At 34.5% G+C, this 144,179-nt stretch overlaps 1 protein-coding gene across 1 annotated transcript; it reads right to left on the minus strand.

Annotated features, from left to right (window-relative positions):
- Positions 1–989: 989 nt before the first annotated feature.
- LOC143230630 (pleckstrin homology domain-containing family G member 5-like) lies at positions 990–108,398 on the minus strand. Its single transcript, XM_076464494.1, has 24 exons — positions 108,380–108,398; positions 103,620–103,679; positions 98,604–98,662; positions 76,221–76,338; positions 71,928–72,045; positions 70,348–70,420; positions 32,483–32,575; positions 30,031–30,122; positions 23,575–23,717; positions 19,243–19,379; positions 15,962–16,117; positions 10,489–10,641; positions 10,086–10,181; positions 9,624–9,674; positions 8,969–9,118; positions 8,770–8,880; positions 8,385–8,534; positions 7,135–7,272; positions 6,853–6,981; positions 5,251–5,493; positions 4,813–5,046; positions 4,251–4,514; positions 1,894–2,609; positions 990–1,779 (listed from the first exon to the last, which is right to left on the minus strand). The coding sequence occupies exons 5-24, from the start codon at positions 71,957–71,959 to the stop codon at positions 1,770–1,772; spliced, it is 3,171 nt and encodes a 1,056-aa protein (XP_076320609.1). The 5' UTR covers positions 71,960–72,045; positions 76,221–76,338; positions 98,604–98,662; positions 103,620–103,679; positions 108,380–108,398; the 3' UTR covers positions 990–1,769.
- Between the last annotated feature and the right edge of the window lie 35,781 nt (positions 108,399–144,179).

A 144,179-nucleotide genomic window follows, 5' to 3' on the forward strand; every position in this document is an offset into this window, starting at 1 on the left:
TCCGTACTTGGTTCTTACCCTACACTTTTCTAGTGTTTACTATTGTACAGTTTTGATTTAATGTTCTATTTAAACATTCCAAAAATCTCTTCCCATCCATTGAATGACTCCCATAAATCCAATCAACCACTGTACTCATCCTTATGTATTACCTAAGCCTAACATTCAGCCCTAATGACCTATTTATAATTTTATCCCAGACAGAGTTGTTATGGTCTTTTTGTTTAAATGCTTTTTATCTACCTTTGTGCACAACAAAAACTGCTAGCATAAGCCATTATCTTTTCCACACATATGTATGATTAACCCTCTCCATTTCTTCATCTGCAAAAGCTAAAGTTAAACATTAGTAAGCTACTGTACCCTTTATGTGCAAGTTCCACTTTAAATTCTGTTGCTATTTTTACACTGCTTGCACTAGACTCCAAGATGTAAACTGTACATCTTCATTAGTAGTTTCCTTAAAAGTACATGCCAGTCCTGAGTAAAAAAAAACCATTATTCTTAATCATTGTTGTCTGTAAGTAAAATATCAGCATTAAATCTGATTCATGCCTGTTGACAACTTGAGGTTCTAGATATGTGAGATATGAGGAGATAATGTTATTACTAATTTTGTTAGGTTATGTAAATCTTTGGTAAAAGACACGTTTATTGTTTCAAATTCTTTGCAATATTCAGTTTTTTTCCACCGTGAACAGACAGGGTACCAACTAACTGACTTAACATTACTGTGGATTGGTAAAGTTATAGTAAACATGGGAATGTAACTTTGTTTCTGTCAATCACTTAGGGCTGTTATAGTAAACCAATCCTTTAACACTTGTATACAAGCTTAAGAAATACTTTTAACATTGTGCTGAGCTGTAGAGTGTATATTTAGTTGCACAAACAAATACACTTCATCTTATTTAATGCTTTAAACATATTTTCACTGTAGTCTGAGATTTAAGGGAAAATTATGTCTCAGGTATGCATGAGGTCAGGCATTGTAGCAGTTGTAACTTTATTAAATCCATTGATGTATTTTGTACAAAGTAAGAAACACATTTGATTGTCCCTAAACAGCTTACATTTTAGGTTTTCTTAGGATATATATATATATCTACATTTACATTTATACAAAATTTATTATTAATTTATGCCTGTATACACACAATGTTGGGCTATTATGACTAGTGCCATTCCTGTGATAAGATATTTATCTACTGAATTTAATTAGCTCCTGTTTACTATTGGTTTAGAAGTTTGTTCTTCACAAAATACAGATTAATAAGACTAGAAAAGGAAATATGTCACAACATTAAAACTATTACATACTTGAGAATTAGGTTTACAGGTGTGAAAAGGAGGCTTAAAGTTTGTAGAACAAACATTAATGTTTACCACTAGAAATACGTGTATACATCCCAGAATTGTACCATGTTGACCACATTACAAGCTAGATGATGGCCCCAACTTAATTAAAACTGAGATTTGTGGTGGGTTTTCACCCAGTATAAAAATCACAGCTGCCTGTAGGCTGTTATGGCAACAACTGCCATGTGATGCAGTGCATATATTATTTTGTAACTTAATCATGGATAGGTAAGGGAGCTAGTACATTATTTTAGATTGGTGAAAGTAAGATACTTCCTCTATTTATAATGTGCTGCTTCATTGGTTAACTGTCTGGTAAGATCCCACTTTACTCATTTCTGTTGAACCACCACAAACTTCCCATCTTCTTCAGTAAAGTACAATTTCCACTTCATGACTCAACACTGTAGTCACACTTCCCTAGAAAAAGAATAATTCATAACTGGTTAATTATTTTATGTATTTGATACACAATTATGTCGTAGTTTACTCTGACTATAATAGTAATAGTAGAAGAATATAAGTAGCACTTACGAAGCTTCAACAGAGTAACTATTCAGAATCAACTCCTTCATTCTACGAAGATCTACCTTATTGCGTTGGTTGTGTCCACTAGTCAGTTTAATCTGAACGGATGAAATGCCATCTCTGACCTCACTCACATCAAGCTCAAAGTTTGGTGTCACAGGTTCAGGGTCTGTTGATGAAGTTCCAACATCCCCATTGATCATGATCAGATGCTGACCAGGTTTTGATTCTGTCATTGGTTCTTGTTCTCCTGTACTGAGGAAAGAAGATGTACTGCTTTCCACACCACTGGAACAAATAGATTCAGAACTAAGGCATGTGGAAGCACCGGTGGCTTTCATTAACTTTCCTGAACCCAAACTGTTGAAGTTTTCTTTAGACTCATAGTTATTCCAAGAGAGTCGTTTATGGATCGTGTTGTCTTGTTTACTTTCTTTTTTCAGGGTTTCCACAGTATCTGCTGTATGGTAACGCCTTTCATCACGGGCTGATCTCTTAATGTTCAGTCTGCGACCACTTTCTTTGCTCGAGTCGCATTCAGTAGGTGGCACTTCACTTGGGGGTGCCATGATGCTTACTTGTCCAGATAAATGTCTTGTTTTTAAAAGAGGTGGTTTGATAATCAAACTTTGTGGCTGTATTTCTCCATCAGAGGGTGGTGACTTTTTTCTGAGTTGAGTTTCTGGTGCTAGAGAGCTGTAGGGTGGTGGAATAATAGGAACCTGTTGTAGAGAAATGGGCTGTTTAGTGTTGGTACGAGATAACCTATGAACATGTAAATATTGAAGTATTTGTAGAATTGTTGTTCACCACAGTAAGTACTCCTTTAGACATGAACTTGGCCCTAAAGTAATGTTTCATATATTTGTTTCTCCTATTCAGCTTTGTAAGATTCTGAGACTATCACAACATGACAAATTCATAAACTCACTAAAATTAGCAGCCCTTAAGAAAAACTGAATAGAACTTCATGGTTATTTTTCTTGCACTACAATAAACAATGCTCTTGTCATCACCTCAACAGTAGTAGTTTAGTGATTTAAAACTTTACAACAAAATGTTTTAAACAGGTGAAAACTTGGATTGATCTGTTATCAGTAGTATTGAAAATCAGATAATTAAAGATACAGCTCAACTAGTTGTACATAATCCTTAAACAGGGAGATCCTATGTTTAAATTTCTTTACCTCGCATCCTTACTCTGTTTCTTGAACAGATGGAAATGACATACATATGAAAGAGAGTTGTTTTCTACTACTCCCAACTACCTAAAACAACACAATCTCTAAAACTTTTGTGGCACCACTGAAGGTAAACTATTTTATAGGCTGACTACCCTGGTAGAAGACTACCTACCTTCAGTCTACTTGTGTGTTTTATTATCTACAAGTCCTGGTCATTGTCTTCTTTCTTGTGATGATGTGTAACACATAAATTCATAATGATTGTAGTTGAAGTGTCTGCACAAACGTGGTGTTTGGTACCATATATCAGTGGTCATCATCAACAGTGGATGTTGGTAGTACCTTGAAATAACTTCACTAACACATACAGTTTCAAACATGAAGTTCTGTTTACTTCTGGTTTCATGTGTCTCATGAATGAAGATTCCTTTATTTGAAGAAATATTTCATTGTGTGCTGAGGTCTGTTTTATTAGCTGTCCATCATCCATGTTGTTTCATGTAGGTAAAGCACCTTACATCATTTGGTTATTTAATTTGTGCAACTAGGTGACATACCATGAAACAAAGATGTTAGTGAAATGTTATTTGAAGGAACTACCAACCTCCATATTGTTTTGTAGTTATCACTTCATGCTATAAAATGTTATTTCTATTTTTAAAGTAACTGTTTAGACACAAAGGAAAAAAATGGACTTTCAGACTGTGCCTACAGTTGGTATCTAGACACAGTATGTGGAAAGTTTTTATCCAACTCCTAGGTAGCTGGTGTAATAAGTAAACCCAGATCTTTTCACTTGACTGCTTTATCTAAAGGTTCTCTTGTAAGGCTACAAGAATAATTAAGTTGTAATAAAGTATATATAACCTTACATAAGAATAGAAGATCAAAAGAAACCCCTGGTTTTTTTAACAATAGTTTTATGTAATGAATTAATCACCTTCAGTAATTGTCAGCCACTACTAATTACTTTCTCCTACATGCTAGTTAAATGATATTTTATTGGTGACCACGATATCTGAAACATTAGCAACTAGCCTATCTAGATTTATTCTTACACAACGATCAATATATATTTTTTAAAAGGGGATGAGATGGGGCGGCTAATACAATAAGTAATGGTTCTGTCCTTAGTTTTTCTTACTTCGTTCCTTCATTTATTTTATAAATTTTACTTACTTGAACAGGTCGTGGCATTTGGTGTTTCTCTACACTACCATGCTCTACACTCAAGGTGCTTGGGGTTGGCTCACTAGGGTCCACTCCTCGAAGAAAAAAGTTTCTTCTGTTAGTTCGTGGTGATGTCACCGTGACACTGACCGGTCCAGAGCGTGTTTCAAAACTATGTGCACGAGGTTTGTCATTGCTGTTATCATTAGCTAAGCTGGGATTCCTTAGGTCACCTAGTTCAAAACTAGTGGCTTTGTTTTGATTCTGACTTGTCTGTAAAAACCAATAACTGGTGTTGAGATCTTTTGAGAGGGTGGAGTCACCAAGAACAAGCACAGAACATTAACTTACAATTCACCAAGATGTCTTCCCACTTATAAAAAAGGAAAGAACTGTTTCAATATAATTGTATAAATATTCAAATTGATAAGACATACAGACAGTTAGTAAAAAGCTGACTGCTGTTAGATTTATAGTCATGTTTTGTGTATTATGACTAAATCTGGTGTTTTCTTATAGTGAAGCTTATTTCTTCTTAGAAACTACCTTTTCAATAATAACATTGTCTTACTGGAGATACTGTGAGTCCTCCAACTGAGGACGTGGAAGCTGGATCACTGGAAATGTCTACAGATCCACTGTGAGAATGAACCAAGCTAGACTGACTAGAACTCTGAGGAGAAAGTACATTCAAGGTTCCAAGTAGAAAAGGACTACCAAAGCCTTCATTTTCTTCATATTCATTTGACAACAACTGGAGACTGGGCTGATGTTGGGAAGTACGTTTAGCTTCCTGGTAATCTTCCTGAGGAAGGGAGAGACAATCTTGCTTACGTGGAATTTAAGTAGTGAGATTAAATTTGACAAGACTTGCATGTAACCAGTGATAATACTGTGTCTCATTATTGCCATTAAAATGTCAGAATTGAAATCTGACAGCTAAGAGTTTTGTTCTATATGAAAGTAACCAATCAGCAGAAGGATGGTAATATGGGTCAACAAACCTTACCTGGGCTTTTCTGATGTTGTCAATCCAGTTCCTGGGTTCCTGAGTGTACAGGATGAAAGCTGCTGTGACAACACAGAACTCGTTTAGATAAAGAACCAATAAACCTCCCCCATCTTTCAGTTCCCGAACTTTCAGCCGTTCAATCAGATAAGGTTGCCGAACAATCCTTACCTTGTCACCTTTCTTACCCACAGCTTTGCATATGAGAAACATGTCTGTGAAGAGAAAGCAGTGAACGTCCACCTAATGGAGAAGAACATGGATGGATTAGTGTTGAGGTTTAAGAACTTCTGTTAATAGGAAACTAAGACAAGTTTCAAGTAGTTAATTAGTGTACTTGGAAGTTATTATAGCTTGTATAAACATTTGTATGTTGAGCTCATGTGATGATGGAAAGATTAATTATTGATCTTAAAATAGTTTATGGATAGAAAACCTCTTACCTGTGTGTTTGCAGATAATACTACATCTGAAGATGATTACAGTTTTTCTGTCACAAATTAGGTAAAACGGTAACTGATGGAAGTTCTCAATTTCTGCTTGGGATCTAATGGCTACAGTCAAATAAGACTGTAAGGAAGCTGTCCTTAATTGTATTGGTATGAAACTTGGAAAATCAAACTAAAATCTGTGAAAGGTTTCGTTTATCTAGGTGTACATTTTAGTTTTATTACAAATTCTTATAAAAACCAAAGTTTGGGCTTTATTAAAGATGGTAAAACATTACAACAAAGATTAGCCATGGCAAAGAACTAATATTGACTTCACTACTCTACCATCTATCTGATCATGGAGAACATTCTTTAACAATACACGACCTTTCTGGATGGAAAACTGCAGGAGTGAAAACACCCACTTTCAAATCAATAGCTTGTGATACAGAGATGGTAGTTAGTTGTATAGTCAGTGGTAGATAAACGCACTTTATTTCTCAAGGACTAAAATAATGAATCCATTAAATAATCTAAAATGATGGATTATTCTTTATGTACCATTAAGAAACTGTCTTTTTTAACCAACAGTTTTATTTATCTATGGCAATATTTTCAAAGCCTGTAATACTTACTTCACATTTAAAGACTTCTGTCTTTAATTATAATCATTGAATAAAATCAGAGCTATTCTGCCTCCTCGTCCTAATGTTGGAACACTGAAATACAGGCTGTAGTGAGTGAACTATAGAGACAAAGACAACTTGAATAGCTTCTTCAGAATGTTTTTTGTGAGTAAAATGAAGATACCTCTTGCTTGAACATATCCACTTGAGTTGAATGTTGAAACAGCTGGTTCTTTACACACAAAAATTTTATGTTATGTACATAATGCTACATTGGTTCCACTGCCAGATGGATACTGACTCCAATATACATCCCTTCTGTGAATGTGACAGAATTGATTGCTAAAAATAGTGTATGACTTTTGAGTGTGTGTGTGTGTTTTTCTTATAGCAAAGCCACATCGGGCTATCTGCTCAGCCCATCGAGGGGAATCGAACCCCTGATTTTAGCATTGTAAATCCGGAGACATACAGCTGTACTAGCGGGGGGCGACTTTTGAGAAGTGTATCAAATAAGCTCAAACAATGACGGAAACTTATGGTACCTTGCTAGAAGATGAGTCTCGGAGCTTGAGTCCAGCACTTTCCACAATAAGTTGTCTTGTCTGTTGGTCACTACATCCAGGCATGGGCTGGGTAAGGTCAAGATTCAAATAGTTCTGCTCACGTAGGGTCTGAAAGAACAGCAGGTTTAAGAAAAGCACAGGTTAGGAGGTAATAAGTAACTGGGGTTTCCTTTCTGACTAAAAATCTTATCACATATTTATCAAATTTTTGGTGAATTAATACACAGTTTTATACTAATACTTAAAATGAAAATAACCCACCTTCTCCACTTCTTCATTGATGTTATCAATAACATCATAGCTTTCTATCCGACTAAGGATCGAGGCTAATCGTTTCTTTTCGTGATGGTGAGATATACTTGAGTTAACATTCTGAACAAAAGATTCCACACTTTCTTTCTGACAAAAACCAACAAAGAACAATGCTGAGTTTGTTCCCACCTTCTATGTGTTTTTAGTGAATTACTAAACATTGTTACACTAAGAATGAAGAGATTAAAAATACAATAATGGATTACAGTACAAACAGCTTAACAGTTTTCAGGCATACAGAGATTAAAATAATACTATTTTATGTGCTATAGATGCACGTTGTAGGGTTTCTTAAATATCTAAAAGTTAAACATAAAAAACTTGAAAATTGACATACACAGTTTAAAATATTTTTTTTTCAAGACAGTAACAGGGTGCCTAAGTTATTTCATGCATTCCATTGCTTATAACTCCCAGGTAGTATATGAAAGGGTTCAAAATTGGAAACACATACCTGTATTGTGCTGGGTGGAATTAATCCATGTGCACTGGTTGCATGACCCCTTGGTGACCTGAAGGTAGCTTTGTGGGTTAAGTTTATCATTGGAGCATCTTATTTACATGTTAACTAATGTTATTTTACCTTATGTGAAAGAGGAATGCAGAAGAACCCTATCTTCTGCAACATGGTGGTAACCCACCATCACGTTACCAGCACTGATGAAATGGCTATACAAGTGCTTTTGAGCAATTAGCATTTCTTACAATCTCAAACCAACAGGTTTCTAGTTACCAAGTAATCTGAACAGGTTGGATGTACTCTTGTTGTCTGCACATAACTGTTGAACTTAGTTTTCTATTGCACATGGTAACAAAGCTCTAAATGATTTTGGTTGCAGATAACAGTAAATAAACCATGGAATTATTTTTTAGTTCTTGTAGTTAACAGTTGTACTTCCAGATAATGTACATGTTTATAACTTACTAAGATATATTTTCTGTATAGTATAGTCTTCCTTAACTAAGAAATTCAAAGAAAGCAATTTTTACCCACAAGATGCATGCAATAGAAGGTTGTTACATGCAGACTTGTCAGTTCAATAGAATATTAAATCCAGGTTATTTCAATAGCCCTTTAGTATTAAGAAACAGAATTGACAAACTGTGTGTGCATATTAATTTCAGTGTTTTTAATACATTGTATTTAAGGTGATAGATACAATGTTTGTCTGACAACCATAATAGCCTTCATGGCCTACCATTTCTTCCAAGATTTGTTTATGCTCTTTATCATCAGTTTTCTTCTGTATGGCCTTCAGAAGGAGAGGGTACTTGGTCAGTCGCTGAACTGGCTTGACCAGGAGATCAGTAAGCTGTAGTCGATCACACTCCTTTCTGGTCTCACACCACTGGAAGATGAAAGACCAATTTCACTTACACAAAGGGTATGATTTATATGAACACTAATTGCTTAGAGAGACCATGTAAAAAATAAAAGAATACTGTTCTATTTCAAGACATTACAATAAAGGAGAGAAAGCCTGAAACATAAAGACTAAAAATGTACAGAATCACTGGTGCCATCTAATGGCTACTCTGATAGTTTAAATAAGATGTTTGTGTTGTGGAAAATTTACCACTTACTGTAACATAGGATTTAAACAGCTCATTTTCCTTGTTCTTGTCTTTCACATACTGTAGGCAACAGTCATGTTCTGTACAGTACTTGATGTATGGCTGGAACAGCTGGTCGCACTGAAAGGTCAACATACTTCATTACATTATAGGCATTCACACGACTGTATTGTACCACTTAAGTATAACTAATAGTAGTATAACATACCTTTAACAATCCATCTTTCATGAGAAGTGGGTTTAAGGGCTGCTTCGTAGACCTACTGCTGTTTAACATGGGAAGGAGTTGATCGACCCAAAACTGATGGTTTGCTGCGTAAACGTCTTGAATGTTACAGAACAGCTTATGTGTGTCAATCTGAAAAGATTTATATTAGGCTTAACAATGGCATTCAGGAACTTGTATGTTTAGTTTACCAACTTGACTTTTGTTATAGACATGTACATCATGTTTCAGACATTTACCTAACATATATGATGATGATATTGTCTTTAAACTAAAACTGATTTAAGTGGCTTGGCTACACATTTTTACATCTTTTTAAAATAAATGAAACAAACTCAATGATAATTTTGCATTAAGTCTTGAAACAAAAACAAGGTTTTCCTGAGTCTTTTTTGAACATATACAAAAAGAACTTAATGTCACTTTCTTTCAAAACTTACTCCAAAATTTACTTCGTAAATTGTTTTTGGCATTAGCTAAAGATATGAATACCTAATCCAGGTTGCACAAATTAGAACAAGACACAAATAGAGAGATTACTGGACACTGTTGTCAAATTAGAACATGGACTAACTAAGGTAGACACACAAGTAGAGAGATTACTGGACAGTATTTATTATTGTATTATCATACTTACTTCATTGAGTATCCCCTCACACTGCAGGTTACACAAACAGGTTAGGAACAGCTAGAAAAGGAAACAACTCATTCAAACAACATTCTTAACCCAATCAGATATCTGCTGATCCTTTTCCTACCCAAACAATCATTATTTCAATATTCTTTTTTCTACTGAGGTATACATAAGATATATGTATATATACTACTGAAAGCCATGTACTAACAAGTGATGTGCAATAAGACATTACAACAAATTAAGTTCTAACATTAGAACTTAAACCTACTCAACTACACAATGTATTTCTCTCAGTAACTGAGTATACAATAAAATGATTTAAACATTTCATTGATATTATTCTTCAATATCACACACACACACATCTCTATACAATGTCACCATGTTATATTTGAATATAATCTAGCATGAAATTGCACACCTCTAGATAAAAGATAATGTCTGATGTTAAATAACACTTACATCAGTGATGACTTTTAGTCTTTTTATGAAGAATATTTCTGTTTGAAGAAGTTCCCAAATAGCATCCTGTTGGTTTTTCATCTTGTCACTCAGATCCTGAAAAATAAACATGATCCAATTTCATTTAAATTTAATACACAAATACACTTTGTCAAGTGGATAGAAGTTAGGAAGTACTACACTGTAAAACAAACAATACAAGTAACTTGTGAATGTGTCATTTACAGCAAGTCTTGTGGCAAGAAGTTAGGAAGTACTACACTGTAAAACAAACAATACAAGTAACTTCTGTGTGTATGATTTACAGCATGTATAGTTAGGAAGTACTGCAGTGTAAAACAAGAAAGAATACACGTGACTTGTGTGTGTGTGTATGATTTAAATTAGACAATACTAGATTTACCTGCCAGTTCTCTACGATTTCTTTCCAGTGATTTTCTAGCTTGTAAGTATCTTCAGTTGAAAGGTTAAAGGTTAACAACCCTGGTTGTAGTGGTATACCTTGGGCACTGTAGTCATTCAACAGATCAATCAGGAGTTCCATCTTATCTTTACCCTAGTAAATAATACAAGACATCGTTTAAGGATATAACAAGTGATTTGTTGTAAGTTAAATATATAACATCATTTATTAATAACTTGTCGACTATACCACAGAATGAGGAATATTTAAATTCGACTTTAAGATTACGTTACACAAAATAACTGCGTTGGTCTGTAGTTTGTACCTGACTGATGATAAGACATGATCTGTGTTTGACGCTGTTTAAAGTTTCTACATCTCATAGTTTTAATATCTTTAGTAACTGATACAAAATGTGACATCTTGGAGATCATTAATAAAGACCAGTTTTGTTTTTTGTTACTATCTCCTCATAACGATAAAAGGGATTCCAAATTTAACGTGTAATAATATGTTCTACAATCAGAACCTGTCACGTCATTAACACATTTACCTCTTCATATTTAAGTAATAAATGAGTTCTGTTTAACTTCTGTAAATAGTTAATGTAACACCAACCATCCGACCACTCACAATATAACATTCATTTTGTGATGCCAACCATCTAATCACTCTTAAGTAATGCTGCTATTATGAAAATGGGGATTACAAGTCCATAACAATATATTTAGAGAAGAGAAAAAAATTCTATTCCTATTTCGAACGGCCGTGAAATTCTTTAAGATTAACTTGTTAAAAATTACGGTTGTTCCAGCTACGTACAGTCTCTCTGGAAGAAGAAATATTTCCCGTAAATCACAACTCCAAGGAGTTTCGTGAGATAACTGATTTCTCTAAACTCCAGAACCATCTTGATTATTTTTTTTTGCTAAATACGAAAACGGACAAAATTTCAAATTAAAAATAAGATTTACGTTCATAATACAAACTTTTTTTTGGCCTACAGAAAGAAAAATGACCTAATGTGCTATACCTGTAATCTAACCTCCTAGATTACAATCAGTTAAACAGTTGCTTGATAACCGTTGTCACGTAGGTTTTTACTCCTAATGATGGTAACCTAAAGTTACCAAATCGTATAGCCTTTAATTTTGGCCACAGCAAAAAAAAGTTAAACGTTATTGTTATTAATTTTAATGTATATTACATAAGCTGTCGTAATTAGATCTTAGTCAAATTTTCATCATAAAGGGAAGTAATTTTAGGAAAACAATTATTTCATACTTTTACGATTGTTGGATATATCATTTATTTTTTCTATATGTTATAACGTAAAGGGCACATCTGGCAAAGACAAAGAGATCATCGTATTAAGTGTTTAGTTTTAAAAAATGTTCAAACAACCCTTTAAAGTTTTTGAATGAAATTACTTTTTCAGTATATTTTATTAAATGAATATGATATTTAAAAATGGGGGATGTAAGTGTGTGAGTAGCCAAATTTTTAAATAAATTGCCAAGTTTTAGATCTTTTGTCTTTTATTGGTGTTATAAGCACAAAGCTATACAGTGAGCTATCCGTGCTGTGTCCACCACACGTTTTGAAACCCGGTTTTTAGTGTTATAAGCCTTCATACTTTCCATCGGGGAAGCTATATTTTTTAACATTAAAGAAACAGGTTTTTAATTTACAAGCATCAAAAACCTTACAAACATCTACTAAATCTCAATGAAATGTGAGATAAGTTTTCGATGCGCCCTCTATTTAAAATCTCTGTCAAAACATAATAAGGCTTAAACCTTTCAAGTTTGATGAATAATGAATTTTTCTATATCGCATTACCGTTTCACTATCGCTGAATATGTGGTAAAAAACAAAACTTACTGCGGGTAATGCTATAGAAGAACAAATATATAAATAACGCTACTATTATGAGTGTGTTTTAGCTTAACCATTCAGAATTTTGCTTAAGTTACTTATTTATCGATTTGTTAATTTTTTTTTGTAAACAATCGACACTGGTTAAATGTTACCAAGGAGAAACAAACAACTTTAATATGCATGTCAATCAACAGATATCAAAATGGTCAAACGTACATACACAGAAAGCCTTAAACTGCTTAACAAAAGAAGGTTCCTCAAAAATAAACAAGCATCTCTAGAAACCTGTGTGGTAACTGATACAACTTAAATTACGATTTATGCTTACGAAACATCATTCCCAATTCCACTACTTTTATATTGTAGTAGCGAGCAAGTATTCTACCCACATCCCATACTATACCCTAACTTTACATTTCATAGTTAACTGAAATAAATAAATTTTACGAAATCAAGCTTGACCAACAAGGAGGCAAAAAAGTCTAGCCAGTCAGACGTCGGTAAATTTCTTTGTGAGCCAATCAAAATTAAGATTATTCATGAAATCAACATTTGGTGTATTCAAATAATAATTATTGATAACAATCAGTAGGACTAACAGTAACATGACGTTGCAATAATTGGTTTTATCTTATGTCGCTTACCAACAAAAATATAACGTAACGTTGTTAGCCTACGAACTAAAAGTACAAAACGAAACGTATAGATAACTGGAGAAATATTTGTTAATTTATTAACCTGTTCAGTGCCGTAGACGAGATAACTCGTCCAAGCCGATCGGTAACACAGTGCCACCTAGAAACGTTTCATGTTTTTTACATATTTCTTCATTTTGTGTACTACTATAAGTTTGGCTTAAAGAAACAATAGTATTTGTTGCTTATTTCCTTTGTTTTAAAAATTACTAAATTTTGCTATTAAAAAAACTCCGGCATAGGTGCTGAAATACTTGGCAGTTAACAAGTTAATTTAGTCCCTGTTGATTAAAAGGATTATTTTTGATTAAAAACGTTGGTGATAACATATATTGATTCAGAAACGATTTAAGTTCAAAACTGGATCGACATTTTTGCTTTCATGATAAATTTTACTCACCTAGCTCTAGGCTAGATGATCCTACATTACGTTTTTACTTTAGGTTTATGATACCAACACTCGCTACACCTATAAGGTTTCACAGACCCGTCAATAAAATCGTAATAGGTAGATAATAACGAAGTATTCTATCTGGATAAATGCATTTTAGTTTTTATGACTACTCCATTTTAAGAAATCAATTGTGACGTGATACAGTTTTTTTTATAAAGGTTAGATGTTTAAGCCCTTCCATTTTGAGGATGTAATACTTTCCCATAATACTGAGGCCGATTTTCTACTTATAAGTGACCTTTGATCCATGACTTTCAAAAGTTATTATCTAGAACTTTGTATGTAGTGCTTTTATAAGTTTTGTGAAATTCCATCCATCCATGCAACCCTGAGAAGGGTTCGGACAGACAAACAAAAGATGGGCAAAAATCAATATGCCTCGAGTCCAATGCTTCACAGTGGGGGCATAATATTACATCTGTTATGTTTTTAGCCCAAAACATTTGTTGTTAATAGGATTTCTGTATCGAACCCTCTGCAGGAATCAAACCAAGTAATTTAGAAGCTTTCAGTATTACTGCTGAACCAGCAGGAGAGGGGAGTGTTTGCTAAAAATATCAAGGCTTAACAATTCAGGATTTTGAAAAATAACCAAGTTTCTGATACATGCCTCAACTGGTACTATCTTATATAAAAAAATAAGTTATAAAGAGTAAAGACCTTACAGAATAACAGATTTTCATCAGGTTAATATTTCCTGTAAATTAAATGCCACTAGGAAGGTGGTGAAACATTACTAGAAGAACACTTAGACTATCACTCATTTTTTTCGTCAAAAGATAGTGTTTGGACTTCTAGGAACACGAAAGAAAAATCTTCCTAAAACGTTCCACAAATTATTATGCAGCAACTGATTTTTTTTTTTAATCTGGAAAACAGATAAACTATGATACACAAAAGAATTCAGAAAGTTTTGCACCTTTCAATTCTTTCCACTAAAACTTACGACAATGTTTAAACAGTGATAAACTGTTCTTGAACAAATGTTTTGCATTATGAATGGAACGATCAACTTATTTGACTTTTTTTATCTGACACTATTTTAAATCCGAATAAACATGATTATATCATTATGTGTCTTGATGTTTTAAAGTCGGTAAAGGGTGTTTTCATTAGATATAATGTACTTGAGATTATTTTCGCGAAAATCTAAAATAACAGTACAAATCTAATGAAAGTATGTAACATCTGACCAGATCGGAAACTCTTCTTGATATCTTAACAATAATAAGTCAATAGATCTAGAAACTGAACCTTGGAATAGAGATTCTTCACTTAACTTATAATCAGAGAGATAATAAAGCACTGCAGATACTTTTAGTAAAGGTTAACATTATACACTGAAAATGTTTCAACTTTTTTACGACCAGCTAGCCTAATTATGCCCATCATCTTATTGTTTTATATAAAACGACTTAAATATCTAAAGCGTACAAAATGTTACGTTTTATTAAAAGAAACATTATAATACTGAGTAAACAATATTATATCACTAACGTTTTGGATCCGTTAATTAAAAGTGTTTAATATTACAGAAAGAGTTGCTTCGTAAACTAGACCGTCTCTTTTACTGCTGTGTGTCATTACGTTTTCCCTGCGTGACAAGCCCATACTGCTGAGTAAATATTTCTACAGGGGTAGAAACATTTATTACTCGTAGCCTCCAGTTAATACAGCATCATTCATTAGCGAACCTGTCTGTACCAGATTCATTAATCCTAGCCTCCAGCGGAGAAACGTTTTTCACACAAATGTAATAGAAACGTGGAATTTAAAATGTAAAGAACAAGAGTTCAGTCACATTTATCATAATAAATGGACTAATGTATGATAAACAACCGAGTTTTTGGTTTCTACATATGTTTGCGTATTAACAGTCAGTGGTTGTTGTCTTATATGTATACTATACTCCAGCGGTACACGTCTATATAACAAACAAAAACGTCGTTTCTTCATTATTAAATAACATTTGGGTATCGACATGTGTTGTTATAAAGTGGAAATACCATTCCTTTATCTTGAAAACAAACTTTCTTGTGATAATGTCCTGGAAATTTGAAGGGCATTTCAACTTTTTAACTCTGAGGTTCAGCCCAGATAGTGGAAAAATAAAGGGCGTTACACCTTTTTAAATTCGAGGTTTAGATTATATAACGGAAAAATGAAGGGCGTTACACCTTTTTAAATGTGAGGTTCAGCCCAGATAATGGAAAAATGAAGGGCGTTTCAACTTTTTAAATCCGAGGTTCAGACTATATAATGGAAAAAATGAACAGTATTTTATATTTCCAAAGTTTACGTTCAGTCTTGACGATAATAAAGTGATTCTTCGCGAAGTGATGATTAACCAATTAAAAGCACTCAGTAATATACCCCAGGATGTCTGCTAACTCATCACTGATTTCTAGATGGCAGCACTAACGATAATTAAACCCAAACTCACAGTTTTAGAGGTGTTGGAGAAAATCCCCGATTTCCTGCTAAGAGTTGATCGGCCTTTTGATGATTTCAATGTAGAATCCTGTGGTGTTGTCTGAGTGGAATCACTCAGTTCTTCTGTCGATATCACCAGCCCCTGCTTCCGTCCTCCACGTTGACTCTAGAAAAAGAAACTCATATTTGTCCATTCTTATCTTGTTACTCAGCTGAAAATACATACTACACTCAAGATTTCTTTGTTATTTCCGTACGACAATAACCCTTTAATAAAATAACAACTATATCTTGGTTACCAAACGAGTTCCAATTGGTTTGTCTTAAGTACAGTCATTTATTAAAGACAAGGTTACACAACAACAAGGAACCGCTAGACTTCTAACGAACATAGTAGTGGCTTGTCCCATCGATATAGATCTGAAATTTTCTAGATATTAGCGATCCAAAATTATAAAAATCGTAATATGTCCTTTAGCAAGACTCGCGGAGATAAAGATTACTGATCCAACTAGGATTTCGTCTTGTTTGTTAAGCACACGGCCACACGATTGGCTAACTATGCTCTGCCAACCATGGGTATCGAAACTCATTTTCTAATGTTTAAGTCCGCAGATATAAAACGCTATGCACTGGAGGGAAGGGAAGGGAAGGGAAGGGAGGGGAGGGGAGGGGAAGGGAGGGCGAGTTCAGTCTTTAACTCCCACAAACAACAGCTAAAAGCTTGTTTAGTGCCAGGCCTGGCATGGCCAAGCGCGTAAGGCGTGCGACTCGTAATCCGAGGGTCGCGTGTTCGCGCCCGCGTCGCGCTAAACATGCTCGCCCTCCCAGCCGTGGGGGCGTTATAATGTTAGGGTGAATTCCACTATTCGTTGGTACAAGAGTAGCCCAAGAGTTGGCGGTGAGTGATGATGACTAGCTGCCTTCCCTCTAGTCTTACACTGTTAAATTAGGGACGGCTAGCACAGATAGCTCTCGAGTAGCTTTGTGCGAAATTCCAAAAACAAACAACCTTGTTTGGTGTATAATCACAGACATTACATAACAGATAAGATCGACTGTATAAAGGTGGGGTGTACACAATGTACAGACGTCTCTTGTGAAACTTTACCCACATTAATTCCAAATCTGGATAAAGATTAAATAACAGTTAACATATAAATTAAGTCAAATGTAAACTGTATAATCTCGGACTTTTGTTATGTCGGTGTTGTATAATATGGCGAAATTTGCTATTACTGTGTCTCTACAGCCTTTAGAAGTCCCGGTGAATTACATATTCAATTAACTTCATTTTAGAAGTTCTGGTGAATTACATATTCAAATTACTTAAGTTTGGAAGTCCCGGTGAATCACATATTCAATTTACTTCACTCTGGAAGTCCCGGTAAATCACATATTCAATTTACTTCACTTTGGAAGTCCCGGTGAATTACATATTCAATTTACTTCATTTTAGAAGTTCTGGTGAATTACATATTCAAATTACTTCACTTTAGACGTCCCGATGAATTACATATTAAACTTACTTCACTTTAGAGGTCCCGGTGAATTACATATTTAACTTGCTTCACTTTAGAGGTCCCAGTGAATTAAATATTCAATTTACCTCACTTTAGAAATTCTGGTGAATTACATGTTCAATTTACTTCACTTCAGAAGTTCTGGTGAATTACAAATTCAACTTACTTTACTTTAGAGGTCCCGATGAATTATTCATTAAACTTACTAAAGTTTCAAGGTATTTACGAATCTTACAAAAGTTCATACTTTATTCACACTTAAAGTTTACGTTTATAACAAACTTATGTAATGTTGTTATTTCACATTGTTTAATACAGAATGGTTTTCTATATCCTGTTTAACGAACATTAGTCGTTTCTTCATGAAGTACGTAAAAGAGAGCTTCATTATAAAACGTGATTAAAACCCACGACATCTATCGACGTAGTTAATCCTACATGACGTCACTAGAGTATGTATTTGACGTCCACGGTACTTTTGCGCTAAGTCCACATGCTTCACGCTCTGGTAAGCTCGTGACATTGCTTTTACAGACATCTGCACGCGCTTGTAAGCTCACGTCGTTACGTGGTTATACACCCTTCGTATATGTTTTATTCCCTTTCAATACTATTACGTAAAAGCCAGGACTGGGTGACATGGCATTCTTAAATGTTTCTATAAAATCAAAACACCTACAAGCCTTGAAGGCATGTGAAGTATTGATGGAAAAACAAAACAAAAAACACCACCAAACATACTGAGCTTGGTAAAGTACATAATAAAAACACATACAAGCTGTTACATTTAGAAAATAAAATACACCTGTGACTACCAAAACAAACCCTTCTTTTCGATATGTCAGAGACTAAAACAGCAATTGTTTAGCATTCGGTGACAAAAACCTAATGTAACTAAATACAGTAACAGGACTTACAAAATATACAATTGATTACATAGGCCTGCGTTGGTTTTACTGTCTTAAAATGTTTACATGTTCTACAGTAACTCCTGTACCCTGAATCCGAAAATCATATCTATTTTTCTCCATCACGTACAGTTTCCACAAAACGTCATATGTACTTTTATGTAAGTGAATCATTTTCAGTGAAATCGGTTCAGGTTTATTTATGTTTAAAATGTTGACAACTACTGGTTATAGATTTCTCTAGACCAATCGCGACATGAGAGTCATTGATTGTTCTAGAACCCAAACATAATAATAAAAAATGTTCATTGTGGAAGACGAAAGAATATATAATTTGATATAAGTAAGTTTTTTGTTATTCTTGATATGTTAAAAACTCATTAAGTGACAGAAAACAATTAATATTGTTTTCGAAATTTCCTTAGCTAAATAATAGAATATCCGTTATTAAAACCAAAACAACGTTTATAAAGTTTCAAACCAATCCTGTAGCATTTGATGGATCTAAAATTCCATGAACTAAAATATTTAAATAGACTGGTATGATTATACAAATAAACTTTTTATTTTTTCATATTTTCTTTTTCATTAATATAATATTTCTTTTTATTATTATAAATTATAGGGCTATTTTAAAACGATTTCAACTATGGTTTCATGATATTAGATAATTCGTCTGTTGTTTTGTTACTACCACATTTTTTTCTAGGATGATATAGATTGCTAATTTGTAAAAAAAATTAAATTGTATTTGAAGATATTCAACCATAATTTTTCAGAGATGTTAATTATTAAACTAAACTAACTGTTATATTTTATTCTATACTAATTTATGATATACTTTAGATATTAAAACTTACCCCTGACGGTTTTCTTAATTTATCATCTTTGTTTCCTAAACTACTTCCGCTGTTACTTCTACTGGCTGGAGCCCGGCCGCTTGAACTTCCTGTACCGTTTTCTGGAGTGACAGTACCGCTTTCTACAGTATCCTTTACTATTAATAAATACACGTATAAAAGGCACAGCTAAATAGTGACATAGAAACCGGTATTGTAAAATATAGTAACAGTACGTTATACACTTACAAGTGTTTACCCCTTCCAATTTCAAGACAGAATATCTTTACGGTTTATTCTGTTTTTATTAGGTTTGTTTGTTGTAACAAGGTATGCCACAGTTTGCTTTACAGCTGGAAGAATCTTCAATCTCTTATTATTTCCATTAAATGTTTCTTGGCTTAACTCGACCGAATACAAATTAGCATTTGCTTAGCTTTGCTGATATCTGTTGTTGTATTCGCTTGTTCTTAAAATTATGATATATTTCTGGAAGACGGAAACAAAATATTAAATATCGGAAGTGTTTTACAAAAATAACTTCAGTTGAAGTAAAATAATTATAATATCTATCACTGTTTGTTAAAAGTTATGATATTCTACAACATTAACTAAATTCTGGTTACACGACATTCTATAACATTAACTAAATTCTGGTTATATGATATTCTATAACATTAACTAAGTTCTGGTTATATGATATTCTTCAACGTTTACTAAGTTTCGTTACTTTCTCACGATACAGCCAACATTTCAATACGTTGTATTAAACAACATTACGGAATATCATGAAACAAGTCCAGAGTTTAATGCGTGATAATAAAGAAAAGTTCACTATAAACCTGCCTTTCGGTTATTCTTAGAAACGTTTCGATAAAAAGTTTGCTTGTTAACGGAGCTCTCCTGGAATCAGGATCAATTTATGTGATCGAACTTAACGCTTCTATTGACTCCCCTAACAATTGATAAAACATTCCCTTTTGTAGATAACTTTTTCTCGTTGCCAAGGTAATCCACTTCGATTACAGAAGTACTAGATTTATGCTTTTAATAAATCCACACTATCCCAGTGTATTGAGATATAATGAACAACGTCAAAATATTTCCTGGTCAGTTCAGGTTTTAAAACTTCCAATCAAAACTCAAAAATCACCAGGTGATGGGAGTAAATTACGGTTGTTTGTAAAATTAAACAATTTTTTAATGTGATGGAAGTATAATCCGATAAACATAGCTATTGTGTTTGATTCAACATTTCAACGTTGGTCACATTAGGTTTCATATATTCATACTGGATAGAGGGTTCTTAACTTAGTCTTAGAAGCAAAATAAACACAGAATAGGCCATAAACTACACAGTTAACAATAACCTTAACTTAAATGGGTTGAAACTATTATAATAAAAGAGGCCAACATTTGTGGGCAAATACAATACTCCTATCAAGTAATCCAGACATGAACAATTTTGACACCATGAAAAACACAGAGAAACAAATCTGTCTATATCACTGCTTGGGACCTGCAGGAAGGTAGCAGCAAATCCACTCTAAATTGGCTTACATACAAGTGAAAATACTATATTGTGCTTAACTGATGAAAGACAAACATTACAAAACTGTCATTATTTCGGATCTGGAACTTGTAAAAAAAAAAAGTATATTTTGTATCAAATCCCACGTGAATACGGTGGAGTAAGAAAACTAAATAACCCTAAAATTATGTTTTTTGTGGCATCTTGACCCATCCTGTAATGGGAATGTTTATCAATGTGTGGTGCCTCAGACCCTTCTTACAAAATTCCAGGTAAATTACGCCCTAATAACTGCATAAACTCGTAAACTCATGATTATTTGTGAGCTCGGCCATTTACGGTGATAATGTTACTGATGAAGATTTAGACATGGTTTTCACAAGCAGGTGGATAGCCCTCGAGTAGCTGTGTGCACAATTCCAAAACAAACAAACAAACAAACAAACACAAGCAGGTGCATTAACTAATGTGTCCGTGGTGAAAACAAACGAATTCTATGGCTACGTGAACACCATGCCAAGAACTACCAAAGTCATCAATGCACAAGTTAAAGCATCGTGTGCTTATGCTCTACCAAAGTCTTACCAACTCCATTATGGATTGTTCACTACGTTTAAAACATTCGGGGCACCAATAAAAGAATATTCACGAGATGTACTTTACCCAACCTCCATTAGAACTTTTATGTTTTACGTAACAACAACAACAGTGCTAACAAGCAAAATTCTAATTACAGTCTCTATGAATTCCATCATTAAGACACGGAACTTTTCAATTGGTACATTCTATTCTTACAAGGACTCCGCAGGTAAGTAACCAAGGAGGTTGAGACAATAATTGCTTTGCAACCACCATTCAGATAACTGGTCACCGCCAGATCTCAGACAACTGAAACCTATATGGAAAAACATCTGGCATCACTGGAATTTCGAGAAATTACCCTGGACAAAAATTACAAAGATTGGATAGAGAGAAAAGCAGAAAATGTATTTCAGCACCAATATAGAGGTCAAGGATGGCAGTCATTTTAATATCATAGTAGCTACAAATGGTTTCTTCTTCAAAAGCAGTAAAACACTGGTTGGACACTTATCAGTTAAAGAACTCTAAACTGACTCCTGCAAGATAAACATTCATGGAATCAACACCTCTCACTGGAACCCCTGGGACTGACCATCTAGTACTCACCTATTTTAATGGAAGCATGATTCTAACAGGATGGCAATATTAAAAAAGTGAAACGTCGTCATCAAACAGTTTAATCAGTCTTAAGGAAGATAGGAAATGTCGCCATTAAACATAATCAACCAGATTAACCAGTCTTAAGGAAGACAAGATTAACACTGTGAAACGTCGCTATAAAAATAAATCAACCAGTTTAACCAGTATTAATAAAGACAGTATTGAACACAGTGAAACGTCGCCATTAAACTAAATGAACCAGTTTATCTAGTCTTAAAGAAGACAGTAAAACATATCCAGGTGAATAAAGTTATTAGACCTCATCACTATTACACCATTGATCTAATTAAAATCTCTACTGACTTTCTTACTAAGGGAGATATACTCAAGTATAACTGTAAATTTAAACAGCTTTATTTTAACGAAACTAAAAAACAGTGCGTTACAAATGTACTACGGAGAATATTCTTAACGTGAAAATTCTATGACCGAAAGAAACAATTAATGAATGAAGAAAATAAATACTTTTGTTTTAAATTTAATAAATGATGTTGATTGGTTATTCTACATTTAAAAAAATAATGCTGATTGATTCTTCTACATCTAATTGACAGTGTTGATTGGTTCTTCTACATTTGATACATAATACTGATTGGTTCTTCTAAATCTAAACAACGGTGCTGATTAGTTCTTCTACGTCTAAAGGATAGCGCTGATTGGTTCTTCTACATCTAACTCTAACAAACCACATTTATTCGTAATTTTACAAAAGTTAGAAACTAAAATTATTTTAATTTAAATTGTACTATTCAGAAACAGTATGTAGAATCAATAAAAAATCAACAGAAAGGAAAGCGAACGATAAAATTCCTGTTATAATTAAAACAATGTGGACAAAAACCTTATTTCAAAACAAAGACGTGTTCTTATAACGTGGTTTCTGTATTTTAAAACGAATTGTATGACGTGTCAGTAGTAGAAGTCTTAAAATAAAGGTTTACAAAGTATTTCCTTTTATAACAAACTAAAAATCATACATGTCTGTAACCGTCCATAATTAACTGTGTACAAACAGATATGTGTAATCAAACTTCAAGATTCAACGAATTAAAGAAATGGTGTATTTAAAACCAACTAAACACCTGCTGTTACAAATAACTAAGATACGAAAGGAAGAGAACAGTCCAGTCTTGAAATAAGGAAAGTACTAAAACGAAACGTAATCTAATATCCTGGATTGATTCTAGATAAAGTAGTGTAAATATAGCACAGTATCCTGGGTTGTCCACAAAATAAGGCTAACAACACTAATATCGTATCCAGGGTTGTTCACAAAGTAAAACTAACAAAATTAGTATCTTATTTAGAATTGTTCACAAAGTAAAGCTAACAACACTAATATCGTGACCAGGGTTGTCGACATAGTAAAACGAACAAACCTAATATTGTATCCTGAGTTGTCGACAAAGTAAAGCTAACAAAACTAATATCGTATCTAGAGTTGTCGACGAAGTAAAGCTAACAAAACTTATATAGTATCCTGGGTTGTCCAAAAAGTAAGGCTAAGAAAACTAATATCCAGTGTTGTCTGGAATAAAAATACACATAGAAGAAAGAGTTAAAAATTAAATAAATCTAACCTCGTATCCGAAGATGTTTACCACCAAATAGAAAACAGTCTCGGTCCGAAGGTAGAGGCGTGTTGGAAGAAGCCAGAAAGATGGATATGTTGTGGACGTCGAGGTCAAGACCTCGTTTGTCAAGTAGCCTTTGGATGGCTTCTCTGAAAAACATAAATAAAATGAAAAAGTTAGGAATACAAAAATGAAATATAGAACAGAGTTTCTAGAATGTGTGGGGCAGATGTTAGTAAGAAATGTTAGTTTTTGGTGATAATTTGTAAAACAGCTGTTCCAATAAAGTTGATGTATCACCATGATAGTAAACAGATAGAGCTGAAACTATTATTAAAGTCCTGACACCACAACTTTACATGTAAGTCTAGTGTGAACATGTATTGTACTCAACTGAAACTACGAAACTTAAACAACTATACACACCACAAACTTTACATGTAGACCTAGTGTGAACATGTACTCAAATAAAACTACGAAACTTAAACAACTATACACACCACAAACTTTACATGTAGATCTAGTGTGAACATGTACTCAAATAAAACTACGAAACTTAAACAACTATACACACCACAAACTTTACATGTAGATCTAGTGTGAACATGTACTGAAATAAAACTACGAAACTTAAACAACTATTCACACCACAAACTTTACATGTAGATCTAGTGTGAACATGTACTCAAATAAAACTACGAAACTTAAACAACTATTCACACCACAAACTTTACATGTAGACCTAGTGTGAACATGTACTCAAATAAAACTACGAAACATAAACAACTATTCACACCACAATCTTTACATGTAGATCTAGTGTGAACATGTACTCAAATAAAACTACGAAACTTAAACAACTATTCACACCACAAACTGTAGATCTAGTGTAAATATTCATTGTACTACATCGTTATCCAGATTAAAAAATAAACTGAAGTTTTCGAGATCTCACATTTATCGACTCACAGCACGAAACGAAGAGTTTTATTTCCCCGCGAGGTTTTCACCAAGAATATATTTAGTTACTAAAAAACCGATCCTTTAAAACTGATGAGGTAATTCTTACAACAGAAAGAACTTACACAACAGCTTCCTTACCATAACAAAATGTGGTGGAAATTACGTCACGAATTTATCAGTTGTCGTTTTCTTTTATGATCGATCAGTTACTATAGCGACGCTGTTCGTCTTGTTTCGGAGTGATAAAAGATAGTGTGTGCTTTAATCAGGATGAAGTGCCTTAAAATTTGGCTCTAACAAAACATGAAGTAATAATCTAAGCTAACAGGATAATCACTCTTCACCTAGATAAAGTCGAAAATTATTGTAAGAAAACTGTGGAAAATCTTTAGTTTTTATTTCAAAACTATTTGTACTGAAACACAACTAGTGTAATTACTGCACCGAAACACAGCTAGTGTAATTACTGTACCGAAACACAGCTAGTGTAATTACTGTACCGAAACACAGCTAGTGTAATTACTGCACCGAAACACAGCTAGTGTAATTACTGCACCGAAACACAGCTAGTGTAATTACTGCACTGAACTAATACATTTATCCAGCAATTTACAGGTTAACTAGCTGGAATACCCGTCCCTTGGATAAGTGAAATAAAAATTCATTTATAAAATAAGGTAAGAAATTGCACTTCTATTTGTTTTCTTAACACAGTAAACATTAAAAGTTAAATTAAAATACATAAAGGTACCAGTACTAAAAAGAAAGACAACTTTTTCAAGAATTCTAACAACAGTGATTACATAGTTCATTCTGGTGCTGAGAGACATACAAAGATCGTAGTTTTCCGAAATTAGAGAGAGTGGGGGTCGAAAACCCCATGACCTACATGTCATCCTGTATCACTGTGTCAAGTTTAGCGCTGATTGAACAAGAAATGTAAAACGTACAGGGAACAAATATACAGACACATACACGCCTGTTGACATTTATTTGGACAGATTAATCGTTACATTCATATCTAATTCAGAATACATGACAACGGTTATCCGAAAGATTTGACTCTTCATTTCCTCCAGGGGTGTAGTGTTCCGGCGTTAGTATCAGTCCAACAATGTACAACTGTTAATAACAGTAATTATGTATTTAAAACATTTCTCGTTATAATTTGAGTTAAACTATACGGGGTGTCCAAAATTATCTTTTCTATTTCATAATTTAACAGTTAAATAACTGAAGGAATAAAATCATACATCTTACGTTGTAATGACATGTCTGTTTAATTCTTTATGTTAACCACTAGTGGCTATCGACACATCTAAACCACGTTCGATTTCAGTCCACGTTCGCTGCAACACGCCTACGGTTACAGTGGCGACATCATCCGTGATCCAGGTCTTTAACTCTAGTAGAATGACCTATGATGAACGCGGAGGCCAGAGAATTGGCCAAACGACGCTTTGAGCCCATATTTTGCAGGATTGCAATCTTATAGGATAATACTACCCTTTGGATTGAAAGAAAAACAACTGTTTGAGTAGAACTTTATATGGCGTTACAACTTCCTGGCTTTAATTATTACATCTTAAAATGTGAAAGATAATTTTGGATTACCCTGTATAGTTTTTCTGAAAGGGGTTCACCTGGATTAACCACTCTCACCATTAAAGAAATTCTTTGAGTTCTCAAACAAAGCATTTCACAAGGAACGCCCTTTTTAATTCTATATCAACGCAATGGCAGAACTTTCAGCCAATCGGAATGCAGCACAGCGTGTTCCACTGCTTTATCTAAAAAGACAGGACTCTGTTGTTGTTTTTTTAAACTTGGTGAGTCCGCAGATATACCGCTGTCCCATGGGGGTGGGGCAGGATTCTGGTTGTGTACTACTAAAAATTCACAACAAGTAGATATTATGTCATGATGGACCTTTAACACGTACACTGTTATAAAATAATGACTACAATAAACCTGCCGTTAAACATTTAAAACTATTCTCAAGTGTCCCAAGTTTGTTGATAAATATACGTACCACAAAACCAAAACTAATTTACTAAATCCATTTTGTTAATGAGAGATATTACATTAATTATTTTAAATTAACTAACTGCCTGAACAATTCAACTAAATGCTGAAAAATCACAACTATTAAACAATTATTTCAAAAACATATATTATAAAATATAAAAACTGCCACTGACCACAGATAGGGAACTCTGGAACTTTTTTTGTTATACAACTTTCTGTATTACCCTAACAGTAGTGTTTCATAAAATATAAAGACTGCCACCGACCACAGATAGGGAACTCTGGAACTTTGTTTGTTACTACTACTTTCTGATTTATCCTAACACGATAAGGATATCCCACCGGTGACATTTTCTACACGGCACAGTGGAAGAGGTTCTGTTTCGATCTGAGGTGCTTTCTTCTTCCATGGAACAATGGAGCTTCAGGTTATACAGGGGTGTCAAACAGCAGCTAGCTACAATGATATATTGGAGAGAGCATCCTTATTGACTAAAGGCCATCTCTTGTGTGAAAATGACTGGATCTTTCAGCAGGACAATACTGCAATCCACAATGCCCGCAGGACAAAGGAATTTTTCATGGCGAATAACGTGATTCTTTTGGACCATCCAGTGTGTTGCCCGAACTGAACCCCATTGAAAATGTTTGGGGGTGGATGTCAAGGGAAGTCTATAGAAATGGACGTCAACTCCAAACAGTGCATGATCTTCGCAAAGCCATCTTCACCACTTGGAATAACATTCCAGCCAGCCTTCTGCAAACGTTTATATCGACCATGCCAAAGCGAATGTTTGCAGTTATTCGCAATGACGGCCGTGGAACTCACTAATGAGACCTCTTGTTAGGCATTTCCTACCCTGTTTTGGACTTTTTTTTGGTATGGTCTTAAACTTGTGACCAGCTAGTATTTAAGCTAATTTCATAGTGTTCACATTTTCCCTATTAAATGCTAAAAAGGTTTTTTGTTTTGATTTTCCCTTTTCTTATATTCTTCCTTTCGAAGCTCTACTCAAATAAGTGGTTAAGTCTAACAACGCAAAATACATATTTTTTCTTTAAGTTCATTAGCCTTAAGATTTTTGGCCAGCAGTGTATAAAGACTGCCACCGACCACAGACAGGATGTTCCTGGAACTACGTTACTACAACTTTCTGCTTTGCCCTAACAATGGTGTTTCATAAGTTATAAAGATTGCCACTGATCACGGTATAACACTCCAGGAAGTTTGTTTGTTACTACAAATTTCTGCTTTACCCTAAGAGTAGTGTTTCATAATATATAACAAACGGCCACTAACTACGATAGGTCACTCCTGCGACTTAGCTTATTACTATAACTCTCTGCTTTACCCTAACTGTGGTGTTTCATAACATATAAAACCTGCCACCGACCACAGACAGGACACTCCTAGAACTTTGTTTGTTACTACAACTTTCTACTATACCTTAACAGTGGTGTTTCATAAGATATAAAATCTGCCATCGACCAATGACAGGGCATTACTGTAACTTTATTACTACAACTTTCTGCTTTACTCTAACAATGGTGTATCATAACATAAAAACTGCCACTGACCACGATATGACACTCCTGGGACTTAGCTTGTTACTATAACTCTCTGCTTTACCCTAATAGTAGTGTTTCATAAGATATAAAGTCTGCCACAGACCACGATAGGGCACTCCCGGAACTTTGTTTGTTACTACAACTTTCTACTCTACCCTAACAATGGTGTTTCATAAAATATAAAAACTGCCAGTGACCGCGATAGGACACTCCTGGAACTTTGTTTGTTATTACAACTTTCTGCTTTACCTGAACAGTGGTGTTTCATTGGGTATAAAGACTGCCATCGACCACAGACAGGACACTCCAGGAACTTTGTTTGTTAGTACAACTTTCTAATCTACCCTAACAATAGTGTTTTATAAGATATAAAAACTGCCACTGACCACGACAGGACAGTCCTGGAACTTTGTTTGTTACTACAACTTACTGCTTTACCCTAACAATGGTGTTTCATAAAATATAAAAACTGCCAGTGACCGCGATAGGACACTCCAAGAACTTTGTTTGTTAGTACAACTTTTTGCTCTACCCTAACAGTGGTGTTTCCAGGAAACTGTCTTTTAGAAATGGTTAATTATTTAATAGTGACGTATTTGTTATCGTCCTGTAACTGACTGTGTAGTTTAGTAATATATAAATGACTATTCGATTATTAGTAAAAAAGTTGCAAAATATTTAAACAGAGTATATAACATAAAGCCAAATGGACAAGACTGATACGGATTATATCATATAAATTCACAAAGACAAGATTAATAGGAATTATATCATACAAATCCAACATCAATATGGATTCGATTATATAGACAGGACGACAATTGTATAAAGTCAAAAGAAAAGGAATACATAATATCCATGAGTGTTTATATATTATTACAGAAATTCCGGGTTGGCATTCTCCAAGCAGATCCTAGCTTATGTTCTGTATACACGACACTATAAATACAAGCTGTCTTACACTAGTAAGGATCTAAACCAGTCATCAGTGTACGCTGCTGAACAGGGCATGACGTCACTCGACGTGAACAAATGTAATATCAGAGGTTTGTTGGGTTTCGAGCTAAGTTACTCAGGGTCTAACTGTTCCAGCCGTACCTAATTTTGATGTGATAGACTAGGGTAAAGGGGGGAGGCAGCTAATGAACACCACCCACAGTACTGTCACGGCTCCATAGCTGAAACAGGATATAATCTTCCTGGACGTCTGGTACAAAGGTTCACCACTGACGTACTGATAAACGTCTGGTTCAGTTTCACAGCCTGCACCTTAAGCTTACTGTAAGACAGCAGCAACAGGAAGTGAACATAGATTGAAATACTAATTATTTGTATTTCATATCACAGCTTCCTAATGACCAGGCTTTCCGCTGACCCACCAGGGGATTTGGTACACTAGAAAATTAATATAAATTTTGAACAATAAATAAAACTTTGTTGATAAGCTCAAAGCTACATAGTGCTTTGTCTGCCATGAGAATCGAAACCCAATTTATAGCGTTATAAACCCTTAGGTTCATCGCTGAGCCGATGGGAACAGTGTACTTGTTAATACAATAACACTTAATATACTTGGAAATTAATTTTAGTCAGAGTAATTTCATGCAAAATGGTTAGTACACTTAGAAACTAGTTTTAGTCTTGATACATTTTTGAGTTTAACGTTACGATATGAAGAAACGTAAGACACAAGGCAAAATTTACAATTAAGATAAATAGTTCATCATCTCGCGTGGTTTCTGTTGACAATACATAAGCTATTGACAATATTAAACTATTCTCGTCTCATCCGAAACATTACGTTACAGTTTCAGGATAACATCTGTTTATCGAATATTCCGGATGAGAATGTCTTGTGTGCAGAACAATATATAACGATGGATAACAACAGTCAGAACTCACCGTAGTCTAACCCCACTGAGAGCTGGTAATCTTTCCTTCTCGTCTTCACCAACCATTTCTAAAGTGACCACAAAATGATCAGAGCTCAAAGTCTGAAAAACACAAATATCATGTAAGGTAACAAGTAAGAGAAAAACATCAGCAGTTAACCTGATATGTGTTATATTACCTGAAGTATTATGTTAACTATCCAACATCAGTAGTTAGCGTGAGGTGTCTAATATTACAAGTATTATGTTAACTCTCCAGCATCAGTAGTTAAGTTGATGTGTGTTATATGACCTCAAGTATTATGTTAACTATCCAACACCAGTAGTTACCCTGACGTGTCTAATATTACAAGTACTATGTTAACTATTGAACACCAGTAGTTAGCCTAAAGTGTCTAATATCACAAGTATTATGTTAACTATCCAACACCAGTAGTTACCCTGACGTGTCTAATATTACAAGTACTGTGTTAACTATCGAACATCAATAGTTGGCCTGACGTATCTAATATTACAAGTACTATGCTAATTACCAAATATTAGATGTTCATTTAACATTTTTAATACTTATTATTAGACTATTTGCGTTGTAAGGTCAGTAGCATTAAAAGTGGTATATGTTCGATATATTTAAACAAAGAGCAAACAAATGGGAATGAACCGAGAAAGACAAGGTCACTGACCTCGGGTATACATCACAACCTACTCGTATTCAGACGGGTGTAAATAACACGTGGTGTATGTCAGTATTACATTTGCAGAAACAGTGGTTTAGTCTGTTAAAATGTTTAACGAAACGTCTAAAAACAGTCTTCACTTCGTTATTTCTTTAATTATCGATAACTGGTTAACTCGAACTTAGTGACTGGTTGGTTAAGAAATAAATACACCTTTAAGGTAAAAAACCCTAGCAATCTATATCGACTTACACTCTAAGTTCTTACTTTATTTCACTAGCTCCCTCTATCGTTGTACACACGCTCCCTCACTGTCAGTTCTTATTTTCTTCATTTTATTATCACCCTGTGTAGCCTTACACAGTTTTAGTTCTTACTTTATTTCACTAGCTCCCTCTATCGTTGTACACACGCTCCCTCACTGTCAGTTCTTATTTTCTTCATTTTATTTTCACCCTGTGTAGCCTTACACAGTTTTAGTTCTTACTTTATTTCACTAGCTCCCTCTATCGTTGTACACACGCTCCCTCACTGTCAGTTCTTATTTTCTTCATTTTATTTTCACCCTGTGTAGCCTTACACAGTTTTAGTTCTTACTTCTCTCGGCCCGGCATGGCCAGGTGGGTTAAGACTCGTAATCTGAGGGTCGCGGGTTCGCATCCCCGTCGCACCAAATGTGCTCGCCCTTTCAGCCGTGGGGGCGTTATAATGTGACTGTCAATCCCACTATTCGTTGGTAGAAGAGTAGCCCAAGAGTTGGCGGTGGGTGGTGATGACTAGCTGCCTTCCCTCTAGTCTTACATTGCTAAATTAGGGGCGGCTAACACAGATAGTCCTCGAGTAGCTTTGTGCGAAATTAAAAAAAACAAACAGACAAACTTATTCTCTCTATTTCACTAGCTCCCTATATCGACTTACACACACTGCCCTTTAGTCTACATTTTACTAGTTTCCTCTGTTGTCTTACACACACTCTCTGTTCTTTCTTCATTTCAGGCACGGCACAGCCAGGTGGTTAAGGCACTCGACTCGTAATATGTGGGTCGCGAATTTGAATCTCCATAATACTAAACATGTTCGCTCTTTCAGCCGTGGGTGCATTATAATGTGATGATCAGCCCCACTATTCGTTGGTAAAAAATTAGCCCAAGAATTGGCTAAATTAGGAACGGCTAGCGCAGACAGTCCTCGTGTAGCTTTGCGCGAAATTCAAAACAAAACAAACCCAACTTTCTTCATTTCACTAGCTCCTCTACCGTTACAAACCCTCTATCTCTCTCCATCAATTCTTACTTTCTTCATTTACTATCTGACTACTGTTTTAAACTGTGTTATTAGCTGACTACGTATTATAAATTGTGCTATTACTTCAGTATTGTTTTAAACTGTGCTATTATACTATGGATTTTAAACTGTATTATTTACTACATATTTTAATAATTTTAAGAGATACATGTTTAATGATGAATTATAAACAGTGATACCACTTTTGATTGGAAGATTATTTAGAAAGTCGACAGTACTTACCACTTTTGATTGGAAGATTGTTTAGAAAGTCAACAGTACTTACCACTTTTGATTGGAAGATTGTTTAGAAAGTCCACAGTACTTACCACATTTGATTGGAAGATTGTTTAGAAAGTCCACAGTAGTTACCACTATTGATTGGAAGATCGTTTAGAAAGTCCACAGTAGTTACCGCTATTGATTGGAAGATCGTTTAGAAAGTCCACAGTACTTACCACTTATGATTGGAAGATTGTTTAGAAAGTCCACAGTATTTACCATTTCAGTTTTACTATTCATGTCTGATCCAATGACGTCAGTTTTCGCGGTATCTAAGCAGTCAATTTGGGTCAAACTCTTACTCCTTTGGTTCTATGAATAATAAACAATGGTTCTGTAATTAAAATGAGGTTTCGTATCACACTATTCTTAATCTAACAAACATAATATTTACACTCATCAGGTTGAATATTTTAGGATGTCATACTTGGATAACGAGTAACAATGAAAAATCATATTTCTTCATCATTCAATAACTCAAGAATTAGCAAGATCATGAACATAGGAACAGAAGGAACATGATTCTGGTGAACCATAACACAAGTGTTTATAGAAGTTTCCAAAAGAGTGTGTTTTCTTGTAGCAGAGTCATACCGCGCTATCCGCTGTGTCCGCTAAGGGGAATCGAACCCCTGATTTTAGTGTTTTACATCCAAAGACTTACCGCTGTCCCACCGGGGAACTTCTAAAAGAGTGAGGAAAAACACTGTTGTGTTTTTTGTAAAGCTACATATTCCACCAAAGTCTCTGTGACACAATTTGAAGATAGTTTTAATCTGCAAAGACTAAAACTGTTGTGACCTCAAGAAGAAAAAAACTGGTGCAGAATTCAAGAATAAATATTTTAACCAACTTGCCTACTCACTAAACTAAAGTAGAGCCCAGCTGCCCCAAAAACATACCTAAGACCCACGTGATATGAAACACAACTAGGAACCACGTGTCACAAAACAATAGTAACTATACGTTAAAGAATACAACCAACATTTTATTGACGTCGGAATTAGATGTAAGTTCACTGATTTTACGTTTTTAAAAATTAATATCTTGCACATTTTATTACTACACAGACGTTGATAAATGTTGTTACACGTGTATCTTTGTTCCTATAGCCCTAGAACTATTTTAGCACAAAGAAACAAGATTGGCTATCTGCGCGCTTTCCACAGAGGAAAATCGAACCCAGGACTGTAGCGTTTTAAATCCGTAAACGTACTGTTGACCTACTTGGGAATACTGCTAGGAATATTACAAGCTCATGCATTGTATGCTTGATTTTTACACGATCGAATTCGGGGTAGCTTGAAAATCGATACATCCTAGTAGAAAACAAAGAAACATGGTATATTGATTTTTATCGTTACATTCTCGTTTCTTAACTGATAAAATAAGATGGCTTTTATTGTCACCATGCTACTTTTCCAGCTATAATCCTGTGAACTGATAACATATAGTTAGAATATGGATACATCAGTAAGGTGTTGACAGTTGTTTGCTTGTGTCAATATACTATCAATGTTCTTATTTGTAATTAACCTCATTTCAAAACTTGATTCTCACAGATGTTCCTACTTCTACAATATGTTGCTAACTGTACTACACGGGACTTACCAACAGACACCTTAGGCTTGCTGATGAAAGTTGTATCTGATAGGCAAGCTACTCCCCATGAGCCGTGTTGGTACTACCTCAACAAATATCTCTTCCTTAAGATACAAACAAGTTGGTATCATAATTTACCTGTCCTGGTTAAGAACCAGTCTAAGCACATCACAGCAGCATAAATATAGCTCTTAGGCTTACAGACAGTAGGTTAAGGAATAGCGTTAGGCCTACATATAGTAAGTAGAGATGTAGTCTCAAGCCTACGACCTCTATTTTTGTTTGTTTATTTTTCTAAGATTTGAAGAACTGTTTTTTTATTGATCAGTTGTTGGTAATAAAGTGGAGTTAAAAACCAATGTTTCACGGAATAAAATAAAATATATTCTTTGAAAAATGTCATATTTGTTAATTATTGGCTGACACATCACACGAATCTAAACAAAGTTGTCAATGATTGGCTGACACGTAAAACAAATCTAAACAGACTTGTCAATGATTGGCTGACAAATCAAACGGATCTAAACAAACTAGTAAATGGTTGGTTGACATGTTACATGGATCTAAATAGAGCTGTAAATGATTGGCTGATACTTCACATGGATCTAAATAAACTAGTTAACACTTCATTCGAATCTAAACAGACTGGTTGATACTTCATATGAATTTAAAGAGTGTGGCTAGAGAAGGACAGAGTTCATTACATACAATCAGATGTTAACAAAATGCCCGTAACTTGAGATTTGTTGTAGTAAATCGTAAAGTATACAGGAAAATATAGTCAGTTGAACGTATGGAAGTTTGGGGGGGTTGTGAAATTTGAACCAAATATTAACCGTTTAGACACTAATGCTGTTAACTTAACATTTCGAATATAGGATTACCTAAATAATGAAGTTTCAAACAACATTGTCTTTTGTTTTGTTCCACGTTATTCTACATAGCAACCTTTCATTAAACAAAACTAGAATGGTTATTTTACGACACCACACCGAATTTTCTACTTAGTAACATTTAAAAACAACTTTTGCGTCACCATGTCGACGTCCTACACAGAAACTACTGGGAACCAAGAGATGTCTATAAACATGAGGTAATCATTGAAGTTGAGCAGTCCGACATGTAAGGGCGTGTAAAGCAGCATTTGTAAAAAATCAGCAGAAGTTGAGAAATCGAAAAGATTCCACTAGAAGCAAGAAAAGCTGGGTAACACGGTGATGTGTGATGAAAAGAAACAAACCATATTCTCAATAATTTAGTTACACCGTGAATTTCAGGAGGAGGTACGTACATCATAACTTCTAAAATCAACTCATTCTGTCATCGATAACGTTCATACGAATGTCAACCTGATATTTAAAACTAATATTTTGTCACCTGTACCAAAACGTTTATTGGTTATCTTTATCTACAAAACAATTAATATGTGATTTTGTTTTTATTTTACTACTAAAACTTCATTCTCTTAGCACAGATAGCCCTTGAGTAGCTTTGCGCGAAATTCAAAACAATAAGGAAACACGAAGTCCAGTATATTCTTGGAGTTACCAGGGTTATTAAAGAAATACTACAAAATATATTACACTCTTGAAACCGGTATTTGTGTATTGTGTCTTGTGTTAGACATCAGCTTTAGAAACGAAATATAAAGACATTTTTACTGTTCTTCCGTGTTATTTAGGCTCAGTAAAGATGTCTTGCACTATCCAATAAAAAACTAAAACAAGTTTCAATTTAAAGTATAGAAAAGGATATTCTGAAAACCAAAGGCAGACGTAAATTATTTAACAAAAACTACCGATAATAATAACTACGTAAGAATAACCTGTGATAAGCATAGAAGCATTATAAACTATAGAAATGTTGAGACTAGTCTTAATCTGTATTAGTTTATGCTCTAGTTAAAATAGACATTCACAAAAATTACCTCACGTGTTTTAAATCGTTTAAACTTATAAAGCCTATAATCAACATTGTGGATAACATAATTATAAGCGTTATTCAAATCAGTGCAACACTGGTTCGAAACCTAGTCTGGAAGAAAAAGATATTACTTATTTTAGCAAGCAATTTCTCGCGTCATGGGCGTGTCGTACTGTTTAAGTATATGACGTCAAAGATACGTGTATCAGTTTCTAGGTTAAAAATAATAAGTTAGATATAAAAAGAATTAAACAGTCCACACCGTCCTCATAAGTAATACCATTTCTTCATCGTTAAAATTCAACATCAGATAACCTGGTTTGTGCTCCAAGTGTTGTCTGGTTGATCGATACAAACAAAGATTGTTTGAGTCAACCGATCGGTTAACACTGTTCTCGCGTCGCTTCTCTCTCTTTGGTTCAATACTGCTATTTCTGTAATTCAACTAGAATATTCAGAGAAAATAACTTAAGGCACGTTTTTCATGGACAAAGACAATAATTTTCTTGCAACTTTTAAAGTTGCTTTAGACGCTAATGTACTGAGTTATTAACTGCTTCTTTTCTCGTTAATATAATCCTGCCTTTTATAACGCTTGGATACATCGTAGGAAGTAAGAATTCTATATTAATATCAGATCGAATACCATTTCCACACACTGTAGGTCAAGGGTCGGTTATTCTTTTTATCTTGGAATACCTTGAAAGGAAAGGGCATAACAAGGCCGAATAGGATAACTGACAGCAAGATATACATGTGCTAGTTATGGATGTCTGAGGAACAAGATATCCACGTGTTAACTATGGATGTCTGAGGAACAAGATATTAAAAAATAGCGTTTCAGTTTGGTCTTTTGTTTCGGATAAATTATTGACCAGGAAACTAACAGAATTGTGCATGAGTTTGGATTGTTTGTAATTTGTCCCTAATTAAGGAGTGACAGACCACAGGAAGGGAAGTCGTAAACACCACCCACCGCCAACTCATGAGCTACTGTTTTACAACGAATAGTTGGATATATCGAAACATTATACCGCCATCACGGCTGAAAGGGCGAGCATGTTCGTTGACAGCGGTTGGAACCTGTGATCGTCAATATTCTGGTTGAGTGTCCTAACCACCAGCCCATGTAAGGCGAGACAAATGGTTATCCGAAACTTTATTTATATATGCAGTATAAGTAGTTGGATTTTATTGCTTCGTTAGTTTTCGGCGTTTCACTCTGGTGTTACTTCATAAAATATATTCATGTTTCTGTTCAACTCCTCTCCAGTGACACAAGCACCGAACTAGAGAAATGCTGAGTAATTATAAGGAAAAATCTTCTCGTAAGATTGTTATGTGTACCTGAATTAAATGTAAATTCCAGGTCACTGGAGACATCAAAAGTACTATAACAAAAGTGTGGCATTTCAATAGTTACAGCAAACTCGCACGTGTGTCATGAACTCATTAACGATTATATATTTCTTTGCACGAGCAAACAGAAGTATCAGCAGTTCTAGAATAATTACAAAAACAATTACACATTACTGGTGTAAACTAATGATTACTGCAGCGTTTTATCCACCAACGCCAAAAGATGTTTAATAATTTGTAAGTGGTTATATGTACTTCGTTTCTAGGTCGATATTCGTGGAACTTGCAAGACAATCTGTGATAGTGGGAGTGTTCACGATCCACGTGATAAACAGCACCCAGTCTCGAAAGGAATGAGCGAAGTTGAGAGCTTTACAAAGTCTCGTTAATTAAAACACAATATTATGTGTAAGCATTAATAATACCGTCAAACAACACCCTAATGAGTAAAGCTGTCTTCATATCTGTTTCACGTGTCTGAACGTTTGACGTGATTCTTATCAACGGTACAAACTAATTATAGTGGTAAAGCGAAAAAGTTTCAATAGTAGTAAATTAATATTATTAAATAACAGGGTAACATGACGCAGTGTTTATAAAACTGACACAAGGAGTAAACAATGTGTAACATGAAGTAGTACTTATAGCACCGACACTAGGAGTAAACAATGTGTAATATGAAATAGTTTAAAAACTGACACTAGGAGTACACAATGTGTGACATGAAGTAGAGTATATAAAACTGACACTAGGAGTACACAATGTGTGACATGAAGTAGAGTATATAAAACTGACACTAGGAGTACACAATGTGTGACATGAAGTAGAGTATATAAAACTGACACTAGGAGTAAACAATGTGTAACATGGAGTATTGTTAATAAAATTGACAATAGGAGTAAAGAATGTGTAATATGAAATAGTTTATAAAACTGACACTAGGAATAAACAATGTGTAACACAAAATGGTGTTCATAAAACTGACATTAGGAGTAAACAATGTGTAATACAAAGCGGTGTTTATTAAAGCGACACTAGGAGCAGACAATGTGTAACCTTAAATAGTTTATAAAACTGACGCTAGGAGTAAGCAATGGGTAAGGTAAAATGGTGTTTATAAAATTGAAACGTGGAGTGAACAATGTGTAACATAGTGTTTATAAAACTGACACTAAGAGTAAACAATGTGTAACACAAAATGATGTTTATAAAACTAACATTAGGAGTAAACAATGTGTAACACAAAGTGGTGTTTATAAAACTGACGCTAGGAGTAAGCAATGTGTAACATAGTGTTTATAAAACTGACACTAAGAGTAAACAATGTGTAACACAAAATGATGTTTATAAAACTAACATTAGGAGTAAACAATGTGTAACGCAAAGTGGTGTTTATAAAACTGACGCTAGGAGTAAGCAATGTGTAACATAGTGTTTATAAAACTGACACTAAGAGTAAACAATGTGTAACACAAAGTGGTGTTTATAAAACTCACAATAGGAGTAAACAATGTGTAATATGAAATAGTTTATAAAACAGACACGTGGAATAAACAATGTGTAACACAAAAAAGTGTTTATAAAGCTGATGCTGAGACTAATATACAGTGAATATTTGTAAAACGGGTTTCGTGTGTGAACAATATGTAATACCGTGTGAAAATGGATCTGCTTGAACTGCTCTATATTCCGGGCGGGGGGAAGGGTACTTGCTTCTTTTCCTTTCTATGTTTCTTAGTAGATTATCGTAATATAAGTTGTTTACGTCATTATAAAAAGAAACTTGTAATCCGTGTATAACAGCATGTGAGAAGACATACGTATGTTGTATAAACACCCTCATCCATCAGGTTCCATTATTCTTGGAAACTGACCATCGTTCAATCAGTTACCTTGGCACGTCGAGCTCACCAGAGCAAGTAATTTATAACACAGGATAACTTGAATGGTTTCTACACCGGGAAAATGTCGCTGTGATGAATTACACATTAAACACGTGATGAATTACACATTAAACACTTCCTTTCAGTACATACGAGTAGACTGAGGTATTATAAGCAGCATGAGCTACACCCCCACATCTACCAACGAAAGCAAGGATTTTTTAAAAGATGTAACACACCTTTCTCACTACATTTGAGAAGTGATTCTGCACACAAAGTACACCAGCAGCTGGTTGGTGCTTCTAAGGCGTATCGTATATAAACCACTGAGTCAGTAAGAAAACAGCCTTTTGTTGTTACTAATTTTCCTGCAAATATTCCTTCACAGTCACGCAAGGAACGAAACCGAATTTCACCCAAAAAATAACATGTTCGGAACGCGGACGTATTGTAAAAACCTTCATTATGAACTTGTTTACTCTTTGCACATAGATCTAGCGATACGCAGTTTCTTAATATGTTACAAGTAGACACTGTTTGTTTGGGTATCTGTCGCATTTGTGGTTTTGTTTCTTTCGCTAACACTACAACAACCTACTTACTACAAAGTAAAGCGTTTTAATATATTCAGATCCCTTGAGAAATAGAACTGTGTAGGTTGTTTTTTTAAGTTAGACATCTAAGCGAACTACACGTAAAGAAAATGAAACTTCTGGAAAGTTAAATTACATGGAAACACCAACGTAAGCTTTTCGTTTTGTTTCCAGCAAAACTCTCACATCCAATACCGTACAAGCACGTTATAACGAAAGCGTGAACGACTATATATATTACTTATGTGCTGAATCTATCTTAGTGTACAAAACACCTGTCGAATTAACGACTACCCTATCACATTTTTCATCAATTAATTTCGTCAAACTCGGAAGGTACAAATGCAAAGCTTATAGAGCCCTATAGTGAATAGACTCCTGGTGTTTTTTATATGAATTAAACACTAATCTTTATAGTTTTCCAAAGTAAAAATAAATTTTTGGATTTTACCCTGAATAGCTTTCTAATGAAAGTAATTTAAGCCATCTATAAAATAATTCTTTTAGACAATAAATATGTTGTTGTTTTTTAATTTCAATCTTACCTTTTACACAACAGACTAGAAATCGTTTAATTAGTCTTCTTAGGGTTTTCGCGTCTAGGTTATCAGTTTATAGCCATCTCTCAGTCAGAACACGCCGTCAATTCTTAGGCCACTATTTTTGACAGAATAGATTAATTTTACCTTCACTCTTCTAATGCGAAGAGTTTTTGCTACAACGGGTCGCGAAACATGAACTATCAGATTTACAGTCTACACAGCTAAAGCGTAAGCCCGTGCATGGCCTAGCGCGTTAAGGCGTGTGCTTCGTAATCTGAGGGTCGCGGGTTCGCGCCCGAGTCGCGCCAAACATGCTCGCCTTCCCAGCCGTGGGGGCGTTATAAAGTTACGGTCAATCCCACTATTCGTTGGTAAAAGAGTAGCCCAAGAGTTGACGGTGGGTGGTGATGACTAGCTGCCTTCCCTCTAGTCTTACACTACTAAATTAGGGACGGTTAGCACAGATAGCTCTCGAGTAGCTTTGTGCGAAATTCCAAAACAAACAAGCTAAAGCGTATATTTTGAAGTTCGAGTTAATTTTGTGATCATTTCATCAATAAAGAACAATGTGTCATGAACATGATATCTAAACCTACATAACCCAATACAGGCTTTAGTCCACCGATGTGATTTGTTCGATACATTTTATCTTGTTCCGTGTTTCACAGTGTACAAAAAAGCTTAACACAACTAGACAGTACGTTAACTTCTAGTCTTGTTCTGCGTTTAACAGTGTACAACAAGGCTTAGCACAATAAACAAAACCAAACACAGTTGGTTAAATTCTAGCCTTGTTCTCACTGGACTCTAACAATTTCCTGAAACTCGTACTTTAAACAAGCTGTAATTACTTTTCGATAAGAACGTAACCTAATACAACGGAATGATGACTCAAGTTCTTATACTTCTGAAACTTCCATTATACAATTAGTATCGAGATACAAGCCTTCAGCCCATTTGAACATTAAGTGTTAATCGAGACTACAAAGACAAAACAGTTAATATTTATGTTTTGCATGTGTGACAAATCTGTCTGCTACTGTTCCTAAATTTAAACTACTGACCAGAGAGAAGGCAGCACCACTTTATCATCCACACTAAGGGACTGACTGTCACTAGCATAACGCACCCACAGCTTTAATTGCGGGAAATATATCGTAGTACTCGTACTGTATTCGCCAGGTCCGAAAACTCCGTCCTCTGTCAGAGGCTTCATACGTGCAACCAATTCATACGCGTTACGTAATATAAAGAATACACCACTGAAGAGCACGTGACAACAATAACAATACTCAGATATTATACATTGTGCCACACCTGTCTAAAACACGATGAACATTTTCAAATAGTCCGTAATACTATTTTACACACAACTTCAGTAAAGTCTGCAAGATAAAAAAATGACGAGGTATTTTAGCTGAAAAGAAATAAAAACATGAACTAGTCACATATCTCGCGCTCTTTCGATGCCCCACGCGCAGGTAAAAGAAATTCTCTGAAGTGGTTTCTAAACATTTAAAATATTTGACAGTAAATCTTGTACTGACTGGTTTCCCTCAGAGGCACGTGATGATTGCACGTTCACACCGCATTACGAAAAATCAATAGCAGAATACAAACAACCGAAAATAGCGTCTCTCTCTCTCACTCAGTTCTTTCTCTTGTAAACTACCAGGCGCCAAATACAAACGTGTTTAATTAGGGCCTCGAGATATAGTCTGTAATAAAACGTAAAAAAAACAACCACCGTAATAACAGCTAGCTTGTTTTATTTGCCAAATGACGAAACTTCGAGATAAAAAAAAAAACCAGACAGAACTAAGTTCAAACTCCGCTCGAGCTAAACCAGAATAAGTTTTGGTATGTTAAGAATTTTTAAATGTGATTAGCGCCTATTGCTACACATTCGACAGGTCAGAAACCTCTAGGTTCAGATTTATCCATTCGTAATTTAGAACTGTTGACCAAGGATATAGCACAGTGTTTTAGCTGAATAAATGGATTAACGTTAAAACTGTAACGGTCATATATCGCAGCTTAAATATTTAGATTTAAAGCCAGGCATGCTCAACACTGTGCCCACCCAGCCTATTCATATATTTAAATCCGCTAGTCAACAACGTTTGACAAATCGGTGTATCCTTTATACAAGGAAGTAAGGCAGAAAAAACATTTATATAGGAGAATAAACATTCTGAACGTTGTGGAAAAACAGAGAACCTCTCCCTAAATAGATAATACAGCACTGTTCCAGTTGTGTATAATACACATATCAGATTATATTTCCAATCAACAAAACTAAAAACATAAAATGTGCCGTATGATAAATGTGCATGAATGCAACACTGTATCCTCTGTTTTCTAAAGTTAAACTAAAGAACACCCTGTGAACTTTCTCATAACAAATCTTGTGGTTTTTCTAAACGTCACTTATGATTTTATTTACGCAAAACGTTATACAGAATCTTTTAAATAAAGATTCAGAGCAACAGTTATATGTGTATGTTAACATAAAGATTCAGAGCAACAGTTATATGTGTATGTTAACATAAAGATTCAGAGCAACAGTTATATGTGTATGTTAACATAAAGATTCAGAGCAACAGTTATATGTGTATGTTAACATAAAGATTCAGAGCAACAGTTATATGTGTATGTTAACATAAAGATTCAGAGCAACAGTTATATGTGTATGTTAACATAAAGATTCAGAGCAACAGTTATATGTGTTTGTTAACATAAAGATTCAGAGCAACAGTTATATGTGTATGTTAACATAAAGATTCAGAGCAACAGTTATATGTGTATGTTAACATTTCGAATCCTCAGCTACCTTCTCATCAAACACTTGATCTAATTAATAGATTCGTCGAGAGTTCACAAGAAACGATATTTATATCACTTAGTAGTATAGTACACAAAAACTACAAAAACCCCTCAGGAAATGTAGACGTAACCCAGGACTAGCTGTATACAGTATCCCAGCTGTAGATATGACACAGGATTAGCTGTATACAGTATCCCAGCTGTAGATGTAACACAGAATTAGCTGTAAACAGCATCCCAGCTGTAGATGTAACACAGGATTAGCTGTACACACCATCCCAGCTGTAACTATAACACAGGATTAGTTGTAACACAACATCGCAGCTGTAGATGTAACACAGGATTAGTTGTACACACCATCCCAGCTGTAAATGTAATACAGGACTAGCTGTACAGACCATCCCAGCTGTAACTATAACACAGGATTAGTTGTAACACAACATCGCAGCTGTAGATGTAACACAGGATTAGTTGTACACACCATCCCAGCTGTAAATGTAATACAGGACTAGCTGTACAGACCATCCCAGCTGTAACTATAACACAGGATTAGTTGTAACACAACATCCCAGCTGAAGATGTAACACAGGATTAGCCGTTCACACAATCCTAGTTGTAGATATAAAACAGGACTAGCGGTACACAGTATCTTAGATGTAGGTATAACACAAGACTAACTGTAAACAGCAATCTAGCTGTAGATGTAACACAGGACTAGATTACACAACATCCCAGCTGTAGATCTAACATAGGATTAGCTGTAACACAACACCCCAGCTGTAGATCTAACATAGGATTAGCTGTAACACAACACGCCAGCTGTAGGTGTAACACAGGATTAGCTGTAACACAACACCCCAGCTGTAGACGTAACACATTATTAGCTATAACACAATATTCCAGTTCTATATATAACACAGGAATAGCTGTAACACAACAGCCCAGCTGTAGATGTAACACAAAATTAGCTGTAACACAACATCCCAGCTGTAGATTTAACACAAGATTAGCTGTAACACAATGTCCCTGCTGTAGGTGTTACCCATGATTAGATGGCTCTTACAAATAACAGAAAAGTTGGCCGGTTACCGAAAGGTGTACTTGTTATAATTATATTATGGAAGAGTTGCTTCTGTGTTCAAACTTGATGACAATTACTAGTTCTTTCAGACTTTTTATATCAGATTGTTGTCCTCGGTTACTTGTGAAATGTGATACAGTTAACTTAGCTATCTTTCAGAAATTACAAGTCGCACAAACCTAAACTATGTATGTGTCTCAATATTGTATGTGTGTGTCCTTAACACATTCGCTGGCTTGGTGATATTTATGGAATTTCACTATAGCCCGAATTCATTTCTTGTACCAAACAGTAATTGTATGCGTGCAAAATTTATGTTTGTGTGTGTGAAAATAGCCACATCGGGCTATCTGCTGAGTTCACCGAGGGGTTTATGGTTGTCAGGTATAAATATGGTTTTTGTTAATCTCAACGAATGAGTGACTTGGACCTCTGTGAAAGTCCATTTACTTCCAGGGCCATGTCACTCACACCGGTTTTGTTCCAACAAGAGATATATTTTCATTCTTGTAATAAATAACCCAACTGAGAAATAAACAAAAAAAAAACATTATTTTCGGCAATGATTTACAATTCAAGCGTTTATATTGTAATACACAAACACATACACACAATTTGCGTGACATAGATTCTATGTGTCGCTCATATGTGAGTGGCACGGTACATTACCATGAAACCATATGTTGGTCCAGCTCAGCATAGAATCATTCATTAAAACTGGGGCTTACAACTCCACCTGACAATGGTAAGAAACAAATCGAGACGAAAATCGAGACTTTCTACTTCAATGCATTTCTATCTATCATTATTACCAGGAGAGGTTAATCATTAGTTAGGTGATGTTATGAGGTGAATGAGTTACTTAGGACAACACAGTGCAGTGTGTAGAAAAGATTAATCACAAGCTTTTACTTAAACAAGGATCATCTTTTAGTTAAAGAAGACGATTACAAGAAAGACCTTGTCTTTAGTACAAAAATATATTGTATTTATCTACCCGCCAGCGTTACAAGAAGAACCCTGTTTTAGTTAGTCAGAGAGAGGGAAGTAACAATGTTAAATTACAACAGGAACAGAGAGGGGGGACGTAACATGTTAAAACACAACAGGAAGAAAGAGAGGGAAGTAACAATGTTAAATCGCAACAAGAAGAGAGAGAGTGAAGTAGCAATGTTAAATTACAACAGAAAGAGAGAGGAGGAAGTAACAATGTTAAATTACAACAGAAAGAGAGAGAAGAAAGTAACAATGTTAAATTACAACAGAAAGAGAGAGAAGAAAGTAACAATGTTAAATTACAACAGAAACAGAGAGGGGGAAGCAACAATGTTAAATCACAACAGAAACAGAGAGGGAAGTAACAATGTTAAATTAAATAACAATGTTAAATTACAAAGAAAGAGAGAGAAGAAAGTAACAATGTTAAATTACAACAGAAACAGAGAGGGGGAAGCAACAATGTTAAATCACAACAGAAACAGAGAGGGGGAAGTAACAATGTTAAATTACAACAGAAAGAGAGAGGAGGAAGTAACAATGTTAAATTACAACAGAAAGAGAGAGAAGAAAGTAACAATGTTAAATTACAACAGAAACAGAGAGGGGAAGCAACAATGTTAAATCACAACAGAAACAGAGGGGAAGTAACAATGTTAAATTACAACAGAAAGAGAGAGGAGGAAGTAACAATGTTAAATTACAACAGAAAGAGAGAGAAGAAAGTAACAATGTTAAATTACAACAGAAACAGAGAGGGGGAAGCAACAATGTTAAATCACAACAGAAACAGAGAGGGGGAAGTAACAATGTTAAATCACAACAGCGAGAGAGAGAGAGAGGGAAGTAAGAATATTAAATCACAACAGAAGGTAAACTTACCGCTGTAAGACCAACCTCTAGAAATGCGGGTTTGCGGGCTTTGATGTGGGAATGTACGCGTTTCAACATTTCCGATCCTGATCGGAGAACGTCTTTAAGACAAGAAAGTTTCTGTAGGTGCATAAAGACCAGCAGATGTAGAATTAGTTCCTACAAGTCGGAAGTATGGAACCTCCAAACACTAAGTTTCATCTCTAGAAGACAGCTGGAAGAAATATAGTACTTGCTGGGATAGTGGACCTGACGACGTCCGGTACAATACTAAAAACACACGAAACTTATTCGGCCTCGTAGCTTGAAAGGTGACGTCAAATTACGTGCTGCTGGAAGAGAGCGAACGCCATCGGGAGCTAGTTTTGAGATGTAATCATTACCGCCACCAGTGAGTAGCTTGCTAGCCACTCCTACCGTGGAGATGGTCAAGATGGCTGCCTACTGAGTCACAAATGTTATTCTACATATATACCTTTCTTATTTCTAATCTATCACTGAAATGGAACTACACTTGCTCTTCATTTGAAATAAGATTGTAAAATATAAGCTTTCCTGAATATAAGAATAATTCGTTATAGCTAAGTTCTAAATACAATGAAGTTCCAACTCTAATATTTGTTATCTATTAATGGCTGGTCATTCCTGTTTCACGCTATATTTAAATTTATTAAAGGAACATCAAATTTCTGTAAGAAAGCTAACTTCAAGGGGTAGTAATAACGCCATTTACACTAGCATTATGAGTTTTTAAAAATTACTAGTTATGAATAACAATTATAACAGTGTCTCTTTAGCGAAGTTGGTTGACACCACTATTTAGGTTCTATAGTTTGTTGTGATAATTAGAAATATTCCCAGAATTTGTGACTCAATCATTACATGTATGGTGTAATGAAAAGAAAGTTATAATGTTATAATGTTCTAATGTTCTGACGAAATATTTAAAACATTTCGATGAAAAATCCGGGCCGTCCCTACACAGGCTGTGCTCATACTGAAGTTTTTTCATGTTAGTAGTATTTGCAACACTGACTAACATATCAACACTTGACGTTCATGTATGGACGAATCACCAGTATATAATACTGTAACATCTTCACGTTCTTATTACAACAAATGAATACATACAGGACTATAGTGAGTCCACCATACTACAACAAATGAATACATACAGGGCTATATCGAGTCCAGCATAACGTTACGTACGATTGAATGGGTGTGTAATTAATCAAAGTTTAGAAACTCTGTAAGTCTAGAATTATTTTACAAACAATTTCTTAGATTACAGAACAGTTAGTTTCCCACGTTTCAACCTTAAATACGTAGTTTCTTAAAACGAACTTTAAAAACCTTTTTCATATTCTGTGACGAACAATAAAGAAAAGAAAAATACCTTGATGTTTTTTATATCAATTACATTGTTTTTCTTGTTATTTTTTGTCTATTTTAATAAGTATCTAGGAATATTTTCATTATGGTACGAATAGTTTCCTTTGTAAAAAGTAAAAATTTATAGTTTAATTTATAACTCAAAAAAAAGAAAGAAAAATATTTCGTTTTTAGGTTTTATTTTCTATAACGCCATGTTAATGCAACTTGTACTACAATAGGCCTTACTTCCGTAACGTGTTACCGTACTTTTAAGATGCGTGAAATAGACAGTATTTAGTTGTTTTTGGTATGTAAAGATGGCACGGCTGTTTTATTGCACATGAGAATGTAAACAAGCCTGCACAATTTTACAAGAAATCGTTTCGCGTCATTGAATTCATGTCATTAGCACTCTCTAGCGGCGAGGTACTTTCTAAACACACACAAAACACGTAAGTTATGTAATATATACCGACTCAAAGATTTAATTCTCATTGAACTTTATATAGTGCTTGGATATGGTGATACAACGCCCTCTGACAGCAGATAAATAAAATAGTGATTGTGTAATCCCGTAAATATTCTCCTGAAACCAAATATAAAAGGTACTTGTCTTTCTGACTCCCCCCCACACACACACAAAAGCAAGCCAACTAAAAACAACATCAACATACAAAAATGATTTATATTACAGGTCATGAATTCAATATTCAAACAAAGCTTGTGTTACAAATCGTGTAAACTACAGAATCTAAGCCTAATGTTTCGGTAGACCATGGTAGATCACAGGATTGTTAATAAGCAAGCCTGATGCCTGATTAATTTCATTAATGACTCAGAGAAGAATGAGAACAAAATCTTGTTTGGCAAGTTTGAAAATTAGTGTATTAATTACACGGAGACAAACAAAGGATTAGAAAATAATTTCCCGAGTCAGCGACCAGAAAACCACACAAGGTCACTTAGTCAGTGGTCATAATTCCCTTTTCACTATTTAGCGGATGTACAAAATCATCACAAACCATAGAGGATAATCAACCATAGCTGTGAATAAATATCTCTTACTTAACCCTAATTAATCAACGGTTGAATATTTTCTGGGCACATCTAAACGTGAAGGGTATTTTCACATGAAGGGCTCTGTAATTATCGTCACATAACCCTAACTAATCATTAGTTGAATATTTTCTGGACACATCTAAACGTGAAGGGCTCTAATTATCGTTACATAACTCTAACTAATCAATGACTGAATATTTCAGGGCACATCTAAACGTGAAGGCTATTTTCACATGAAGAGCTCTGTAATTTCGTAAGGAAACACTAACTAATCAACGGTAAAGCATCAACACTACTGAACGTTAGGGCCCAACATTAGCTCTTTTCTGTCCTTTTACTTAGATCTAGTCAGTCAGCGGATAAATATCTGTGGTACAAATAAACGTTTTCAGCATATTAATGCTACCAACAGAACTAAAACATGGGATCTATCCTTATATAAACCAACGTGTACAGTAAGACTTAGCTTTGTTAACTATTAAATATACAGCTACACGATGGGCTACCTCTGTTGTGCCCATGATATAACGCTTAAGAGATGCACTACATATTGTTCTGGTGATACCAATAATGGCATAGCACTCATGAGATGTACTACATACTGTTCTGGTGATACCAATAATGATATAACACTTGGAAGAACTACTGAATTGAAAAGACCATATTTTACCGTAACGTATAACCATATTTTATAGTAGAACTACGTACTTGTACAAGATTCGTTTTCCTTTAGAAACAGAGATACTGTAGCAGTTTAGTTTGTTTCTTCAACTGTGAACGTTTACTCACAAAGATATATCACATACTGAAGGAAATTACTGTTAATCCTCACAAGCCAGGATACACGTTCTTAAAACGGGGCTATTACCATATTTAATCTTTTCTAAATAGGCCTCGTTAAAGCACTGCAATTTATGTTACAGATCGAATTTTTTTATTAATGATACAATGCCTGGAAGACACTGTAAGTAACATCACGAAAAATCAATTGTTTACATAAGCAAATTATACGAGTTTGAAATTGGAGTTGGTTCTATCACCAGTTAAACTGATGAGATATTTAAAATTTGTTCTATCGTTTGTTGATAAATACAAAAGATAAGTAATGGGTTGGTCGTTACCATAACCACATAAAGTAAGTCGGTCGTCCCTATAAACATATAAAGTGGGTTGGTACTTGCCATATACATATAAAGTACGTCGGTCGTTAATATAACCATATGAAGTGATATGCAACTACCAACCCTATATAAAGTCGGTCGTTAATATAATCTTATGAAGTAAGTTGATAGTTGCCATATCCAAAGTAAGTCGGTCGTTACCATAACCATATAAAAAGGGGGTTAGTAGTTGTCATAACCATATAAAATAAGTTGGACCGTTACCATAACCGTATAAAGTAGGCCAGCCGTTACTATAACAATCTAGCGTTGTCCGATCGTTACCATAACTATCCAGAATCGATTAATTACTACCATAATCTAAAAAACCAACAAGGAAGCAGCTGGATAACAAGATGACCGAGTTATCCGACAAAGAAAATATACCGTGGTTACGAACATCGTTTAGACAAACGTTACTTAAATAAATTAGGTTCATCCACCACAGAGACTAAATGCAGCAGCAATCAAGAATAAAACTTTATCTTTACCACGTGTTCTATATTAAATTCACTGACGAAAATAAGGTTTTGAATCGGTTTTAATAGCAACATAGTTCCTAATTTTCAGTTACTAGCAGACAATCAGTTCCTCGCTAGTACTCAAGACTGAGTACTACAGTAATAGACTGTTGTCACACTTTTAACGCAAGTAAAACTTAAAGTATGAGAAATAATTTGTTGGTATCCAAACTGATTCATAGCGTTATTAGGCCTAAGACTTAACGGCCGTAGTAGAGTTCTGGATTTAGGAACTAGCGGGAAGGGTTGGCATCAGGCAGACACCCTATTTGTGTATATTTGTGCTTAACAATAAACCGAGTAGCTGTGATCATCTGATTTGACGTTTTAGTAGGAAATCGGCTCAAATAATATCAGACCACAAAATTAAAATGGGCGTGTTATACAATAAGATCACGTGTCCATATGTGTCTCAACTGATCCAGAATTACAGTCATATAAAATTCGTTGCCTGGTGGGAAGGGAAATCACGGATACAAACTACCCTGAAATAAAGAAATAGATAAACGTACACAAACTTATTCCAGGTGAACTGGTAGAGAAAGATTAATTAACAATAAACAACAGGATAACAAAATATCCACTTATATCATTCACAGTGAACTATCTTTCATAGTCCTGAGCAAAGGCAGATACATTAACCAAGCTACTAACTGTGTTCACAAATATATTAACCAGGCTACTAACTGTGTTCACAAATATATTAACCAGGCTACTAACTGTGTTCACAAATATATTAACCAGGCTACTAACGGCGTTGATAAATACATTAACCAAGCTACTAACTGTGTTGAAAAATACATTAACAAGACTAATAACTGTGTTGAAAAATACACTAACCAGACTGATAACTGTGTTGAAAAATACATTAACCAGATTAATAACTGTCTTGATAAATGCATTAACATTAACCAGTCTTTTAATTCATGTTAAATACGATAGTTACTTTATAAATGTTTTAATCAATGTCTCTAAAATGAAATTATTAGCCAAAAATAGTCACTAAACCCAAACCACCAATAATACAACAGTTAATAAAAATAAAGTGACATCGATAAAACAGTCATTAAAATGAAATACGCAGAGAATCACCATTAAAACCACTCACTGACGAGTAAATAATATATTTGTATAAGTAGTTTAAAAGGATAACGTATTGACCAATCAAAAATCTACAACTATAAAACTACTAAGAAAATATATGATATTGACCAATCAACAGCGACAACAATATAACTACTATGACAATGTATCATATTGACCAATTAACAGCTACAACAATATAAATACTATGAAATATATCATATTGACAAATTAACAGCTACAACAATATAAATACTATGAAAATATATCATATTGACCAATTAACAGCTACAACAATATAAATACTATGAAATATATCATATTGACAAATTAACAGCTACAACAATATAAATACTATGAAAATATATCATATTGACCAATTAACAGCTACAACAATACTACAACAACTACTACAAAGGTATAACATACTGACCAGTCAACAGCCACAGCAATATCACTACTATAAAACTATAACATACTGACCAGTCAACAGCTATAACAGTACAACTACTACAAAGGTATAACATACTGACCAGTCAACAGCTACAAGAATATAACTACTATGAAACTGTAACATACTGATCAGTCAACACTCACAAACTATTTTAACACTGATCTTCTTCACCTAAACTTAACCTATTGTTCATATTGTTTTCTAATTTGAAATCTACATATTATTTTTATCTTGACCTCCACGTGTTCTTCATACAATGCTACACTTATCAAGTGTAAACGTTCACAGTTAACCGTGTTTCTTTGTTGAGATCGAAGTAAATGTGTCGTGTCACGTCCACCTCATGGATAAAATGCCCAGCTATGTGCATTTTTATTTCACAAGTCAATAACATAAAATAATAAATGAATATTCTGACTACCTGAGTTTTCAACTCGATAAAAAGATAAGAAAATCGCGAAACAACCATATGAGAGTTGTTTCTGGAACCTTTGGAAAATCCCGCTCCTCTGACGATTGTTTTCTATTTTCTCACACACAGTTCAATGCATAAGACGAAATTCGCTTGATTTGTTTGTTTGAAGTTACACACAAAGATACACAAAGGACTACCTGTTTTCTGCCCATTATGGGTATCAAATCCCGGTTTTTAACATTCTAATTCCGCAGACATGCCGCTGTGCCATTGAGGGCAATACGTCATAATGTGGGCGGGGCCTGTAGTATTTACTATTGGGTAGAAGTTAATGAGAAGGAAGAAAACTGGTATTACTATCCAGTCCTTCACGGTTTCACTTGAAGAAGAACAGTATATAACAACCGTACTATATCCACTCAAAACCACTGACAACTACACGTTTCGCTCAATGCAAAGTTAATAAGGCCTGCTGGGGCACCACAAATACCAATGAGCAAATTTAAACCTGTTGTGATTGGATAGAAAAATAGTACGATAAACGCTTCACCACTACTAACATAGTTATAATGCATTTTTTTTATCTAATCTCTTTAGGATTTTCAAATATTAGGTGTGTTCACAGTATTAGTATTACAATCACAATATGTTCGCCATATCCATTGCTAGACGACGCGTTTTGCTCACACCAGAGCTCACCAGGCCAGCTGGAACATAATAAACACAGTGGTAGTCGGGCATTCACTTACACAAATCATTTGTTATGGTACGAACGTCTTTTTCTAATGCCTTATGACAAGTATAACCAGGGACGTAGATTTTTTACACCCGATGTGAGGGATGATTTTTGCAACCACTTGTGTGGACTGTTCAATTTGCAAATTGGTAATATCTGATTACGTGAACCTGAAAGCTGTAAACATGCAGTCACAGAGTAATCTTGTTGCCACGATTCTTGCATGTATACTTAGGCCTACTGACTGATACTTACAAACTATCGCTTAGATCGAAAAGCTTAGAGGCACGCCTATATTAAAGATGTACATTTCGGCTACTGAAAAAGCCTACATCAAGGCCTAATTATGTAATTCGATTGGTAAGAACACGAGAATCACAAGAACAAACAAACAATTTGTAGGCCTGTGATGCAATAAAACAATTCAACAGACCAAACTGTAGGGGGGATGATTGTATGCACCATACCCCCCACCCAAAATGAAGGGGGTGTATACACCCATCCCCTCAGGATCTACGCCCCTGAGTATAATTAATTGTCATTATTTTTCGACATCTAAGAAAGGCGTTTACACCACAATAAACGACTACACTTCCTTTTATCCACCATTTCTCTCCTTTCTGATATACCACACACTATTCTGAAAGACCACAATGTAAATTTTTCAGGATTTATTAACACATTTCACACTTCAACTAGCTGTGCAACACAAACAAAAAAATTAAAGTAACAAAAACACTAATTTATGTCAAAACAATACTTCGTTACACTATTAACTTGAAGGAATTAACGGTTTGTCTTGTTTAGCAATATCAAATTTATAACAACAGGCGTGTTTCACGAACATGGATTTGTTTGTTTTGAATTTCGCGCAAAGCTATACGAAGGCTATCTGCGCTAGCCGTCCCTAATTTTGCAGTTTAAGACTAGAAGAAAGGCAGTTAGTCATCACCACCCATCGCCAATTCTTGAGCTACTCTTTTACCAACAAATAGTGGGGTGACTATAACATTATAACGCCCTCACGGCTGAAAGGGCAAGCATGTTGGGTGCGACGGGGATTCGAACCCGAGACCCTCAGATTACGAGTTGTTACTTAACCACCCTGGCAGCACCGGACCTCGTAAACATGGACAACTAAAACTTTGACAATTTATTTTACAGAATTTATAAAACTTAGAAATAATTTCAGAAAGGACGTAAGATACGTGGAATACGGACGCCACGATTAGTATAAATTATGACGTCATTTTAAACGTTATAAGCGTTATTACAGTATTTCAGCCAGCAAGGTATTTCCTACTAGACTCGTTAAGTAAACCCTCCGATGGTTCGGTTTAATTTAATTAATTCTTGGGGGTAATCCGATGATCGAAATAGGCAGAATAGTCAAAACTAATTTATCAGTAACATGTAGTGTAATAGATATGACTATAACAACTAGGTAGATACGTGAAAGGTTCTGTGTTAAAAACAAGATTAAATTTGTTTACATATAAATTACTCTACGAATTAATTAAAACTTTCTTAACAAAATTAATTATCTTTCCTTCAAGTGCTATATCGTAATTAATATACATAAAACCTTCTACGAAACATAACCTCAAAGTTAATGACAGGCAAAAAACAGATGCCTTTCCAGTCAAACATTCGTGAAGTAGCGGATTTGTAAAGTCATGATGTATGTTCATGACGCCGCTGTTAAAGTCATGATTGATAATAGTATTGCTAAATTTGTTTGTTCAACTAGTGCTGGTCATGATACACGCCGTATTTTTAATAAAATGTCAGTTTTCACCTAACAGCGTGAAGATGTTCAATCTCTCATCACTATAGATAGGTGGTGGATTCTAGCAAATGCGAATACAAAATAATTATAAGTTATCATGCATACCTGATATAGTACGTGGTGTTCTTATGCTCTCATGGCTCTATGACACTGTACGTGGTGTTCTCATGGCTATACGATACAATATGTGGTGTTCTTATGCTCTCATGGCTCTATGACACTGTACGTGGTGTTCCTATGGCTATACGATACAATACGTGGTGTTCTCATGGCTATACGATACAGTACGTGGTGTTCTCATGGCTATACGATACAGTATGTGGTGTTCTTATAGCTATACGATGCAATACGCGGTGTTCTCATGGCTGTACGATACAGTACGTGGTATTTTTATGTTCTCATGGCTATATGATACAGTACGTGGTGTTCTCATGGCTATACGATACAATACGTGGTGTTCTCATAGCTATATGATACAATACGTGGTGTTCTCATAGCTCTACGATACAATACGTGGTGTTCTCATAGCTATACGATACAATACGTGGTGTTCTCATAGCTATACGATACAATACGTGGTGTTCTCATAGATATTTAGAATCACACAAGGAATTAATTATACTTATCTCATACATATCTGGAACAGCACCTGAAGTTCTTAAATTAAAGACAACTGGGTTTTCTTGTAAAGCTTATCTGTTTTTAACCTTTCAGACAGAACTTCACCTCACGTTTAGTCAGACATCAATAGTCATAGCTGCTGTTAAAAGTCTGGTTCGGTGTAAGTGTTCATAAGTTAATATAATAAACTAATAATCTAAACAAGTGCTTTTGAAGCTATTCAATTTCTACGTCATCGAACGTGATCATAAGACATGGGAGAAAGGAAGCGTGTTATATTATGATATATATATAGACAGATCAAATTAATATTACCACTAAATGTGATGAAAGGTTCGAACACAATGGCAAGAGGAGGTAGACGGTATCTCGACATACACCCTAGTCTGTCAGAAGAAACATATAATTTATAAAAAGAAACGTGAGGGGGTATAACAACATTGTTTAATAAAATGACAACAGGAAACGTTTAATCAGGCCCCATTGAGTAACGGGGCCTGTGCCGTGTACCCTGCTGGTATCGAATCCTGACTTTTGACAGTAAGCTTCTGCTACTAGGAGGTTGGTTAAACGTTCTGAAGGTGAGGAGAGACACAGTAAGAATTAGAAAAATTAATGAGTTTGTAAGAAAGAAAGAAAATTACTAGAAGCTGGTAAAACCAAATAAAGAAACTGAATCCAAGTGATCTTTAGAAGTCGCTAGTGCTGCTGGACATCTAATAACAATTAGTGTCACAGTTTCTACCAGACGAAGTTTGGCCAGAGAGTCATTGCTGGGAAGAAGTTTTAAAACGTTAGTCACGTATTACAACAGAACACCAGGTGGTCGTTATCTCGCGTGATTGAGTACTTACGATAGTTTCCGGTCCTCTTCAGATCGGTAAGTGAAGAGCTAATACCGGAGGTTAAATACTAAATTACTGACCGCTACCTGAAAGTTAAATGGTAGAGAAGTAGCCGCTTGTCACACGTTCTCAACAAAGTGTTTGTAACATTTATAAAGAAGAAGATGTAAAGAGATCTTCATTCAGGTGCCTTCTTCATCACTGATGCAAAACCTCTTCACACAAACAAATGGGGCGAAAGGAGTTGTTGTTTTACTGAATTTCGAGCAAAACTACTCGCAGGTTATCTGCGCTTGCCGTTCGTAATTTACATGTGACAAACTAGAAGGAACGCAGCTAGTTGAAACTGCTTAACGCCAACTCTTGGGCTACTCCTTTACTAATGAAAAGTGAGATTGACCGATACAATCTAACGAGCCTCCACGACGAAAAGGGCGAGTACATTCGGTGGCGGAATTCGAAGCCACGAACAGTTGATTGCAATTTGGGCGCCCTTACCACAAAATTACTTGCTTGCTGAAAGATTCCTGAATCCCCGAGCCCCACGAGGAAATAGTTATTTATCGAATTAATATCTCCCAAATACCTTCTGAATTTGAAATTACTTATTTTAGCTCAAAGATACACAATGGGCTAGCTAGTTTCTGTTCTCTATGAAGAATCGAACTCTGCATTTTAGCGTTGTGATTCAGTAAACGAACCGTTGATTCAGCGCGCGCGTGTGTGTGAGTGTGTGAGATGAAGAAAGATCACAGTATAGGATGAGTGGTAAACTCTTCCCTGCAGGCAGAACTCAGCCAGCAGGATGTTGGAGAAGAGGGTGGGTGGAACCAAGCTAATGAAATACCTCAACCGGATACTAAGTGGACAGTGCTATCAAGTATGGTATCCTTTTCACAACAGTATAAACACCACATAACCAAAATAACGTCAAATATGTTGAAACAATTGCTACAACTATCAAAGCAAACTGAACTAGCTCGAATACAAGTCGAGTTGCTAGTTACCTGATCTAAAAATATATTTATCGCAAAATATTTATGTCAATGTTATTTGACGTCAACCTGCCAACTCCAACATTTGGTAGAACAAGTTCATCAAGTAGATTTCTAGTTGAAACTTCACGCGTCCTTAACTCTAGAAAACAATTTTGTATGTCTTATGAAAATAACATTGATTATTTTTATACACACTACGCTAATAATTTATCTTAATAGTATGGAAGTACGCAATTTGATAAGAAAGTTATATATTACATTAAATAATTCATCTGCTCAGATTTTGAAGTATTATTTATAATACTAAACATAAGATGGCGCCAGTATCGACACTACAACAGTTCTACTTTTTCTTTCACGTGCCGGACCAAATAATGATGGATTACTCGACGTTTCGAGCCATAAAACTATACGATATCGGATTACAATGTCTCCAATGAAAAGATACGTTCCATAAATCACAATAACTAGCACTCTTTACTCGATAATGTGTTCTTTCACAAGTGAAAAGTTTTGTAATTATCTCAAAGCAAATGTTTTTCTTCTCCAGCAACGTTCGTTACGGAAAAAAAACACAATAAAAACAAGTTAAACAATATTTATTTTAAATAAAACTCCTCAAGCTTACTATCCTGTGAGCGACCTAAGCTAAACAATGTACTGGAACCAAGACTCTTACTGCTACAATCAACCTTGTTGTTTAACATTAAAACCAAGATTCTTACTGCTACAATCAACCTTGTTGTTTAACATTAAAACAAAGATTCTTACTGCTACAAGATACCTTGTTGCTTAACATTAAAACCAATATTCTTACTGCTACAAGCTACCTTGTTGTTTAACATTAAAACAAAGATTCTTACTGCTACAAGCTACCTTGTTATTTAACATTAAAATCAATATTCTTACTGCTACAAGCTACCTTGTTGTTTAACATTAACACCAAGATTCTTACTGCTACAAGCTACCTTGTTGCTTAACATTAAAACCAATATTCTTACTGCTACAAGCTACCTTGATATTTAACATTAAAACCAAGACTCTTACTGGTACAAGCTACCTTGTTATTTAACATTAAAACCAATATTCTTACTGCTACAAGCTACCTTGTTATTTAACATTAAAACCAAGATTGTTACTGCTACAAGCTACCTTGTTGTTTAACATTAAAACCAATATTCTTACTGCAACAAGCTACCTTGTTATTTAACATTAAAACCAAGACTCTTACTGCTACAAGCTACCTTGTTGTTTAACATTAAAACCAATATTCTTACTGCTAGAAGCTACCTTGTTGTTTAACATTAAAACCAATATTCTTACTGCTACAAGATACCTTGTTGTTTAACATTAACACCAAGATTCTTACTGCTACAAGCTACTTTGTTGTTTAACATTAAAACCAATATTCTTACTGCAACAAGCTACCTTGTTATTTAGCATTAAAACCAAGACTCTTACTGCTACAAGCTACCTTGTTGCTTAACATTAAAACCAATATTCTTACTGCTACAAGCTACCTTGTTATTTAACATTAAAACCAAGATTGTTACTGCTACAAGCTACCTTGTTGTTTAACATTAAAACCAAGACTCTTACTGCTACAAGCTACCTTGTTGTTTAACATTAAAACCAAGATTCTTACTGCTACAAGCTACCTTGTTGTTTAACATTAAAACCAATATTCTTACTGCAACAAGCTACCTTGTTATTTAAGATTAAAACCAAGACTCTTACTGCTACAAGCTACCTTGTTGTTTAACATTAAAACCAAGATTCTTACTGCTACAAGCTACCTTGTTGTTTAACATTAAAACCAATATTCTTACTGCAACAAGCTACCTTGTTGTTTAACATTAAAACCAAGACTCTTACTGCTACAAGCTACCTTGTTGTTTAACATTAAAACCAAGATTTTCTTACTGCTACAAGCTACCTTGTTGTTTAACATTAAAACCAAGATTGTTACTGCTACAAGCTACCTTGTTGTTTAACATTAAAACCAAGATTCTTACTGCAACAAAGCTACCTTGTTGTTTAACATTAAAACCAATATTCTTACTGCTACAAGCTACCTTGTTATTTAACATTAAAACCAAGATTCTTACTGCTACAAGCTACCTTGTTGTTTAACATTAAAACCAAGACTCTTACTGCTACAAGCTACCTTGTTGTTTAACATTAACACCAAGATTTTTACTGCAACAAAGCTACCTTGTTGTTTAACATTAAAACCAAGATTCTTACTGCTACAAGCTACCTTGTTGTTTAACATTAACACCAAGATTCTTACTGCTACAAGCTACCTTGTTGTTTAACATTAAAACCAAGATTCTTACTGCTACAAACTACCTTGTTGTTTAACATTAAAACCAATATTCTTACTGCTACAAGCTACCTTGTTATTTAACATTAAAACCAAGTTTAACATTAAAACCAATATTCTTACTGCTACAAGCTACCTTGTTGTTTAACATTAAAACCAAGACTCTTACTGCTACAAGCTACCTTGTTATTTAACATTAAAACCAAGATTGTTACTGCTACAAGCTACCTTGTTGTTTAACATTAAAACCAATATTCTTACTGCTACAAGCTACCTTGTTGTTTAACATTAAAACCAAGACTCTTACTGCTACAAGCTACCTTGTTGTTTAACATTAAAACCAAGATTCTTACTGCTACAAGCTACTTTGTTGTTTAACATTAAAACCAATATTCTTACTGCAACAAGCTACCTTGTTATTTAACATTAAAACCAAGACTCTTACTGCTACAAGCTACCTTGTTGTTTAACATTAAAACCAATTTTCTTACTGCTACAAGCTACCTTGTTGTTTAACATTAAAACCAAGTTGTTACTGCTACAAGCTACCTTGTTGTTTAACATTAAAACCAAGACTCTTACTGCTACAAGCTACCTTGTTGTTTAACATTAAAACCAATATTCTTACTGCTACAAGCTACCTTGTTGTTTAACATTAAAACCAATATTCTTACTGCTACAAGCTACCTTGTTGTTTAACATTAACACCAAGATTCTTACTGCTACAAGCTACTTTGTTGTTTAACATTAAAACCAATATTCTTACTGCAACAAGCTACCTTGTTATTTAACATTAAAACCAAGACTCTTACTGCTACAAGCTACCTTGTTGTTTAACATTAAAACCAATATTCTTACTGCTACAAGCTACCTTGTTGTTTAACATTAAAACCAAGATTGTTACTGCTACAAGCTACCTTGTTGTTTAACATTAAAACCAAGACTCTTACTGCTACAAGCTACCTTGTTATTTAACATTAAAACCAAGATTGTTACTGCTACAAGCTACCTTGTTGTTTAACATTAAAACCAATATTCTTACTGCAACAAGCTACCTTGTTATTTAAGATTAAAACCAAGACTCTTACTGCTACAAGCTACCTTGTTGTTTAACATTAAAACCAAGATTCTTACTGCTACAAGCTACCTTGTTGTTTAACATTAAAACCAATATTCTTACTGCTACAAGCTACCTTGTTATTTAACATTAAAACCAAGATTCTTACTGCTACAAGCTACCTTGTTGTTTAACATTAAAACCAATATTCTTACTGCTACAAGCTACCTTGTTATTTAACATTAAAACCAAGATTGTTACTGCTACAAGCTACCTTGTTGTTTAACATTAAAACCAATATTCTTACTGCTACAAGCTACCTTGTTATTTAAGATTAAAACCAAGACTCTTACTGCTACAAGCTACCTTGTTGTTTAACATTAAAACCAAGATTCTTACTGCTACAAGCTACCTTGTTGTTTAACATTAAAACCAATATTCTTACTGCAACAAGCTACCTTGTTATTTAGCATTAAAACCAAGACTCTTACTGCTACAAGCTACCTTGTTGCTTAACATTAAAACCAATTTTCTTACTGCTACAAGCTACCTTGTTATTTAACATTAAAACCAAGATTGTTACTGCTACAAGCTACCTTGTTGTTTAACATTAAAACCAAGATTCTTACTGCTACAAGCTACCTTGTTATTTAACATTAAAACCAAGATTGTTACTGCTACAAGCTACCTTGTTGTTTAACATTAAAACCAATATTCTTACTGCAACAAGCTACCTTGTTATTTAACATTAAAACCAAGACTCTTACTGCTACAAGCTACCTTGTTGTTTAACATTAACACCAAGATTCTTACTGCAACAAAGCTACCTTGTTGTTTAACATTAAAACCAATATTCTTACTGCTACAAGCTACCTTGTTATTTAACATTAAAACCAAGATTGTTACTGCTACAAGCTACCTTGTTGTTTAACATTAAAACCAAGACTCTTACTGCTACAAGCTACCTTGTTATTTAACATTAACACCAAGATTTTTACTGCAACAAAATACCTTGTTGTTTAACATTAAAACCAAGATTGTTACTGCTACAAGCTACCTTGTTGTTTAACATTAAAACCAAGATTCTTACTGCTACAAACTACTTTGTTGTTTAACATTAAAACCAATATTCTTACTGCTACAAGCTACCTTGTTATTTAGCATTAAAACCAAGACTCTTACTGCTACAAGCTACCTTGTTGCTTAACATTAAAACCAATATTCTTATTGCTACAAGCTACCTTGTTATTTAACATTAAAACCAAGATTGTTACTGCTACAAGCTACCTTGTTGTTTAACATTAAAACCAATATTCTTACTGCAACAAGCTACCTTGTTATTTAAGATTAAAACCAAGATTCTTACTGCTACAAGCTACCTTGTTGTTTAACATTAAAACCAATATTCTTACTGCTACAAGCTACCTTGTTGTTTAACATTAAAACCAAGATTCTTACTGCTACAAGCTACCTTGTTGTTTAACATTAAAACCAAGATTCTTACTGCTACAAGCTACCTTGTTGTTTAACATTAAAACCAATATTCTTACTGCTACAAGCTTTCTTGTCGTTTAACATTAAAACTAAAATTCTTACTGCTACAAGCTACCTTGTTATTTAACATTAAAACCAATATTCTTACTGCTACAAGCTACCTTGTTATTTAACATTAACACCAAGATTCTTACTGCTACAAGCTACCTTGTTGTTTAACATTAAAACCAATATTCTTAATGCAACAAGCTACCTTGTTATTTAACATGAAAACCAAGATTCTTACTGCTACAAGCTACCTTGATATTTAACATTAAAACCAAGACTCTTACTGGTACAAGCTACCTTGTTATTTAACATTAAAACCAATATTCTTACTGCTTCTTACTGCTACAAGCTACCTTGTTGTTTAACATTAAAACCAAGATTCTTACTGCTACAAGCTACCTTGTTGTTTAACATTAAAACCAATATTCTTACTGCTACAAGCTACCCTTGTTGTTTCTTGATTAACATTAAAACCAAGACTCTTACTGCTACAAGCTACCTTGTTATTTAACTTTAAAACCAAGACTCTTACTGCTACAAGCTACCTTGTTATTTAACATTAAAACCAATATTCTTACTGCTACAAGCTACCTTGTTGTTTAACATGAAAACCAAGATTCTTACTGCTACAAGCTACCTTGCTATCTTGTTATTTAACATTAAAACCAATATTCTTACTGCTACAAGCTACCTTGTTGTTTAACATTAAAACCAAGATTCTTACTGCTACAAGCTACCTTGTTGTTTAACATTAAAACCAATATTCTTACTGCTACAAGCTACCCTCTTGATTAACATTAAAACCAAGACTCTTACTGCTACAAGCTACCTTGTTATTTAACTTTAAAACCAAGACTCGTACTGCCACAAGCTACCTTGTTATTTAACATTAAAACCAATATTCTTACTGCTACAAGCTACCTTGTTGTTTAACATGAAAACCAAGATTCTTACTGCTACAAGCTACCTTGATATTTAACATTAAAACCAAGACTCTTACTGCTACAAGCTACCTTGTTATTTAACATTAAAACCAAGATTCTTACTGCTACAAGCTTTCTTGTTGTTTAACATTAAAACCAAGATTCTTACTGAGTCATTGGGACTCAGCACATGAAACAAACCAAAACTCAACATACTAAGAAACCAAATAAACACAGCCATAAAACTATGCTCACCAGATAAAATTAACGATGAATTAGACAAAATAAAACAATACTTCATCAACATCAATAAGTTTCCTCCACAAACCGTAGAAAACATTATACGCACACACCTAGACAGAAAGCAAAATCAACCAACTAAAGTAAATACAGCTCACGAATCAAAAAACCACAAAACCATATACTGCTGTATACCATATATTCCTAACATCAGCAAACAAATAACCAACATTTGGCAAAAATTAGTAACAAAATATGACATTCCAGTTAATACCAAATTTATTCAAAATCCCGGCACAAAACTGAGGTCTATACTATGTAAAAACTACACTGACAAACACCACACCAACATTATTTATAAAATACAATGTGATAACTGCCACGACTTCTTTATTGGAGAAACAAGTAGTAAAATGGAAACCAGATTCAAAGAACATAAAAAGTCACCTTCACACGGTTTCGAACATTGCAAGTCAAATAAACACAACATAACCATAGAAAACACTCAAATACTAAATAAAGAAACAAACATAAACAAACGCAAAATTAAAGAAGCCTTACTTATACAACTTAAACCCAAAATAAACCAATATAAAGGAACGCCTTTATACCTATATTAATATAATAAAATAAATAAAATTATATATTCAAACATCTAATACCGCCCTCTACATTTCGACACACAGTTACACAACCCCTTTCAAACATGTGGTCAGCTTCCGGTCAGTTACCTCTTTCTTTGTGAACCTGACGATGACCGAAGAAGGTCGAAACGTTGTTCGCTCTTCTATGTAAAATATTTTCTCAACCCAAACGAGCCGTTTTGCATATAAGCTTCCTTGTTGTTTTACATTAAAACCAAGAAGCAACAACTTCTTAACATTGCTTACTGCTACATGCTTCCTTGTTATTTAACACTATAACAAAGACTCCTACCGTTAAAAATTACGTTGTACTTACCCCTAGAACCAAGATTCTTACCGTTAAAAAACACGTTGTACTTACCACCAGAACCAAGTATCTTTCCGCTAAAAATTATGGTGTACTTATCACTAGAACTAAGACTTTAACCGTTAGAAATCACGTTGTACTTATCACCAGAATTAAGATTCTTAACGTTAAAAACCACGTTGAACTTATCACTAAAATGAAGTCTCTAACCGTTAAAAACCACGTTGTACTTATCACTAGAACCAAGGCTCTTACCGTTAAAAACCACGTTGTACTTATCACTAGAATCAAGACTCTAACCGTTAAAAACCACGTTGTACTTATCACTAGAATTAAACTTCCTACCGCTGACAGTTGTCTTCAATGAAGGAAGATTTTTCAAATATTGTATATGATTACAATTCGGCTAATTCGTCAAGTTATCTCGTTCAACTAAGATATTACAGAAGCAGGGCAACAGATAAGCCTTAACTCTCAGAACCAAGATAACTAGAAAATATCACTGTGGCTAAAGTTCTGATGCGACTAGACGATCAAGTAGACAGAATCAAAAGGAAAAAAATACTAAAACAAACGGGTGGAAAAAGTGGTTACATTAAAATGGATAGATAAGACGATAGCAAGCGATAAACATACACGAGGAAGATAAAACAGAAAATATGCAGATCATGTGTGGTTTAAATATATCCACGTTTTCAAATTAAACACTCTCTACGAGCTAATTAAACCCTATGTAATACTTAACTACACCGTACAATTTTCTATCACAACTGCAGGCTTACTGTGACATTACTCATATTCAAGATACTAAACAACGTAGTATGTATATCATTTTTATGTAACATAGATTGTAAGTCATAGACAGCTAGGAGAAACCAAAGTTTTTATCAAATAAATATTTTAATTTTAAAATATTCTTGCGTGAAAGCAACAAAATCGTGAGTGTTCCGAGATTATTTGTTTAAATACTATTTATTTCTGTGAGGTTCCGTTACGATAGTTTTCAACTGGTTTCTATACGTGTTATGCAAATATTAAATAACTCTGTGAAGAAATAACTGGGTTTTCACGAACGAAATTATATAAAAATATGGCCAGTAACAGTTACTTGTAAACTTACCATCAAATTAAATGAACCGAACTTTACCAATAAAAACGGATAACGTTACTTTCAGACTAAGAGGATTTAAATAAAAAAATAAATTTAAATAAATAATTATCAGAAGCATCCATCAACGTGTGATAAGCAGATATACTGAAACAATTAACATTGACAAACTGGAGAATAAAGAAGGGTGGTGTACAACCAAATGTTTCCAAACTTCCAGGTATTATGAAGACAGAGATGAAAATGGATGAAATATGTGGAAAAAGGGCGTGAGTTTTCTTCAAGCAAGCGACGTACTAGATCAGTAGACTGAAACACGAAGTCAGAAGTTTACAGGCCCCACAGAAGTACTAGCACTGCAGTGAAGTTTCACATTGTAAAAATATGCCTAACGCATACCAAATATAGTATATTATAAAACAATTCGTTTTTATTTTGTTTTCCAGATATTCGCACCAACCTAGTTAAGGGCTACCTGCACGAGAATTTATCAATTCTAAACTGATAGACAAGAGAGCAGATAGTCAACAGCACCCACCGCCAATTTTAGGCTACTTTTGACTGAACGAATATCGTATTTGACTTTCACCCTTATCATCCACAAACTGGCATGCGGACCACACTCAGTTCCTGTTGTCAAACGTACCCTATTACTGACGAGAAGGTGACTGTCACTTGGTCTACGTGATGCACTGACACGTGCTCTATATGATGTACCGACGAGTAATCACGTTACACACAAGACCTATATCGAAGTACAAACTTCAACATCTGCGTTCCATGGAATATTCTTATCTTTGCTAACATACCCGAAAATTATATAAATAACTGTTAGCTTACGAACCTTTATAGACTGTTCGTTTATAAAATTTACATAATAGCTGCAAGATAACCATTCAGTCATTAACACCAAGATAATCATTCAGGTACTAATTCCAAGATAACCAATCAGATACTAACACCAAGATAATCATTCAGGTACTCAATCTCAGATAACCAACCAGGTACTAATTCTCAGATAACCAATCAGGTACTAATTCCCAGGTAACCATTCAGGTACAAATTCCCAGATAACCATTCAGGTACAAATTCCAAGATAACCATTCAGGTACTAACTCCAAGATAACCATTCAGGTACTAACTCCAATACAACCATTCAGGTACTAACTCCAATACAACCATTCAGGTACTAACTTTTAGATAATGTATTTTTCATTGTATAAGATAATCCTGGACTTTTTGACCAAAGAGTATTTCTTTGGTTTTTGGTATATAGGATGGCCTCTATTGTAAAGCAGGCCTAAGATGTTACATTTGTAAATAAATTCTAAGAAGTTACACTTAAACAGTGTCTGATGTAATCAATATAACCACAGGTGTGTCTATTTTATAATCTTCACATGTCAGAGACAGTTTGATACAGCATAACCTAAATCACAAACATGTAACAAACAGCTTTACAATGTTTTCATGACATTTCAACTCCTTTTGCAGACACTACACCTTAATATACAGCGATCTATTTTAAAAACATGTTTAAACTATTAGTGTACGTTACAGAAACCAATCAATATGTTAGTATGAAAGATGAGATTCATAGACCTCACCTAAAAATGTCTTCATTAACTGTAACTAACATGTCAGATAAAGAACGTCTGGTTACGGAGAACTGATTCAATTACAAATACGTTATTGTAACACAGTAGGTGGTATGACGTCCAGTTATAAAAGCAATCATAAGTAAAAGGAACAACGTAGTTTGGGTTAAAAGTGCTATCAATCGGATATTTCTTATCGGAACTCTATCTTTGAACTTGTGTGAAAAACGAGGGTGAAACCAGACATTGTTTTAAGTTTGTTTGTTTGTTGTTTTTGAATTTTGCGCAAAGCTACACGGGGGCTAGTTGCGCTAGCCGTCCCTAATTTAGCAATGTAAGAATAGATGCCAGGCAGTTAGTCATCGCTACCAACTACCATCTCTTGGGCTACTCTTTTTACCAACGAATAGTGGGATTGACCATCACGTAATAACGCCCCCACAGCTGAAAGGGCGAGCATGTTTGGTTAATTCGACCCCGCGACCCTCAGATTACGAGTCGAACGCCTTAACCCACATGGCCATGCCGAGCCTATTGTTTTAAAAGTAAACACCGTACACCGGAAAATACGGTAATCATTTATACTACTAAGTTATTTTACGGTCATTTCAGGGTCAGTACTCTTAAACTCCATTTTTAACTCAAGTTCTATACATTTCACTTACAAAAAGGCCCTAAGCCTTTTGTTTCATCCGTAATATATATTTGGGATAACTTTTATTTAGGGTTCATTTCCTAGTAACTATCACAACTGCTAGTTAAAAACAAAGTAGTAATAGGAGTAAAACACTACTTTCCTTTTCTAGAGCTTTCCTGATGGAAAACAGTTCGTGATGTCCACAACGAAAGGTTCTCCCGTTGACAAAACAAACAAATTTGAACTTGTTTCTACAGGAGTTCTCAATTTTCTAGACTTATCAGTTCCACGTAGTTTCTCTCTTTCGTATAAACTTGAAGTAATTTTAGTTTAAATAACATATTCGCTATTTTTTCAGAAATAAACTTTCCTGGTTATCTATGGGCTTTTTAAACATCAACTGATGTGGTTAGATGGAAACTACCACCACGATGTTTTTCTAACTTTCTTGTACTTCTTCACAAAAACAATTATTTTTACCAACTACCAATTCGTAACTGATGTATATGAAACCTAACTTAACTTATTTAATAAGTTGTTAGATTCATAATCCAAAATTATCAGAAGTAATCCAAAAGAAAATAGATAACGCACGAACCACTTCCTTAATGATCTAATGGTGTTCATCCCGCTGTGAAAATAAACGTGGAACCTGAACTATTAGGTTAATTAACCGGCCATTGAATTATAATAATTTCAAAGAAATTTAACTCCTCATTAATAAAGGTCAAACTGACAGAACAAGACTGGACTTCTTGAAGTATATACGTGTGGTAAACTTATACTAAAACATAGGTAGCGCTTCTAACTAGAGTTCATTTCGACTCTTCGTTCACTGGTTAAGAAAGAAACAGTCAAAAAGTTCGAGCTATGGAGTCCTTTTATTAACTACTTGCTGATATATCACAGGTAATATGCTGCATGTAAATTAATATAGCTAGTTTGTACCTTGCTAACAACAAAACATGAATGAAAGGATACGCACGTGCCTTCAAGTCAAATATTTGCTTTAATTGGAATCTTTAAGCTACAACTCGAACTAATCGTTAGAAACTTACCTTTAGGGCTATTTTTCTTATTACACGTAAAATTCCATTAGACGTAACCCTCATTAATGTGATGTTTCTTTCACGCAATCCTCTCACCTATACACCCAGTAATTCCAAACAAAATTACTTGTGGCCTAATAAGACACGGTATCTCTTAACGGAACAACTAGTAACCTAGTAACGTAGGAAAATGTACACACCTAATTCTAATATCACGCCTACATCGTGGACTCGAAATAGGACAATTACTGGGACTTCCACTTCCGGCGTACGAAAGGAAGTAATTCTAAGAATCCACGCGCGGAAGCAATGGAGAAAATATATAATAACGTGTCAATCGTACAACTGTATCCAATGCCGACGGGGTTTTTCGTATAATACCAGGATTCATCATGTCGGCTGGGATACGACATAGTAGTGGTTCATTACATAACAACTGGTGTCATATGGACATTATCATGCACGTGAATTTTAATTATTATAAATTCTTTTAATGTCTTATGAACATAGGATTTTAAAACTAAGAATAATAATTACACATGTTTACCTCTTGTTCGTGACTTGAACAAACAAGGACAACTGAATAACAACATTCCGTCACTATGTAATAACGTTAATTATAAGAGGAACAGTGGTTCACCCGGACTCAACAAGGTTAAAGCCATTAACAATTCGATTTAATTTTATCCAATCAAGAAGCACATTGTTTTCATATTGATTAACAAACTAAATTAGCTTTTCTAATAAAATTTTTATAAAGATTTTAATTGAAACTGTTTGGTATCAGACAAATGTTTGCTGAGTATTTTCTCCTAGAAACAAATCTCATCATTTTTCGTATTTTGTGGTCAAAACATATTTGCTTTTTAGTCTACTGGTATGTTTTTGTAAGGATATTCTAGTATAACATGTTTTTTTTTTCTATAGTCTTTTATTGACAAAATATGTTAATTGTATTCTGGTATAATAGATGTTGTTTTTACATGTTATTATTAACTTACAATCAGTGTAAGCTCTGTACTTAGAGAGAACTAAACTTAATCTGGCAAACTAATTAACCTGATCACATCTACTCTTTTCCAGTTGAAAAGATTTCATTCACAAAACTCTGATAAAATACGATATTGATTAGGGAGCAAACTGTTAAAATATGATATTTATTAGAGAGTTAACTGGTAATATATGATATTCATTAGGGAATCAACTGTCAAAATATGATATTTATTAGTGAATCAACTACAAAATATGGTACTGATTAGGGAACCAATAGATAAAATATGATATTGATTAGAGAACGAACTGTTAAAATACAATAATCCTTAGAAGGCATCTGATAAAATATAATGTTAATTACAGTCAACTGGTAGAATATGGTATTGATTACAGAACGAGCTGTTAAAATACGATAATCCTTAGAAAGCCATATGATAAAATATAATGTTAATTACAGAGTCAACTGGTAGAATATGGTATTGATTAGAGAACGAACTGTTAAAATATGATGTTCCTTAGAGAGCCATCTGATAAAATATAATGTTAATTACGGAGTCAACTGGTATAATATGGTATTGATTAAGGAACCAACTGGAAATATTTGATATTGGTTAAGGAACCATCTGGTAAAATAATAGTGCTAGCTCCTTTGTGGCTGTTTCAAACGTTTAAACAAAGTTTAGAGTCCTACAGGATGACTGTAAGAAATTATCTCTGTTTCTACTGAGAATCCTCTACAAGGTAATAAGTCCGGAACAACAGTTAATTTTGAAGTCTAAAGGGTTCTGATACACACCGACTGTCTCATTCTTGTAGCTCAGAAACATTTTTCTTGATTACACACTAAAACACTCAAAGCTGATGTAATTAACAAACCGCGTTTTTCCTTTGACGTATCACTATAATAATTCAAACATGGCGACTCACCAACTCCACCTGCTTATTTTTCTTGTTCTTCACTGGTTTCGGCTTCTGTCCAATTTTTTCTACATTTCTGTATCTACAAGGAGTAAAGTAAATTGTATATATACATGTGTGTGTTTGTGTGTAAGAGAGACTTCAGGTTTTATTAAATATTAACTTCCTATAATAGAGGGCGCTGAGAAAACCAGAGTGATGCACTTAAAAGTTAAAAAAAAAGAAAACAAAGAAGGAGCAGGAATATTGAAATCTATCTATAAATAAGTAAGTATGAAATACATGAAAATAACCATGATTGTTCTAGTTGTAAGGGTAAAGCATTTCTATCTAAGCTATATAAAGAACTAGTGAAAAAAAATATTAATTATATTTTTTTTCGCTAGGATGACTGGAACTGAATTGTTTATTTCACATATATTATTAAGTACCAATTAATTACGAGGAGGGGGTTAGTGAGGGAAATACAACATTATAATCGAATTTCGGATTTCTTTGAAACTTGATAATAGTTTCTCAGCATGAAAGAGAGTGGAACATATCTGTGTTTTTAATAAAGTGCTACTATATTTTTCATCAGTTGAAGGTCTGGCCGACACAGTCGGTGTTTATCTACCAATAAGAACGCAGTCTTTATCTTTATCTACCAATAAGAACGCAGTCTTTATCTTTATCTACCAATAAGAACGCCGTCTTGTAATTAGTACCGGAAAACTCCATCTTTCCATCACACATTAGGTTTATTCTACTGTTTACTTATATCTACACAAGTCTACAAATAACCAACAGGTCTAAAATTTATGATGGGTTCACTGTCAAGCACAAAACCATATAACGGGCTATGTTCAGGTCACCGTGGGTAAAGAAACTCCATTTCTAGCATTACGAGCCCAACGACTTATCGCTGAACAATCGAAGATGGCACAAATTATTTTGATAAAATGCACTTTCCCTTAATACGTTAAGTGCGGGTTACAGTTTGTATTCGCCTTTAATCCCGCAATAGCTAAATTAAAATAAATGTGTACAATAATTTGTCAGTATTACGTAGTTCTCATGACACATTGTAGGCTTACTGATTTCGGTTTTCAAGTCGTAATTTCTTCAGATACTTTCCTACAAACTGCGCATTTTTAACACTTAACAAATTATTTAGCAAGCACTAAAATAAGCGTGTGTATTTGTGTTTTTCTTATAGCAAAGCCACATCGGGCTATCTGCTCAGCCCACGGAGGGGAATCGAACCCCTGATTTTAGCGTTGTAATCCGGAGACATACCGCTGTACTAGCGGGGGCCTAAAATAAGCAACTTCAGGTTTGTTAGTTAGAAAAACCATGACGGATTAAAATAACATGTCACAAAAATAACTCCACATAGAACTCATGTTACAATCATCAGTTTGACATACTTTGAAAGTTTCTCATATTAGAAATAATTTGAAAACTGAGACCACAGATGGATCACTATTGTTAAAAGGTTTTGCGTGTATATATTTACAACATGGTGAATATAAACAGGTTACATAAACCTACCTTTTGTGTGTATATATTTACAACATGGTGAGTATAAACAGGTTACATACACCTACCGTCTGGTAAAGATTCCATCAACCAATTCCATTCCCTTATCACATTCTTCAACTTCCCTTTCGGTATAGTTAAGGTCGCTAGGCAACGATTGGACATTCACTAACGAACGACTCTCCTCTAGAGGGCGACACAGTCATCTTAATTATGTAAAGTTTAAACAACTAAAAAACAATATCTAGCTAAAGAATCATAAAATTTAAAGTAAAAAAATCTTTCATCACTTTATGTCACAAAATCAACAAGTGTGTTCTTGTGGTGTTTGTTATAAATACCCTATTGGAAACAAAATCTTGAACTAGTATCGGACACTAGGTGTTCGAAATAAGTTCTTCCTTGTAAGTACACCTGCTTGGTTGTATTCGTTTTTGTTGTTGTGGGTTGCGTAAGTACACCTGTTTGGTTCTATTCTTTGTTGTTGTTGTGTAAGTACATCTGTTTGGTTGTACTCCTTGTTGTTGTTGTGGGTTGTTAAGTACACCTGTTTGGTTGTACTCCTTGTTGTTGTTGTGGGTTGTGTAAGTACACCTGTTTGGTTCTATTCTTTGTTGTTGTTGTGGGTTGTGTAAGTACACCCGTTTGGTTATATTCCTTGTTGTTCTTTGGGTTGTGTAAGTACACCTGTTTGGTTGTATTCCTTGTTGTTGTTGTGGGTTGTGTAAGTACACCTGTTTGGTTGTACTCCTTGTTGTTGTTGTGGGTTGTGTAAGTACACCTGTTTGGTTCTATTCTTTGTTGTTGTTGTGGATTGTGTAAGTACACCTGTTTGGTTATATTCCTTGTTGTTCTTTGGGTTGTGTAAGTACACCTGTTTGGTTGTATTCCTTGTTGTTGTTGTGGGTTGTGTAAGTACACCTGTTTGGTTGTATTCCTTGTTGTTGTGGGTTATGTAAGCACACATGTTTGGTTGTACTCCTTGTTTTTGTTGTGGGTTGCATAAGTACATATGTTTGGTTGTATTCCTTGTTGTTGTAGGTTGTGTATGTTCCAGAAACTTTCAACGGATTCAATAAAAATGGGATTATCTCTTGTATGTTTCACGAGCTCGAACGTACAGCACTTATATCTCTACGTATAGCAAAAATGAAATGAATTCATAAATAATTTGAAGTTTCACTTTATTCTTCCCACACCAATTTTATGGATTCCAAATAGAATTACCGCGTGGTTGTTGAGGTCAGAATACTCCTGTTTATTATACATGCTATTACTGACTGGTTGTACACAGTAAATATGTTTCAATTTTCATTTCTTGTTTATATACGAATAAAACAAAGTATGCAGCGATAACGATATTACAGATGTCACTATAGTTACAAAGCAGCGGACTTTTCCATCGTCAGAGAAAACAAGTATTTGGTGTTTTTAAACTGTACGATAGATACCCCTGGTTAAACATTACTCAAGCAGCCAGGCTGAGAAGCCTCTCCAACCAGCCCCCACCCCTCAAGGCTCAGGTCAGACAGAGCCATCGATAATCTATAATTAATCACTTATGAGAAGTCAACCAGTTAGCATTGCCCGCCGCTTACAAGGCTACCTTCATCCGTAAATAGAGGCTGACTGTTACATCTATAACGCGACCATGACTGAAAAAGTAGAGTATGTTCAAAAGCACGTCGACGATCGAACGTTAGCCGCTAACTAAACTCTCAAACCCGGTCCACAGACACCAAGAGTCGTTTGTCTCTCCTGCAGACATAAAAGTTGCCACCCTTACAAGGGAAACGGATTATTCGTTTTCGTGATGAGTGCTGGGATTCTTTATAACACTTGCAAGTTGTTTGTTATTATAACTAGAGGGTCACTCAGTAGACGACATATACACACACACAAAACGTGTCTAACGTGACAAGGCAATAAAGAAAATTATTTCTACACAAGTCCACCAAGTTCCAATATTGACTCATTTATACAGCACAAAGAGTATGAAAAGTTGACAGTATTAACAGATAGATTTTTTATTTGTATTTCCTGATCCTCCAAAATATATTCACTGCTAAGTTGGGTCATAGTCTAAATGTTTACCGAATATTGTCAACATCCATTCAGCCGTTCTCGAGAAATCTCGCTGACAAACACAAGCAAAAATGTTAACTCCCATTAGCGGAGGTCAACAATTCTGAACTTGTTTCTCAGGTTATAGTACCTGCATTGTTGCTCTTTGTAATAAAATGTTGAAGTTGTCCCTCGAGTTATTAAACCCTGAACATTTTCGACTTCTTAAACAAACAAACAAAAAAGAGTGAGGGCGGCATGTTTGACTAAGAAGCACAATCAAACTGAAAAGAAAGTCACGGGTTCCCCATGTAAATTGTAGTAACAGTCACCATGGGGCGAAAGTTATATACGTCACAGTGATGACAGAAATTGCAAGTATTATTAAGCCTTGGTTTTACATCTATCTGCCTAATAATAGCTTTGTATCAACATTCCCTATCTATCCAATCCAGTTTTGTTTTCAAGTATTCCCTTTACACTGGGTTTTTATAATAGCACGAGTGTGGTACAACTTTTGATACATATCTTAACAAAACACAATAAGGCAGTAATGTAGGCTAGTATATTATAAAGTCTGTTATCCTGGGTTTAAGATTTCTAAAAACACAGTTGTAGATTTTTACCAGGACATTAATTCCTCTATCTTCAACAGTTAGACCTATACTCACATAAGTTACATGTTTCAATACCTTCACACATTGATGCGTATTCTAAACATACAATTATTTTTCTCAAGCACCAAAAAAGCATTCGTTCAAATATCACGCAGAGAGACGAAACTCACGAAAACCTACGTTTAAGGTATGTGCGCAAGCACGAATTTTGACCTTGATTAATATGATAATCAAACGAGGTTTAACCTATTAGTAAACACACTATTCTAATCATTACATCAAAATATAGATAAGACAGTTGTTTCTGGAATTTGATCCAAGAAACAGATGTCATTTGAGAAATAAAATTTCTTGTACGTTCATATCTCACTTAAGGTATCACATGCACCTGTCTGGGGGTAGGGTACTCGTAATGTTTCAGGATTATTAAATTCGTTTATGAAAATGGATCAATAACATTAAATTAGATAATTTAACTGAAATGTGAATCCGTTGTATCATTTTTATTACCATCTTAATTTCCAGAATCAAACAGTTAGATCAGCTTATCCTTCTATATGGTATACACCGAGATGTCTTGTACATGAGTGACATATTTCAAAAGCAGGTAAGTATCGTTTTAATGGGACTGGGGCCTATTTTCCTTATCACAAATAGTACGTTTTGTTTTTTCTTTTATCTTCACCGCCTTAATCTACAATTATTTTAGTTTCCCAGTAGGACAGCGGCAAGTTCACAGATTAATAACGCAAAAACAGAGGTCACTTCTCTCTGGAGAACACAGAAGATAGCCAGTGTGGCTTTGCTCTAAAAGAAACAACCAGACATTTTAAGCAATACGTTAGTGACGCATGATTTCATCCTTAAACTTATTACAATATATTTCCCTACATATGTAAAGTTTTCTTTACTTCAGAACTTTCTGTGTATACCATTTTTTCAGTCTACGCACAGAACTATCCACATACATACATACAACGTTTTTAAGTCAACATATGCAAGTTATTATTCAACAATTGTCTAAGTATACCTCTTTTTTACTTTCTTTTTTACGTATGTACAATTGTTCCGAAAATTTCTAGGTATACGTTTTTCTATATACAGTTTTTGTGTTGTTGTTTTTTCAGAAATTCTCACACGTATCGGTTTTTGTTTTGTTTTTAACTCTCTGTGCACATGCAGTTTTGTTATTCCAATGCTCAGATGTATAATGTTTTCACTTTCCTCAACCTTGGGTTTGGTTTCACCCATAGCTTCCGCTTCGCTATTTTCATCACTCCCACTAATTCTGTGGAGCTTATATTGATTTTATAATTTTCTCTTTTGTTTTTCTATTTCTGAGATTGGTAAGATAGACTTTCTGGGTTGTTACAAAGTGATATACGAAGAACATAAGCGTTTATTTGATCGTCCTAGTTAGGTTTAAACCCACCGGTTCTGAGGTAGATATAACCTAGTAAAGGTACTACTTGACGTTAATTATGTGGTATTTTAACAACTGGTCCACTTGCTACGAATTGCTTTTCTAAGCTAACGGGCTGGCGTTACGTTAAATCTTTTATTTTCAAAACATTAACTAACGAGAACAAATACATCAAATCAACTTTACATACGTAGAGCCTCAAACTTCTAAAAATACGATTACAGGGGAGGAGGTCTTAAAAAGAAACAGTAACCTACCTGGTACTACGTCTCGGAGCTCTTTCTCTAAGGGTAGCTGATGATTAGAGGTCGCTACTTCGCCAGGAGGTAACGACAGAGAAATAGTGGTCGAGGTAACACTATCTGCCTCCTTTGTCTAAATAAAAATCACACAAATTATAACAAAAACTCCTTTCTCCTACACAATAACAGATACTTCCACGGTACGAATTATTTTCTGTCTCTCACACGTTGAATTTCATATTCAGAAATATCAATATTTTCAAATAGCTATCAAGACCAACATAGACATTTACCGAAGTACAGATGTAAAATTATTCACTACGATAAAAATTCATGTTTAAAGGGTAGCACATTTAATGATACATGAACATCATACTACGATAAAATTCATGTTTAAAGGGTAGCACATTTAATGATACATGGAATATTTTTATTCAATGTAAAGTGTAAATTTGTTTAAATCAACTTGTGGACACGCTAGACAGATACATTTACGGCTAGTGGAGAAAACTAATTGTCTGTTACTTTCAGTAAAATAAAAACAAAAATCAGTCAATAGACTACAATAGAAACGTTCTACAAATGCAGGATAGTTGATTAAGAGAAAACTGTATTTGTTATTACTTAATTTATACGCACTAAGCCTAAATTAGGTGAAATGAGACAAGTGTGTTTGGTTTTAAGCCTTTTGCTACTAATTATTTCAAAGTCATATCAAGGTACTAAAACAAACTATAATGATCGCAGAGTTAAAAAAAAACACAAAAATTAAAAAAATAATTGAGAACCAGTTAATTATTTTTAAAACAAATGTAAATGAAACAGTTTGTGTTTGCAGTGAACAAAAGACAGCAGAGGATAGACGATGACCTTTTGTCATAATCGTTCGTCAGATACAATTAACTCAGTATTTAACTGGTGGCAATAGATATGGAGAAAAAATCGTGGATGTATTACTGTTATCATATATTCTTCTAATTACTGAAAATCCCTATAGGGCTAGATAAAGAATTCTGTGTTTAAAAATATAATAGGCCTAATAGTAATGTCTTATGACAATGTAACAATAATTATGTTTCAACAGCTTGTAAAAGGAGTTCTCACCCTTGTTGTAACAAATGCTTATATACATACAGTGTTCCGTTCACTACTGTGTATGAGTGTTTTATATATTATATATAAGCGTTATATTGTTATGGTAATACAAATTTCAAAATTATACGTTTATACACAACAAAGAATTCCATTCCGTCTCAAAACGTGTTTTCTTACATTTCACTGGATTTTTTTTTTATCACAGCACACCTTCCACATTTCGATCTCTTATCTCTCCCAATAAGCCATACAAACCAGCCAGACTTTAACCCAAAAACAGCTGATTTAATGTCAGTACACTAAGCATTTCAGCAACGAAATTACTGATGATTTGGTGTTGTACGAGTTTAAAATGTTGTAACGTAGCTATCACGTTACAGGAAAACACCTTACTTGTAACTACTAAGTAAAACCAATTATTCACTACACGTAAATCGCTGGTTGCTACTAAAACTGATTTTTTGTTCTAAGTGTTTACTAGTTTAAAGTGCTATCTGGTGATGACGGATATATATAACTAGAAAACGAATTACTTCAGTAGGTTTTGAAAAATATCTTCATACTCTAAAAGGCCTTTTGAACGAGGCCTAAGACAGGAAAGTTAGTGTATCTTAAACTGATTCATCGAAAGAAAATATACAGAGTTACGCCAAACGTTACGTAAGTCGACCTAAAAGTTACTATAGCATTACGATAATGGCACATGGGTGTGACCTCATTCGTAATTTTTTGAAAATAAAAATATATAACATCACTTTTCGTGATATATGATATTCAAACTTAATGACAATTATTAAAAAATATTGTATGGAAAGACAATAAATAGTGACGTCGATTTTCACAAATGTTATGACATTTCAGAAAGGATATTCTACTCAAATTCAAAAACTTACAATATTTGAGAATTACTACAGAAAACCACAAAATAATCTTAAAGAAATACCGTTTTTATTTAAGCGTGTTACTTCAATCACAACGTTCCAGTTCAAGATAATATGAACACACTTTAACAGAATGCTAATTAGGGAAAAGAATGGATGTATTGCTACTTCAAATTGAAGAGGAAATTTCGCTTTTCACTCTTCTAGTGATGGTAACTATTGACTTGTGCTTCAATACAGTGCTCAAACATGTGTGTGGCAGTTTATTGGTGACTGAAATAATTTATTTTACTTGTTATTTCCCTGGTGGTCTATTTGTAATAAGCTGTTTTAATTTTTTTTCTCCTATTTTTAAGATGTGTTCCCATGGGGTCAGCGGTACGTTTACAAACTTCCATTGTTATAATTCACATTCTGATTCCCTCAGATAGCCCATTGTTTTAGATTTTGACGAATGGAGCATGTATTTATAATTTTAAGGTCACATAAAAACTTGCGAGAGGTTTTGTTAGTTCTTAGACTACACAATGGACTGTCTACGCCTTGTCAATAACGGTTATCGAATGCTGATTTTTAGCGACATAAACCCTTAGGCTTACCGCTGAACCACCATGGGCTCAACTTCTCTACGTACTTTCCTTGATTCTACAGAGTATGTCTTCCTCTCTGTTGTTGTAGTTCGTAATCTACCTGTCTTTGATTGTCTTTTACACGTTCTAGCTTTAGTTGTATTATATTTCTATGAGACTTAGCTTAAACAAAACACATTAAGTAGCTCAACAAAAACAGCCTTTAAAACTAACCTAAAATAGCGGTAATTTGTTTGGTAGGAACTGTGAGCGCGTAGTAGACATATGGACTGAAATTAAGTTATGTTTCTGAATTTTTAAAACGTCCTTTGTCAGACTTGACATTTTAGTGATGTTTATATGAAGCAGCATCATTAGTGTTTATGTAGATGATGGTGAGAGTGTAGGTTTGGTGTATCTGGAATTTTAGAAAACATTTGACATAAAAGCCACATAAAAGGCTTGTAAATAAACTTATCTCTACAGGTTGTGAGAAATAGATTAACTAACTGGATAAAAGAGTGGCTTATAGAAGAAAGTAGAGGGTTCTTATACATGGGGTTCAGTCAAAATGGATTAATGTCACAAGTGGTTCAACTTCAGGGCTCAGTCTTAGGACTGTTGCTCTTTTTGATTTACATCAATGACATGTATAAAAAATGGTCAATAAATTACTTAAGTTTACAGATGATATCAAGGTATTGGATGTTGCTGGTTGTGAAGAGGATGTTACTGGTTTACAAAAGGATTTAGATCATTTAGTGAGTTGGACAAATAAATGGTAGATGGGTTTTAATTATGATGATAAATGTAAGATATTGTATGGATGTTATCATAATTTGAATTATAAGTATAGTTTGTGTCATGAAAGAAAAGGATCTTGGTGTAATGCTTGATCAGTGATGTTGTTGTTAGTGATAGAGCAAATAGTATTTTATGTTGTATCAGCAGAAATACTGAATATAAATAAAAATAGATTATAATTTCATTGCATAGATCACTGATTAGGCCACATTTGGACTACTGTGTTCAGTCCTGGGCCCCTTACCTTGAATTATTGTAAATGGTTTAGAAGAGAGTAACTAGAATGGTACCTGAAATGGAGAGATTGTCTTGTGAGGAGAAGTTAAGATCCTTAAAACTGTTTTATCTTAAACAAAGAAGAGTTAGAAGGGATCTGATTGAAGTGTTTAAGATTGTAAATGAATTGATAATGTTGATGCATCAACGTTTTTCTTACATACTAGCAGGAATGAAAAAACTAGGGGACACACACATAAATTTAAGCAAGATAGAAGCTGTCTGCAACTAAACCAGTTTTATTTTTTAAATAAGGTGGTTGGCTTATAGAATGGGTCATTTTCAGATGATGTGGAGGCAGTAAATTTGAGTGACTTTAAAAGAAAACTTGATAAATATATGAATTATAAGGGTTATATTTAAATTTTTTATTTAATAGCTTTTAGTTTGACTTAGAGAGTGGGAAAGCCGATATGGATCGACGGGTCCTTTGTTTTCCCTAAACATTATATTATGTCATCCATCAAAAGAGGTACGTATTGTAAATTACATTAATAATAATAGATACTCTTACGTTATATGTAAGATATATCAAACTCCGACGGCAATTAGTTTCATCACTAATGAAGACAGATTAATTTTGAAAGGGTTTCTTGGTCATGTTAGTTGTTGTACAAGAAGTATAACCCTTTACACACTACTTTACTAACCTTCAAGTTCATGTTTGTTTGTTGGTCAGTTAGGTGCTGTACAAGAAGTATAACCCTTTACACACTACTTTACTAACCTTCAAGTTCATGTTTGTTTGTTGGTCAGTTAGGTGCTGTACAAGAAATATAACCCTTTACACACTAATTTACCAACCTTCAAGTTCATGTTTGTTTGTTGGTCAGTTAGGTGCTGAACAAGAAGTATAACCCTTTACACACTACTTTACTAACCTTCAAGTTCATGTTTGTTTGTTGGTCAGTTAGGTGCTGTACAAGAAGTATAACCCTTTACACACTACTTTATTAACCTTCAAGTTCATGTTTGTTTGTTGGTCAGTTAGGTGCTGTACAAGAAGTATAACCCTTTACACACTACTTTATTAACCTTCAAGTTCATGTTTGTTTCTTGGTCATGTTAGTTGTTGTACAAGAAGTATAACCCTTTACACACTACTTTACTAACCTTCAAGTTCATGTTTGTTTGTTGGTCAGTTAGGTGCTGTACAAAAAGTATTATCCTTTACACACTACTTTCCTAACCTTCAAGTTCATGTTTGTTTGTTGGTCAGTTAGGTGCTGTACAAGAAGTATAACCCTTTACACACTACTTTACTAACCTTCAAGTTCATGTTTGTTTGTTGGTCAGTTAGGTGCTGTACAAGAAATATAACCCTTTACACAATAATTTACTAACCTTCAAGTTCATGTTTGTTTGTTGGTCAGTTAGGTGCTGTACAAGAAGTATAACCCTTTACACACTACTTTACTAACCTTCAAGTTCATGTTTGTTTGTTGGTCAGTTAGGTGCTGTACAAGAAATATAACCCTTTACACACTACTTTACTAACCTTCAAGTTCATGTTTGTTTGTTGGTCAGTTAGGTGCCGTACAAGAAATATAACCCTTTACACACTACTTTACTAACCTTCAAGTTCATGTTTGTTTGTTGGTCAGTTAAGTGCTGTACAAGAAATATAACCCTTTACACACTAATTTACTAACCTTCAAGTTCATGTTTGTTTGTTGGTCAGTTAGGTGCTGTACAAGAAGTATAACCCTTTACACACTACTTTACTAACCTTCAAGTTCATGTTTGTTTGTTGGTCAGTTAGGTGCTGTACAAGAAGTATAACCCTTTACACACTACTTTCCTAACCTTCAAGTTCATGTTTGTTTGTTGGTCAGTTAGGTGCTGTACAAGAAGTATAACCCTTTACACACTACTTTATTAACCTTCAAGTTCATGTTTGTTTCTTGGTCATGTTAGTTGTTGTACAAGAAGTATAACCCTTTACACACTACTTTACTAACCTTCAAGTTCATGTTTGTTTGTTGGTCAGGTGGGTGCTGTACAAAAAGTATTATCCTTTACACACTACTTTCCTAACCTTCAAGTTCATGTTTGTTTGTTGGTCAGTTAGGTGCTGTACAAGAAGTATAACCCTTTACACACTACTTTATTAACCTTCAAGTTCATGATTGTTTGTTGGTCAGTTAGGTGCTGTACAAGAAGTATAACCCTTTACACACTACTTTACTAACCTTCAAGTTCATGTTTGTTTGTTGGTCAGTTAGGTGCTGTACAAGAAATATAACCCTTTACACACTACTTTACTAACCTTCAAGTTCATGTTTGTTTGTTGGTCAGTTAGGTGCTGTACAAGAAGTATAACCCTTTACACACTACTTTATTAACCTTCAAGTTCATGTTTGTTTGTTGGTCAGTTAGGTGCTGTACAAGAAGTATAACCCTTTACACACTACTTTACTAACCTTCAAGTTCATGTTTGTTTGTTGGTCAGTTAGGTGCTGTACAAGAAATATAACCCTTTACACACTACTTTACTAACCTTCAAGTTCATGTTTGTTTGTTGGTCAGTTAGGTGCTGTACAAGAAATATAACCCTTTACACACTACTTTACTAACCTTCAAGTTCATGTTTGTTTGTTGGTCAGTTAGGTGCTGTACAAGAAATATAACCCTTACACACTACTTTACTAACCTTCAAGTTCATGTTTGTTTGTTGGTCAGTTAGGTGCTGTACAAGAAGTATAACCCTTTACACACTACTTTACTAACCTTCAAGTTCATGTTTGTTTGTTGGTCAGTTAGGTGCTGTACAAGAAGTATAACCCTTTACACACTACTTTATTAACCTTCAAGTTCATGTTTGTTTGTTGGTCAGTTAGGTGCTGTACAAGAAGTATAACCCTTTACACACTACTTTACTAACCTTCAAGTTCATGTTTGTTTGTTGGTCAGTTAGGTGCTGTACAAGAAATATAACCCTTTACACACTACTTTACTAACCTTCAAGTTCATGTTTGTTTGTTGGTCAGTTAGGTGCTGTACAAGAAATATAACCCTTTACACACTACTTTACTAACCTTCAAGTTCATGTTTGTTTGTTGGTCAGTTAGGTGCTGTACAAGAAGTATAACCCTTACACACTACTTTACTAACCTTCAAGTTCATGTTTGTTTGTTGGTCAGTTAGGTGCTGTACAAGAAGTATAACCCTTACACACTACTTTATTAACCTTCAAGTTCATGTTTGTTTGTTGGTCAGTTAGGTGCTGTACAAGAAGTATAACCCTTACACACTACTTTACTAACCTTCAAGTTCATGTTTGTTTGTTGGTCAGTTAGGTGCTGTACAAGAAATATAACCCTTACACACTACTTTACTAACCTTCAAGTTCATGTTTGTTTGTTGGTCAGTTAGGTGCTGTACAAGAAATATAACCCTTACACACTACTTTACTAACCTTCAAGTTCATGTTTGTTTGTTGGTCAGTTAGGTGCTGTACAAGAAATATAACCCTTACACACTACTTTACTAACCTTCAAGTTCATGTTTGTTTGTTGGTCAGTTAGGTGCTGTACAAGAAGTATAACCCTTTACACACTACTTTATTAACCTTCAAGTTCATGTTTGTTTGTTGGTCAGTTAGGTGCTGTACAAGAAGTATAACCCTTTACACACTACTTTACTAACCTTCAAGTTCATGTTTGTTTGTTGGTCAGTTAGGTGCTGTACAAGAAGTATAACCCTTTACACACTACTTTATTAACCTTCAAGTTCATGTTTGTTTGTTGGTCAGTTAGGTGCTGTACAAGAAGTATAACCCTTTACACACTACTTTACTAACCTTCAAGTTCATGTTTGTTTGTTGGTCAGTTAGGTGCTGTACAAGAAATATAACCCTTTACACACTACTTTACTAACCTTCAAGTTCATGTTTGTTTGTTGGTCAGTTAAGTGCTGTACAAGAAGTATAACCCTTTACACACTACTTTACTAACCTTCAAGTTCATGTTTGTTTGTTGGTCAGTTAGGTGCTGTACAAGAAGTATAACCCTTTACACACTACTTTACTATCAATAAAATTATTTTATTTATCCTGTATCAACTACCACCGTATCATTTCCTCACCCCACAATAAAATCATGTTTCTACACTTACACGGTTTCACACCAACGTAAAAGCTTGTTTCAGCACTCACGTTGTTCACTGTATCACCCCGCTATAAAAGCGTGTTTCTACACTTACGTTGTTCGTTGTTTCATCCCACAATAAAAGCGTGTTTCTACACTTAGTTGTTTACTGTTCCACCCAACTATAAAAGCATGTTTTTAGACTTACCTTGTTCAGCGTTTAACAACTCGATGAAAGCATGTCTCTAAAGTTTGTTTTTGTTTTTAATTTCGCTCAAAGCTACACGAGGGCTTTCTGCGCTAGCCGTCCCTAATTTAGCAGTGTAAGACTAGAGGGAAGGCAGCTAGTCATCACCACCCACCGCCAACTCTTGGGCTAATCTTTTACCAACGAATAGTGGGATTGACCGTCACATAATAACGCCCCCACGGCTGGGAGGACAAGCATGTTTGGTGCGACCCTCGGATTACGAGTCGAATGCCTTAACACGCTTGGCCATGCCGAGCCGTCTCTAAAGTTACTCACCGCACAATAAAAGTATCTTTTTTACCATCGTTGTTCATTTGTTGCGCCCCACAATAAAAGCATGTTTCTACATTTAGACTGTTCACTGTTACACCCAACTATAAAAGCGTGTTTCCAAACTTACTCACCCCAGAATAAAACATTTTTTAAACTTACTTGTTTACTGTTTTATCCAACTATGAAAGCATGTTTCTAAACTTACGTTATTCACTGTTTCACCCCACTATAAAAGCATGTTTATATGTCTACGTTGTTCACTGTTTCACCCCAATAGGAAAGCATGTTTCTATGCTTACGTTGTTCACTGTTTCACCACACGATGAAAGCTGTCTCTAAAGTTACTCACCCCACAATAAAAGCATCTTTTTAAACGTACTTTTTCATTGTTATACCCCACAATAAAAGCATGTTTCTACACTTACTCACCCCACAATAAAATCATGTTTCTAAACTTACTCACTCCATAATAAAAACGTGTTTCTAAACTTACGTTGTTCACTCTTTCACTGTGTTGGTCCTTCCGTTGGCTCCACCTGAATTTTATGTACGTTCCGGACTGCTTCCGGAAGCTGTTATGTCGAGGTTTGACCTCACAGCGGCCGGAAGAGCTTGCCGTAGAATGTAGCAAGCTGCTTTGTACAAAGGCCAGAGGATCCATGACCGCGTGTTTTACCCTTGGCCCTTTCTAAGGACTTGATCTTACTTACTCTCTGTTTAGTAGTTCCTTTTATATAAGTTCGCAAAGAAAACACTTGGGAGTTAGTGATTACAAGGCTTTATATGGACAAGTTCTTTATACCCTGGCGAACAATAAGATGGGGGTTTTAAAACTGGTTCTGCGATATTTTTACAAGTTTATTGGTTTATTACAATATTGGGAAGGTACACACAAAAACAATGATAGCCACCAGTCACACAAAGTCACTTAAACAGCGAGTCTAAACCAACCTTATACTATCGCGTCCATTTTGTACAGTTGATACTGTAACATTCATATGGGCTCGTCAACCTAAATTAACTGTTTATGTTATGATAAATTGTTACTTATGTGATAAGTGAACCCTCGACCTCATTGATAGTATCATAGCAACCACATTACCTGAACATTGCAATCTGATAATTATATTATTTGCAGACAATAACTGTTAAGAAACCAGTGTGAGGGCGTTCCAGTCTTTATCAGAATATCCCATACAGAGATACAGCTGCATGTCTAATAGTATTTCAACCGGCAAATACGTCAATAGAAATATAAATCGTCATAAAAATTTGTGAATGTTTCAACATAGTCTAGAGTAGTTTAGTTTACAGGCAATTAAAACCCAACTAATCCCAGCACTTGTTACACTGTAGCTTAGTTTTTTACAGTAAAAACCCAACTAATCCCAGCACTGTTATTCTGTAGATTAGTTTATTCACAATGAAAACCCAACTAACCTCAGCACTTGTTACACTGTAGCTAAGCTTAGTTTACTGACTGTTAAAACCTAACTAATTCCAGCACTTGTTACACTGTAGCTTTGACTATGGTCAGTTAAAGCCGAACTAATTCCAGCACCTGTCACACTGTAGCCCAGTTTATGGACAGTTAAAGCTCAACTAATCCCAGCACCTGCTACATCGTAGCCCAGTTTATTAACAATTAAAACTCAACTAATCCCAGCACTTGTTACACTGTAACTTAATTTATGGGCATTTAAAACCCAACTTATCCCAGCACCTGTTACACTGTAGATTAGTTTATTGATAGTTAAAACCCAACTAATCCCAGCACTTGTTGTACTGTAGCTTAGTTTATTGACAATTAAAACCCAATTAGTCCCAGCAGCTGTTAAACAGATAGAAACCTCCTAGGCCGGGGTCACGTACTCCATCTTACTTCCACACAGAGGTGTATCTGCACCTTGTGTTTGGAGTTTGTAGATGTTGCCCAGCATGTGGGAACTGATCCACAGACAGAGAGAGAATGATATTCACGCTTATAAACAGTGGCCCAAAAGAAGATATCCAGTTGTATATGGATTTTGTCTTCTGGGTAGTACTCAAGGGCAATGTGTAAGGTAGGAAATTACGGAATGTTGAGAAAATGGAAGGATACATCACAGACGCTCTTACGTAACTTGATGGACAGACAGACTATGTCAGTAAGTTTGAATAACTGTATTGTTTGAAAAGTATCGGATTCCACTTTGATACCTGCGGGATTAACTTTCCCATAATTACATGCCACGTGTAAAATGCTGTAAAAGACATTATCAAGTAAACACCTAGTTTTGATCGTATTTATTCTTCTATTGATCTACCCATTTCTTATTTTCATTTCATATCTTACTATTTTTCTTATGTTTTATTGGTTAGGCGTGTGTTTGGTGTTGACACCTGTCTGCTACGTTTATCAGAAGCCACCTATTTCAAGGTTGTTTGATACTACGTCGACTGATTCACATTGAAGGCGGTATATTAACTTCCTCGTAACATTGTCCCAATCTCCTCCTTACAATAAAGAGTTTAACACTATTTATTAAGGTTAGCGTACATAGGTCAGTATGACAGATGTCATTTTTTTATGTCGTTGTTACATCACTGGAATATTATCAAAATCTACCAGGCAGGCTAGAAGACGTCAACCATTGGTGCTTATGGTTCCGCGTTTACTACTGTTGTTATTTAATAGAAGATAATCTGGCCAACTTTGAGTTGAATAGCAAGTATATTCCTGCTATTGTGACAGTTCGGTTGAGGACATGAAATAACTTGACTGGCAGGTAAAGTCCCTATTTTAGAAGTGACAAACTAGATGGAAAAGCAGTTAGTCAACATCGTTCACCGCCAACTCTTGGGCTACTCTAATCGAATTGTGGAATTGGACAACACATTATAACGGTGAAGGGATACGAACCCGCGACCATGTACGTCTTGAAGTCTACATGCACTTGAAAAGGTCAAAAGATTTTTCAAACAAAAAAAAAAAAGGCGGAAGTTTAGATAATATGATTCCTACATATGAATGATAGGGTTAGAGAGGTCAGAATATGAAGAATAGGTTATAAAAGGTAATGCAGTGTAAAGAAGTCAAAGTATCACAGTTATCAGATAAATTCCCACGTAATACAGTTGCACCAGTTAAAGATACGTCCAAAGTAGTACATATATGTAAGTAGAATACGTTACAACACTTCAGCCACACTACATCTGTAATACAAGGTACCGAATAGCCCTTCAGTTAATACCATTGCTCGCACTATTGGTTGTATAAAAAGAAAACAAACTGGTGTAATTTCGATGAGTACAAAATTGCACAAACACTTGTTAATGAAATCAACATTGGTTATATTGTGCTAGATGAGTGAAACAAGAAATAACAGAAGAAACCTCTTAGTAAAACTCATCTGTCATGTTAGAAATATCCCTTTAGCGTATGGAAAAGGTACAAAAATTCCGGTTAACATAACCACAACCATGAAGTTAGCAGACGTGATTTTTCTATAAGAAACTACACATCCGTTATTTCGCTAACAGCATGCATATTTGCATGGAGACAGACAGTAGTTTACTCTTACCATTGTTTCAAAACTGCACAATACAGATAACTTTATACGTAACGTTTGTGATACTAATCATAGAAGACTATATATATATATATATAACTTTTCAAACGCTTTTTTTCCTCTATCATTAGTCAGATCCACCTCGTTGGTTCATCGTATTGTTTGTACGAAAGGCCTTCTAGGAAAAAACCTGTGCAACTTACAAGATATATCTGGCGTTCTGTTCTTTACATGCCACTGATATGCGATTCGCTATAAAAACATTTTAAAACAATATAAGAAAATATCTCTAGCATGGCCTGATTTTATAACAAGTACAAAGCCTAATGGTTTCTACTACTTTGTCACCTTTCGACATTAAAACCACTTTGAAACACATTTGTTCAGAAATGTACAATATTGTTGAGCAGACTCTATAGAAACTATACAATACTATTCAACAGATATCTCTACACTGAAACTTCACAATATTGTTCAACAGGTATCTGTGTACCGAAATTACACAATACTGTTCAACAGATACCTATATATTGAAACTATACAACATTGTTCAACAGATATCTATATATGGAAACTATACAACATTGTTCAACAGATATCTATATATGGAAACTATACAATATTGTTCAACAGATGCCTATGTATCGAAACTATACAATATTATTCAACAGATACCGTTGTATCGGAACTATACAATATTGTTCAACAGATGACTCTGTATCGATACAGTACAGTATTGTTCAACAGATGACTGTATCGATACAGTACAGTATTGTTTAACAGATGACTATATACTAAAACTATAGAATATTGTTCAACAGATATCTCTGTATTGAAATTATACAGTTGTATACAACAGATACCTCTGTACTGAAACTATACAGTATTGTTCAACAGATATCTCTGTACTGAAACTATACAGTATTGTTGAACAGATACCTTTGTATTGAGACTATACAGTACTGTTCAACAAATACCTCTATACTGAAATTATACAGTACTGTGGAACAGATACCTGTGTACTGAAACTATACAGTATTGTTCAACAGATACCTCTGTACTGAAACTATACGGTATTGTTCAACAGATACTTCTGTACTGAAACTATACGGTATTGTTCAACAGATACCTCTGTACTGAAACTATACGGTATTGTTCAACAGATACCTCTGTACTGAAACTCTACAATATTGTTCAACAAATACCTATACACTGAAATTATACAGTACTGTTGAACAGATACCTCTGTACTGAAATTATACAGTTGTGCTCAACAGATACCTCTGTACTGAAACTATACGGTATTGTTCAACAGATACCTCTGTACTGAAACTCTACAATATTGTTCAACAGATACCTATATACTGACACTATACAATATTGTTCTTCTGATAATCATCATACTACAATAATGAGAAGACGAACTTTACTTTGTCACAACTGACAGGTAATAAGTAATGCCTATCAGTTATTTAACCTCAGAATGAACCAATAGCTTATAACAAAAACAAACATTTAAGAAGTGCGAGTACAGAACAACTAATGAACGAATCAACCACAAACAACTTCACTAAAGGGTGTGCTTGGAACACCATGATTTTCATTATTATATCGTCAAGAAATTATGTTCTTTTCAAAGTGTTTTCTAGCAGAAAGGTGTAAAAGTTAGCCTGAAAATGAAATATATTACTGTGGTACGAACAATCTAGAAACTTGTACGAAATGAAACTTACCTTTCCACCAATCTTATTGTTGTCTCTCGTATCACAACTAATTTATGTAACTATATTATAGCATCAAGTAGTAGGGCTTGTTTTGTTGTCTACTTTACTTTTTAAATGGCTATATATATAAGGGTAGACACTCTCAGTTTCATCTGAACCCTACTATGCTTCTGTAACTTATGATTCTCGATCAGCCGAAGTAAAGCAATGTTGTCAAAAAATATCCTTCCTTTCTTGTGAATAAACCCTGTTGTGATCATGGACTATACACTCGCCAGAATATAATACTGTAGTTTCAAGTAGTGCTAAAGAAAAGCATGACACGTGCCTCCTATTAGGAAACACTACAGTAAGTTTGAGATATTGATTCTACAGTACAGGGGGATTTGCTGTGGGATTACAGCTTTCAGGTCATCTCCACTTCCGAGTTCCTATACCGAAGACTGATTACAACTGGTTGTATGTTTTTAAAGCATCGTTACGTTAATTCAACTTTTAACAATCTGCTGCTAATAAGATTGAACTTCCCCAAGTAAACATTCTTCATCGTATCTTACGTAATCAATACTAATTATACGTCACAATTCGCTGCTATAAATTAGGCTACTATATTTTAAAAACTAACTGTTGATAGAACAGATATGATGTGTTTGTCTGCATGTGACATCACTGGAAAGAAAAGTTACAAAAAGAAATAAAAATAATTGTCAATTATCTAGAATAGTATTTCTACCAACATTCATGAGGAGACGTTTACTTGATTGGACAAAGAAACACACGTGATACGTCTACGCTTCGAAAAACCAATAAATTTAAAGGTAGAGCGCGAAAAAACAAAAACAAATTTTTTCTACCAAATATTTATTTTCTACGAAAAATGCCCCAACAGATAGCTCGTTTAACGTTACTACGATGTCACAGTTGAGCGGTAACCAAGAGCTACATCGCGCGTGAGGTTTACGTTCTTATAAAAGGTCCAACATGTATTCTCACTGTATATTTTCCAGTCACTAGAGAATGCTTATTTAAGGTAGTAAACAAATGATAAACGATAAAATCATTGTGAAACAAGCACGTAGAGCTCACGTTCTTAAAACATATTACACGTAATCTCGTTATACACTTTCGAGCCACTCGAGGGCGCCACTAAACCTACAATTTACTTCTTTCTGTTTACGTTTTACTAAACCCCTCAGTTTTGCATAAATCTTGAAGGCAACATTCTAAATTGAAATTAATCTCTTGAAACAACACAGAGAACAAAACTGAAAATCTAAAAACGTTGTGTCGTGTATACTGCATTATCAAAACCTTGTGTAATATTTAGCATACATACTAATATCGTTTATTTGTCTTTAAGCACAAAGCTACACCATGGACTACTTGTGTTGTACCCACCACAGGTATCAAAACATGGTTTCTATAGCTGTGTATATATAACAAAATATTGTTTTTCGTTTGTTTCTTTTTAGTTATCTCTCATATTAAATGTAACTGGACTTACAATGGTACAAGCGTCATAAGAGGCCTACAAACAGGCCTAGGGACGTAGACAAAAATTTTTAAAATTTTCCCAACAAGTGACACATTTTGATGATATATGAAGATCTTTACACACACATTTTATGTCAAATGTGGTTAGGGTTATGTTCAATAGCAGAATTTTCTCTGGCGGAACACATTAATCAATGTGTTATCCGGATAATTTCGCCGGACCTAATTTCGAACCTTGTTTTGTTGGTTTTATTTTAAACTTCGCACAAAGCTACACTATCTGCATGAGCCGTCCCTAGTATAGCAGTGTAATACTAGAGAGAAGACGGTCATCATCACCCACCGCCAGTTCTTTTACCAACGAACAGTGGGACTGAATGTCACATTACAACGCACTTACGGATGAATGGGCGAGCATGTTTGGTGTGACGGGGACTTGAACCCGCGACCTACGTTACTTTTACAATGTTAACGCTTATCTTGTACAGTATTTTCAATAAAACACAGAAAAGTACTACACTACAGTTGTGGTTGTCTTGTGATCAACGTTTATCTTGTAAAGTATCTTTAGCCAAACACAGAAAAGTACTACACTACAGTTGTGGTTGTCTTGTGATCAATGTTTATCTTGTAAAGTATCTTTAGCCAAACACAGAAAAGTACTATACTACAGTTGTGGTTGTCTTGTGATCAATGTTTATCTTGTAAAGTATCTTTAACCAAACACAGAAAAGTACTACACTACAGTTGTGGTTGTCTTGTGATCAACGTTTATCTTGTAAAGTATCTTTAACGAAACACAGAAAAGTACTAAACTACAGTTGTGGTTGTCTTGTGATCAACGTTTATCTTGTAAAGTATCTTTAACGAAACACAGATAAATTAAATAAGAAACTAAATAAACATAATGATAAGTTACTTCTTACTTGTCTAACCATTATTTTTACCTTAGAATCTAATTACTCGTTGTTCTGCTTTTCTTAAGTAAGTCTTGTTAGCGTGATTAATTAATTATACAAACAGGTCGTTCCTCTATTTCTAAATATCTGTAACAAACAGAAGGACGTGAAATTATATCGGTTGTTAATAGGCCATAATCGGGAAATGTATAACAAACGTAAGATCACGTGATACATAAACTATTCACCATACCTACTCTGAATTGTTCACGGATTAATAACCAAGATAGTTGTAAGAAACGTGAAATAATAATGAATAAATATCTGTGAGAAGCTGGGCGAAAGTAGAAACATATCAGTTTACGTCAAACTGAGCTTCAGAGAATCACTTACGTCAACAAATTAAATCATTGTAAAAAAAATAGATGCGTTTTTTATTTCTATAAAATTTTATTTAAAATATTAATGCTCTACTTGCTGGAAAAAAATATTTGTTTTAATTAACTGATGTCTAAGTGGCAGTGAGGCTATCAACTACCCTTAATATTTTAATTAAGTGATGTCTTAGTGGCAGTGAGACTATCAACTACCCTTAAACCAAGATTTGTGGTTCAAAAATTACATCAACCAGAAATCATTGATTTCGATAACATTATCTATACCTTAACTTCGGTCTATAGACATTCACTTTAGTTCTACTGTATTTAATGTGGTACAAAACCTTTCTGACTCACTCAGGTCTGATTTGTAAAATTTCTTGGTTCTTTTCTTAGTATCATAAATATAGGATATCTACATATTATTAGGAGACAAAGAAACATTTGTATCATAAATATAGGGTATTTATATCATCTTGGGAGATTGGTTGGTTGATTCGGTGTTTTATGGCACAAAGAAGCTAGACTATCTTTGCCAAACATCCAGTAAAAAGATAAAATTAAAGTAAAATTAGGAAATTTAAAAAAGGAAATTAAAGTAAAATAAAACAAAGTTAAAAAAGGATAAAAACCAGTGTTTATATCTAGTCTACAGCATTAAGAGAAAAACTACAGTAATACAAGTTGTAAAGGACTTTCTGTAGCATAACTAATTATCATTACTCGCCAGGAAGACTAACAGGTAAGTACAAAAACAACCGTTAGTTACCTAAAGTTGGCCTTCCAGTCCTGGTTCTGAGTTTTTTGACGTTATGGCCATTTTCAAAAGGGTGTGTATGTTTTCTTATAGCAAAGCCATATCGGGCTATCTGCTAAGCTCACCGAGAGGAATAGAACCCCTAATTTTAGCGTTGTAACTTCGTAGACAAACTGCTGTACTAGCGGGGAGCTTTTCAAAAAGTATAGTAATAAAAGTTTTAAAAGACTTGTAGGAAAATTTTAATAATAACTCACCAGGATGACTAACGGGTAGTTCAAACAGCAGCGTTAGTCACCTGAAGTTGGCCTTTCCAGTTCTGGTTTCGAGTTATTTGATTTTACATTTTCTAATTTCAAATCAAACTAGATGGGCTGTGATTCTTAAAAGGGAATCTCATTAAAAAAAGGTCTAATGTATAAATTAAAAAACTTAAATGGCATTAAAACGGCTGATGGCCTTTAAAAAACTAAAAACATTTCCAAGATGGACAGTGTTACTATCACCAATAACAGTGTCTAACGTTATGGACAAACCTTGAGACAGGATAGAGTTAAAATGGCGCCGTCGTTGAGAGTCACAACGACGGCAAGACCTGAGAATCACACAAACTACACACATTGGTGTATCAAATCCAGATAAAATAAAACAATGAGTTTAAATACTGTGACCAATGCGTAGTCTAGTTAGAACAACTTCCTCTTTCCAATACTATGGAAGCAAGACGGCCAAAGTCCAATAGAGGGGTTTAATTGGAAAAGCTTATTGTCACGCTGCTCATTCCAAGTCGATTTCCAACTGACACGGAGCCGAATCTTGAATACAAGACCATAGTCCATGTATGGAACAGGCACAACGGTGATAGTGCCAGGGCAGATAGATTTAACTGCAGTGTCGGCGAGCTCGTTCCCACGAATACCAACACGGCGCGGTATCCAGAAAAACTGGATAAAAATAGACGTTAAAGATAACTGGGCCAGTCGGTTTTGAATATCGACGAGAACAGGGTGTGAACCAACATAAAGCGATTCCAGGGCCAGTAGAAAACTAAGCGAGTCAGTATGAATAGTGCAGTTTGAGTATTGCTTAGCTTCTATGTGATCCAGGGCAAAAGAAATGGCGTACAGTTCAGCAGTGAACACAGAAGTTGTAGAGGGGATTCTGTGTGCAACCACCGAACCACAACAAACCATGACAGAACCCACACAGTCACCTGATTTCGGACCATCTGTATAAATAGGAGTGGAAGGATGGTTTGAAAGATGTTCAGCAAATAACAGACAGTATTTCCAATCAGGAGGGTCTGTTTTTCTCAGATGACTTAAAGAAAGGTCACATTCGGGGACTGTAAGAAGCGACGGTGGGATGGACTGACCAGTGGAAACAGCAGTGTTATCCAAGGACAGACCCAATACATCTAACTGTGTCTGGATATGAAGGCCAAAAGAAGCAATGGCAGGTCGTATATTCTGAAAACGTATGGCTCACCAAGGAAGGAAAACACAATCCCAGGTTGGATGCTTTGATAAGGAACGAAGTTTCAAAGCATATAGTAAAGACAATAACAAACAGCGGAGGTGCAAATAAGATTCATGAGACTCTACATATAAGCTCTAAACTGGGGAAGTGCAGAACCAAAGTCCTTGATGATGAATGGGGTCCAACATCTTTAAGGCTGAAATCTATAGTAGAGTTTTGAATGAATAAGAGCACGATATATCTTTAGCATAGAACATCGATCAACTACCCAGGTGGTGGAAGAGTGGACACGGAGGATGTTCAGTGCTTTTGCACATTTGACCCGTAGCTGCTTGATGTGTGGTATAAAGGTCAGCTTACGGTCAAAGATAAGCCCCAAGTATTTGTCTCAGGAACCACAGGCAGTACATCTTTGCCGATACGGAGTTCAGGATCAGGGTGAATACCCCATCGGCGGCAAAAGTGCATGCAAACGGTTTTAGAGAGAGAGAAGTTAAACGCCTGAGAGCAGTCTGTAGCTGCTGCTTAATATACATCGTGTTTGATGGCTGACAGGAGATGTGAAAGTCATCGACATAAAGCCCCTTTGCAATAGTAACAGTGATGACACTAATTTTTACACTAAAACGTGTGACACTCAAAAACACAGCCCTCAGAGACTCCAAGTTCTTGTAGAAAAGAACATAAAAGTATCGAACCCACACGTACTTGGAATCTCCTGTGCATTAAAAATTTTTAATAAAAATGGGCAATTAATACGTAACCCATATATATGGATGCCTCACAAAATGCCACACCTCCATATTATATCATAAGCCTTCTCAATGTCAAAGAAAACTGATAAAAGATGTCATTTAAGAAAGGCTTCTCTGATGGACGTTTCAAGTCGAATCAGGTGGCCCATTGTGGAGCACTGTCGTCGGAACCCACACTGGGTGGACGAGAGGAGATTGTTTGATTCGAGGAACCAAATGAGACGAGCATTAACCATCCTCTCTAAAATCTTACAGAGAGAGCTTATCAAAGCAATTGGATGGTAGTTTGAAGGAATCTTGCTATTCTTCCCAGGCTTAGAGAAAGGTAGGACAGTAGCCTGGTGCCAGACATCAAGAATAACATTCTCCTGCCAGATCCTGTTAAAAACAAGCAGAAGAATAGCAAGAGAAGCAGGAGATAGATGGCGCAGCATTTCATAGTGTACATCATCTGGTCCAACCGATGTACTGCCAGTCTGAGTTCTGCCAGTGTAAAAGGGCGAGTATAGTCATAAACACAATCAGCTCAAAAGAACAGAGGTAGAAGGTAGAAGAAGAAGCAGAAATGCTAGATACCCGGTAAAAGATTTCACTTAAAGTATCAACGATGCTTCAGGTATCAGCTACTTCTTGATTATCAGAGAGAAAGAACGAGATAGGGGACGGAATTATACTTCCCATTGACCTTTCGAATTTTGTCCCATATGACTTTTGAACTGGTGGTAGAAGATATGTTGGTTGTAAACTTAATCCAAGATTCCTTCTAACTTCGATATCTTACCCACTGAGCATGTGAACGGGTCTGCTGGAAAGTAATGAGGTGCAAGAATGTGGGATACCTACGAAAAGTATCCCAGGCCCGTTTTTGAGCCTTTCATGCCATGTGGCAGAGAGGAATCCACCAAGGACGAGGATATCGTGGAAAACGTGTCGAGGTTTTAGGAATACACTGAGCAGCTGCTTGTATATTACAGTTGGTTACTGCTGCCACACAGTTGTCTATTGAAGGCTGGCAGACGATGGCAGGATCAAGTTCTGCGAGAGCAGTGAAATAGGGCTAGTTTCCCTGATCCAGCTTCCGCCGGGACACGCGGGTCGGGTGGCATCGACCACAGCCAATATATCTCAAAATTATAGAAAACTGATCATTGCCTCGTGGATTATTGCCAACCCTCCATAGAAAATGGAAAAATAATGAAGGGGAGCAAATTGAGAGATCAATAGCAGTAAAGGACTGACTAGGTGTATGGAAATAAGTAGAAGAACTAGTATTGAAAAGAGAAAGATTGTGATGAGAGAGCATACCCTTTACAGAGCGACCCCTTCTATCAGTATCAGCACTTCCCCAGAAGGGATGATGTCCATTAAGGTCCCCCAGGATTAGAAAGAAAGATGGCAGATGTTCAATGAGAGTATCAAGGTCTGATAGATCATAAGTCTCTCCAGGCAACAGGCAGAGAGAACGAACGTATGGCCGTACTCTGCAATTGAGATAACCTGCCTTGATGTTGGCAGGCGGACGTGGTGACCTAAATGTGATAATGAGGATATTGGTCGGTTCCATTTTTACGAGTGGAGATACGCCTCACTGCAGAAACTCCTTGGGTGGAGAAACCAGCGAAAATCTCCAACTCTGGGATGTTTTTCAAATCCCTCTCAACGATAACTCCTTGTGACGAATTCAAAGTACCATGAGGTGTAACCTTTATAGGTATATCACCAATTGCCTTTGAATGCATGGGGAGTTCAATGTGTTGAGATATGGATGTTTCCACCAATATGTTACCAGATCAAAGCTTCTTTACTGACTTTGGAGAGCCAGCAAGTCCCTTTAGTTCCTTCTAAATGAAAAAGGGAGACATTTGCCCTAAAGGTTTGTCTGAAAGTGAATGCAATATAAGAAAATGAGGTAGGTAGAGATAGTGAGGATTGTTGCTCAGGATCTTCAAGGCGTGGTCGTTTACCTATAGATTGTTTTTTTCATTATTTTATTAGGATTTTTAATCGGAGTATCCATAATGAAACAAGGAAAATTTCGGTGCCTACTGAACCCACCCACCATGGAGCCGTAAGAGGGCACTGCAGCAACGCCAGGGTTTCATGAGCACTATACCCTAACACCAGCATCAGACACAATGTCCGCAACACCAGTTGAGAATATCCAACACTAGTACTTGGTTAACCCTAGCCCAAGCGGACCAGCCGATTGACTCAAGGGGGGCCACCCCAAGGGCGCCCGTCTACAGGAATTCAAGTCCAAAGTGGTGTGTTAGGGTTGGACCCCTCAACTATCAGGATTCTCTCCTCCCCTTCACGGGTCGCCACGCACGGCAAACACGTGGGTGAATGTTTAGATCGCAGAGGAGGTAAATTGAAAGAACAGAACCTTCTCTAGGAGGTCTCCTCATCACGTACTTGAATCCGCACCGAGGGGATCTTAGGAGATAAAGAAACATTTGTATCATAAATATAGTATATTTATATCATCTTAGGAGATAAAGAAAGATTTATATCATAAATAAAAGATAGCTATATCATCTTACGCGACAAACATACGTCATCTCACGAGATAAAGAAGCACATGCATCAAAAAGAGGATATCTGTATCTTCTTAAAAGATAAAGAAACATCTGTGTCATAAATAGAGAATAGCTATATCTTTTTAGGTGACAAAGTTATACTGCGGTCATTTGTGTGGCAGCTAGTTACACCGTGATCATTTGTCTGGTACCTAGTTACAGCGTGGTTATTTGTCTTGTGGCTAGTTGTATCGGTAACTAAGCTAAAAATGAATTTTATGAATTTATGCTGAATTCATCATTTGTGGTTTATTTCTCTTTCCTTACACAGTAGGTCAGTAACGAAGTGGAGACCAAGTGTGTATGGTAGTTTTAAGTTGTGTTTACTTACTTAATAGTTGAAATATTACAGTGGTAGATTTTTGTTTGTTTGTTTTGAATTTCGCGCAAGGCTACTCGAGGGCTGTCATCATCACCCGGTATTCCCAGGTGGTCATCCTCACAAGTACTAACCGGGCCCGACGTTGGTTAGCTTCGGGGATCGGACGAAAAGTAGATTTTTGTAAGTCTTGTATAAATTCCTGATGTAAAACTACCAAACCCTCACCTTGATCTCAAATGGCTTTGAATATCCATCACGGTATGGATTCTTGTGGACAACACCATCTAGAAAATAAGAAGAAAAAGATGAGCGGTTAAAATTTAAATTATCGATATACGAGTTTAAAACAACATATGATGTTATAGAATTAATTATTTATAACCGAAAGGCGTGGACACGTATACATTGAGCCTACAGTTTTATATACGAAACTTCAGGTTTTAAAAATGTTTCACAAAACCGTAAAAGAAAAATAATATCCATGAACTTTTCTCACCGACCTCTTTGTACATGTGTGTTTATACAAAATGCCTATTTAATTACTACCTAAAAGATACTTTCGTTCAGAAAATCGATAGTGCAAATTCTTTTATATTTTTCTCCAGAAGAGTCAGCGCCATCTTTTAATTTAAATGCAAATAACAGACCATTAAAAATGAGTGGAAAAATAGATTGGTCCTTTCATTAATTTCCATATATAGTAGGTATTTCACCTTACATTAACTTAAAAACGATTCCCTTGAGCAATGTCTGCGCATGGCTACCATAGCCTCAGATTTTATTTTCTAAAGCTAATGACTAGAAAAGCCAGCAACAAAGTACAGAAACAACAACATATACACCTAAATAAACTGTCCAATACCATTTAGACAGTTGTGAACTATTATTGTATGATGGTGTGCCCTTTATTTCAGTGTCACGATCACGTGCAACAAGAGGAAAAGGGGGAGTCCAATATGTCACAAAGCCAGAAACCACAAGTGCAAGTTTAAACACCTTTAACCAAAACCCAACAGTTCAAGATATTTTAAACAACTAGGATGAGGAACTGAAAGCGTATTTAAAATGGCAGCATAATGTTCAAATATACAATTTTCTTACTTACAATTTATTATATAGTCCACTTAAGCGCAAAGAATTTAACAAAATATAAGACAGGTGTTCCAGGTCAAACATTTACTTTAATAGGTAATGTTTCGTTTGACAGACCAGTTGGATATAGTTGTCTTTGTTTCCTAATCTATCAAAAGAGAGTCGACTTAGAGAAAACAACTTTTCTGTTGCTACTAAGCAACAATTCAGATTTAGTTTCATCTGTGAAAACCTATAAAATATATATATCAGGTTTGGCTTTATTTGTTTACGTTGGTTTGACTGACGTTCATCGTAATTTTGAAGTGTAACTGACATTTTTTTAAACTAAACTTTAAGCTGAATAGACAAGAGTGAACTTTCTAGCGACCTTGGATACTTGACCTGTCAGTCTGATATAAGTTCTGTACATCTGCACAGGTACTATTCGTTAATTATGTAAACCTTTACTTACTAATTATATAGTTCTTTCAGAACTGGTCTGGCCAGGTGGTTAGGGCGTTCGACTCGTAATCTGAGGATCGCTGCTTTGAACCCCTACATGCTCGGTCTTTCAGCCATGGTGGGTGGGGGTGAAGGGTAATATGACGGACAGTCCCATTATTCTTTGGTAAAAGAATAGCTCAAGAGTTGGCGGTTGATGGTGATGACTAGCTACCTTACCTCTACTCTTACATGGGCCTGGCATGGCCAAGCGTGTAAAGGCGTGCAACTCGTAATCTGAGGATCGCGGGTTCGCATCCCCGTTGCGCCAAACATGCTCGCCCTTTCAGCCGTGGGGACGTTATAATGTTACAATCAATTCCACTATTCGTTGGTAAAAGAGTAGCCCAAGAGGTGGCGGTGGGTGGTGATGACTAGCAGCTTTCCCTCTAGTCTTACACTGCTAAATTAGGGACGGCTAGCACAGATCGCCCTCGTGTTGCTTTGCGCGAACATTCAAAAGAAACAAATAAATCTTTTCGAATAGTTGTGTATAAATATATATATGGAAAAAGGGAATATATATATATATATATATATATATAAGTGGGAAAAAACGAATAGAAATAAAAAAAAGGAATAGAAGTAAAAAAATAAAAAATGGATAAAGGAAAAATAAAAGGGCAAATCAAGACAATGCGTGTATATTTCCCTGAGAAGGCCAGAGTACTGTGGAATACTCTGGCCCAAAAGCGCTACAACAACATCACATTCTTACTAGTAGCCGACATGAAAGCTAGGGATGGAGAAAGAGGTCTTGTGCACCTGACCCTCCTGGGTATTTAAGAAATAATCATACCCAACTACCCACAAAGAAGAAGCGAACAGTTGTGTTCAACAGCAAGATGTTTGTGTTACAGAAATCACTTTAGTTCTGCCGTTGTTTGTGTGAACAGTGACGTAACATTAGAGAAATAGCTATTCGTTTTTGAAAGATACTTTGGTAAACAAATAGTTCAAAGTTAGAAGAATATTTCCAGCAGTCTCTGAAGGATTGGTGTTTATGTCAAGGTTTGACATCTGGATATTTGAATCTCTTGAGGTTTAGAAAAAAAAAATGTTCCAGAACTACTTCGTTTGTGGTAGGCCTAATGACCAGAAACTAACCGGGAAGGAAATGTAAAAATAGAAAACATTATTACTCGATATAGTTCCAACAGTACAGTATTTTATGGTGAATAACATTGTTTTTACTACTTTATATCATGTAAAAATCGTGGAAATAAAATGATTTATATACATATTAGTCTATTAAATATTGTTATTGACACGTGGGAATCCGTTCTTGAGTGAATTATTATAATTTGTTGCATTAATGGTGAGCGAACATTCGAACTGCTAATACAAAATTTGGCTCGCTAACCCTAGCCACACTTGCCCCATATGGCAGAGGAAGCGTGACTAAAAAACTATATTATTTATGTGTGCTTTGTTTCTTTTCACTTATAAAATAAGTTTGACACTCTCCACTCCCCCATTCTTCTCCACGACATAATGAACAACCGCTCCCTAAGATGCAGGCACGTTTTAAGAGGAGTGTTTGTCAATCATGGAATACATTCACTTAAGGTGGTTTAGCTACAGGCACGTAAGTTGATAATATTTTTCAGGTATAAACAGGGGCCACGTCTTTCATGTTAAGTGTGCGTGTTTGTTATAAATGTTACATACGGTATAAACATGTGAGCTTGGCTCTATTTATAGAACGAACTGATAGAAAACAAGAAAACAGAATATTGGTTGGAAAGTTAGGTATTCTGTTGTAACAAAGCTGTAATATTGACACGAACGTTCACATAGTGGCCTGATATTATTAATAAGTTAGCAGCAGCAGTTTGTGCCCATAGACTAATTATCATAATACGGAGGTGTATTCAAATTTAAAAATCCTGCCTTCTTGTCAGATATGTTTAGAAATAAATATATAATAAAAATGTTTAAAGACCTGAGGGACGTGATGATCAAACATTCAAATAGATAAAATATATCGATTTATACATCCAAAAACGATTCTTGCAACACTTCTAATAGTAGGTGATAACCTGGTAAACACGATAGCTTGGTATCACTATATTTAATTTTTTTTATTTTGAATTTAAACGGAATAGTTTGTGATGAATTAAAGCCGAAGTTGATTGTTTGTTTTTTAATTTCGCACAAAGCTACTCGAGGGCTATCTATGCTAGCCATCGCTAATTTAGTAGTGTAAGACTAAAAGGAAGGCAGCTAGTCATCACCACCCACCGCCAACTCTTGGGCTACTCTTTTACCAACGAAAAGTGGGATTGATAGTAACATTATAACGCCCCCACAGTTGAAAGGGCGAGCATGTTTGGCGCGAAGGGGATGCGACCCCGCGACCCTCAGATGACGAGTCGCACGCCTTAACACGCTTGGCCATGCCGGGCCCAGCCGAAGTTGAATTTGTTTTTCATCTGAGAGTTTTTTTTTTATTTAAATGGATTTCCCGTATTTTTATGTGTTACGTAACCCTAAGACATATTGGAAGATGATCCATTGATGAGAATGTCTTGATTACATGGGATTGAAAAATGTGTTACCTGTAAGGATGCCAACGTATGAAACAGCCGGAAGAACCAGACACCGCACTACATTCTCGTTTTTAGCAGAACTGTGGGAAGTGGCTTTGAAAATGAGAGTGAACGGATGAAAAGTGTTTATTTTATTAATCGATGCTACTTCTAATTCACCACTGACGCTTGATGCTGCTCGACGTGGGATTCTTATACGTATCGTAAAATTACCAAGATTTTACGCAACTGCTGACCGTGGTTACTAGGTGCTCGCGAAGCAAACGTTTATTTCAACGTTCGCTACTTCTACTTCTTTTGGCGCGCTTAGTTTTTGGTTTTTCTACTTTCCTTGACAGCGACTTCATCCTAAAGGGTAGGTACGAAAATTTTGTTTTCCAAGTTTAGTTATTTTTCCATTTTTGCGTGGCACGTTTCACAACGTGAACTGCATTTTTTTTCACGCATATCAGTTATATTTCAGCTCTATTGCATCCCATCAGATCAAGAACAGAGCTTTTTGAGAAATTCAATTAGAAAAGTTAAACGAGCACATCACATTTCTTCAGTGACACAAATTAGTAAAGCGCCTACTCATTTCTACTCATTTTTTTTTACAATGTTCTTTACTAGTTCAGTAGTCATAATAACGTTTTGCTTTACCATGACAACTGGACAAGCCACACCAATAGTAACTACTCGAATTAGAATTAACTGGTAAGTGACGCGGAACTAAGTTAACTGGTTTTTAGTTTGACCAGTAGAAATAACGAGTGGGATTGAGATCAATATATTCTTGAAGATACAAAAAAATATTCTACACAAGCGGGGGTTGGGGGGTCAGTATGTTGTCCATATTTTACATAAACGGGGGAGAGATCAATATGTTCACTTTAACTCGGCAGAAAAGATCACCAATTTGCTAACACACACACAAAAGTCACACGGTGACGAAACTATACTTAAATGACCCCTCCCTTACATTTATATGTATATCAAACACTGAAAATCTTCAACTTACACGTGGTATAGATTAATATAAGAAATATTGTATTAGTACTTTAATTTTATGTGAAAATAAACTATCAACTGGAGAGAAACAGGATATACACTGAGAGAAGAAAATGTCACTCACCATAACTACGATGTCGCACGTGAAATCTTTTCAGTTTCTTCTTCCACGTGCCCTCATTCCCTGCAAAAGGTAAAACCACGCGAAAATTATACAATACGCAAACAGTTGGTCACACACAAACGACCTCTCTTTTTTTTTTTTTCCTAACGGAAATAAATAGTAAAATAGGTAAAAAAAATTAGAAAATCGAATATTTGTAGAAATATTTGTTTAATCTGTTAACGATTTTGTTGATGCATCTTTTGATTTTGTTAATTGATTTATGAATAATTTGACTTCAAACAAATAACACTTGTTTATGGTTCTGCTACATCCACCAACTGATTAATATTTTTATGGTTCGGCTGTATTTAACAACTAATTAACATTTGTTTATGACTCGGTTATATCTACCAGCTAATTAACACTTATTTTTATGATTCGGATATATCCATCAACTAATTAACACTTGTTTATGGTTCGGCTGTATCTACACACGCAAATGTAGTGTTTCAGTAAACGAACTGTCATAGTGAGAAATACACAACTTTATTGTTACCAATACTTTGTTCTTGTACCAAATGAAAAACAAACACACGTTTGACGTTCTCTGATTGCTTATGGAACAAGGACTACAACCGAGACAGGCAAAGTACGTCATCACATAACAACTCCAGCAACCAACTCATACGACAATCTATTTACTTAGCACTAACTGAATGCTTACCAGAAAATGGTGTTTTTGCGTATTCAGTAAGAAGCTATTTTTACCAATAGAAATAGAGATATTTTTAGAAAATGACACGTCAGGAAATTTACGGTTGTCTTTATGCGTGAAAAAGTAGCACATTAAAATGTTGAAAAATAAATTTTATTTTGGAAAAATTTGTAGTTTGTAGAGACAATTGTTAAGAATAGAAAAGCCTTACAGGCATATTATTACCCAACTAGAAAACAATTTCGTTAATTTTCGTGCCTTTGGCTTAAATTTTCCTTATTCTATTATTTTTACGCACGACGTTTAAGCTACTCTTCCTTGCAAAAATTATGTGTTATCTCATTAGATCCTTGTGTATTTGAAAAAAAACAACAACTTACGTGGTCTGAAAAATAAATTTCTGTAGATGTAATGTTATTCAATAAAGCTACTCTAAAGTGAAAAATAATATTACTAACAATATACAGAGTATGAAACGGTTACAAGCGTTCAGTGTATGACACAGTTTAATAGTTGAAAAAAGAAACCCAGAAATGAAGAATGAAGTTCGTACTGAAGATAAAAGCAGTGAAAAGGTGTTTATAGCAGTCTATGAAATGAACAAAGCTAAGTTATTGTAAAGCAACGTAAATGTTAAATTGTAACGAAGGAAAAATTTGCTGGTTATTCAGAATTTTTTTTTTTTTTTGAATTTCGCACAAAGCTACTCGAGGGCTATCTGTGCTAGCCGTCCCTAATTTAGCAGTGTAAGACCAGAGGGAAGGCAGCTAGTCATCACCACCCACCGCCAACTCTTGGGCTACTCTTTTACCAACGAATAGTGGGATTCACCGTCACGTTATAACGACCCCACGGCTGAAAGGGCGAGCATGTTTGGTGCGATAGGGATTCGAACCCAAACAATAATGCGTGTTAGATTTAAATAAGTCGAGAAAAGCTATAACAATTGAATTTTGTGTAATATTATATTTTTGAGGAAATTACACACGAGTTAGCTGTTGTTTGTGTAAAGTATTTTGCAAATTAAATAACAAATTGAAATCGAAGACACTCGTCACGTGATCGCAGTGACACTGTGCCAACGTGTAACAAATCGTTGGATTTAAAAGGATGACTAAGCAAAACATAGGTAAGGTTTTTCTTAATCGAAAAGCCAAATACCAATGTGGATTTCTCGAACAAAATTTTTCCAAAGATATGAGATTCGTAGTGTTTGATCGAGAAATATTCCGAATCAGATAAATGCTATTATAGTATTGTTTATTCATACGAAGTTGTGAATTTGCGCACTAAAGCCCGGAAAGAGCGTGTTGCCTTCTGAGTTACCATATCAAAATAATAATAATGGTTTGTCTATCAACTATGTTCTCAAATTACTATGCTGTTTAATAAACCCGATAGTTACAAATAACTTTAAAAACCGAACAAAATAATCAGACTGCGGCATCACAGATCTCTCTCTGTCTGCGTTTGTTTTAAAGTGTGTTGAACCGAAAACCGAGAAATCCCTTTAGTTTATCTCCCTGACTTCGTGTTTATTTTTACTGTTACGTGTTTTGGTTGTTGTTAAGCGCAAAGCTACAACATAAGCTATCTGTGCTCTGCTCACCAGGAGTATTGAAATACAAATGACTGTGTTTTTTTTAATTTCGTGCAAAGCTACACCAGGGCTATCGGCGTTGGCCATTCATAATTAATCAGTGTAAAACTAGATGGAAGGTTACTAGTCATCACCACCCACCGCCAACTTTTTTACCAACGAACACTGGGATTAATCATCACTTTATAACGGCCACACAGCTAAAAGACCGATCATGTTTGATGTGACAGGGATTCGAAGCCGCGACCCTCGGATTATGAGTCATGAGCCCAAAGCACCTCGCCACGCCGGTCCTCTGTTAATTCTAAAACGTGAAATATTTTCGACTTTTCAAAATAAGATCATTAGTAATATTCTTTCATTAAAATCTACAAAAACATTTTCTCGCATTTCTCTAAATTGTATTACGTGTTTGTGAAATCTGTCATTGTTTAAGTAAAAGAAGTTTCTCAGTTATCACGTGAACATGTATTGTAATCACTGGTTGTTTGACATTTTCTGTCACGTTAAACACAAATTCGTAATGCTTATTCGACACGGCACGTGCTGTATGAAGAGCTCGATTATCGTGTTTAACGAGCGCACGCGCAACTAAGTGTATCTCGAAAAAAGATGTGAGTGATATGTTCATCCACGAGGCCACTTGCTATTGAATAAAAAAAATCATTAATAATAACAATTTCATTGTTATAAAAATAACCATATTTTGGAATAACTAAATTTCTTTCCACGGTCAGTGGTGAAGTCCTAAAAATGGTAGGTACACTCCTAGGTAAAGTGAAGATGTAATTAATAGAACCTAACTTGATTCAACAGTAACATTTTAATTCTCCATAAGTTGTATGTCAGCAGTTTTCGATACTTCGTAGCTTTACCACGATAAAAACGATATATATATTTTTGGCAACTGGCCGAGGCAGTATGACTCTGTATCTCAAAGTATTTTAAAAGAAATAAATTTATAATGGTGTATATTCTTCACTAACCAACTGATGTATGTTTTATACAGCCATCTAATACAGCTGTACCTTTCACGACAAACTGATATACATATTATACGTTTATTTCATGTGGTTATATCTTTCACTACAAACTGATATACATATTATACGTTTATTTCATGTGGTTATATCTTTCACTACAAACTGATATACATATTATACGTTTATTTCATGTGGTTATACCTACCTGAAAAATAAACTATGAATTATGTTATAAGAGGAACACGTCAGTATACTGCTATCTGTTTATTATTTGTAATCATTCAGCTGAAGAATATTCTATTAAGATATAAAGATAAGAAGGAAAAATGACAATAAAATACAAGGTTTGTTTACTAGCGCCGTACAAGGTATATTTATTAGTAACTACATCATGAAGTGTGGCAACATGTCAGTAAGTGTAAGAACTACGTGATGAAGTGTAATACAACGTATAAAAAATAAGAGATTCGTCAAAACGTGTGACAACTACGTGATAAAGTGTAGCAACTAAATCAAGAAGTGTAACAACTAGATGATTACGTGTAAAATCTGATTAAGAAAATTGTAACAACAACGTGAACAACTACAACAACAACTACATGATTAAAATAAGAACCCTAGCTTTTTCTTCTTCTCTAGTCACGAACGCTAAACGTTTTTTTCAGCCGGGGCATATTGGCTCGTAGAACGGTTCTGTATTTTTGTTTTTTCAAGTATAAACGTTTAGCTCATAGGTCCGTCATTTCTTGACCGATTTAAAATCTAGTTACAGTTATGGACTCAGGAGGTCAAAGAATTTCGACTGATGTATTTGATCATGCTCTATATCTCATAGATTAATTTATTATAATCCCGACTAAAGTAATTTCAAGTGTTGCAGCTATTGAGGACTCCCTCTTGTTTAACATTATATTCTGATCAGTGGCATAATCATTTTGCTACAGGGTATTTCTAGTAAGCAACACGTTAGATAATATGTGCTAACATCACGTAGAAGACAAGAATATAACAAACACGGGTTCAGTAACGGTCATTCCAGTTAGCTTGTTTGTCTGTTTGGGAATTTCGCACAAAGCTACTCGAGGGCTATCTGTGCTAGCCGTCCCTAATTTAGCAGTGTAAGACATCACCACCCACCGCCAACTCTTGGACTACTCTTATACCAACGAATAGTGGGATTGACCGTAACATTATACACCCCCACGGCTGGGAGGGCGAGCATGTTTAGCGCGACGCGGGCGCGAACCCGCGACCCTCAGATTACGAGTCGCACGCCTTACGCGCTTGGCCATGCCAGTTAGCACTTGCAAGTTATGTTACGTGGCGTCATCTAGTGTTTAGAGCTACTTACCAGTGAAACATGATCGAGTCAGGAACGTGAAGCTATTGTCATAACCACAGGTTAAGTAATTACTTTTTGATCAGAACATAAATAATATTACATTTCGTCTTGTAGCGATGAATTATATGAAATATGTACCTGCTCCCAACTCCCACTCTAACTACACCTTATCCAGCCTGGGTCGTGATAACCCGTACCAACACCTGACGTGACCGGAACGTAAACAAATCCTTCAAGCGGAAGTTCAGCGTAACAAAGGTGTGTTCGTGCCGAATGACGTAATCATCTCGCCCACGGATTGGTTGTGGCTGTGTCGCTTCAGACGTGCACAGTTTGATTTCCTTGAAACGGTACACAAAACGTTGTTTACTGTTTTTAAAGCACCCTACACAGTTTAATAGTTTAGAAGACTGTTGTTCCAGTAGCCATATTGAAATAAGAAATCATGTAGTTGTTTGTTGAATTTTACCCAAAGCTACATAAAGGCTATCTGTACTAGCTGTCCCTAATTCAGAAGTGACAGACTGGAGGGTAGGCAGCAAGTTAACACTACCCACCGCCACAACTTGGGCTACTTTTTACTAAAGAATAGTGGAATTGACCTTAACTTTATAACGTCCCCACGGCTAAAAGGTTTTGTTTGTTTGATTTGTTTTGCATTACGCGCAAAGCTACACGAGGGCTATCTGCGCTAGCCGTCCCTAATTTAGCAGTGTAAGACTAGAGGAAAGACAGCTAGTCATCACCATCCACCGCCAACTCTTGAGCTACTCTTTTACCAACGATTAGTGGGATTGACCGTCACATTATAACGCTTTCACGGCTGAAAAAGCGAGTATGTTTGGTGTGACGGGGAATCGAACCCGCGGCCCTCGGATTAAGAATCTGAAAGGGGGCCCGGCTGAAAGAACGAGTATGTTCAGAGTAAAAACCCAGACTAACATGGCACGATATTAACGGCACAATCACTGCGCAAGCACTAAGGTATACATACATATACACACATATATAAATAAGGCTTAATTTACAATTTTAATTAACAGATTTGTTTACACTTTATTTATATAAATTATATTATTATTATATTAACATTGGACAACAGCGTACAGACCTTGAACAGTTACTGGCACAGCGTCATGTCTGCGGAAACGCACCGCTAAACACCGGGTGTTGATACCCGTGGTCGGCAAAGCACAGATAGCCCATTGTATAGTTTTGTGCTCAATTCCTAATAAACAAACAAACAAAACCTAAATGTTATATGGAACCTAAAGCTATAAGAAATTAATGTCATGTCCCGATAACTTCACCTACATGTAAAAATAAAATTTCAATTCCTTGCAGTGGATATGCTGCACATACCATATATGTGTTGTTATGCGCTTGAAACTAAGTGCAAATTGATATTGCAGAACTATACTACCAGTGGCCGAGAGATATCCTAAAGTACACAACCACTGTCAAGCAGTAAAAAAACAAGTTACTTATTTAACTGCACAAAGTGAAAAACATTACTCTTGAGAAGGGTCAGGTGCTATGTAGCCTTCTTTCTCCCACGTGCGAAAATATGATAATTGTTATGGATTAAGTTTAGTGCATGTACCGTGTGGTTGGAGGTAAAATTTCATATGTACAGCGGGACTGAGACTTAACATGTTAGAAATATGATGTGTTTTAAAAATAGAAGTAAAAATTGTTTCACTGAAACAACGAATAAACAGCTGCTGAAAACAAAACACTGGATAAATGTAGGAACTGGAAAAGACAGTTCCTGAAAAAAACAAAACACTGGATAAATACAGTAATTTGAAAAGACATCTGTGGGAAAACAAAATAATCGACTTATAAATAAAACACCAACATCACAAACCAGTCTATATTTCTATTTGTTATGGTACTTATATTTAAAAATATTTAATTATTCTACATTTTTCAGCCAGATGCTAATGTAGCTTTCCTACGAGAAATTCCAGCATTAAGTTTATCAAAGACAGCAATTATAGCTGATTGAAAGAACAAATAATCTGTTTGTTTGTTTTATAGTAAGTCCTTAAATCGATCTACCGCTATCTGACCTTGTGGGTAGGGCACTCAACTCACAATCTGCAGGATATACCTATTCATCTTCCATGTGAACGTGATAAAAATAGGGTTATTCCACTACTCGGTGATAAAACAGTAGCCCGAGATTTGGTGGTGAGTGGTATTGACGAACTTACCTATATTCTAGTCTATCACTTATAAATTACGTACGGCTAACAGATAGCCGTCTTCTAGCTATGGGTGAAATAAAAAAGTTTAAACAATGTTTGAAAAGTATAGAGAAGTTTCAACAAGTTTAAATATTGTTTCAAAGGTGCACAGAAGTTTTAATAACCTTAAATAATGTTTCAAATGTTAAAAGAAGGTTTAAAAGTTTAAATAATAAAAAGTACAGAAAATTATAAATTTCAAATAATGTTTAAAAAGCAAGATAAGTTTTAATAAGTTTTAAAAATGTTTCTTAGGTACAGAGAAGTTTAAATAATATTTCAAGGTACAGAGAAGTTTTAAAAGATTAAATTATGTTTGAAAGGTGCAAAGAAGTTTCATGAAGTTTAAACCATGTTTGAAAGGTGCAAAGAAGTTTCATGAAGTTTAAACCATGTTTGAAAGCTACGCAGAACTTTCAAAAAATTTAATAATGTTAGAAAGGAACAAAGAAGGTTTAATAAGTTTAAATAATGTTTGAAAAGTACAGAGAAGTTTCAAAATGTTTGAATAATCTTTGATAGGTACAGAGAAGATAAAATAATGTTTCAAAGGTGCAGAGAAGTTTAAAAAGTTTAAATAATGTTAGAATGGTGCAGACAAGATTTAAATAGTTTAACACTCCTACGAAAAGACGTTTCTAGTTCTGATTTCTCCAAGCCCGTTTCCCTGGCTGTGGTTTCGCTAGATAGTAGATAGGGACAGTGGGAATCTCGTTAATCCATTCAATAATGGATTTAAATGGCAATTTCATTTAAATACAAAATTATTAGCCTAATATTAATAACCTTTCAAGTTGCTCTGGGGCCTATTAGGCCCCACTTTTCGTAGGAGTGTTAAAGAATGTTTGGAAGAAAGAGAGAAGTTTTAATAAGATTAAATATTGTTTGAAAGGAACAGAGAAGTTTTAGGAAGCTTAAAGTATTTGAAAGGTACAGAGAAGTTTTAAAAAACTTAAATAATGTTTGAAAAGTACAAAAAAGTATTTAAAGAGATGAAATAATGCTTGTAAGGTACAGAAAAGTTTTAATAAGTTTAAATAATGTTTCAAAGGTGCAGAGAAGTTTCAAAAAGTTAAAATAATGTATCAAAGGTACCGAAAAGTATTTAAACGTTTAAATAACGAAAGATACTGTGAAGTATTTTTAAATAATGTTTGATAGGTACATAAATGTTTCAAAAGGTTAAATAAAGTTTCAAAGGTGCAGAAAAGTTTTGTAGAGATTAAATAATGTTTGAAACATACAGAGAAATTTTAAAAAAAACAAATAATGTTTGAAAGGTACAGAGAAGTTTTAATAAGCTTAAATAATGTTTGAAAGGTACGGAGAAGTTTTAAAAGGTTAAAATAATATTCCAAAGGTAGAGAGAAGTCTTAAAAAGTTTAAATAATATTTGAAATGTACAGAGAAGTATTGAAAACGTTTAAATAAGAAAAGGTATAGACAGGTATTTAAAACATTTAAATAAAAGGTACAGAAAAGTTTTAAAATCTAAATAATGTTTGAAAGATACATATAAGTTTTAAAAAATTCAAATAATGTCTGTTAGGTAAGAGAAGTTTCAAAAAGTTTAAATAGAATTTGAAAGGTACAGAGATGTTTTAAAAAGGTTAAGTAACGTTTCTAAAGTACAGAGATGCATTTGAAAATTTAAATAATATTTGAAAGTTACAGAAAAGTTTTAAAAAGTTTAAACAATGTTTGAAAACTATAGAGAAGTTTCAACAAGTTTAAATGTTGTTTGAAAGGTTCACAGAAGTTTTAATAACCTTAAATAATGTTTCATATGTTAAAAGAAGTATTTAAAATGTTTTAGGAAGTTTAAATAAAACTTTAAATGACGTTTGAAAGGTGCAGAGAAGTCTAAATAAAGTTTTAAAGGTGCAGAGAAGTTTAAAAAGTTTAAATAATATTTGAAAGGTACAGAGAAGTTTTAAAAACTAAATAATGTTTGAAAGGTACAAAAAAGTATTTTAAAAGTTAAATAACGTTTGAAAGGTACAGAAAATGTTAGAAAGTTTAAATAATGTTTGAAATGTACAGAAATGTTTCATAAAGGTTAAATAATGTTTCAAAGGTACAGAGAAGATTCAAAAAGTTTGAATAATGTTTGAAAGGTGCAGACAAGATTTAAATAGTTTAAACAATGTTTGAAAGGTACATAATGTTTGAATGATACAGAAGTTTTAAAAGTTTAAATAATAAAAAGTACAGAAAATTTTAAATTTCAAATAATGTTTTAAAAGCAAGATAAGTTTTAATAAGTTTTTAAAATGTTTGATAGGTACAGAGAAGTTTTAAAAAGGTTTAATAATGTTTCAAAGGTCTACAGAAGTTTCAAAAAGTTTACATAATGTTTGAGAAGTACCTAGAAGTATTTGACAAGTTTAAATAAAGTTTCGAACGTACGAAGAAGTTTTAAAAATTTCAAATAATATTTAAGAGGTAAAGAAAAATTTTCATGAGTTTAAATAATGTTTGAAAGGTACAGAAAAGTTTGAAAAGTTTAAACAATGTTTGAAAGGTACAGAAAAGTTTCAAAAAGTTTAAATAATGTTTGAAAGGAACAGAGAAGTTGTAATAAGTTTGAATAATATCTGAAAAGTAAAGATGTGTTATAACAACTTTTAGAAATGTTTGATAAGTACAGAGACGTTTAAAAAGTACAAATAATGTCTGATAGGGCCAGAGAAGTTTCAGAAAGATTAAATAATGTTTAAAGGTACAGAGAAGATTTAAAAAGTTTTAAATAATGATCGAAAACTATAAAGAAGTTTTAAAAACTGTTAATAATGTTTCAAAGGTGCAGAGAAGTTTTAAAAAGTTTAAATAATGTTTGAAATGTAGAGAAAAGTATTTAAAACGTTTAAATAACGAAAGATACTGAAAAATTTTAAAGTTTAAATAATGTTTGAAAGGTATACAGAAGTTTGATAAAGTTTAAATAATGTTTAAAAGGTACAGAGAAGTTTAAATAATATTTCAAAGGAACAGAAAGTTTTAAAAGTTTAAATAATAAAAAGTACAGAAAATTTTAAATTTCAAATAATGTTTGAAAAGCAAGATAAGTTTTAAAAATATTTGATAGGTACAGAGAAGTTTTAAAAAGTTTTGATAATGTTTCAAAAGGTATACAGAAGTTTCAAAAAGTTTACATAATGTTTGAAATGTACAGAGAAGTTTAAATAATATTTCAAAGGCACAGAGAAGTTTTAAAAGATTAAATTATGTTTGAAAGGTGCAAAGAAGTTTCATGAAGTTTAAACCATGTTTGAAAGCTACACAGAACTTTCAAAAAGTTTAAGAATGTTAGAAAGGAACAAAGAAGTTTTAATAAGTTTAAATAATGTTTGAGAAGTACAGAGAAGTTTCAAAAAGTTTGAATAATCTTTGAAAGGTAAGAGAAGATAAAATAATGTTTCAAAGGTGCAGAGAAGTTTAAAAAGTTTAAATAATGTTAGAATGATGCAGACAAGATTTAAATAATTTAAAGAATGTTTGGAAGAAAGAGAGAAGTTTTAATAACATTAAATATTGTTTGAAAGTAACAGAGAAGTTTTAAAAAGCTTAAAGTATTTGAAAGGTGCAGAGAAGTTTTAATAAGCTTAAATAATGTTTGAAAAGTACAAAGAAGTATTTAAAAAGATTAAATAATGCTTGTAAGGTACACAAAAGCTTTAAAATCTAAATAATGCTTGAAAGATACAGAGAAGTTTTAAAGAATTCAAATAATGTCTGTTAGGTAAGAGAAGTTTCAAAAAGTTTAAATATAATTTGAAAGGTATAGAGAAATTTTAAAAAAGGTTAAGTAACGTTTCTAAAGTACAGAGAAGTATTTGAAAATTTAAATAATATTTGAAAGTTACAGAAAAGTTTTAAAAGTTTAAACAATGTTTGAAAAGTATAGAGAAGTTTCAACAGGTTTAAATATTGTTTGAAAGGTGCACAGAAGTTTTAATAACCTTAAATAATGTTTCAAATGTTAAAAGAAGTATTTAAAATGTTTAAATAATGCTTGAAAGGTAGAGAAAAATTTTAATAAGCTCAAGTAGTGTTTGAAAAGTACATGGAAGTATTTGAAAAGTTTAAATAAAGTTTGGAACCTAAGACGAGTTTTAAACATTTCAATTAATGGTTCAGAGGTAAAGAGAAGTTTTCAAAACTTTAAATAACGTTTGAAAGGTGAAGAGAAGTCTAAATAACGTTTTAAAGGGGCAGAGAAGTTTAAAAAGTTTAAATAATATTTGAAAGGTACAGAGAAGTTTTAAAAACTAAATAATGTTTGAAAGGTACAAAGAAGTATTTTTAAAGTTAAATAACGTTTTAAAGGTACAGAAAAAGGTTAGAAAGTTTGAATAATGTTTGAAATGTACAGAAATGTTTCAAAAAGGTTAAATAATGTTTGAAAGGTACAGAGAAGATTAAAAAAGTTTAAATAATGTTTGAAAAGTGCAGACAAGATTTAAATACTTTAAACAATGTTTGAAAGGTACATATAATTTTCAAAAACTTTAAATAATGTTTGAATGATACAGAAGTTTTAAAAAGTTCAAATAATAAAAAGTACATAACATTTTAAACTGCAAATAATGTTTGAAAAGTAAGATAAGTTTTAGAAATATTTGATAGGTACAGAGAAGTTTTAAAAAGTTTTAATAATGTTTCAAAGGTATACAGAAGTTTCAAAAAGTTTACATAATGTTTGAAATGTACAGAGAAGTTTAAATAATATTTCAAAGGTACAGAGAAGTTTTAAAATATTAAATTATGTTTGAAAGGTGCAAAGAAGTTTCATGAAGTTTAAACCATGTTTGAAAGCTACACAGAACTTTCAAAAAGTTTAATAATGTTAGAAAGGAACAAAGAAGTTTTAATAAGTTTAAATATTGTTTGAAAAGTACAGAGAAGTTCCAAAAAGTTTGAAGAATCTTTGAAAGGTACAGAGAAGATAAAATATTGTTTCAAAGGTGCAGAGAAGTGTAAAAAGTTTAAATAGTGATTGAAAAGTACAGAGAAATTTTAATAAGTTTAAATAATATCTAAGAAGTATAGAGAAGTTTTAATAAGTTTAAATAATGTTTGAAAGGTACAGGGAAGCTTTACTAAATTTAAATAATGTTTAAAAGGCATAAAGAAGTATTTAGAAAGTTTAAATAATGCTTGAAAGGTACAGAGAAGTTTTAAAAACTAAATAATGTTTGAAAGGTACAAAAAAGTATTTTAAAAGTTAAATAACGTTTGAAAGGTACAGAAAAAGTTAGAAAGTTTAAATAATGTTTGAAATGTACAGAAATGTTTCATAAAGGTTAAATAATGTTTCAAAGGTACAGAGAAGATTCAAAAAGTTTGAATAATGTTTCAAAGGTGCAGACAAGATTTAAATAGTTTAAACAATGTTTGAAAGGTACATAATGTTTGAATGATACAGAAGTTTTAAAAGTTTAAATAATAAAAAGTACAGAAAATTTTAACTTTCAAATAATGTTTTAAAAGCAAGATAAGTTTTAATAAGTTTTTAAAATGTTTGATAGGTACAGATAAGTTCCAAAAAGTTTTAATAATGTTTTAAAGGTATACAGAAGTTTCAAAGAGTTTAAATAATGTTTGAAATGTACAGAGAAGTTTAAATAATATTTCAAAGGTACAGAGAAGTTTTCAAAGATTAAATTATGTTTGAAAGGTGCAAAGGAGTTTCATGAAGTTTAAACCATGTTTGAAAGCTACGCAGAACTTTCAAAAAGTTTAATAATGTTAGAAATGAACAAAAAAGTTTTAATAAGTTTAAATAATAAAAAGTACAGAAAATTTTAAATTTCAAATAATGTTTGAAAAGTAAGATAAGTTTTAATAAGTTTCAAAAATGTTTGATAGGTACAGAGAAGTTTTAAAAAGTTTTAATAATGTTTCAAAGGTCTACAGAAGTTTCAAAAAGTTTACATAATGTTTAAGAAGTACCTAGAAGTATTTGACAAGTTTAAATAAAGTTTCGAACGTACGAAGAAGTTTTAAAAATTTCAAATAATATTTAAGAGGTAAAGAAAAATTTTCATGAGTTTAAATAATGTTTGAAAGGTACAGAAAAGTTTGAAAAGTTTAAACAATGTTTGAAAGGTACAGAAAAGTTTCAAAAAGTTTAAATAATGTTTGAAAGGAACAGAGAAGTTGTAATAAGTTTGAATAATATCTGAAAAGTAAAGATGTGTTATAACAACTTTTAGAAATGTTTGATAAGTACAGAGACGTTTAAAAAGTACAAATAATGTCTGATAGGGCCAGAGAAGTTTCAGAAAGATTAAATAATGTTTAAAGGTACAGAGAAGATTTAAAAAGTTTTAAATAATGATCGAAAACTATAAAGAAGTTTTAAAAACTGTTAATAATGTTTCAAAGGTGCAGAGAAGTTTTAAAAAGTTTAAATAATGTTTGAAATGTAGAGAAAAGTATTTAAAACGTTTAAATAACGAAAGATACTGAAAAATTTCAAAGTTTAAATAATGTTTGAAAGGTATACAGAAGTTTGATAAAGTTTAAATAATGTTTAAAAGGTACAGAGAAGTTTAAATAATATTTCAAAGGAACAGAGAAGTTCTAAAAGATTAAATTATGTTTGAAAGGTGCAAAGAAGTTTCATGAACTTTAATCCATGTTTGAAAGCTACGCAGAACTTTCAAAAAGTTTAATAATGTTAGAAAGGAACAAAGAAGTGTTAATAAGTATAAGTAATGTTTGAAAAGTACAGAGAAGTTTCAAAAAGTTTGAATAATATTTGAAAGGTACAGAGAAGATAAAATAATGTTTCAAAGGTGCAGAGAAGTTTAAAAAGTTTAAATAATATTATTGTAAAGTACAGAGAAGATCTTAAAAGTTTAAATAATGTTAGAATGGTGCAGAGAAGATTTAAATAGTTTAAAGAATGTTTGGAAAAAAAGAGAGAAGTTTTAATAAGATTAAATAATGTTTGAAAGGAACAGATAAGTTTTAGGAAGCTTAAAGTATTTGAAAGGTACGGAGAAGTTTTAATATGCTTAAATAATGTTTGAGAAGTACAAAGAAGTATTTAAAAAGATTAAATAATGCTTGTAAGGTACACAAAGGTTTTAATAAGTTTAAATAATGTTTGAGAGGTACAGAGAAGTTTTTAAAAATTGAAATAATGTTGGGCCCGGCATGGCCTAGTGCGTTAAGGCGTGCGCTTCGTAATCTGAGGGTCGCGGGTTCGCGCCCGAGTCGCGCCAAACATGCTCGCCCTCCCAGCCGTGGGGGCGTTATAATGTGACGGTCAATCCCACTATTCGTTGGTAAAAGAGTAGCCCAAGAGTTGGCTGTGGGTGGTGATGACTAGCTGCCTTCCCTCTAGTCTTACACTGCTAAATTAGGGACGGCTAGCACAGATAGCTCTCGAGTAGCTTTGTGCGAAATTCCAAGAACAACAACATCAAATAATGTCCGATAGGTAAAGAGAAATTTTAAAAAGATTAAATAATGTTTCAGTAGTGCAAAGAAGTTTTAAAAAAGTTTAAACAATGTTTGACGGGCAGAGAGAACTTTAAAAAAGTTTAAATAATGTTTGAAGGGTACAAGGAAGTATTTAAAGAGATGAAATAATACTTGTAAGGTACAGAAAAGTTTTAATAAGTTTAAATAATGTTTCAAAGCTGTAGAGAAATTTTAAAAAGCTTAAATAGTGTACGAAACACGCAGAGAAGTTTTGGAAAGTTTAAATAATGTTTCAAAGGTACCGAAAAGTATTTAAACGTTTAAATAACGAAAGATACTGTGAAGTATTTTTAAATAATGTTTGATAGGTACATAAATGTTTCAAAAGGTTAAATAATGTTTCAAAGGCACAGAGAAGATTTAAAAAGTTTAAATAATGTTTGAAAGGAAATATGTTTGATAGGTACAAAGAAATTTTAAAACTTTAATTAATGTTTGAAAGGTACAGAGACGTTTTGTAAAGATTAAATAATGTTTGAAACATACAGAGAAATTTTAAAAAATAAATAATGTTTGAAAGGTGCAGAGAAGTTTTAATAAGTTAAATAATGTTTGATAGGTACAGAGACGTTCAAACAATGTTTGAAAGGTACAGTGAAGTTTTACTGAGCTTAAATAATGTTTTAAAAGTACAGAAAAGTTTTAATAAGTTTAAATAATGTTTGAAAAGTACAGATTTGTTTTAATAAGTTTCACAAATTTTTTTGATAAGTACAGAGACGTTTAAAAAGTACAAATAATGTCTGATAGGGCCAGAGAAGTTTCAAAAAGTTTAAATAATGTTCGAAAGATACAGAGAAGTATATAAAACGTTTAAATAATGAAAGTTACAGAAAAGTTTTGAAGTTTGAGTAATGTTTGAAAGGTACAGAGTAGTTTTGAAAAAATACAATGTTTGAAAACTACGAAGACGTTTTAGGAGTTTAAATAATGTTTGAAATGTAGAGAGAAGTTTTAAAAAGTTTAAATAATGCTTGTAAGGTAGAAAGTTGTTTTAAAAAGTTTAATACGAAGCAGCTTCAAGTTTTAATAAAGATGTGAATAAAGGGTTACCTATACATACAGTCCCTAACACTAAATACTCATCAGAGGGAAGGTAGTCATTCAGCTGCACCAATCGCCAACACTTGGACTACTCTTGCTTAACAAAATAGTTGGATTGTTACTGTTACAGTGCATCTGTCTTAAAGTGCTGTGCTAGTCTAGACCACGAAATGAGGCAAATTTGAAGTCGACCAGAATTAGGAATTAACGTAGTAAATAACGTACCTAGTTTAGTATTTCGGTGTAAGTAAGAAATGTGAACAAAATTTGTAGCATAACTAGTAGACACTATCTTATCAGTATATTTGTGGTTAGTGGATATGCTGAAACTAACAAAGATGAAAGAACTCTACAAGTTTCAATTAGTTTCGGTGAATGCAAGTTCAAGCCGTTGGCTTAAACAGAAACACGGGTGATTTTGTCTCGTTAATCTGTTACCTGCTAAATAGTTTCTTATTTTGAACACACATCTACGTTGTTAATGGCTGTATAGAGAAACGCCGTCTATATCGTATGAATATATATTTTATATTGATGGCAGGGTTATCTATTGCTGTTCCTAATTTCGTTCCACAGTGGCACAGCGTTATGTCTGAGGGCTTCTAACGCTAGGAACTGGGTTTCGATACTCGTGATGGGCAGAACACAAATAGCCCATTGTTGTAGCTTTGTGCTTAACTTCAAACAAAAACTAATCAGAAGGAAGAGACCCGTCCAACATCGCCTTACCATACACACTATCACACATTAAGGGGTTGACTCACACTCTTTATACCATACCCAGGTTAAGCATTACTCGTGCCTATTTGTTGTGATGCGGTCATTGACACGTATAACGCTCTCACAAGTTCGTTAATATATGGTACGCAAAATAGGGTAATACGTTTTACGATGTCGCAAGATAACGAAAAGCATGTATGTATGGAGAACAAACGAGAAATATAACAAGAAAAATACTGGTTTTATAAAAATTAAAGTTTATTGTAGTTGTTTTTAAAACCAAGTTCCGTTTTTATCGCAAATAGAGCGTTAATAATAATAAAAAAACAATTTTTTTTTATTTATGAGACTCAACTTCAGGAAATGTGTAAATAGAATCGCTGTAGACAAAGTTTTGTTCGTATATTCGTAAAATAACTTATTAAAGTCACTTCAACATTAATTTTATATTTCTAACTAACTGCTGTAGACAGAGAGTCATGTTAAACATTTGATTTCTTGCAGTCTCAATCAAACACACATGTCGACAGAAAATCATGTTAAACTTGATTTATTCTAGTCTCAACTAAACACACATGACGTTAGAGAATCATGTTAAACGTGTGATTTATTCCAGTATCAACTAAACATACATGACGATAGAAATCGTGTTAAACATGTGGTTTTCTGCAGTTTCAACTGAACACACGTGCCGACAGAGAATTATGTTAAACATTTGGTTTATTCCAGTTTTAACTAACCACACATGCCGACAGAGAATCATGTTAAACATGTGGTTTTCTCCACTCTCAACTAAACACACATGCCGACAGGGAATCATGTTAAACATTTGATTTATTTCAGTTTCAACTCAACACGCATGCCGATAGAGAATCATGTTAAACATGTGATTTATTCTAGTCTCAACTAAACACATATGACGTTAGAGTATCATGTTAAACATGTGACTTATTCCAGTCTCAACTAAACATACATGCCGATAGAAATCATGTTAAACGTGTGATTTCCTCCAGTATTGATTAAACACATTTCTTATATCTAAGTAAAGCCTTGTAGTGAGTCACAGTGATCTAGACAAGAATGGTTCACCTCTAACTGGAGGAACAAATCAGATATCTTAATGGACTGATAGCGATGATGGATCTTTATTATCCTACAGCTATCTATAACAACACAGACAAATCTTGTATCCAAAGTAAGCAGAGCCGATACAGGATTGTTTATAACCTAAACCTAATAAAAACTTACACCTAAAGTAACAAACCAACACATGAGTGTCTATGAGCTAAACCTAACAAATTCTCACATCTAAAGTAACAAAACCTACATAGGAGTGTCTATAACCTAAACTTCAATATGACAAAACTTACACTTAAATAAGCATAACCTACACAGGAATGTCGGTCCGGTATAGACAGGTGGTTAAGACATTCCACTCGTAATCCGAGGGTCGTGGATTCGAATCCCCATCACACAAAACATGCTTGCCCTTTCAACCGTGGAGGCATTATAATGTTACAGTCAATCCCACTATTCGTTGGTAAAAGAGTAGCCCAAGAGTTGGCGGTAGGTGGTGATGAATAGCTGCCTTTCCTCTAGTCTTACTCTGCTAAATTAGGGACGGTTAGCGCAGATAGCTCTCGAGTAGCTTTGCGCGAAATTCAAACAAAACCAAATCCTCTAGTCTTATACTGCTAAATTAGGGACAGCTAGCGCAGATAGACGTTGTGTAGCTTTGCGCGAAATTCAAACCAAACCACATGTGTCTATAACCTAAACCTAATAAAAACTTGCACCTAAAGTAGCAGAACCTACACAGCAATGTCTATAACTTAAACCTAAATATAACAAAACTTACACCTAAGGTAGCAATACCTAAACAGGAGTGTCTATAACCTAAACCTAAATATAACAAATATTTACACCTAAGGAAAGCACTGATGTGGCATTTAAAGTGTAATCCACATGTTATACAGTATTTCATTGTTATCAATAGTTTCAACTAAAGTAATGAAAACGGCGTATTACACTTAAAATAACAAAAATAAGTTACATAAACTTATAGTCTTCACCAATCAATACGTGAATATGTATTAACCATAACATGCTCCAAGAACCTACACCTCAAATAACCAAAACCTGGAATTGAAATTAACTACACCAAAACGCACGACACAATCAAAACTTAATGTATGAAAATGTTAACTCTTACTAGTAATATAACCACATCCTCTATTTAATCGAACAGCTACCCTGATAAAGATGGCGAAAAAATGCATATTGGTATCAACCACTACACTTTCCGCTATCCTTGAGCGAGTGACTCAGCAATAAGTCTGAAGGTTTGTAACGTTAAGAACCGGGTTTCGATACCGTTTAGAGGGCATCACAGAAAACTTTGAGTAAGAATATGTATAATAAATAAATAAATTACACTTCACAATATAACAGTCATTGTTCACAGACACTGATAATATAACCAGCCGTTAAGCCTGACGTGACCCAGTCACCCTAGTATTAAGCCAAAAGCCTTGTTAGCACGGGATATACCATATGTAGTATGGTTAACATATTTTCGTTCTTCTTCACTCATAGGAACTGTACCTTATTTGTACTAACCTGCACTTTTCCTTCTCAAAATCACACTGACCGCTGCTTGAAGGCCCTCTAGCGGTCCATGCTGAACAACTGTGGACATTGTTACGGTAAGAAAATTTTCAGGAAGTTTTTTCAGAATACGTTCATTTTCATTGTCTACTTCAGGACGAACTTCGTAAAAAATAATTTCTTTACTTCCCGCTAGGTTGGCGCACCGTGGGACAATACGAGTAACTCAAACACAATCAACCAGTCGAGTTATTTATGAGGAACAGAAATAAACTAGCTACTTCTAGCTGGACAGACTCAAGTAAAATAGATCTGGCCACAGTACAATCCACCGATTTTCTCTCAGAAAGCAGCGAAGCGAATCCAACGTTTTTCTCAGCTGAGAAACGACAAGTACTATATATAATACTTCTTAAAAACGAAATCCTCGTGTTCGAACTTCCAGTTTAACAAGAAACTTTAGAGCTAGGTTTGCCATCATAACCAGGAAGAAGGGTTTTAACGGAAGAGCTAAGCTCACAATAACACAACAAGGTAGAGGCTTAACATCTGCCCCTATTCACTCCCCTTCCCCCAGCGAAGAAATTGCGAACTTGAACTCGACTACCAAGTTTCACATATATACAGACGGGGTCGGGAGAGTTGCTTCTCACAGCCAATAACCCAGGTACCCCACTTCCCCGTGGGCAGACAGATAGCCTATCAATGGAGAACAAGTTCACCTTTAGGCTTACGGCTATAGTCTGTAAGTTTGGCTTGCCACGTTTACGTCAATAATCGAATTCTTATCAAAAGATTTATTCAGGTAAACCTCAGTAACAGAAGGTTTCAAATGTTGAAATAAGAAATTTGCTGCTCCTAGAATATCCGGTGAACCCATAGAGTTGTACTCAACACAAACAGTTAAACCTTGTAATAGTTTGTAATACTCGTACTCAACACAACCAGTTAAACCTTGTAATAGTTTTTAACACTTGTACTCAACACAACCAGTTAAACCTTGTAATAGTTTTTAACACTTGTACTCAACACAACCAGTTAAACCTTGTAATAGTTTTTAACACTTGTACTCAACACAACCAGTTAAACCTTTTAGTAGTTTGTAATACTCGTACTCAACAGAACCAGTTAAACCTTTTAGTAGTTCATACACTTGTACTCAACACAACCAGTTAAACCTTGTAATAGTTTTTAACACTTGTACTCAACACAACCAGTTAAACCTTGTAATAGTTTTTAACACTTGTACTCAACACAACCAGTTAAACCTTTTAGTAGTTTGTAATACTCGTACTCAACAGAACCAGTTAAACCTTTTAGTAGTTCATACACTTGTACTCAACACAACCAGTTAAACCTTGTAATAGTTTTTAACACTTGTACTCAACACAACCAGTTAAACCTTTTAGTAGTTTGTAATACTCGTACTCAACAGAACCAGTTAAACCTTTTAGTAGTTCATACACTTGTACTCAACACAACCAGTTAAACCTTTTAGTAGTTTGTAATACTCGTACTCAACACAACCAGTTAAACCTTTTAACAGTTCATACACTTGTACTCAACACAACCAGTTAAACCTTTTAATAGTTTATACTGTTCCAGTTAACCAGTTAAGCCTTTTAACAGTTTATACCGTTCTAGTTAATACGACGTGATAATGCTTTTCATGGTTAGCAGTTGTGCTCACAAATAATTAGCTAATCTTCCGAAAAACTTTCAATTTCACTGGAATAACAGAAAGGAAATTCTAAATTAGCACGTTAATGAATTCAGTCATTCTATATTTGATATCGGACTATCCATTTATCTACACTTTTTAACAACTTGTTACAGGGTAGTTCTTAGATTGTTATTGTTTCGTTCTTTTAACAGGTGTTTTATATTTTCATTCATTTCTTAAAACTATAGTTATGTTTATCTCTAGTTGTTTCTGTTCCTCAGGACAACTGGTTTGCACGTGAAAACGCTTTGCTTCAGAACACCTAGAGTGAGAACCAAGGGCTTCTTCCCTCCCTCACTTTGTTTTTATTTTTTTTAGCTCAGAGCTACTCAAGGGCTATCTGCGCTAGCCGCCCCTAGTTTAGTAGTGTAAGACTAGAGGGAAGGCAGCTAGTCATCACCACCTACCGCCAACTCTGGGATACTCTTTTACCAACGAATAGTGGGATTGACCGTAACATCATAACGCCACCACGGTTGAAAGAGCGAGCATGTTTTATGCGACGATGATTCGAACCCACGACCCTCAGATTGCGAGTCGAACGCCTTAACCACCTGGCCATGCCGGGCCTTCCCTCACTTTGAGTAACCGGTTTTTTCTGGGGACTATCTGTAACCAATCTTACGTCGTTTATACGCCGTACAACAGGGCGCGTTTCAGAAAACATGATAAGCTACATAGAGCAAATCTCTGTGAAATGTTTTAAGAACACGACGAGGAAGAAATCGGAATGTAATATAACATAAAGAGATATTTTAAAGTCATTTGTTCGTTTATTTATAAACGTTGTGACAACTCGAAAATAAAAGTGTCTAAATCAAGGCTATTAGCATTCAAAGCAATGCGTTAAAGTTATATATAGACCCACCTAACAAGTTATTGACCTGAGAATTAACACGTCGTTCTCGGTTGACTACAACGTTAAAAGTAATAATTAAAAGAAAGAGAAAAAAAAAACCCGTTAAAACATTTGAAATAAAGGGATTATAATTAAAGCATGAATAAATTATGGATCACATTATACAATATATAATATTAAGAAAGATTTATCGTATTATTCGTATCTGTAACTACAATCGTTTTCTCCATGAAAGTTAAGATACGCTTTGTAAAGTAAGAAGATGAAATGTGATCCTCGATTAAACGGCCAAGTCAGTGCCCTGAAAATCGGTGATTACGTAGTGTGTAGAAATTCAATATTAGACGCACATGGAGGTGAGAAGGCTTAAACCACTAAATAAACCGCCAAAGCTGAGAAATAAAAACCAGTAAGAGCTGTTATCGGTCTTTAGAGTTTCAGTTTAAGGTTTAGGCTCAGAACAGGAAGGGGGCGGCAGACATTTTGATTGGTTTATAGTTACCAGACTACATATATGTTAAGGTTTAAAACAACGAAGTTTTGTAAACAGACAAGTAATTTGAAGTGTGGCAGCTGAAGATAAAGTAAATAAATATAAAGTAGTCAAACGTGATCGTTTAATGTCCATATGTACACACGTTCCTAATGAGTTGGTTTCTTAGTTAATTTCCATCATATCTATCTACCTTCGCATTTCAAACCTAATCGTCCACGGAGATATGTTGGAACCAATTAGACAAAATCGTTTGTCCTTACTAAAACATTATGAGCATAATTCCTTGTATAGATTGGCACAGTGGTTATGGCACTCGACGTTCAATACGCGTCTTCGATTCCCCGTCATCTAATGTGCTCGCTCTCTCAGCAATGTGTGTGTGTAGTGGTGTTATAATGTGAAATGTAAATCCTACTCTTCGTTGGTAAAGGACCAGCTCAAGTGTGTTAGTTTTCAAGGTCACTGCATCCAAAATTTATTTGTTCCATTCTCCAAGGCGGCCTACTAGCAGTGTAATGATACATGACTAATATGATAAACAATAAATAGCCCAGCATGGCCAGGTGGTTAAAGGTACTCGACTCGTAATCTGAGAGCCGCAGGTTCGAATCCCCGTCCACCCTTTCAGCCGTGGGAGCATTATAATGTGACCGTCAATCCTACTATTCATTGGTAAAAGAGTAGCCCAAGAGTTGACGGTGAGTGGTGATGACTAGCTGCTTTCCCTCTAGTCTTACTCTGCTAAATTAGGGACGGCTAGCGCAGATAGTCCTCGTGTGAGAAATTAAAAACAAACCCAAACAAACTAAACATATATTAATGGCAGGAAATAATTTGTTTTTCATTCAATCAAATATACCTTCCGTACTTCTCATAGCAACAGTAACTGTCAAAAGAGAAACCAAAACTTCCACCATATCACCAAGTTAATGTCAACAAATAACTAGATCAAAACTTCCACCATATCACCAAGTTAATGTCAACAAATAACTAGATCAAAACTTCCACCATATCACCAAGTTAATGTCAACAAATAACTAGATCAAAACTTCCACCATATCACCAAATTAATGTCAACAAATAACTGGATCAAAACTTCCACCATATCACCAAGTTAATGTCAACAAATAACTAGATCAAAACTTCCACCATATCACCAAGTTAATGTCAACAAATAACTGGATCAAAACTTCCACCATATCACCAAGTTAATGCCAACAAATAACTAGATCAAAACTTCCACCATATCACCAAGTTAATGTCAACAAATAACTAGATCAAAACTTCCACCATATCACCAAGTTAATGTCAACAAATAACTAGATCAAAACTTCCACCATATCACCAAGTTAATGTCAACAAATAACTAGATCAAAACTTCCACCATATCACCAAGTTAATGTCAACAAATAACTAGATCAAAACTTCCACCATATCACCAAGTTAATGTCAACAAATAACTAGATCAAAACTTCCACCATATCACCAAGTTAATGTCAACAAATAACTAGATCAAAACTTCCACCATATCACCAAGTTAATGTCAACAAATAACTAGATCAAAACTTCCACCATATCACCAAGTTAATGTCAACAAATAACTAGATCAAAACTTCCACCATATCACCAAGTTAATACCCATAACTTGGATATGGTTAGTGGTAATCGTAACTTGGATATGGTGTTTGGTACTGTCTATCTCCATATTGTAATATATCACTAATAATTCCAGAATAACTAAAGCTGATACATCAGCTGTCACTTTATTTGAAAGAGAATTCACTGTTTGATAGCTGAATGACAACAGGTAATGTTATCAAAAACTGGTGCATGGATTGTCCTCTTACATGATTCAATGACAAAGTCGTCTTGATTTCCGTCAGTAGTCAACAACTTGGTGAAATATATTTATAAGTGCACATATTTAGCACTCTTATTGCCATATCCTTCTAAGAATATCATATTAAGCGTAAATTACGTCATGATTTTAACTCTATTGTATAAGTTAGTTTTCAGCTAACGATTTTCTTTGAAAACGTCGAGAATCAATCAACAGGTTTGTTTGACGTAACTTGGTGTTACTGGAAGAATTCTAGACTAGAAGGGGGTAATAAATGAGAAGAAATATTTATTTACTTAAAAATAAGTTCGGAAACTATTTTGATGATATGCCTAGTGTGATGTAGCGCACTCTGTTGAAGAGTGAAAAACGAACAAATAAAGAAAAAAATTAAACACAATAACTTCGTATTTATTTATCCGAAAACTCTGAGTTTCTGAGTCCTTTGAGATCTGTTTGATTTGTTTGGCGATTCTTTGACATAATTCATGTCCTACAACTTTATGAGTGTTACTACTTTAAAAATAAACCGTTTTAACTTTGTTTTTAGTCGGACTCCTTTAACATTAGTTTTCTTGAGATATTTTTCATGGAAGACATTATAGTGTTTTGGAAACGACTGCTACGTTTGTCACATACTTATATAAAAGACATACTGTTTATGGCAATAATCCTCTGTTTACTTTCACTGTTTCTTAACATTGAAATGTTAACAATGTTTTCAAGACATCCGGCTTGTTAGAACAGTACTGTGTATCTCTCCATCAACTGGCTACTTTTCCAACCCATATAGTTGTATCGCGAGCTTGAAATGCATCTTTTCGAACGGGAATGCTGCGATTCAAGTTTCTTCAGTAATTCTTCTTATTGAAACAACCGTCAACTTAAGCTGTGGTTGGATGCTTCTAAACCTTTGAATCGCCAATATCAAATAATTTTTATTATTCTTATAACTGTACTATACACAGTATTAATATACACTGTACTATACACAGTACTAATATACACTGTACTATACACAGTGACTTTTTTGGGTTCAGAGTTCTTTTTCGTAACAATAGCCTTCGCCGTGTCAGCTCACATTGAATAAAATGAATGAAGGTTTCGTTCTTCCAAATGTCATGCACATGGTGTAACAACCTCGCTGTATATTATTTTTGAAAAGAGTAGTTAAGTAACCTTTCCAACCACGAACCAAGTTATGGAGGTATTTCACAAGTGCGAGTTACTTGTACCTGAGAGCCACATGATTATAGGCCTAGAACTTTATCAATATTTACGATGAATTCAGTTGGCCTTCATAATGGCAAATAACCCTCTCAACACGTACAAAAATATTACACAGTTGAACTGACTACAAGCTATAGAATTTAAGCAGAATAAACATACATATAATAAACAAACATATAATTTGATTGAATTTCCAATATTTCAGTTACATTTCACAAAATCATTTTTCTACAAAAACATCCCCAGAAACACACGGTAGCACACCGGTTTGAAATTAAAACAGAAATCTAGTCCTAACGAATTTCCTGTCCGTCTGAATCAGTAAGTTTCAAACATCGTCCAACTACACTGCACACTGTTAGTTTCAGTCTGTCTTTAGTTTGACGTCTGTGTCCTATATGAGCATAGAAGATATGTAGAAACTGTATTAACATTTTTATAGTGACGTATAAGCAGTAGAGATATCACGACAAGGCTACTGTTGCAGTTACAAAAAGCTGACTTTCCCAGCACTTGAGAAAGATACTTTAAGAGAAAAGAATCTGTCAAAAACGTAACTTTTTCTGTTTTCCTTTGACCCCTAATGTGCTTTCATCTTGAACACTGAAAAGGTTTTATTTCCTTCCATGAGTACACCACATAACAATCACAACTCAGAATTAAAAACGGTCATGAAAAGATACAAAAGAGAGACAGATATTAACAAACATTGGTTTGGTTTGGTTTGAAATTTGCGCAAAGCTACACGAGGGCTATCTGCTCTAGCCGTCCCAAAGTTAGCAATGTAAGACTAGAGGGAAGGCAGCTAGTCATCACCACCCACCGCCAACTCTTGGGCTACTCTTTTACCAATGAATAGTGGGATTGACCATAACGTTATAACGCCACCACGGCTGAAAGGGAAAGCATGTTTGGTGTGACAGGAATTACAAATCGAGTGCCTTAACCGCCTGGCCATACCGAGCCTAACAAACATTGGAAAAGAAATACAAATATTCGCTTTGTCCATTAAAAATATTGATGTTATAACAAAAACGCGTTCTTTTAGTTAAAGCGTGTAATTTGGCTTAATAACTAGTTTTCCAATTTTAAAATCTTAAACGGCATTCAAAATAAAATGGTAAGTGTTTAATAGAGTAGAAATCACGGATATCGATATAATCTCAATGACAAATACATTCTGACAGAAATAGTTGAAAAGAATAATTACAGGTTGTGAACACAGTTACAGTTCTAGTTAGAATAATTCTTATCCTTTACCACCCACAGCTTTTTCCACTTATATTAAAAAATGAACAAACTAGAATCAAACAATGATCTAATAAGAATCTTTCCCTAACCCGGATGCAGTGATATTCTGGACATTTGTATATATATACGCAGATTAAAAATTTTAGTCTAAATATAGTATATTAGTGGTAATCCATAAATATATATACTTTTAATACTTTTAACTTACAGATAAAGCTATTTATGTTCAAATTATGCAGTTATTCTATATATGGAGCTTCAAAACTAAACATAAGTTAGGGCAAAGGTTTAAATACGTGACTTAAAGAAAGCAAATTTGTTGAAAATAGGTTTTAACGTAAAAATTTGTCACATATCTTTCCTATAAAAATATACACAAACATTACTTGTGATTACAGATTATTCCTTCTGTAATATTTCGATAATTTATTTGATATTTATATTATATAGACTTGTACGCCTAAATTATCTGAATTCAGAGTGTATAAATAATAAACATCACAATTACTTTTAAACATTTTACTTACAAAGAGTTTAGCACAAACCAAGTACGTTGTTTCCCAATGTGGGCACGAGAAATTTACACTGTAGTGTCATCTGTTGATGCAAAATACAACTATTACGCGTTATAAAATGATTTACACCTTCAAGGAAAATTATTAAACGCAGCTATATACACTATTATATTGTTGTTACTTTTCTTAGCCAAATTGTAATGGAGATATTTTGATTTTAATTAGCTAAATTACATATGTAACCCTAAGATAACCTAAGAAAGTCGAAACGTTGTTTTCCACTTTATTTTAATTGAAGTGTTAATACCCATACCAGCTGTCTTGAGAATATAAATGAGTCGACTGGAGATACATAAAACATGACGAACTCTGGTGACAAAAAAAAAAAGAGAGAGAAAAAAAAAGATGCCACCATAATCTCTTGTAACCAAACTGTTAAGGGATATTGTATAACGTGATATATCTTGGAAAGGGCTTTCAAATGACTTGTCACACATTTACCACTATATCAATGCAGGAACTAATTCCAAGTCATTAATTTTATCTCGGATTTTTTTTGGGAAATTTGGTTCTACAGTTCTGGACAATCATTTAGCTTGTAACGTAGATGAACAAGGTTCATTATAATAGCCAATATGTTCCACCACTTATTAACAGTATGATACCTGGCCACTTACAGAAGACTACTACGAGACTATATTGTGGCCAAACTATGGTTCCTATTAGGAGTTAAGTAAAAAAATGTCATGAATAGAAAAAAACTAAATTAATATTTGTCAAGTGAGTAATTACCTAGTTCTGCAACAGCTGGTATGACAAGCAAGATAAAGGATAATAAATAAAATTGAAATCAGTAGATGGTAACCCTAATGGGGACCTAACTGATCCTTCAAACTGTGTAGATTTCATTTGTCCAAATGGAATGTTGATGGCTCATATACTGAGTTTAGATTTGATGGAAAACACCCACAGTTTGACTGGACCAAAATAAATCAATCATGTCCATCACGTATTAGTGTCTACCTGATTCAGGAAATAATAATGAATATCTAACGTAAAGCATGGAAATGTGGTCCTGAAAATTAGGTTTTTTGGTTCACTGTATAACTTTAGGGTAGACAGATTCAAGACATAATGTGAAATTAACAGTGATTCCTATTCATTTAAACTAAGAGGTGGTAAAATCCAACTTCTATCTGTACATAATTCATCACTACACTAAAGTTAGTATGTTCGTATACCACAAGCAGTAGTAAACAATAACATATTATTGATGCATACAGTATAGGTTAACTTAATAGCTATAGGATGGCGCTACTGTTCTCTCCTACAGGCAGTGTCGTGACTTTTATAAGTTGGATTCGACATTATCTTGTTGGAAAACAACGTGTTTATAATGACGTTGCGAGCCTTCAGACACGGATTATTTTCGGTTAAGACAAATTTCATTATTTGAGGGTGATAAAGTTAGGTTTCATAACAGGAAGTATACATTCACTTTAAACGGCAGTGAACACTATTTCAAGTCACAGGCACTGAAAGTGGAAAATGAAAGTTGTGAATACATGACATGGACAAACAGGTTTTATAATGAACTAAACACATTACAGGAAATAACATAAATGAACCAGGAAGTGAAATCTGAAAGAACAAATTCATAAACACAGATATACAATTATACCAGTTATAAGGTTTATTTTCTTTGTTTATCGTTAAGCGCAAAACCACACAATGGACTACCTGTGCAGTGCCTACCGCGAATATCGAAACTTGGTATCAGACTTACCGCTAGGGGCCAAGCTATAAATAAAACAAAAAGTGAAATATCATGAAAAACATAGTTTAACGACACATACAAAACACAATGAAATTATAAAGGACGAAACATTTCTAACATTAAATATTTCAAAAAGTAAATACTTCTAACTTGATCATATTGGCCACCCTCTTTATAGTTGTTTTCTGGTCCAAAGTGACACAACAGACTATCTGCTCGCCATCTATCGCGGATAATCGAACCTCCGATTTTAACGTTGTAAGTCCGTAAACGCACCGCTAAGCTACTAGGGGATCCATAGCAATTACTTGTTTTTATCAATATTTTAATGTATTATGTAGTGAATACTAAGGATTTCCAATAAAACGTACAGTTGTAACCAAGATGACACTAGTTTTAAAATCACATTTCTAAGTTTCTAAAATACACTCGACAAAATATTTGAGTTAACAATTTTCACTGTTTTTGGGTAATTAAGCACAAAGCTACGCAATGGGCTATTTGTGTTCTACCCACCACGGGTATCGATATCCGGTCTATAGCAGCGTGAGTCCACAGACGTGCAAGTGTACCACTGGGGACCAAAATATTCACTGGCTGACTGTAATTGGCTAACTAGTAGCCTATACTTTTACACACATTTTTTTAATGTCATTCATTCTTTACCAGTGGCGGATTTAAGGTTGTGTGAGCACAGAAGCTAAAATTTTTGTAGGCCCTACATCCCATGTAATTTTTACATAGAATAAAATTATCAATCGGCCCCCATTAAGACCATGGGCCGTTGAGTTGACCTCCCTCCAGTCTTTACCTAAATACGCCACTGTTCTTTGCAGATAATAATGCGTCAAGTGAAAATTATATCAAAAAGCCAAGGCGCCTGGCGTTGGGTCCTACCATAACAAAACTTATCATATTTGTCTGATTGCTTGAAGCCACTTCTTTCGTCTTCGTCGTGAAAATTTAGTTTGTGATTTTTTAAGGAATAATTCCGTTTGCTTTTATTCTTCTGGTCATTTTATAACATTATTATACGCCATTCTTTTTCCTGTGCCATCTCCATCTCAGAAATTAGGCACCAGAGCCGAACCACAATATACTACGTTAGAATATAATCTTGTAATAGCTGCAAACTAACACAAATGATAGTTAAAAAAAGATAACAAATAAAGATTTAAATGCACGTGTATTGATAAATTATTTTAAACTTCGTTTTATTAATGTTACCTGATTCAATATAAAGTTTCTGCTATCTTTTATGTGTTTGCTTGTAACATGTTGTCTGATGGCTAAGCCTTTTGAAAACTGGTACATTGGTAGGACTGAGGACGCTATGGTAAGTTTTATTACATCAGTGTAAGTTAATTAAGCTAACTTGTGGCATCACAATATATTTCAAACAATACTAAATTAACTATAAGCTCGCTGTGTAAGTAATACTGGCCTACCTTTCACTTTTCCTAGTCTTCTATCTTATTATTTTCTTTACTAATTAATTTTTCAATACATTTAATGCACGTTTTACTTAGATACATGTTTCACAATGTATAGTACCTGAGAAATATCAAGAGTACAGTACTGCCACAAGGCGGACAAAATATTACTTTGAATTTCGCGAAAAGCTACTCGAGGGCTATCTGCCCTAGTCGTCCCTAATTTAGCAGTGTAAGACTGCAGATAGTTATCACCACCCACCGCCAACTCTTGGGCTACACTTTTACCAACGAATATTGGGATTGACTGTAACATTATAACGTCCCACGGCTGAAAGGGCGAGCATGTTTGATGCGACCGGGATTCGAACCCGCGACCCTAAGATTACGAGTCGAATGCCTTAATACACTTGGCCATGCTAGGCCCACGGACAAAATCGTTTATTAATCTGTAAAATTTTCAGAAAATAATAATGCTAGAAAATATTTATCATATTACATGATAACGATTGTAGCTGCTGCTATCTAGTGCTAATTATTTAAAGCGTATATTAAGGCATTTTATTGATGAGGAGTTACGCCATATTTCCATTAATTTAAAGGATTGTGCGAAGAATTTTTAAAAGGTTTTTCATTTTCATTACACTACTTTTTTATTTGGTCTTTCTTTAGAAAATTCTTGGTTCCTACTGTTTATATTTAAAATATATCACCATTCTTATAAACTAGGAACCTAGTGTCTAGAATACTACATGTCAATAATTGATAGTTATATAAAGTAAAAATGGACAAATAAATAAATTAATAGCCATATAATAAATGAAAAATTGCTGTAGGTTGTCTTGGTTGTTCGAACATAAGGACGGTCACTCACTATCTGGACTACTCACTGTGGGAGAAGGGGCGTGCGCATATAGCGTTTGAGTCAATGGTTTGTTAGCGACACCTTTTATAATGTGGTGAAATTATGTTATGATTAAGTCTCTTAAATGTCTTATGCTAATATTCAAACCGTAGTTGTTTGGACCAAAACTACACCATTTATATATAAATATCTCACAGCATCACCTGACAACAGACCTATCATTTTTGAATAACTGAAAATTTTATGAATGTCGCTTTGTTGTACGCATTGAAGTGATTTAGACATTTTGGTAATAAAATTAGAAGAAATAAAACGGCCTTTCGCGGTTGCGGCTTCATTAGGGCTAGTAGCATATGGACTGTTCGTCCACTACTAGGCCCAATAAACATACATTGGCGTCAGGTTGGGTGAAATAAAACGTTTATTATTATTATATGGAAAATGAGGATCGTTTTTTTCTCCCGATTTTATTACCAAATTGTTAATTGAGCCAACTTCTCAGTAAGTTGATAATAACAATGCTCCTAGTTGCATGACTGTGTGTAACTTGCGTTAGATCAAAGTTTTCGTTTGTTTGTTTTTAAACCATCATTGTGACCTTGCCCCATTATCGTATCACTTACTTTATCAAGATGGCAAGGAGGCTTGCATTAATAAGTGTAATGTAGCAATGTAATGTGACGAACAAATACAGTAATATAACCTAAGATACTTAGCCTTTAAAAACAGTTTTAATTTAAGAGGTTAATCGGATAAACCTTAAACTCGTTGAGCATATAGAGAGTGGACAAAAAAAAGTACCCTGTTCCTGGAAATGTGGTTAATTTGATATATCTTTTATTAGATAGCAGAAAAACGTATAAAATTATGTTTTTTTTAGAACTCACTTAACGAGATCTGTTCAAATATGATCTCAAACCCTAATTTTAACACTGGATTTCGTAAATACCCGAATTTTTCATAATTTTAGTTAAATTTTCTCATGAAAAGTGTTGCATACCTGCTGTAGTTTCTTAGATCTTCTTATTACAATTAGTCCACAGAATGAGCAAACAAGTTTCTCTGCAATAGTCAAAAGTAAAAATGAAACTCAAAACAAGACAAACTTGTTAATATTTAGTCGACATTCCTTTTGATTTCGGACTCCACAATTGTAGAGAAACTTGTTTGATCATTTTGTAGGCTAACTGGGATAAGAAAATACAAGAAACTAGAGCAGGAACACAACATTTAGATATTAACGAAAGCCAATGTTAAAATTAGTTGTTGAGACCACATATGAACATATCTCGTCGAGAGTTTATAAAACATGTATTTTATATCTTTTTCTGTTATTTAATAAAGGATATGACACATTAAGAACATTTTCAAGGGGACACTTTTTATCCACCCTTTTACATTCTTTAGAAATATAATTTAATTTATTGTTGTAACATTTGACAAATATTTCGCCTTATAGTTGTGAGCCTACTGTTTTGCATGTAGAAACATTCGCGCGTTATCTCGTGTAGCACAGCAATCAAAATGGAATGTTTTCCATGAACTTGGTACACTCAGAAACAATACAGTAGTTTTTAACAGTGTTTTCTTTAGATGACACAGTTCAGAAAAGGTAGCCAATGGCGTGTTTTCACGGTATAATTTGCTTTTAAAACCATAGATGTACGCCACCTGGTGAAAACGCATGGGCAGTATTCACTAGGCCTAGCAATGATCAAATGTTTGTTTCTTAGTATGTTAGAGTATTTTAGACAATATAATTAACATGTACCTCGGTGGAACAGTGAGTGGTCCATTTATGGACTGACAACGAAAAAATCCGGAGTTCGATTACCTAAAATAGAAAAAAATATATAATGGAGTACTATAAATACAAAAAAGACATCTGCAAACTTAGATGGAAATATTTTTATTAAAACTAATGGAAAATGTGATTGAAAATAGTATATTTCTTGTAAAGATTATACGTCTGTACAGTTCTTTAGAAAGTACAGTGGTATCTCGGTTTTCGAACGACTCCCTTCTCGAACAATTCGGTTTTCAAACATATTGTTTGAGAAAAAAATATCTCGGTTATCGAACATAAACTCGGTTCCCAAACCAAGCTGTCATGGCCCGAACCCCCGAAATAACCCGATTGGTGATCCGAACGACAATTCGACCATTTTCGGCTCACGCCAAGCTTGCCCAAAACATTTTACCCGCATCTGTCGCTCAGTCCAAACCCCCACTAAAATCTGCTGTGAACGTTCTCGTTTTTCTTTTTGTTGTTTTTCTAAATATTCTGATTAAATAAGTCATCATGGGATCAAACAAGGATAATGAAAGCAGCAAACCAAAAAGAAAAGTTGTTAGAGCCACAATAGAGGTGAAAAAAAAATATCATAGCGAAGTGTGAGAGTGGTGTTTGTGTGTCTGACCTTGCTACAGTGTTTGGTATGGTGAAGTCTACAGTCTGCACCATACTGAAAAATAAAGAGGTCATCAAAGGAGCTGATGTTGCAAAAGGAGAGACAGTGCTTAAAAAAACAAAGATCACAAACAATGGAAGAGGTAGAAAAACTGTTGTTGATTTGGGTAAACGAAAAACAGTTATCTGGTGATTGCATTTCTGAGACTATCATTTGTGAGAAAGCAAAGTAGTTGCATGCTGACCTCCTGAAAAACACCCCTGGAACGAGTGCTGATACAAGTGATGCCTTTAAAGCTAGTATGGGGTGGTTTGAAAACTTTAGGAAGAGAAGTGGCATACATAGTGTGGTGAGACATGGGGAGGATGTCAGTTCTAACAAAGACGCTGCTGATAAATCTGTCAGGAAATTCAAGGACTATGTAGAAGCTGAGGGTTTTATTCCCCAACAAGTGTTCAACTGTGATGAGACAGGCCTCTTTTGGAAGAAAATGCCAAAGAGGACCTACATCATCAAGGAGGAGAAGTCACTGCTAGGACACAAGCCAATGAAGGACAGACTAACTCTATTGTTATGTAGTAATGCAAGTGGGGACTTAAAACTTTAGCCTTTGCTTGTGAACCATTCTGAGAACACGAAGGTTTTTAAGAAAAATAATGTCCTGAAAAGTAAACTAAATGTCATGTGGAGGGCTAATAGTAAAGCATGGGTAACCAAGCAATTTTTAATGGAGTGGGTCCATGAAGTGTTTGCCCCAAGTGCAAAAATTACCTCATGGAAAACAGTTGCCACTCAAGGCCCTTCTTGTGATGGACAATGCACTTGCTCACCCACCAGGCTTGGAGGACGGGTTGGTGGAGGAGTACAGTTTCATTACGGTGAAGCTCTTGCCTCCTAACACGACTCCTCTCATTCAGCCCATGGACCAGCAGGTCATATCGAACTTTAAGAAACTCTACACCAAAACACTGTTTTAAAGGTGCTTTGAAGTGACCTCTGACACAGAGTTAACCCTCAGAGAGTTCTGGAAAAAACACTTTAATATCCTCAAGCAATGGAGGACCATGAACTCAGCCTGGAAGAAATTGTGGCGAGACTCAGTAGCAAATAGAGACTTTGAAGGCTTTGAGGCTGAGCCTGTTGTCAATGATATTGTTTCACTAGGCAAGTGTATGGGCTTGAATGTGAGTAGTGATGATGTGGAAAAGTTGGTGGAAGACCACAACACTGAGCTCACCACAGAAGAACTCCAAGACCTTCAGAAGGAGCAGCAACAGAAGGCAACTGAGGAAGTGTCTTCAGATGAGGAGACAGGAAGGGAGGATGTTCCTAGTTCACTAATCAAGGAAATGTGTGGAAAATAGGGAGAGTTACAAAGTTTTGTAGAAAACTTTCACCCTGACAAAGCTGTAGCAAACCGCAGCATAAAACTTTTCATTGACAATGCCATGTCTTACTTCAGAAACATTTTAAAATGCAGGCAAAACAAACATCATTAGACAAGTTTTTAGTGAGAAATAGGTCTAGTGAGTCTCAAGCAGGTTGTAGCGGTGCAAAAAGACAGAAAAGAGAAAGAACCCCAGAAGGAGAATAACCTGACGTTTTTATGGAAGGTGACTCCCCTTCCAAACAATAATAACCCTCCTACTCTCCACGTTCCTCACCACCTTTCACTTACGCCATCAGCTCTCCTCAGCACAGGTAAAGTGCAGTTAAGTTTTCATTTGTTTTTTTATTGTGTTTATAGTTTTTGTGGTTGACTTTATGCATGTAAGTATTATTATACAGGTATAAATAAGCAATATTTTTACTTAAATGCTTCATAATACGTAATTTTTGGAGGTCTGTAACGGATTAATTTAATTTACAGTATTTCTTATGGGAAAAATTGGTTCGGTTTTCGAACAGCCTTCTGGAACGGATTAACTACAAGAACCGAGGTACCACTGTAATATATTTTAACCCTATTTAGTCTAAAGAAATCCAATGTAACCAACTAGATGGTTTAGTGAAAATATTTTGATACAAAACCAGTTGAGTATCAGAAATTTACCTTAAAAATAATTTAAAATAATTACAGATAAAATTCGTATAAGTGTAAGACTAGAGAGAAGGTAGCTAGTCATCACCCACTGCCAACTCTTGAGCTATTCTTTTACCAACGAATAGTGGGATTTACCGTCACATTATAACGCCCCAACGGCTAAAAGAGCGAGCATGCTTGTTGCGACGGAGATTCGAGCCCACGATCCTCAGATTACGAGTCGAATGCCTTAACTCACCTGGCCATGCCGGGCCATATAATTTAATAATTGCACTGCAACCAAGCTGTTGAAAAGTTCATATTGTAAGTTCTATATTTATTGTTTTAATTTTAGACGTTTGCTAGAGGGCGAGTGACGTTTAGATCGAATACTTCTTGATGACGAGAAACCCAATTGAAATAAAAAATGTATCTCAGAACAGCTGGTATGGGTATTAACACTTTTATTGATAAGCAGAAAACAACATTTCGACCTTTCTAGGTCATCTTTGTGAACCTGCTTATCAGTAAAAGTGCTACCCATACCAGTTGTTCTGAGATACATTAAGATCGAATAATTCCATAAAAGTAGTCCTAGAATGCTTACAATGTTCATGAATATCAATGATCGAGAAAGTTTACCAAATGTCTAGAAACAAGGATACATTGTAAATACGAAATCAGTGAGGCATTTAGTTCAATTCGTTGAGCGCCAGTCAATCCGTGAAGTATTCATTTGAGTAGTCAATGAGAATTCTGAGATGTTAGTGAGTGATCACAAATACCTGGTTTTTGTAGTATTTTTAATTAATAGGCTAGTTACAGAAAAATATACAATATAAATAATTGGTGAGTTACGTGTTTGTTTATCTATCAAAGTTAATTAAGTTAGGCGCGAGACGACTCGCAGTTTATACTGAAACATTGTTTTGGACTTAAGCCTAAAACTCGTATCAACGTAAATATAACTTAGCTAAACGTTATAGAAAGAAAAAACTAATTTGTTGCCGAGACATGAACTGGGTCTAGTATCATATTTGCCAAATAGTGGAAAAGACGCGTTACAGTAATGCTATAATTTATTTTTGGATGTACTTTGTAGTTGGTCTAAATATATCGTAATAAGATATATAATGATAAGGTGAATTCGACTTTCTCGTGTTTGTTTTTACGTTTGGGCAATTTTTTACATACTTTGCTCGTTTGTCACTTCCCCACAGAAGATGTAACGTTCTAACCGCCCCCTAAAGTTAGAAATACCTTTTTTTTTGTCGCTAATCGGAGTGGTCGAATAATTTTCTAACGTCATCAGTCACTGACCTAACTGTTGAGGTTATTGAACCAACAGAAAGTATATTTGTGTTACAGGTATAATATTCGCAAAAGAAAAAACAACAAAAAACTAAAACTCTGGCGCATAAGATACGCTAACCTGCATCTTAAGCACGTGATACTGTTTGCTAGAACACTGGGCTCTTCGGAAGAGTGTATGGCCTATCCCGATGAGCTGTTGGGCTTGTGACTGTTAAGTTTGCTGGGTCGCTGTAGGCGATCTTACAATAGCGGCATGTGGTTTCTTTACGTTGTGCTGAGATAGCCTACATATATTGTACCAAATATATGAGTGTTATAATGTAACCTTTTGAACGTATTCGTATATCTTTGTTCCTGTAGATTTTAAGGCAAAATGGAGGGGGGATATCAGCAGCAAACGTCTTTAGTTAATAATGTGAGTCAAAGTACAAATAAATTTAAAAACTCGTTGTTTTCTTTAAGTATTCTAATTCTCTCTTTACAGATCTGGTTACAACAAGCTTGACTAACGGTTTAACGTTGTAATAAAGAAATAACCGAAAAAGAAAATTAAGTGTACAAGTATTAGATGCGTGTAAAAGACAAAGTAAGGCATGACCCAACTGATCTAGTTTGTCAAATCCTACTTCTGTCGTGCTACGTGTTGGCTCTCGTGTCAAGTCAGATCAACTCGGTCTATTTAAAGTTGTTGCCTTAATGTGTTGTCGTTGTTTGCATTGTAACAAATGCTCTAATTTTACTTACTTTAATTCTTGTCCTCGTCTTATGTACAATGTTCTTTAGAACAATCACGGGTATCGAAAACAGATTTTTAGAGTGATGAGCCCAAATACTGATCGCTGAGTGGGACTGCTGACAGTTGGAACTCTTCGGAACATTTCCTGCCTGTTCATAATTTGTACGTTAAATTTTCTCCCTCGTGTGTATAGATATTTTTTCCGTATTATTTTCATTTCGACTACTTTTCATCCATTATTATCAGCCAAATATATTTTCCTTATTAAAAACAATCAACAAAGGAGTGATCAGCCTTTCTATTGGACAGTTCTCAATGACAATTGTATCGCTATTTGATTAAATAATTATATTAATTAATAACGTAATGGATTTCATACATACCACATTTATTCAATGTTTTGTATTATTTTGTCGTTAACTTGTAATTTTATTAAAGTATACTTTGTTTAAGGTTCTCAATTAGTTGAGGCCAAGCGTGACTTAATGGATATTATGCTAGATTATGAATCACAGGGCCAAAGGTTCGTGTCCGGTTGCGGTTAAATTACTCTATTCACTTTGATGCTGCTTTTCCTATAGTCCGTCAGTTGAAAATTATGAGCAGAGGTCAGATTTTGTGTAAATAAATAAACTGTTTTGTTACCAGCATACATTTCTTTGTTTATAAATGCAGGGGAAGAGTGTTTGTGTATTTGTTGAAATGTGCAGTATTTTGAGTGTGTGTAAACAGTTCCTTCTTCCCCCTGTGTTTACTTCTTGTACAATCATGTTAGTTGTGTTTAACAATGTATATAATCATCGAACAAGCAATATTAGAAGTGGTCTTAATTGACCACGTGGTTTGTTAGTCCAGTATAAAGAAGGTTGGAACACAATCTGTGCACCCATACACTCAAAAACGAAAAAATAGGGTAAAAATAAGAATAGACTCTGAGGGCTTACAATGTTCAAATTCTGGAAAAGCACATTTCTGTAGCTTTGTTCTGTTTTGAGGATGACCCCTTCAAATGTTATACCAGCTAAAGGTTACAAATCCCCTTTCTAAGAGAGACTCGAAGATATACAATATTACTACTTCTCTATTTTTGCATTAAACATAAATTTATCGAAGTGATATGGATAGTTAAGTTACATTATTATATTTTTTTATAATATTTGGTTTTGTAAAATAGGGGGCGAATATGCAGCCCAACAGATAAAGGGGTCAAGATAAATACACAGTGTTAAAAACCCGGTTTTATTCGAATGCGAAATACGATTAGTTTGGTATATATATATTTTTTCTGAGGTTTTGTCTGTGTTCCAAACAAATACCGTTGATTTAATTCATCTGTGCTGTAGATGTTACGTATGCACACTAAAGCAGTTTTAAGTTATGTAACAGTCTATATTAATGACTGCCTATGGGTCAGTACACTAGGTCAGTTCAAGGACAATAATCTTACTGTGAGAAGATCCGGGTAACTGACCTGTTATTTCTAAAGTATATTCTATATTTTGTTTTGGACTTTTTATTATGGTCCCATAGCAACAGTTCTCGCCAAAGCGGACTACTGCTTTTCTAAACCTTAGCTAGATCAGTTATTCTTTACTTCTTATTAACTCTGAGATGTTCACATTTGGTGCCAAAAGATCTTCATCTTACCAGACACATTAGAGAACAACAACTAGTAGAAAACGGTCAGTATGCTATGAACCAGACAATGTATTAGGCGGTAAGTGCTGTTGTTGCATACTTATTTGTTGTTTGTTTTTGAACGAGGAAAGAAAACCCACCTCTTTCTCAATGACAAAAACGAACAAATAAAAATCTAATAATACTTCCTTGAAACATCAGCTTTGTTAGTTAAATACATTATCAGAATCTAATAATACTTCCTTGAAACATCAGCTGTGTTAGTTAAATACATTATCAGAATCTAATAATACTTCCTTGAAACATCAGCTGTGTTAGTTAAATACATTATAAGAATTTAATAATACTTCCTTGAAACATCAGCTGTGTTAGTTAAATACATTATCAGAATCTAATAATACTTCCTTGAAACATCAGTTGTGTTAGTTAAATACATTATCAGAATCTAATAATACTTCCTTGAAACAGCAGCTGTGTTAGTTAAATACATTATCAGAATCTAATAATACTTCCTTGAAACATCAGCTGTGTTAGTTAAATACATTATCAGAATCTAATAATACTTCCTTGAAACATCAGCTGTGTTAGTTAAATACATTATAAGAATTTAATAATACTTCCTTGAAACATCAGCTTTGTTAGTTAAATACATTATCAGAATCTAATAATACTTCCTTGAAACATCAGTTGTGTTAATTAAATACATTATCAGAATCTAATAATACTTCCTTGAAACATCAGCTGTGTTAGTTAAATACATTATCAGAATCTAATAATACTTCCTTGAAACATCAGCTGTGTTAGTTAAATACATTATCAGAATCTAATAATACTTCCTTGAAACATCAGTTGTGTTAGTTAAATACATTATCAGAATCTAATAATACTTCCTTGAAACAGCAGCTGTGTTAGTTAAATACATTATCAGAAGTTAGTATTTACATATCTACTCTGGCTAAATCTTTTTTAGAAGAAATGTATTTAAAGGTCGGGGGTTTTTGATTTGGTAATATTGTTTATAATTCTCTGTTTTTAAAAACCCTACCTTGGTGTAATATGTGGATATTTTTCTTACTGCAACAGTTCTGTTTTACTTATTCGTTACATAATCCTAACTGTCTTGATGTGGAACCATGTAAGAGTTTAGTTGCAATAATCTATTGAATACTTTGACTTACACGTGGCGTTAGACATTGAAACGTTTTTCTACACAATGGTCTAATGAATACTTTGACTTACACCCGGCGTTAGACATTGAAACGTTTTTCTACACAATGGTCAAATGAATACTTTGACTTACACCCGGCGTTAGACATTGAAACGTTTTTCTACACAATGGTCAAATGAATACTTTGACTTACACCCGGCGTTAGACATTGAAACATTTCTCTACATATTTTAATAAACTTTCTACCACTCAGCATATAAAATACACCATCTAGTGAACTTATAAAAATATTTTATTTTACTTATTTGACATAACTGCGTACCTTCCAAAATAAATTAGACACTCGTTCGACGTAAATTATAATACATAACAATTTTTACTAGTAAAGTTAAAATGAGAGATAATAAAACATCGAAATTTTGGGTCCGACCATTGTAACTTATAACTTAATTTCCAAATGTGTAGTTGAAACCAAAACAAAATCTACCTAGATCGATATTTGTGCTATGTGTGACTTCTAGGTCAGAGTCTATTTATAT

The sequence above is a fragment of the Tachypleus tridentatus genome, chromosome 10 (genome assembly GCF_004210375.1).
Source record: "Tachypleus tridentatus isolate NWPU-2018 chromosome 10, ASM421037v1, whole genome shotgun sequence".
Lineage (NCBI taxonomy): Eukaryota > Metazoa > Arthropoda > Merostomata > Xiphosura > Limulidae > Tachypleus > Tachypleus tridentatus.

Excerpts from the sequence above, each read along its gene's own strand:
- LOC143230630 (XM_076464494.1), bottom strand. The coding sequence starts at position 71,959 with ATGGAATTGGTTGATGGAATCTTTACCAGACG. Across the intron at positions 9,119-9,623 it reads GTGAGGGGATACTCAATGAA|ATTGACACACATAAGCTGTT; the intron begins GTAAGTATGATA and ends AAATCTTTTCAG. Across the intron at positions 2,610-4,250 it reads AAATGCCACGACCTGTTCAA|GTTCCTATTATTCCACCACC; the intron begins GTAAGTAAAATT and ends TCTCTACAACAG.